The sequence below is a fragment of the Oncorhynchus clarkii genome, chromosome 6 (genome assembly GCF_045791955.1).
Source record: "Oncorhynchus clarkii lewisi isolate Uvic-CL-2024 chromosome 6, UVic_Ocla_1.0, whole genome shotgun sequence".
In the NCBI taxonomy this organism is placed as follows: domain Eukaryota; kingdom Metazoa; phylum Chordata; class Actinopteri; order Salmoniformes; family Salmonidae; genus Oncorhynchus; species Oncorhynchus clarkii.
In genome coordinates this window covers 18,865,733-19,009,911 of record NC_092152.1, presented here as the reverse complement: position 1 = coordinate 19,009,911, position 144,179 = coordinate 18,865,733, and the positions used below count along the sequence as shown (strand labels likewise).

General features: G+C 42.9%; 3 protein-coding genes, 1 long non-coding RNA gene and 1 other non-coding gene across 13 annotated transcripts; 3 read left to right on the top strand and 2 right to left on the bottom strand.

Annotated features, from left to right (window-relative positions):
* Positions 1-27,596: 27,596 nt before the first annotated feature.
* LOC139410712 (ubiquitin-conjugating enzyme E2 R2-like) lies at positions 27,597-35,368 on the bottom strand. The gene is made up of 5 exons (XM_071156138.1): positions 34,363-35,368; positions 31,315-31,401; positions 30,907-31,004; positions 30,545-30,679; positions 27,597-30,358 (listed from the first exon to the last, which is right to left on the bottom strand). The coding sequence occupies exons 1-5, from the start codon at positions 34,537-34,539 to the stop codon at positions 30,109-30,111; spliced, it is 747 nt and encodes a 248-aa protein (XP_071012239.1). The 5' UTR covers positions 34,540-35,368; the 3' UTR covers positions 27,597-30,108.
* A 6,903-nt stretch (positions 35,369-42,271) lies between these two features.
* Positions 42,272-44,336, bottom strand: LOC139410711 (uncharacterized). The gene is made up of 4 exons (XR_011634531.1): positions 44,193-44,336; positions 42,892-43,233; positions 42,618-42,687; positions 42,272-42,446 (listed from the first exon to the last, which is right to left on the bottom strand). It is a non-coding gene; the product is annotated as an uncharacterized lncRNA (long non-coding RNA).
* Positions 44,337-50,312: 5,976 nt separating this feature from the next.
* Positions 50,313-84,101, top strand: LOC139410707 (ubiquitin-associated protein 2-like). 7 transcript variants are annotated; one of them, XM_071156129.1, is made up of 27 exons: positions 50,313-50,498; positions 52,216-52,353; positions 52,485-52,562; positions 52,728-52,838; positions 53,367-53,520; positions 53,641-53,727; positions 57,167-57,230; positions 57,481-57,572; positions 58,151-58,206; positions 58,299-58,360; positions 59,023-59,215; positions 59,315-59,561; positions 59,935-60,191; positions 60,430-60,623; positions 60,727-60,949; positions 61,216-61,255; positions 61,344-61,473; positions 61,702-61,759; positions 61,902-62,094; positions 62,227-62,318; positions 62,532-62,582; positions 62,837-62,915; positions 76,480-76,836; positions 77,098-77,202; positions 81,510-81,583; positions 82,111-82,302; positions 83,396-84,101. In XM_071156129.1, exons 2-27 carry the CDS (start codon positions 52,258-52,260, stop codon positions 83,486-83,488), a joined length of 3,378 nt encoding a protein of 1,125 aa, XP_071012230.1. In that variant the 5' UTR covers positions 50,313-50,498; positions 52,216-52,257; the 3' UTR covers positions 83,489-84,101. The 7 variants fall into 7 exon arrangements, with proteins under 7 accessions (XP_071012230.1, XP_071012228.1, XP_071012233.1 ...); XM_071156127.1 differs by having other exon boundaries at positions 60,727-60,976; XM_071156130.1 differs by having other exon boundaries at positions 50,416-50,482.
* On the top strand, positions 59,649-59,727 carry LOC139412522 (small nucleolar RNA SNORD121A). Its single transcript, XR_011634712.1, has one exon. It is a non-coding gene; the product is annotated as a small nucleolar RNA SNORD121A (small nucleolar RNA).
* An 8,562-nt stretch (positions 84,102-92,663) lies between the features above and the next one.
* LOC139410708 (proprotein convertase subtilisin/kexin type 5b) lies at positions 92,664-143,304 on the top strand. 3 transcript variants are annotated; one of them, XM_071156134.1, is made up of 24 exons: positions 92,698-93,220; positions 100,929-101,033; positions 106,204-106,335; positions 109,823-109,966; positions 110,100-110,176; positions 112,994-113,082; positions 113,189-113,361; positions 114,603-114,815; positions 117,455-117,555; positions 119,095-119,198; positions 120,105-120,222; positions 121,297-121,485; positions 121,825-121,961; positions 122,177-122,302; positions 126,290-126,392; positions 127,427-127,620; positions 127,933-128,017; positions 132,278-132,381; positions 132,499-132,637; positions 133,007-133,122; positions 138,373-138,475; positions 139,588-139,724; positions 142,329-142,529; positions 143,080-143,304. In XM_071156134.1, the coding sequence occupies exons 1-24, from the start codon at positions 93,041-93,043 to the stop codon at positions 143,247-143,249; spliced, it is 3,240 nt and encodes a 1,079-aa protein (XP_071012235.1). In that variant the 5' UTR covers positions 92,698-93,040; the 3' UTR covers positions 143,250-143,304. The 3 variants fall into 3 exon arrangements, with proteins under 3 accessions (XP_071012236.1, XP_071012237.1, XP_071012235.1); XM_071156135.1 differs by lacking the exons at positions 138,373-138,475; positions 139,588-139,724; positions 142,329-142,529; positions 143,080-143,304 and adding an exon at positions 134,025-135,842 and having other exon boundaries at positions 92,664-93,220; XM_071156136.1 differs by lacking the exons at positions 138,373-138,475; positions 139,588-139,724; positions 142,329-142,529; positions 143,080-143,304 and adding an exon at positions 134,034-135,842 and having other exon boundaries at positions 92,687-93,220.
* The last annotated feature ends 875 nt before the right edge of the window (positions 143,305-144,179 follow it).

The window sequence follows — 144,179 nt, the reverse complement described above, 5'->3', positions numbered from 1 at the left end:
CGCCCCTTGTCCTGCAAGTGTATACTCGTCAGACGTCATGATACATCAATATAAGTGTCACTTAATTTTGAGGGCTGAGGGGATTGGGTGTGTATTTTAAGTGTTTGGAATGCATCCTTAGATTGTTCTTATAGACATGCATATTTCCAACACTTTTTCCATAAAACATGAATACGCTAGAACTGATGCACATCAAGAAATAATGGAGATAAATAACTGGAAAACTAGTTTGGATGCACAAGAGCGCATTATATCAATTTGCTAGGAGGTGTTTTGAACTGCATTCTAATGTTGACTTTGCTTAATTAAGAAAACGGTATCAAGCGAAGTGTTTTATGTATGCTCTGTTCTTGGGTCTCGGGCTGCCCGAGTGGACATTTGAAATGGAAGTTATGGAACTCCCTTGCATGGTTCTTTTTATGGGGGAAAAGTCCTCAATGAAACTGACATTAAATGTGGAGAATGATACATTTGCCTCTGTTGGCCATCAAGTAGCCTATTGATTTATATTCCATTGTAGGCTACCATTTGATACAATACATATTGTAATGACCTGGCTAGATCATAAATTAACAAATGTCCATACCGAGAATTGAGTTTACTCAACACAGGCTACTGTTTGCCGTAGCTCATGCCAAAAAAAACAAGGATAACAGTATAAAACAACCGTGACCATCTCTTGTTAAGACAAAACGTAAGAGAGAGAACAATGGCTAAGCATTGTCTTAAACTTGCGGTGCTCCACCCCCCTGCCAACCCCCTCCCCCTTGCTGTTCCACCCACCACAAGGATGCCCGGCACTGGAACATCCCAGGCATTCCCGTGGTTGGCAGATAGCAGGTTGACTGGCATGTCAGTAACTGGGTACTGGTAAATCCAACACAACAAACGAACAGCATAACTCATGACACACAGCTGTCTGTGTGGGTCGGTACACAACCCCCCCACCCCACCCCCCACCACAAAGTCCCTCATCCCAGAGGGAACAAACAAAGTCTCTGAAACGACCCGGATCTATTTTACTATAGTTATATTTTGTTTGTTTTTAGTCCTTCCTCTATATCTGATGTCCATCCAGTTTGATTTCTATTTGTAACTGTGCTATTTCACAATTTCTGAACCTATATGCATTTTACAGACCCCGTATGTTTTACATTGGTTATCTTATTAGTCCCACCCTTCAGCTCCATTCAACCCCTCCCATCTATCTCTTAACACCATCCATTTTGGATTTCTATTTGCCATATATTTTTCAACTGTGCTGTGATGCTTCACAAAAGTACTGAACCATTCCATTCTCATAGCTTCTACAGATTGTAAATTAAAAATTATTTTTTTTGCTAAAATAATTATTATATTATTGATTGATTGACTATGGCTTTTCAAATCCCCCAATTTTGCTGTCTGCAGCGCTAGTTCTTGGCAAATGTTGCAATTCTTCAGCCATTCCTGGACCTGTGACCAAAAACGAGCTACATATGGACAAATACCAAAATAAATGCCTCCTCACAGCAAAATCTGTAGAGCTGGGAAGATTGTATCCCCCATATATAACATTCTATTGGTTGCAAGAATTTTGTATAGTAATTTAAATTGAAAAATTCGAAGTTTTTGAATCCGGTGTTTTGTGTATCAATTCATAAACCATATGGAATGGATACATCGCAAATCTCTTCCCAACTATTTTGCAATTTATATGGCACAGCTGTCAGTTTTTGGTCCTTAAATTAAATTGGTATATGTTTTTATTTATCACACTTTTCTTTAACCATTTATGTTCTTTAATGAAGGGCAGACACACACGTTCCTTACTTTTTCCCCTTCTAGTTGCCTCTTCCATTTTTGTGGTAATGCTGCAATTAGGTGGTTGTAATTTTGGGTAGAGCAGACATTTCCATGTGTGACATAACTCTACCAGTCCTATTTATGATATCATTCACTAAAATTATACCTTTTTTAAGCATTTCTTGGAAAAATATGTGTTTTTTTAATCAATTAGTATATTTGAGTTTAACCACAATAATTGTTGTATTATTTGTTCTGTCTTTTCAGGTGGATTAAACTGAAATTGCAACCAACTTTCTAGCTTGTGTAAAAAAATATATATATTTTGGAAATGATTTCCTTTTCAACAACTGAAAGTGAGCAGTTGTAATCTGAATAAAGGGAAAAAGGCCGTTCTTGAACGAACATGGGGTGAGACGTTCCTACCAATTTACTAGAGAACCAGTTTGGATTTAAGTACAACTTTTGTATGACTGATGCCTTTAGTGAGAGGTCTAATGCTTGAATATTTAATAACTTCTGCCCTCCGAATTCATATTCGTTATATAAATAGGCCCTTTTAATTTTGTCTGGCTTGCCATTCCAAATAAAATTTAATATTTTTTGTTAATATAATTTAAAAAGCAGGTCACTAGGTGTAGGCAAAACCATAAGCAAATAGGTAAACTGGGATATGACTAAAGAGTTAATCAGGGTGATTTTTACACAAATAGACAGGTATTTTCCTTTCCATGGTAACACAATCTTGTCCATTTTTGCTAAATTTCTATAAACATTTATTGGAAAAATATAATTTCTTTCTTTTGGGATGTGTATACAGAGTATGTCCACATCTCCATCAGACCATTTAATTGGTAAACTACAGGATCATGTAAAATGCGCATTTTTTTTAGAGATCCAATACGTAATATCATAATCACTTATCATAATTTGGTTTTACCAGAGAGGATAGCAAAAGTATCTGATCCTCTGAGGCCGTGGAGAGATTCTAATTGTGGTTTTAAAAGAAAACATGAATCATCAGCGTACAATGACACCTTAGTTTTTAAGCCACGAATTTCTAATCCCTTAATATTATTGTTGGATCTAATTTTAATAGCTAACATTTTGATGGTAATAATAAATAGATATGCCGATAGTGGACAACCTTGTTTTACTCTAGATAGTTTTAAACTTTCTGAGATGTAGCCATTGTTTACTATTTTACACCTAGGGTTACTATACATAACTTTAACCCATTTTATAAGAGATTCCCCAAAATTGAAATATTCTAGGCATTTATATATAATCTCCAGTCGTAGTTTATCAAAAGCCTTCAAAATTAGCTATGAAAACCAGGCCTGGTGTTCCTGATATGTCATATTATTCTATTGTTTCCAGTACTGGTCTTATATTATCTCCAATGTATCGTCCATGTAAAAACCTGTCTGATTAAAATGAATAATATCTGACAATAGTTTTTAAAATTCTATGCACCAAGCAATTTGATTGGATTTTTGCATCACAACACTGAAGTGTAAGAGGCCTCCAATTTTTTAAATGGACTGGATATTTATATATACCACTTGGGTCCTGTTTCAGCAATAATGATATCAGACCTTGTTGCGTGTCTGATAATCTACCATGTATATAGGAGTGGTTAAAACATGCTAATAATGTTCCTCTGAGTATATCAAAAAAAGTTTGGTGTACTTCCACTGGTATGCCATGCAGCCCTGGAGTTTTTCCAGTCTTAAAGGATTTAATTGTATCAAGAAGTTCTTCCTCTGTAATTTGTCCTTCAAATGAGTCTTTCTGTACAGATGTTAATTTTACATTATTATTAGGAAAAAAATCCAGACAACTAGCTTCGGTTAGTGGAGATGGAGGAGACTGAAATGAAAACATATTCTTAAAGTACTTTACTTCCTCTTTCAAAATATCATTCGGTGAATCATGTGTGACTCCATCATTTGTAGCAAGTTTCAATAAAAAAATATTGTTAGCATTTCTATATTGAAGATTGAAGAAGAATTTGGTGCATTTTTCTCAATATTCCATCCAGTTCACTTTATTTTTATAATATATTACACTGGATCTTTCTTGAATAAGTTCCTCCATTTCTTTTTGTTTTTCCTCTAATCTATTCTGTGCCTCTATAGTACCGTTTTTATTGCTATCTAACTGTACTGTCAGTCCTTCAATTTCCTTTGTTAATATGGACTCTTTTGTTCTAAATTGCTTTAGTTTTATAAATGAGTAATGAATTGCATGGCCTCTAAAGGCACATTTTAAAATGTCCCATACAATAAGGGGATCTGCTGTACCTATGTAATGTCTGAAAAATCAGTTCTAAGTTCTTCTGTCCTAGTTTTAAACAATTTATCATCTAGTAGGCTTTGATTGAATTTACAATATCCTCGCCCATGTGGAAATTCTGTAAGAGTAATATATGCTAATTATGTGATGATCCAACTGCATTCTGTCCCCTATCAACACTTTTTAAACTTTTGGTGCCAGAGAGAATGGCATAAGAAAGTAGTCAAGACCACTAGCTTGATTAAGCCTCTGCCATGTATATCTCACTAGGTCAGGGTATTTAAGCCTCCATATATCCACTAATTCCAATATATCCATGACATTCAAGTGCCTGAGGGTGAGAGTTTGCAGTGTGATTTATTTTCCGGCCCATAGAGGTTTTTAAGACCATATTAATATCTCCCACCATAATAATGGTCTAGTGTTGCTTGTAGAGTTGATAAATACTTGTATATATTTTCAAATAAGCTTGGATCATCATTATTTGGACCATATAGGTTAATAAGCCATATCTGTTTATTGTCCAATAACATATTTAAAATAATCCATCTACCTTGATCTGTTTGGACAATTTGCACATTTGGATCAAAATTACTGTTAATTAAAACCATCACTCCTTTTGAATTTCTTTGCCCATGGGAGAAATATATTTTGCCCCCCTATTCCTTTTTCCACAAAACTTTATCTAAAATTGTTGAATGAGTTTCCTGTAAACAATAGATATTATATTCCTTCTCTTTTAGCCAGGTAAATACTGATCATTTTTTCTTATTATCTGCTAAGCCATTACAATGGTAACTGGCTATACCTATTTCACCACTTAACATAATGAGACAACTTTCAATTCTATTCATCAAAATATATGTTTGTAAACGTACCATTAAAAAGTAACATGATGATTGTGTTACGGTTTTCTGTATGTGAAAGAGAGTCAGACCAAAACGCGGCGTGGTTATCGCGATCCATGTTTAATGAAACTGAAGCAACACGAATCCAATACAAAAACTACAAAACAATAAACGTAACGAAAACCGAAACAGCCTAATACTGGTGCACATACACACGACAGAAAAAGGACATAAGGACACTAAGGACAATCACCCACAAAACCCAACACCAAACAGCCTAATACTGGTGCACATACACACGACAGAAAAAGGACATAAGGACACTAAGGACAATCACCCACAAAACCCAACACCAAACAGCCTAATACTGGTGCACATACACACGACAGAAAAAGGACATAAGGACACTAAGGACAATCACCCACAAAACCCAACACCAAACAGCCTAATACTGGTGCACATACACACGACAGAAAAAGGACATAAGGACACTAAGGACAATCACCCACAAAACCCAACACCAAACAGCCTAATACTGGTGCACATACACACGACAGAAAAAGGACATAAGGACACTAAGGACAATCACCCACAAAACCCAACACCAAACAGCCTAATACTGGTGCACATACCCACGACAGAAAAAGGACATAAGGACACTAAGGACAATCACCCACAAAACCCAACACCAAACAGGCTACTTAAATGTGGTTCCCAATCAGAGACAATGACAAACACCTGCCTCTGATTGAGAACCATATCAGGCCAAACATAGAACTAGACAAACTGGACATGTAACATAGAATGCCCACCCAGCTCACACCCTGACCAACCAAAACATAGAAACATACAAAGCAAACTATGGTCAGGGTGTGACAGATTGAGTGTCTATATACTGTAACTGTACCATGATATTTGCATTGTTAATAAGTAAACTTCCAATTGGTCCCCACTATTCCACCCGCTAAAAGCCCTCCTCATTCCGAGTTGGGTTGTCATCCCAATGCCCGGCAGACCACTCCCGACCCCGTATCCCATAGCCCTGAAGAAACTGGGATCCATCATTTGAAAATAGCACACAGTGCCATTTACAGAACAGAAGTAGATCAAATGCATTTCCATCGACCTCACCTCGATTTGTATTATATACAGTGGGGCAAAAAAGTATTTAGTCAGCCACCAATTGTGCAAGTTCTCCCACTTAAAAATATGAGAGAGGCCTGTAATTTTCATCATAGGTACACTTCAACTATGACAGACAAAATGAGAAAAAAAAAATCCAGAAAATCACATTGTAGGATTTTGAATGAATTTATTTGCAAATTATGGTGGAAAATAAGTATTTGGTCAATAACAAAAGTGTATCTCAATACTTTGTTATATACCGTTTGTTGGCAATGACAGAGGTCAAACGGTTTCTGTAAGTCTTCACAAGGTTTTCACACACTGTTGCTGGTATTTTGGCCCATTCCTACATGCAGATCTCCTCTAGAGCAGTGATGTTTTGGGGCTGTTGCTGGGCAACATGGACTTTCAACTCCCTCCAAAGATTTTCTATGGGGTTGAGATCTGGAGACTTGCTAGGCCACTCCAGGACCTTGAAATGCTTCTTACAAACCCACTCCTTCGTTGCCCAGGTGGTGTGTTTGGGATCATTGTCATGCTGAAAGACCCAGCCACGTTTCATCTTAAATGCCCTTGCTGATGGAAGGAGGTTTTCACTCAAAATCTCACGATACATGGCCCCGTTCATTCTTTCCTTTACATGGATCAGTCGTCCTGGTCCCTTTGCAGAAAAACAGCCCCAAAGCATGATGTTTCCACCCCCATGCTTCACAGTAGGTATGGTGTTCTTTGGATGCAACTCAGCATTCTTTGTCCTCCAAACACAACGAGTTGAGTTTTTACCAAAAAGTTATATTTTGGTTTCATCTGACCATATGACATTCTCCCAATCTTCTTCTGGATCATCCAAATGCTCTCTAGCAAACTTCAGACGGGCCTGGACATGTACTGGCTTAAGCAGGGGGACACGTCTGGCACTGCAGGATTTGAGTGCCTGGCGGCGTAGTGTGTTACTGATGGTAGGCTTTGTTACTTTGGTCCCAGCTCCCAGCCCAGTTCTGGGATTTTTGCTCACCATTCTTGTGATCATTTTGACCCTACGGGGTGAGACCTTGCGTGGAGCCCCAGATCGAGGGAGATTATCAGTGGTCTTGTATGTCTTCCATTACCTAATAATTGCTCCAACAGTTGATTTCTTCAAACCAAGCTGCTTACCTATTGCAGATTCAGTCTTCCCAGCCTGGTGCAGGTCTACAATTTTGTTTCTGGTGTCCTTTGACAGCTCTTTGGTCTTGGCCATAGTGGAGTTTGGAGTGTGACTGTTTGAGGTTGTGGACAGGTGTCTTTTATACTGATAACAAGTTCAAATGGGCAGAAATGGGGAGATTTTATTAACAATTGTCATGTCCTAGATGATGGAGGTCAAATCTACCCCTTTTCCCTGAAACACCCACAACACAATCCCCCGTATTGACCATATTCCCAAGCATCTCCATGCAGTCAGACTTTTGATTTTGTGCCACCAGGGCCAAAATAATATACCCCCTCTCTGAATGTCCGAGTGTGACCCACTCCCAATGGGTTACTGCAGCTAGTGTTGCCAGCACTGCCACTGCCTGGGTGGGGGCACCCCACTGGAATCCCCACCGGCTAGGTACAAGGTCGTCAAGATTCTCATTAGCAGCTTTGAGAATTTCCTTGTATATTATGCTCTCCCTTTAGGGGGCTTTGGCTTTGCAGGACCAACCCTGCCAAGCAGGCTCCGAAACTTGAGGGGGCAGTGCTGCTCTAGGTCTCTGACCGCATTCTGGCTGCATACAGACCACTTACAGCAGGCCCATAAAACAGTTAGGGACTTCTCCTTAGTATCTGGGTCATTCAGGTGGGTGTCTAGGGTATAGGGTTGTGAACCGTTCCATCAATATAGGATTATAAATAAATAAATCAGATCATTTATTTTAAAAATGTAGTTTATTTTAAAACGCTGTTCCACCATGATAGGACAATAAATACATTTATAATTTATTTTAAAACGCTGTTCCACCATGACAGGACAATAAATAAAATGTATAATTCATTATAAAGAGTATATCCATCATCTGAACAACATTGAAAGCTCTCTCACACCCCCGCTCACAACAATACATTGGTTCTGGGATATGCAACCATTACCTTTCTCACTCAACGCCACACTTTCCCAAACATAAAAAAAGCACACACCACACCACCCACACATACCGTGCCTATTGTTTACTGAGTTTTTATCTTCACCATGTTGAATTAGTGCTTTTGTGTTCCAATTAGTTATATTTCAAGATACATGGAAAAGCTATATTTTTTGTTTTATTATTACAATCCATAACCGGGCTAGAATTGTGTTTCATTATTTTACTCATCTATAATCAAATTTCAAATCAAATTTATTTATAAAGCCCTTCTTACATCAGCTGATATCTCAAAGTGCTGTACAGAAACCAGCCTAAAACCCCAAACAGCAAGCAATGCAGGTGTAGAAGCACGTGGCTAGGAAAAACTCCCTAGAAAGGCCAGAACCTAGGAAGAAACCTAGAGAGGAACCAGGCTATGAGGGGTGGCCAGTCCTCTTCTGGCTGTGTCGGGTGGAGATTATAACAGAACATGGCCAAGATGTTCATAGGTGACCAGCAGGGTCAAATAATAATAATCACAGTGGATGTCAAGGGTGCAACAGGTCAGCACCTCAGGAGTAAATGTCAGTTGGCTTTCATAGCCGATCATTCAGAGTATCTCTACCGCTCCTGCTGTCTCTAGAGAGTTGAAAACAGCAGGCCTGGGACAGGTAGCACGTCCAGGGAACAGGTTAGGATTCCATAGCCGCAGGCAGAACAGTTGAAATTGGAGCAGCAGCACGGCCAGGTGGACTGGGGACAGCAAGGAGTCATCAGGCCAGATAGTCCTGAGGCATGGTCATAGGGCTCAGGTCCTCCGAGAGAGAGAAAAAAAGAAAGAGAGAGAGAGTTAGAGAGAGCATACTTACATTCACACAGGACATCAGATAAGAAATACTCCAGATATAACAGACTGGCCCTAGCCCCCCGACACATAAACTACTGCAACATTAATACTGGAGGCTGAGACAGGAAGAACTTTGTCATTTTTAAAATAGCCATGGAGTAGTCTTTGTCTCTGAACAACTGGTTATCAATATATAGTTTATTGACGACGAAAGCTACCCGTTTCCTTTTTAATCTATTTTCCTTGAAAATTTGATACAGAACTTTACGCCGTTCATTCATGCCAATTTGGGTCCCAGCAAGTCTTTTACCCAGGCTTTTAACCATTATTTTATCTTTAAAGGAAGCAAATTTGGCAACGATTGGGCGTTCATACCTCTGTCCGAAGCGGTGTACACGTTCGATTTTGTCGATAGCTTTGCATGGAATCCGAAGTGCTGTAAGGAAGAACTCTCTAACTACAGATTCAGGAACTTCTCCTTATTTCTCTTGGATACCTGTAAGTACCAGATTCTCTCTCATGGATCTAGTCTGTGTGTCAAGTAAGGCTTCTCTCCCCTTTTTCCCCGGGTGTGCACATCATAGTTCCTCTTCTGCCTCAGACCTGCATTCACCAGCTGCTCTCTGGCGAAGGCGTGGGCTGTCTCCAGGCGGTCCTGGAGTCTCCGGGCATACTCCAGCCCCGGGGGAACAGGAGGGCTATCCAGGGGCTGAACAAATGCCATCTCTGCAGGGGTGAGGATCTCTCTCCTCAGCATGAGGAGGGCAGGCGTGTAGGTGGTGGAGTCTTGGACAGCGGAGCGTCATGCCATGAGGACTATGGGCAGGTGCTTGTTGCAGTAACGCTGGTGTATAGAAGAGACAATGGCCAGCTGCTGTTTAAGCGTTTTGTTGAAGTGCTCCACAAGGCCATCACTTTGAGGATGGAGAGGAATAGTGCGGGTCTTTTGCATACCCAGCATCTCACACATGGTGGCGAACACACAGGACTAAAAGTTTCTGCCTTGGTTGCTGTAGATAGACTCCGCAGCTTCAAACCTGCTGAACATCCCCTCTGTCAGGGCGTCGACGATGGTCTCTGCCTCCTGGTCAGGCAGAGCATAGGCTTTGGGGCATTTTGTGAAATAGTTAAAAGTTAAAAAGTAAACGGTAAAGTAAATAATAAATACAGTTTCACAAAATGAAAATAATATTAACGAGGCAATAAACAGGGGGTACTGGTACAGAGTCAATGTGCGGAGCCACAGGTTAGTTGTAGGTAGAGGTAAAGTGACTATGCATAGATAATAAACAGAGTTGCAGCAGCGTAAAAATGGGGGGATCAATGCAAATAGTCCAGGTAGGCATTTGGTTAGCTGTTCAGGAGACCTATGGCTTGCGTAGAAGCTGTTAAAAAGCCTTTGGACTGAGACTTGGCACTCTGGTACCGCTTGCCGCGAACAGTCTATGACTAGGGTGGCGGGAGTCTTTTTAGGGCCTTCCTCTGACACCTGTTCTTATCCAGTTTCGAGGTTCATATTGGAAGAACTGTCCACATTTTCTTTTCGTCAGCCAACAAGATGAGTAGGCACAACAAACAGCAAAAGCACTAGCCTATGTCAGTCTACTATCCCCCATAGTACAAAAGTCGACCTGTTCTGTGAAATAAATAAATATTCCAAACCTAGTCTGTGACAGTTGTGGGCTGCGATAGATCCCAAATTAATACAACCACTAGCATCAAAAAAACGTTTTACCCAATGTGGCTGACGCAACAGATCAGAACATTTATCTTAAAATGTTGATGAACTATTTATTCACATAAGTGCAGCAATGCGCACATGGTGGTAGGCTTTAAGCGCAAATGTTCCATTAGCGGAAAACACCATTATCAAAAGTGACTGCAAATGCAATTATGCATGTAATGCTTTAATTATAAAGGTGCATTTTTATAGTGAAAATGATCTCCCCCCCAAACTTGAAACTCATGCGCTGCTTATGTATGCCAGTTAGGCTCTACGCCCCTTGTAAAGCGGATTTGGCCACTTTAAAAAATACAGACCCATGGGCTAGGCTACATGAGGTTGTGCAACTATGATTTGAAAAAGTCGCAACAAAAAAAAGGCGTTGTTTCTTATCCTGGGCGTTGTTTCTTATCCTGGGCATCATTCACAAGTGATAATATATCATTCACAAGTGATAGGCTAATATCAAACTATTCTTGATTTAATCTGGTCTTTGGTATTTTTTTTAGGATCCCCATTGGCTGGGGTCCACACAACATGAACATTAATAGACAAGAACAGCTCAAGGACAGAACTACATCAATTTAAAAAAGGAACACGTAGCCTACATATCAATACATACACACAAAATAAATATGCAGGTTTAAAAATATATACTTCTGTGTATTGATTTTAAGAAAGGCATTGGTGTTTATGGTTAGGTACACGTTGGAGCAACGACAGTCCTTTTTCGTGAATGCGCACGTCATCGATTATATGCAACGCAGGACACGCTAGATAAACTAGTAATATCATCAACCATGTGTAGTTATAACTAGTGATTATGATTGATTAAGTTTAATGCTAGCTAGAAACTTACCTTGGCTTCTTACTGCATTCGCGTAACAGGCGGGCTCCTAGTGAGGCAGGTGGTTAGAGCGTTGGACTAGTTAACCGTAAGGTTGCAAGATTGAATCCCTGAGCTGACAAGGTACAAATCTGTCGTTCTGCCCCTGAACAAGGCAGTTAACCCACCGTTCCTATGCCATCATTGAAAATGAGAATGTGTTCTTAACGGACTTGCCTAGTTAAATAAAGATTAAATAAAGGTGTAAAAAAACAACAACTTGAAATCGGCCCTAATTAATCGGCCATTCCGATTAATCGGTCGACCTCTACTTGAAATAAGATCTTCTCTATGCATTACATGGATATGGCTCTGAATATATATATATATATATACAGCAACATCTCCCCCATAAGCATTCCTGTCTCTTCGATAGATGTTAGATCATTGTATTGCTACTGCTGTATCATCAAATAAATTATTAGTGAGTCTCAGATATTAATGTTTTCTAATGTTTTCTAATACACACAGTATATTAATATGGGATATATTCATCCCTTTTCTAGGTAGTTTATCACAGACAGACATAAGATAGAAAAGAGCAAACGAAGCAAGAGAAAACAATACACATTCAGCAGCCCATTAATCAGTTAGTGCGTGTGTGTGTGCTGCGGGGTTGAAGCTACAAATTCATAGGCCTGGCTCTCTCGTCCCTTCCAGGCTTTTGGGAGGGAGGGTGGAAAATGAGCCTGTCATAGTGGATGTAAGCAATGTCGGGGGGGTATGCCTTATGATTAACGAGACAAGGTGTGATCATAACAACATACAGGAACTCAAGTCCTTCTGTTCACCTGACTTAGAATTCCTCACAATCAAATGTCGACCGCATTATCTACCAAGGGAAATCTCTTCGATTATAATCACAGCCGTATATATTCCCCTCCAAGCAGACATATCGATGGCCCTGAACAAACTTTATTTGACTCTATGTAAACTGGAAACCACATATCCTGAGGCTGCATTCATTGGAGCTTGGGATTTTAACAAGGCTAATCTGAAAACAAGACTCCATAAATTCTATCAGCATATCGATTGCACAACCAGGGCTGGTAAAACCGTGGATCATTGTTATTCAAACTTCCGCGATGCATGTAAGGCCCTCCCCCGCCCTCCTTTCGGAAAAGCAGAAGCTCCAGCGCTCAGGTCTGTTCAACGCTGGTCCGATCAATCTGATTCCACACTTCAAGACTGCTTCGATCACGTGGATTGGGATATGTTCCGCATTGCGTCTAACAACATTGACGAATACGCTGATTCTGTGAGCGAGTTCATTAGAAAGTGCATCGGCGATGTTATACCCACAGCAACGAGTAAAACATTCCCAAACCAGAAACCGTTGATGGCAGCATTCACAGGAAACTGAAAGCGCGAACCACTGCTTTTAACCAGGGCAAGGTGACCGGAAACATGACCGAATACAAACAGTGTAGCTATTCCCTCCGCAAGGCAATCAAACAAGCTAAGCGCCAGTATAGAGACAAAGTAGAGTCGCAATTCAAAGGCTCAGACACAAGAGGTATGTGGCAGGGTCTACAGTCAATCACGGATTACAAAAAGAAACCAGCCCCGTCGCGGACCAGGATGTCTTGCTCCCAGACAGACTAAATAACTTCTTTGCTCGCTTTGAGGACAATACACTGACGCTACCAAAACCTGCGGACTCTCCTTCACTGTAGCCGACGTGAGTAAAACATTTAACGTGTTAACCCTCGCAAGGCCGCAGGCCCAGACGGTATCCCCAGCCGCGTCCTCAGAGCATCCGCAGACCAGCTGGCGGTGTGTTTACGGACATATTCAATCAATCCTTATCCCAGTCTGCTGTTCCCACATGCTTCAACAGGACCACCATTGTTCCTGTTCCCAAGAAAGCTAAGGTAACTGAGCTAAACGACTACCGCCCCATAGCACTCACTTCCGTCATCATGAAGTGCTTTGAGAGACTCGTCAAGGACCATATCACCTCCATCCTACCTGACACTCTAAACCCACTCCAATTTGCTTACCGCCCCAATAGATCCACAGACAACGCAATCGCAACCACACTGCACACTGCCCTAACCCATCTGGACAAGAGGAATACCTATGTGAGAATGCTGTTCATCAACTACAGCTCAGCATTTAACACCATAGTACCCTCCAAACTCGTCATCAAGCTTGAGACTCTGGGTCTCGACCCCGCCCTGTGCAACTGGGTACGGGACTTCCTGACGGGACACCCCCAGGTGGTGAGGGTAGGTAACAACATCTCCACCCAGCTGATCCTCAACACTGGGCCCCACAAGGGTGCGTTCTGAGCCCTCTCCTGTACTCCCTGTTCACCCATGACTGCGTGGCCGTGCAAGCCTCCAACTCAATCATCAAGCTTGCGGACGACACTACAGTGGCAGGCTTGATTACCAACAACGACGAGACGGCCTACAGGGCAGGCTTGATTACCAACAACGACGAGACGGCCTACAGGGAGGAGGTGAGGGCCCTCGGAGTGTGGTGTCAGGAAAATAACCTCATACTCAACGTCAACAAAACAAAGGACATTATTGTGGACTTCAGGATACAGCAGAGGGAGCACCCCCCTATCCACATCGACGGGACAGTAGTGGAGAGGGTAGTAAGTTTTAAGTTCCTCGGCGTACACATCACGGACAAACTGAATTTGTCCACCCACACAGACAGTGTTGTGAAGAAGGCGCAGCAGCGCCTCTTCAACCTCAGGAGGCTGAAGAAATTTGGCTTGTCACCAAAGCACTCACAAACCTCTACAGATACACTATCGAGAGCATCCTGTTGGGCTGTATCACCGCCTGGTACAGCAACTGCTCCGCCCACAACCGTAAGGCTCTCCAGAGGGTAGTGAGGTCTGCACAACACATCACCGGGGGCAAACTACCTGCCCTCCAGGACACCTACACCACCCGATGTCACAGGAAGGCCATAAAGATTATCAAGGACTACAACCACCTGAGCCACTGCCTGTTCACCCCGCTATCATCCAGAAGGCGAGGTCAGTACAGGTGCATCAAAGCAGGGACCGAGAGACTGAAAAACAGCTTCTATCTCAAGGTCATCAGACTGTTAAACATCCACCACTAACATTGAGTGGCTGCTGCCAACATACTGACTCAACTCCAGCCACTTTAATAATGGAAATTGATGTAAAAAATGTATCACTAGCCACTTTAAACAATGCCATTTAATATAATGTTTACATACCCTACATTACTCATCTCATATGTATATACTGTACTCGATACCATCTACTGCATCTTGCCTATGCCGTTCTGTACCATCACTCATTCATATATCTTTATGTATATATTCTTTATCCCTTTACACTTGTGTATATAAGGTAGTAGTTGTGGAATTGTTAGGTTAGTTTACTCGTTCTTTATTACTGCATTGTCGGAACTAGAAGCACAAGCATTTCGCTACACTCGCATTAACATCTGCTAACCATGTGTATGTGATGAATAAAATTTGATTTGATTTGTCCCCACGAGCTCTGACAGCTTTGTTTCCTTTTCTGGCGCAAAGCTTCAGAATAGTCCTTGTTGAGGAAGATTCCAATGCATTCGGAAAGTATTCACACCCCTTGACTTTTTCCACATGTTATTAGGTTACAACCTTATTCGAAAATTAATTTAAAAAAATGATTATCAATCTGCGCACAATACCCCATAATGACAAAGTGAAAACAGGTTTTTATAAAGTTTAACACATTTATTAAAAGTTAGAAAGCAGAGGTCAGGAAGGCTCAGGTGAACAAGGAGACTGTTGTAGCTGTCTTTTTTGATGCGGAGAAGCTCGTCAAACATCTCATTCCAAAATCATGGGCATTAATATGGAGTTGGTCCCCCCTTTGCTGCTATAACAGCCTCCACTCTTCTGGGAAGGCTTTCGCCTAGATGTTGGAACATTTCTGCGGGGACTTGCTTCCATTCAGCCATGAGAGCATTAGTGATGTCGGGCACTGATGTTTGGCAATTACGCCTGGCTCGCAGTCTGCATTTCAATTCATCCCAAAGGTGTTCGATGGGGTTGAGTTCAGGGCTCTGTGCAGGCCAGTCAAGTTTTTCCACACCAATCTCGACAAACAATTTCTGTATGGACCTCGCTTTGTGCATGTTGGCATTGTCATGCTGAAACAGGAAAGGGCCTTCCCCAAACTGTTGCCAAAAAGTTGAAAGCACACGATCGTTTAGAATGTAATTGTATGCTATGCGTTAAGATTTCCCTTCACTGGAACTATGAGGCCTAGCCAGAACCATGAAAAACAGCCCCAGACCATTATTCCTCCTCCAACAAACTTTACAGTTGGAACTATGCATTCAGGCAGGTAGCATTCTCCTGGCATCTGCCAAAACCAGATTCGTCCGCCGGACTGCCAGATGGTGAAGCGTGATTCATCACTCCAGAGAACGTGTTTCCACTGCTCCAGAGTCCAATAGCGGCAAGCTTTACACCACTCCAGCCGACGCTTGGCATTGCGCATGGTAATCTTTGCTTGTGTGCGGCTGCTCGGCCATGGAAACCTATTTCATGAAGCTCCCGACTAACAGTGCTTGTGCTGACGTTGCTTCCAGAGGCAGTTTGGAACTCAGTAGTGAGTGTTGCAACCGAGGACAGACGATTTTTATACGCTTCAGCGGTCCTGTTCTGTGAGCTTGTGGCCTACCACTTCACAGCTGAGCAGTTCCTAGATGCTCATAGGCGTTTCCACTTCATAATAACAGCACTTACAGTTGACCGGGGCAGCTCTAACACGGCAGAAATTTGACGAACAAACTTGGAAAGGTGGAATCCTATGACGGTGCGACGTTGAAAGTCACTGAGCTCTTCAGTAAGGCCATTCTACTGCCAATGTTTGTCTGTGGAGATTGCATGGCTGTGTGCTTGATTTTATACACCTATCAGCAATAGGTGTGGCTGAAATAGCCGAAGCCACTAATTTGAAGTGGTGTCTACATACTTTTGTATATGTAGGGTATATTTATCGATTTTAAAGGCTTAATGTAAACTATGTTGTCTGGTTTCTTCATATATCCACAGGTTTGTCAATACAAAATAGAGCTACTCTCTCCCCATGCGTCCAATCGGTAAGCACATGCTCCTCCTCAAGGGCTTCTAACAATCGTAAATTACAAAAAGAAAGCCAGTCCCGTTTCAGACACCAAGGCTGCCCTACCGCACAAGCTAAACACCTTTTTCTCACGCTTCGAGCATAAGGACAACTCTGAGTTCTCATGGAGATCCCCTGATGACAATGAGGGCTACATACTTAAGGTCTCCACAGAGATGTATGCAAGTCATTCAAATGTGTTAACCCTCGCAAGGCTGGCGGCCCAAATTACATCCCTAGCCGCGACCTCAGAGCATGTGCAGACCAGCTAGCTGTTGTGTTTTTGGACATTTTTCAATCTCACCACAATGCTCACGGCCCTGGGACTGAACTCCTCCCAATGCAACTGGGTTCTGGACTTCCTGACGGGCCACCCCAAGTGGTGAAGATAGGCAACACTACATACTCCACACTGATCCTCAACATGGGGAGGGCCCACAGGGTGTGTTTTCAGTTCCCTTCTGTACTCCCTGTATACCCACGACTGCATGGCCTCACACAGTTCCAACTCCATCATCACGTTCGCTGACGACAGTAGTAGGCCTTATTGCCAACAACGACGAGAAGGCCTACAGTGGGAAGGTAGACACACTGACGGCATGGTACCAGGTATATACAGTAACTTCTACCTCAACGTCAGCAAAAGAAAGGAACTGATTGTGGACTTCAGGAGGAACCAGGCTGGGCACGCCCCCATACTCATCAATGGGGCCACCATGGAGGCGGTCAAAAGCTTGAAGTTCCTCGGCATACACATCTCCAGGGAGCTAAAATTGTCAAACCACATGGACCCCGTGGTGAAGAAGGCAAGACAGCGACTCTCCAACCTCAGGAGGCTGAAGAAATTTGGGCCTGTCACAGTGTTCTACAGGAGCACAAATGAGATCATACTGTTGGGCTGCATCACAGCCTGGTACGACAACTTCACTGCCGCTGACTGCAAAGCGCTACAGAGGGTGGTGCACTCAGCTGAACGTACCATTGGATGCACACTGCCTACCCTCCATGACACCTACACAACCAGGTTTCGCAGGAAGGCCAAGAAGATCATCAGTGGCCTCAGCCACCCAAGCCACAGCCTGTACACCCCACTTCCATCACTCAGTCCCGGCAGTATAGGAGCATCATGGCAAAAACTGCCATATTGGCCAATAGCTTCTACCCCCAGACCATCAGGCTGCTGAATAGCCACCACTAGTCAGCTACCTGCTCCCGCTATAGACAATGAACATTTTGGTTCATCTGGTTCATCCTTGGGAGCAATTTCCAAACGCATGAAGGTACCACATTCTTCCATACAAACAATAGTATGCAAGTATAAACACCATGGGACCATGCAGCCATCATACCGCTCAGGAGGAGAAGTGTTCTGTCTCCTAGAGTTGAACGTACTTTGGTGTGAAAAGTGCAAATCAATCCCAGAACAACAGCAAAGGACCTTGTGAAGATGCTGGAGGAAACGGGTACAAAAATATATATTTCCAAGGCAAAACGAGTCCTATATCGATATAACCTGAAAGGCCGCTCAGCAAGGAAGAAGCCACTGCTCCAGAACCGCCGTAAAAAAGCCAGACTGCGGTTTGCAACTGCACATGGGGACAAAGATCATACTTTTTGGAGAAATGTCCTCTGGTCTGATGAAACAAAAATAGAACTGTTTGGCCATAATGACCATCGTTATGTTTGGAGGAAAAAGGGGGAGGCATGCAAGCCGAAGAACACCATCCCAACCGTGAAGCACAAGGGTGGCAGCATCATGTTGTAGGGGTGCTTTGCTGCAGGAGGGACTGGTGCACTTCACAAAATAGATGGCATCATGAGGCAAGAAAATTATGTAGACATATTGAAGCATCATCTCCAGACATCAGTCAGGAAGTTAAAGCTTGGTCTAAAATTGGTCTTCCAAATGAACAATGACCCAAAGCACACTTCCAAAGTTGTGGCAAAATGGCTTAAGGACAACAAAGTCAAGGTATTGGGGTGGCCATCACAAGCCCTGACCTCAATCAAATAGAAAGTTTGTGGGCAGAACTGAAAAAGCTTGTGTGAGCAAGGAGGCCTACAAACCTGACTCAGTTACACCAGCTTGGTCAGGAGGAATGGGCCAAAATTCACCCAACCTATTGTGGGAAGCTTGTGGAAGGCTCCCTGAAGCGTTTGACCCAAGTTAAACAATTTAAAGGCAATGCTACCAAATACTAAATGAGTGTATGTAAACTTCTGACCCACTGGTGATGTGATGAAAGAAACAAAAGCTGAAATAAATCATTCTCTCTACTATTATTCTGACATTTCACATTCTTAAAATAAAGTAGTGATCCTAACTGACCTAAGACAGGGAAATTTTTCCTTGGATTAAATGTCAGGAATTGTGAAAAACTGAGTTTAATGTATTTGGCTAAGGTGTATGTAAACTTCTGACTTCAACTGTATATTTCAGCAATAAGGCCAGAGGGGTGTGGTATATGGCCAAATACCACGGCTAAGGGCTCTTCTTAGGCACAACGCAATGTGGAGTGCCTGTATACAGCCCTTAGCTATGGTATATTGGCCATATATCACAAACCCCCAAGGTGCCTTATTGCTATTATAAACTGGTTACCAACGTAATTAGAACAGTAAAAAGTATTTTTTTCCCATTCCTGTGGTATACGGTCTAATATACCACGGCTGTCAGCCAATCAACATTCAGGGCTCAACCCACCCATTTTATAATTAATTATATTATCTAATTCCCAATCCCTATAACTAATCGTAATCCAAACTATTTAAAATCGTTGTTATATTTACATGAACCCCACCTTGTCAAAGTATCACTGATATGCCTGCCAGTCCTTTTTGAACGCACACTTTCAATCAGTGTGCTATTTGGTTATTGTTTTGTTTTCCCATCTATTACTGTATGCAAAAAAGGGTCATTCATTATAATGTGCTTTTTATTTAATAATTTACACTTCAATTACATTAAGATGGGTGTGCATTTCATTCAGCTGTTAGGATTTCCACATTTGAATCATGGTCATATGATTTTACTTTTATTTTTTTGATTGAAAGCTGACAATTTGTTAATTTAAGAGACTATATATGGACTGCAGTTTGTAGTTTGATTTAAATTTGGCTTGTTTCATTCAAATCTTTCCAACCATCCTAAGTTAGTTCCTGTATATAATAACGATAAAATGTATTTTGCTATAGGGACAGATAGAATTAAAACATTGACACAATGAGTTATAAAGAGATACATTGCACTGACATGCTTTCGCTTGTTCTAATTTACAGCATCAGTTACTAGATGGCTGTGAATGATAAGAAAATAAACATTGTTATCTATAGTTTGACAACTGAACGTTTTTAGCAGTGGCAGAGCTGATCCCATTCAAATAAGCAAAACAAAGAGACATCCTCGGCTGAAACATATGCAAATCACCTGATGATCATTAAATTGATGGCATTTCTGAAGTGTGTGTGTGTGCTATTAGGCATCTGTTTAGCGAGGTTACTCCACTCACATACAGGGAACCATTTGAGACACACTTCAGGGAGATAGACACAATCCATGTGTAAGTTCTTTTCAAATATATTCAATTCAGATGTACAGTTATTTCTAATGTTGACATACCAAACTTTGCAGTTCTATTAGGATATTGCTCATATTTTAATATTGATTCAATATGTGAATAGTAACTGCTCAACTGTAATTAATGTATTGTTTTATGATAATTCATTGTATTGTTATGACATTACGTTCTTTATTGAATGAGGCATGCAGTTTCATATTTGGCTCAGAATTGAAATGAATTGTGAACATGCACACCATGAAAGATGGCAGAATTCAGATATGATGTCATTGTTTTAGCACTAGCCACTGAGTTGAACTACCTACCGTGTGTGATATGGTTCAATGTGCCAATAAATCATCACAATCTTCTTTTTTTGTTTTATCAATTGCCTAAAAGATCCCAAAAGATAAAATTGGGATCATGTATCCTCTGCTAATAACATTTTTTAAAGAGCCACGGAGAACAATGTACAATGTAAAATACGATTTATATTTTTTGCATACATTTTTTTGTACGATTTTATTTTGTTTTTCCAAACAATATAAACATACACAGACAAAATACATCAGACAGACACACACAAACATAAACGACATCATCCCTGCCCAGACCCACGTTCCCACCACCTCCATCTCTAGCTCCTGCAAGATTCTATTCCACATGACCTTATGTCGCCCCCACCCTTTCAGTATTCAAATAATATTGCATTTGATTCTTCCACTGTCCCAGCGATGGAGGATCACTTGATTTAAATTTTTTAAGCAAAAGTATTTTTTTAAATAATTGACGATAAAAGTAATATGCAGATAGACAGAATAAAATAAAACATTTCTGACAGCCAACTTTATAACTCCGCCTATAACTTTTGTACTTTATAGCACTCCCAGAAGGCATTAATCATTGAGTCACTGTTAGTTTTACACTTAATAACTTCTTGCGACTCTCAAACCCGGATCCGGGAGCGTAATCATCGCCTGAAACTAATTAGCATAGCGCAGCGGACATAAATATCCCTAGAAAATATTCCTATTCATGAAAATCACAAATGAAATATATTGAGACACAGCTTAGCTTTTTGTTAATCACACTGTCATCTCAGATTTTCAAAATATGCTTTACAGCCAGCGCTAGACAAGCATTTGTGTAAGTTTATCATAGCCTAGTATAGCATTATGCCCTGCTAGCAGCAGGCAACATTTTCACGAAAATAAGAAAAGCAATCAAATTAAATAATTTACCTTTGAAGAACTTTGGATGTTTTCACTCACGAGACTCCCAGTTAGATAGCAAATGTTCCTTTTTTCCAAAAATATTATTTTTGTAGGCGAAATAGCTCCGTTTGTTCTTCAGTTTGGCTGAGAAATCGACCGGAAAATGCGGTCACTACAACACCAAACTTTTTTCAAAATTAGCTCCATAATATCGACAGAAACATGGCAAACGTTGTTTAGAATCAATCCTCAAGGTGTTTTTCACATTTCTATTTGATAATATATCCACTGGGACAATTGGTTTCTCATTAGAAGCGATTGGAATAATGGCTACCTCTGTACTTTACGCAAGATTTTCTGCGGGAGCCATCATGTGACCACTTGCTCAATGTGGTCCCTTACGGATATTCTTCAACATAAATGCATAAAAATACGTCACAATTCTGTAGACACCTTGGGGAATACGTATAAAGCGTAAGCTCATTCGTAGCCCATTCACAGCCATTGAAGGAGTCATTGGCATGCAGCGCTTTCAAAATATGGGGCACTTCCTGATTGGATTTTTATCTGGGTTTCGCCTGTAACATCAGTTCTGTTGCACTCACAGACAATATCTTTGCAGTTTTGGAAACGTTAGAGTGTTTTCTATCCAAATCTGTCAATTATATGCATAGTCAAGCATCTTGTTGTGACAAAATATCCCGTTTAAAACGGAAACGTTTTTTTATCCAAAAATGAAATACCGCCCCCAGAGTTTCGACATGACTCTGCCTTTGTGTTGTAAAATTTGTGAATTTTGTCTCTTGTATAATAAATTCTGTACATTAGGTTATACTGGATTAACTGTACATTTTCGTTAACTGTAATTTCGTTAGTTATGTTCCAACACTCCCTCCAGCTTGTTCTAATATTAGTTCTTTTTAGGTCTTGGTTCCAAAGTTTATATTTCTTTCTAAGATATTCTGTTGGATAGGCCTTCTGCAAGGCTTTGTATATCTTACCAATGATATGAGTATTATTTTCTGACTCAAATAGAATTCCCTCAACATTGCTCTGAGTTGAGACCGCCATCTTTATGCACCTCTGCTATTGCTTCAGTAGAGAACATAAACACACACCCCCATTCACCTCCTCTCTCGTCCACAGACATCCATGGAAGCACTCTTCAAGAAGGGGTATTCCTTCACTCTCCCTCTCAACACCTCTCTCCTCCCCAACACCACCAATACCTCTCTCCCCTTCCAGCCCATCTTCGAGTGTTTAGATTCAAGAACTGCAATGGTGCTCTTTTCCGTGATCTCCCTGATCAACTTCCTCCTCATGGTCCCCCTCAACACCTGGGTCATGTGGCTCAGTACCAGGCCGGGAGTTCCCATGACAACACCAACAACGAAAACAATCGAGATCTTCACCTGTAACCTGGCTGCAATGGAGATTGGCCACAGCTTCATAATCACCTGCTTCTCTATTAGCTACTACCTGAATTTGGATGCATTGATAATCATCTCCATAATGAGTGATAGCCTTGTCACGTGTGGTAGACCTCTGTTCCATTGCTGTACCTGCCTGGAGCGTTACCTGGCCGTGGTCCACCCTGTGGCCTACCTGAGGCTCAGAGCCCCCCGGTACAGGTGGGCCCTGACTGGGGTTATCTGGCTGGTTTCGCTGGGCTGGGTGGGGGTGATGGTATGGTGTTTTCCATTATATCCCACCAAACTGCTTTTTGGCTTGTTCCTACCCCCTTTAATGTTCATGTGTTTCTGTAGCCTGGCCGTTCTGAGGGTTCTGATTCGTCCAGGGCCGGGGGAAGGGGGCGGGGACAAGAAGCAGAGTGAACAATTGAAGATGAGGGCTTTCAGAACCATCATGGTCATCTTGGCGACGCTGGTGGTCAGTTTCGGGTCGTCTCTTATTGTGTCGGTGGTGAAGGATGTGATCCCCTATGACAATGGGTGCATAGCTCTCGTAGTGACCTTCCTGTTTTTTTCCCCCAGTTCTGCTGTTCAACCTCTTATTTTCTTACACAAGGTCGGGAAACTGCATTGCCTTTAAAACCCTATGTCTAGGGCAATGTTTCCCAACTCCAGTCCTCGAGTACCCCCAACAGCAAACATTCTTGTTGTAGCATCTGACAAACTCACCTGATTCAACTCATTGAGGGCTCGATGATTAGTTAAATCAGGTGTGTTTGTCCGGGGCTAAAACACAAATTAGTGCTGTTGGGTGGACTGGAGTTGGGAAACACTCGCCTTGGGAATGATATTCTGTGCATCAGTGGCTTAGCAACCTGTTGGCCTGGCCCTGTAAAGGTTTTGTATAGCACATGCGCAGAGCATTACATGGACATTTAGAAAACAGGCGTCCAAGGGTCAGGGCAAACAGGATGCTAAAGCCTCAGGGCTTGTTTGACATTGCAGCTGACACTGTAGGCAGCTGCCCACTGACTGATGTCATGGAAAGTGCTGGTGTTCTTTATGTTTTGCACACTCAGTGTATACCAACAACCACAAAATGTAAATCCACTAAGACGGACTCTAATTGACTTCCTAATGCAGGCATGCCTCAATGGAGGGTGCAAATTTGGAAGAGACAATAGTTTGAATTCTGTTGGAGTTGATGTCTGTCACCAATTGGTAAGAAATTGGCACCTCAGATTCCATCTGGTCCTAGTCATGTCCAACATCACAATGTATTTTTTATGATCTGTGTGCAGTAGCGCTTTCTGCCCACATGCTTGTTGGTCATTTTTGGAGGAATGTGATTGTCCCATATTTATTTGTCCTCTTTTTTGTCTTTGCTGAAGCCCATTTCAAACACTTTACTTTCATAAAATAATATACAAACACCATCATTTGTCACTTGAATGATCTTCCTCTGTAAGGAATGTTTATATCCGATATGATTTTACAATAACACGTTTAATTTTGGACTGAGCTTTCTTTTTCTTAAATGTTTTATGTACAAAAACGGGAAAAAAATACATCACACACAGGTGTTAGGCAACCGGTCATCAGGTGACTTGCATATGTTTCAGTCTCAGGTGTCTCTTTTGTTTTGCTTATTTGAATGGGATCAGCTCTGCCACTGCTAAAAACTTTCAGTTGTCAAACTATAGATAACAATGTTTATTTTCTTATCATTCACAGCCATCTAGTAACTGATGCTGTAAATTAGAACAAGATAAAGCATGACAGTGCAATGTACAGTGCATTCGGAAAGTATTCAGACCCCTTGATTTTTTCCACATTTTGTTACGTTACAGCATAATTCTAAAATTGATTAAATTAATTTTTGTTCCTCATCAATCTATACACAATAATGACAATGCGAAAACAGGTTTTTAGAAATGTTTGCTAATTTATCAAAATAAAAACAAATACCTTATTTACATAAGTATTCAGACCCTTCGCTATGATACTCGAAATTGAGCTCAGGTGAATCCTGTTTCCATTGATCATCCTTGAGATGTTTCTACAACTTGATTGGAGTCCACCTGTGGTAAATTCAATTGATTGGACATGATTTGGAAAGGCACACACCTGTCTATATAAGGTCCTACAGTTGACAGTGCATGTCAGAGCAAAAACCAAGCCATGAGGTTGAAGGAATTGTCCGTAGAGCTCCGAGACAGGATTGTGTTGAGGCACAGATCTGGGGAAGGGTACCAAAACATTTCTGCAGCATTGAAGGTCCCCAAGAACACAGTGGCCTCATCATTCTTAAATGGAAGAAGTTTGGAACCACCGAGGCTCTTCATAGAGCTGGCTACCCGGCCAAAATGAGCAATCGGGGGTGAAGGGCCTTGGTCAGGGAGGTGAGCAAGAACCCGATGGTCACTCTGACAGAGCTTCAGAGTTCCTCTGTAGAGATGGGAGAGTCTTCCAGAAAGACAACCGTCACTGCAGAACTCCACCAATCAGGCCTTTATGGTAGAGTGGCCAGACGGAAGCCACTCAGCAAAAAGGCACATGACAGCCCGCTTGGAGTTTGCCAAAAGCCACCTAGACTCTCAGACCATGAGAAACAAGATTATCTGGTCTGATGAAACCAAGATTGAACTCTTTGGCCTGAATGCCAAGCGTGACATCTGGAGAAAACCTGGCACCATCCCTACGGTGAAGAATGGTGGTGGCAGCATCATGCTGTGGGGAGGTTTTTCAGCGGCAGGGACTGGGAGACTAGTCAGGATCGAGGGAAAGATGAACGGAGCAAAGTAGAGAGAGATCCTTGATGAAAACCTGCTCCAGAGCACTCAGGACATCAGACTGGGGGCGAAGGTTCACCTTCCAACAGGACAACGACCCTAAGCACACAGCCAAGACAACACAGGATTGGCTTCGGGACAAGTGTTTGCATTGTCATTATGGGGAATTGTGTATAGATTGGTGAGGGGGAAAAAAACGATTTAATCAATTTTAGAATAAGGCTGTAACGTAACAAAATGTGGAAAAAGTCTGAATACATTCCGAATGCACTGTATCTCTTTATAACTCATTGCATCAATGTTTTAATTGTGTAACAAAATATATTTTATCAGTATTATATACAGGAACTTGTCTGAGGGGTGGAACTCAAACCACACAGTCCAGTCTATAGTTTCTTAAATGAACAAATGGTCAGCTTTCAATCAAACAAATACAAGTATCATCATATGACTACGATTCAAATCATGAAAAGCCCAATAGTTGAATAAAATAGACACCTCTCTTAATGTAATTGGAGTGTTAAGTCATTTAAATAAAAAAAAATATATAATATTTAATTCAAACAGTCTGTTTTATTTAAATAGTGGGAATTTGGTTTGAAACCTGTCACATCCCTAACCTGTCAATGAACCCTAACCCGCCCAAGTAACAAGATAACAAAACGTTCAAGTTTAAGTCCCACTGTTGAAATGAAACCGGCTGTGCTTGAATGGAAGCTTTAACCATCCACACAGAGAAAATGTTGAACCTGTACCATTACCATTTCCATCTTAAAACTATTTACTTAGAATGTACTGTATGTACATACAGTACATTCGCTCAGAGCTTTGCGGAGTTACTTGGCGAGAAGTACCTCTATGCAAATGCTTGTGACAGCTCTCGGCTATGAAAACTGTTATCTGTAACAAAACAAAGGGCACTATGGTAGATGGCATCCAAAGGTTTAAGAGTAGTAGCAGCTGCACCTTGATAAATAATATCACCATAATCCCCTACATCTTTACCAATGAGTGGGAGCTGCTGCGACTCAACACCTCCATTCGTCATCGCCCAAGTATTGGGAGCGATGAATTGTGGCCACATTCAAAGTAGCTGAAAGTGTGCAAGCCTGGATGGCTGTATGGCCCATAGAAATAGAACGCCAGTCCACCCATTGTGCTACCACTGACTCGACTGGACACTCTCTTTCTAATCATTCTATTTCTATGGTGTGTCCACCGATGCCGCTAACCTAGTCAAGACAGGTCATTTCCATCTACCTGAAGCTAGTCAGCAGTCATCCCATAGTGGAACATGCCACAGACATGGACGACCCACAGGGCAAGTCCAAGATCATGGATGTAGCTGCAAATTCAATCTCAAAAGCATCCAACCAACTTCAGGTCCTTGTGGGTGATGTTTTAATCCAAAGTAGCAAGGCCATGCTCCATGTAGTTAATGCTATCAGCCTGAAGCCCTCTACAGACATGTCCTCTACCAGTGATTGCTTTAGAATCGCATCTGCAGCCAAGCAGAGGGTAAAAGGAAGGGCTACTTCTCATCACTCTGAAGAGATATGCGAGGGGAAAAATAAAAAACCTTAAGTATAATGCTTATACCTTGTTGCCCTGTTATACAGTTGATACTGTTTATATCTTTCTTTCTATTCAGGCCCATGTGGCTTTCAAGAGGCAGAAGGTTAAGAGCCTCACCTTACCCCATAACACACAGGGATATCAGTAGTGGGAGGCTCTCAATGCTGCCGACACTTGTGATTGAGACTAGGTTGCCTCTGCATCCACCAATTTTACCATCAGTAAACTTTGAGGGGCATTTCATTTGAATGCATTTTGTTTTTCTTTGAAACCCCAATTCATATCATACCAGTGGATTATTAATGGTCAAAAGTAACCTCACTTTGCAATAGCTTTGACAACATTTCCAGTGCCCTCTATTTATTTGTGCAACAAACAACCCAAAGATAAAGCCTTACACTCACAAAAGAAAGCCTCTTATCTTTGGTGAACATCCATTACAATAAAAAATTAATGACACATGTTAAGTTAGACCAAGGAAAACAAAAACAATGATAATGTTATACTTAAACACTTAATAGCTGAAAGACACCAATGGCCGTATCAAAGCCAACCTGCTTTGGCAATGTTTACGCAATATATTTGTTTACCTAGTATGCTTAGGCCTACATGCTACTGCGTGAATACTGCCCAGTGGGTTTGGTTGAATTGAGCCCCAAGTCTCTACATGATCCTTGAAATTAATTATCTAATAAATTAGCATTAATGATTATGTAGCACTCCACTTGTTGCCAAACTGAATGCTTTTCTATTTATTGATTACCTATCTGGGGTCAAGGGGCCTGTGACTAAAACTGGGGAGAGAATCTCTTTCTCAACAAAACATCATGAATCTCATCGACTCTTGAAGCCCTTATGGACTATCAGACTCAAAATAAAAAAATCCAAGCCTTTAAGTGGCATTCAGTTAACGTTTCCCTCAAAATCTCTTGGTCATCAGACCTGTGTTCAAATACTATTTGAAATCTACAATTAGTTAGCTTTTGCCAGTCTGGGATGTCCAGTAGGTGAGGTTTGCACTTTTGTGACATTTGAAATGATTTCAAATAGTATGGGAACCTAGGCCTGTTGCACATACACATGTAGAGGAGGTAGGTGACACAGACACCCCAAACTAAAGCTGTAACAACGTGTTATGGAATGGCCAACACTTCCTATGGTGATCCAGCATTCATTGCCTGTGTATCTGGGTAAAGTGAGATGTTTTCATAAAACCTTGAATGGGAGATTATAGACTACAGCAAATACAAACAACAGATCAAATGTTCTTGAAACAGCAGTGATCCCTGCTGTTTTCTGTGCAGAGCATTCTCATGGCTCCACCGCTCTGTGTGTGTGTGTGGGGGGGTCCGCTTGTCTCATTTATCCATGGTGTTCAAGTCCCCCAAAGAAAGATAGGGTAGTTACAAATCAGTCTCCATGGAAACAACTCTATCACCAGTCCAGTCTCCATGGAAATTATCCAGCGCTGGTACGGTACCAATACTCGGGAGCATCTTCTGTTTGAGAGCTCAAATGACATCAGGTGTATGAGAGTTTGGAGCAGAGATTGCTTCTCTGCTGTCTCTGGTTGGAGAGATGCATGCTGAGATGCATCCACTCAAAGAGATGCTTGTTGGTAGTGAGTGCCCAACCCTTCCTTTCTGTTAGCGATCTTTGATTGAGTAGATTACTCAGAGAAAAATGGGGAACCTACCAAAAATGGCAAAATAAGTGTCCTTTTTGTGTTCAGATCCCTGTCAGGGCAATACAGAAAATGAGTTTATTTTTATTAAAGGGTCTTCATTTTGTTGACTGTGTGAGACAGAGTAAGATGTATGTTCATTGAGTGCATCTTACCACTCTTGTTACACAGCTTAAGAACAAATGAGTTAATTTAAATTGGTTTTACATCTGAATAGGATTTGGTTTTACACTATATAGTTTAAAAGGAATTAAATTAGTTTGTAAGAGGAATGTGTATGTGAACCCTGGGAGGGATAGAACCCTGGGAGGGATAGAGACCAGTGTTGCCAACTTGAAGTCGCTATATTTAGAGAGCTCAGACCCCCACAGCGACTTTTTTCAAAGAACCTAGCGTCAAACTACTTTTCAGGCTGCCTTTGGGGAGTTTTGATACCATTTAGCGACTTTTCCCACAAACAAGATTGGGAATAGCTGCCTATGCAACAGAAGTCACAGCAGGTGCACACACAGGCAGAGAAGCACAAGGGGAAGGGGTGTGCGGCAGGAAAAGGGGCGAATTTCGGGGACCGCAGCAATGCAAATTGGAGCCGTGAAGTTGTGGCGGCAACTGCAAAATGTAATCTAGCGACAAATCAAGCAGCCAATTGCAATTCTCACTAAATGTTTTTTGCAACACTGGTAGTCAGCATACATGCCAAATTCGTGTCATCAAAAGGCATGCAATTCTGTTTAATTGTTTAATAAGGACCCATCAAATAGTTGAAAGAGAAACAACCATTTTGGTTTATATCACTTTGTGATATAACTGACCACAAGTAAAGTTGCATAAACTAACCCACTGATTATGCCTCATGAATGTCAATGAGGGAGATAAATTAGAAAAACAAAAAATGCCATAATAAAACAAATAAATCTGATCCCCATACAGATGTTAAAATTATGCATTTGGGCATGTTTGACAGAGATTGAAACAAATCTCAAGGTAAAGTAAGTGCCAAGGAGACGCCTTCAAGAAGGGATGGAGTCAGCAAGAGTGTGTGTGAGCGCACGTGGGAAGGAATCAGAAAGTAAGGACAGAACAGGACGAGGCTGCAGCGGAGTCCTCGGTAGGAAGGGTGTGGGAAGGAGCAAGATAAACAACGAGAGGAGAAGGAAGGTCATGACTCTTCGTTGCCCGAGTCTTCCTCGTCATTGAAGCCACCCTCTCCTGCCATCTGGCCCACTGCCTCTGCATCATCGTCATCGTCGTCGTCCTCCTCGATGTCATCATCGTAGAGGTCATCGTAGAGCAGGTCCGAGCTGCTGTCGTGGGAAGGCACTTTGGTCTGGATGCAGTACTCTGCCAGCGTAGTAGGCACCTTCACGCCGTCCTGCTCCGCCTCCACTTTAGTGGACACGACCTGCTTCCTGAGAGAGATAGACAGCGAGAGAGAAATAGAGAGGGAGAGAGCACAACAGACAGAAGAGTGAGAGGTTTCAGATATAAAAATGAAGTGAATGATTGCACCGAATTTTGACGTTTACTTGCATGTGTATAAACGAGCATGATGTTGTTTGTCATTTTGTGTTTAAAAGAAAGTGAATTCTAAGAACCTGATGATCTCGGCATACTCTTTGTCCTTGCCCTTGCTGTCTCTCCACTTGCGGAACATAACAGAGGCATCGACATTGGCCGGGGAGAAGGTGTTGGGCTCATTCAACAGAGAGATCACACTCAGTAGGATGGTCCTGAACATACAGACATATACATATGTCCAGAGAGTTGGGGGTGTGTTCAGTTGATGAAACATTTTGCAACGTTTTAGAACAATATGTCCAGCATCACACCGCACAACTGCCCTCTGAGCCACCATCATTACAATGTTCCTCAACAGGTTGTTCAGAACAGTACCCTGTCTGTTCACTTAAATGTTTGCTAGGTTTACTTCATCCTGAACGCAGCCCAGGTGTTTTACCTGACATTCTGGGTGGGATTCCATCTCTCAGAGGGCAGCTCTCCGCTCCGGGGGTCGTCAACAGGGGGGTGAAGGATGGAGATACACACGTCCCCATTCTGTAGACAAGCAACATGTTACACTCCACAGCAATAGCAACAACTGGCCATAAATTCATATAATCACACAAAAGCAAGACACACAAACACAGCGGGGGTCAGTGTGCTGCTAACAGCTTAGCTTCCTACACTGTCCGACTGCCCCATACTGGGCTTGAACCAGTGATCCTCTGTTTCGCAACACACGTTACCGCCCTATTTGACAATGTTCCAAAGGGCTGAGCCACCCAAAAAGTACCAAGCTAGTTGTGGAATGAGCTTACGATCCATCCTTAACTCTTACACAAACATACAATGTGGTACACCTCACCTCATATATGTTGGGGTGCCACATCTTCGTGAGGAAACGGAAAGTAGGTGGACAGTAAGGGTAGTCAACTGGAAACTTAATGTGTGCCTAGAAATGAGAGAAAATCAGTGATTTGTGAGGGCAGGAATACTTTGACATTTCAGAAAGTGTGTTGAAACCCACTGGTGGATTTTGGCCTGGGTGACAGATAACAACTCAGTTGTAACATAACAAACAAAGGAGTATTTTTCGATGGTCATTAAAGTGGTACGCCAAGTTTGTCAAACATTGCTCTCTAGGCCGGGGTATGCACTCACGCAGCTCAATAATGGGTTAGAGGTGCCTAACGTTACTCCTTAGTATGTTTAAAGGGTGAATTGGCTCTGGAAGCCAAAGCAACCAACTACTCCCATCTAAATGTGAATCGATTCTCAATTGCGGTGCGGTACGGTTCTAGAAACATAAATCCTTCTACTTTCATATCCCATCAAAATAATTCACAAATGCAAATCACACACTTACTTTACATTGTTTTAACACATTTGCAACCGACAGTATTTTTCAGTGACAACACATTTGTGTCGTCTGTCTTCCGTTTACACCATAAATTGTGGTTTACACAAAGGTGTTCGGTGACACATATAGCTGATTAGCACAGAGTAGTCCACTCTGTCTTCCGTAAACAAGCACTGTAACATGGAAATATGGCTGTGTGAGAACCACAACCCTATAAAAGTTGTGAATCAATTTAACCTTATGTTTTTAGAAAATTATACTGAAAAAAATATAAATATAATAATGTACTTGTAAAAAAACATTGCACTCAAGCACATGCAGTTATGCCCTCAATTGTTGTCATTAGAAGACACTGAGTCTGAACTGTAGATGGTAAATTATTTATTGGGAAATCAAACTTGAAGCTGATCCAACATTTATAGAAATGTTTCATGAGCTGAAATAAAATATCCCAGAAATGTTCAATACGCACAAAAAGCTTATTTCTCTCAAATGTTGTGCACAAATTTGTTTACATCCCTGTAAGTGAGCATTTCTCATTTGCCAAGACAATCCATCCACCTGACAGGTGTGGCATATCAAGAAGCTGATTAAACAGCATGATCATTACACAGGTGCACCTTGTGCTGGGGACAATAAAAGGCCACTCTAAAAATGTGCAGTTGTCATCACACATCATAATGCCACAGATGTCTCAAGTTGAGGGAGCATGCAATTGTCATGCTGACTGCAGGAATGACCACCAGTGTTGTTGCCAGATAATTTAATATTGGTTTCTCTACCATGAGCCACCTCCAACTTCGTTTTAGAGAATTTGGCAGAACGTCCAACCGGCCCCACCGCAAACCATGTGTAACCACGCCAGCCCAGGACCTCCATATCTGTCTTCATCAACTGCGGGATCGTCAGAGACCAGTCACCCGGACAGCTGATGACACTGTTGGTTTGCACAACCAAATAATGTCAATAACTGTCAGAAACCGTCACAGGGAATCTCATTTGCATGCTCATCGTCCTCACCAGGGTCTTAACCTGACTGCAGTTCGCGGTCGTAACTGACTTCAGTGGGCAAATGCTCCCTTTTGATGGCCACCGGCACGCTGGAGAAGTGTGCTCTTCAGAGAATAATCCCAGTTTCAGATGGTAGACAGCATGTATGGCATTGTGTGGGCGAGCGGTTTCACATTGTGAACAGTGGCCCATGGTGGCGGTGGGGTTACGGTATGAGCAGGCATAAGCTATGGGCAACAAACACAATTACATTTTATCGATGGCAATTTCAATGCACAGAGATACTGTGACGAGATCCTGAGGCTCCATTGTCGTGCCATTCATCCGCCGTCATCATCTCATGTTTCAGCCTGACAATCCATGGCCCCATGTTGCAAGGCTGCACAGAATTCCTGGAAGCTGAAAATGTCCCACTTCTTCCATGGCCTGCAAACTCACCAGACATGTCATCACCCATTGAGGATGCATGTTCCAGTTCCCACCAATATCCAGCAACTTCGTACTGCCATTGAAGAGGAGTGGGACAACAGATGTGTTACACTGCATTAGGCAAATGGTGGTCACACCAGATACTGACTGGTTGCCTGATCCACACCCCTAATTTTATTTCAGGTAATCTGTGACCAACAGATGCATATCGGTATTCCGATTCATGTGAAATCCATAGATTAAGAGGGCCTAATGAATTTATTTCCATTGACTAATTCAGTAAAATCTTAAAAATTGTTGCATGTTGCATTTATATTTTTGTTCAGTGTATTTCTCGCCGATATGAAATACAAGGTCCTTATGTTTCCAAAACCGTACTGCAAGCAAGCATCGCAGCTCTTAACAAAACTCGCCCCTACAGAAGGAACCTTCCTTCACAGACTCTTATATGTAATGTAATGGTTAGAGTCATGATTAAGGGCTAGCACTCACGGTGGCCAGTCAAACACTGATTGTCTACATATAAATATAACAACAAAAAGGTGTGTTGTGTTAGGCTATGCTAAAAGTACTGTTTGGATTCTTGTTATTTTATGTCTATACTATAAGACTAGAGTTAGCCCGGATCAGGTGTATTGCCCACAGACAAGACAGACTAAATCAGCGATTCTCAACTGGTGGGTCGTGGGAGGTTTTGAATGGGTCATAGGTGTCTGAGTATTCATATTTCATATTCATATTTTTTTATAAATTATTTGATGTGAAAAAAATACTCATCTGAATTTAACATAAACCAGGTAGAAGTGTGAATAAATTCTAATGAATGTACATTTTTTAAATAAATTAATCTCTGAACAATTTTTCTTCAATCACAGTACTTTCAATATAGAGCTATTTGCAGTGCTATTTTGGCTGATTTTGTGGTCTCAAACCAGTGAGTTTATAAACATTAATGTAATTGAAACATTTAATATCAATACAGCATAAAAAATTGTTTTCCTGATTGTATTTTGGCAATTATTTTTCTCGATGCAAATATTGGGTCGCAACTGAGACAACCTGGTTCAATTTGGGTCCAGAGGCAAAACCAGTTGAGACTAAATTATCCCTCACCTTGAAGTATCCCCCCTCGTAAAGTGTGTTGGGGGGTCCAAATATGGCCACCTCCCAGTTGTACAAGTCTGACTCTTCTACTGGGGTGATGCGGAAACCCTCCACTGGTTCCTCTTGGAGAGACTTCAGTTCAAGCATCAGTGCCTTATGAGAGCTTGGCATCTGCTGCTGCGCCATGGTGACCCAAGAGTAATGAAGTGTCAAAACCGGACGACCCCGTTTGCTCTCGCTCTTTGGCAGTTTTCTCAACAGCCAGTCAAATAAAACAGGACCAATTCAAATTGCTCGTCCCAACAAGCAACAGCTGGTAGTCATATAAATGTATGCAAGCATTAACCTCCACGTCTTGATGGTAGGTGGCTAGCACTAGCTATCCACCTAACGGTGCAGCCTGCTCTAAACAAGTCGGGAGCATTAACTAGCGATAAAACTTCTGCTGGCAGTGTTGACAGTTCATTGGATAATGAAGAAGCTACTATTGGTAGAGACTAAAATATTTATATACAGTTTTATGACACGCCAAATGTTTTATCGCTGCATATTCCTCGATCTGTGCATCTGTTATTTTTTTATTCTGGTGGTGGTCAGGTTTACAAATGACCTTCTGTCCCCACGTTCAAAATATAGCTAGCGTCTTTGATATCCAACCATTTATAACTTGATTCATAATGTTATGAAAAGTACAATTAGATGACAAACGGTGTTTCTGTTTTTCCTGTGTCATTCGTTCGTTCTAAGTCGATCTGTCAAGACTCGGCAGATCCTGCGGGTTGTTTTGACATTTGTTTGTTTGAGAGCTCGCTAGCTGCTCCACGAGTCTCAAACTCTACCAACGTTCATGATTCGTTTTTTTTTTGTGTAATCATATGACCAGCAATATATCTTTAAAATAACTACAGCGTTATAAATTAATCCACATTTGTGTAGGAACTTCCTTCTCTCTTAAATTCCAACCTTTGCTTCCTGGAGATTTCACTGCGCTTGCTGCCTCGCGCACTTACGTCGTAGCGTAGGCAACACCTTGCACTTACGTTTTACGAAAAAATTTGGTATCAAACCATTTTAACTTGTTTCATAATGTTATAATGAAAAGTAGAATTAGATGATAAACGGTGTTTATACTGTTTTTCCTGTGTCATTCGTCCGTTCTCTGTAGATCTGTCTAGACTCTTTGCAGGTCCAACGGGTTGTTCTCAGCCTCTTGTTTGTGTTCGGGAGGATAGCTTTTCTCTGTATCCCACGACCCTTACAAAACAAAATCGCCGAGTGCAGTATAATTAAGCAATAATGCCCGAGGGGGTGTGGTATGGACGATATACCACGGCTAAATGATGTTCTTAAGCACGACGCAACGTAGGGTGGTAGTAGACCGCCCTTAGTCTGGTATATTGTCCATATATCACAAGCCTTATTCTATTATAATGCTATCACCACCCAGAAGGCGAGGTCAGTACAGGTGCATCAAAGCTCAGACCAAGAGACTGAAAAACAGCTTCTATCTCAAGGCCATCAGACTGTTAAACAGCCATCACTAGCACAGAGAGGCCACTGCCTACATACGGACTTGAAATCATTGGCCACTTTAATAAATGGAACACTAGTCACTTTAATAATGGCACTTTAATAATGTTTACATATCTTGCATTACTCATCTCATGTATATTCTGTATTCTATACTATTTATTGCATCTTAGCCTATGCGCTCTGACATTGCTCATCCATATATTTATATATTCTTATTCCATCACTTTACTTAGATTTGTGTGTATTAGGTATTTGTTGTGGAATTGTTAGATATTACTTGTTAGATATTGCTGCACTGTTGGAACTAGAAGCACAAACATTTTGCTACACTCGCAATAACATCTGCTAACCATGTGTATGTGACCAATGCATTTGATTTGAACTGATTACCAATGTAATTAGAGAAGTAAAAATAAATGCTTTGTCATACCCATGGTATACATAAGGTCTGATATACCACGGCTTTCAGCAAATCAGCATTCAGGGCTCGAACCACCAAATGTATAACTGTAGTTAGAGTGCATAATAACTGCAGTATGCTGCAAATACAGCGTCCAAAATAAAATGTATTTACTGCAGTAATTTTGCAGTGTAACTGCATTTACAGTGCAGTATAACTGCAGTTCAACTACAGTACACTGCAGTTATTCTGCAATTACTGCGTCCAAAATACAGCAGTCGACTGCAGTTACTGCACTTTTACTACAATTTCAAAAGTGCAATCTTTTTTTGTAAGGGCTGCTGCTAGTGCTCGCTCCGAGTCTCAAACTCTACCAATGTTTATGATTAGTTTTAAAGTTCTCCTATGACCAGCAAAATGTCTTTAAAATAATTATACTGTTATAAATGAATCCATATTTGTGTAGGAGCTTCATTTTCTCTCTTTCGTTCCTCACTTTGCTTTGCTTCAGGCAACACCTTGTACTTACAATTTGAAAAAAGTCAAATTATTTGTAACACTCAATTAGACCATGGCCATTTTAAGCTTATCTTTCTAGAAAATAAAAAGTTATTTCAGAATATTTAGGCATGTTAGCTGGCTAACTCAGTGATCCTGCTGTGTGGTATATCCCTCTGAAAGACTGAGGATTATCCCACTGCTGCCAACCACTATAGTGATAGAAGGGTGGGGCTTGACTGTACCATTGGATCCAGTAGTACATTTGTTTTTTCAAGAAAATCATACACAGGCTGTTCAAAATATATAGCATCACAAAGCCACCTTACATTAAATCTGTGCAGCGTTTAATGTAAACTCGTGGTATCAGGCGGCTTTGCAGGGCCACAATACATAGGCCAGTTCTAAAACATAAGTAGATTGTGGGATGACTAGGTGCATACACACACCTTGTGTTGTGACCAATAACACAGTGACCCGATAAGCTCAATCCAAACCAATGGATGTCTTTTGATTCATATTTGTATACCTAGTGGTTACAGCAAAGTGAGTTTAGTAGGCTAGTGTTATTAATCACAGGGAGGCTAAACTTTTCCCCCTCTATCTAGACCATGTGTCAAGCTCAATCCAAACCAATGGATGTCTTTTGATTCATATTTGTATACCTAGTGGTTACAGCAAAGTGAGTTTAGTAGGCTAGTGTTATTAATCACAGGGAGGCTAAACTTTCCCCCCTCTATCTAGACCATGTGTCAACCTCATTCCACAGAGGGAGGAGTGTCTGTGGGTTATCAAATCAAAGTTTATTTGTCACACGCTGAATACAAAAGGTGGACCTTACAGTGAAATGCTTACTTACAGGCTCTAACCAATAGTGCAAAAAAGGTATTAGGTTGTCACGCCCTGACCTGAGATATCTCTGTTTTCTTTATAATTTGGTTAGGTCAGGGTGTGACTAGGGTGGGTACGCTAGTTTTTGTATTGTCTAGGGGTTTGTAGGTCTAGGTGATTTGTATGTCTATGGTGGCCTGATATGATTCCCAATCAGAGGCAGCTGTTTAGCGTTGTCTCTGATTGGGGATCATATTTAGGTAGCCATTTCCCTTGGGTGTTTGTGGGATCTTGTCAGCACTTGTTCGTATAGCGGCATGCTTTGGTCATTCTTTAAATAAGAATGTATGCATACCACGCTGCGCCTTGGTCCGATCCTTATAACGAACATGACAGGTGAACAATAGGTAAGTAAAAAGACAGTGAAAACAGTAGTGAGGCTATACAAGTAGCGAGGCTACATACAGACATCAGTTAGTCAGGCTGATTGAGGTAGTATGTAGATGTGGTTAAAGTGACTATGCATATATGATGAACAGAGTAGTCTAAAGCGGTGTTGGCGAGTGGTGGGACACAATGCAGATAGCCCGGTTAGCCAATGTGCGGGAGCACTGGTTGGTCAGGCCAATTGAGGTAGTATGTACATGAATGTATAGTTAAAGTGACTGTGCATATGATAAACAGAGTAGCACACAATGCAAATAGTCTGGGTAGCCATTTGATTACCTGTTCAGGAGTCTTGTGGCTTGGGGGTAAAAACTGTTGAAGCCTTTTTGTCCTAGACTTGGCACTCCGGTACCACTTGCCATGCAGTAGTAGAGAGTACAGGCTATGGCTGGGGTCTTTGACCATTTTTAGGGCCTTCCTCTGACATCGCCTGGTGTAGAGGTCCTGGATGGCAGGCAGCTTAGCCCCAGTGATGTACTGGGCCGTACACACTACCTTCTGGAGTGCCTTGCGGTTGGAGGCTGAGCAATTGCCGTACCAGGCAGTGATGCAACTCTCAATGTTGTATGTAAATTACTACTATTGATTGAGGAATTAAGATCACTAATTAGTAAGGAACACCTGTTTATATAGGTCTTAATTGAAAGGAAAAACTTAAAACTTGCAGACAGTTGTCCCTCTGTGGAATGAGTTTGACACCCCTGATCTAGACTCTCTAGATGTAGAGGATCACTTCCAACACAGGCCGGAGCAACCGTGGGGATTCTCCCACTGCTGCAACCAATGCACTAGTGATTGAAGGGAAATAGTTGTGGAGCTTGAACCTGGGATTCTGCAGTTAAAGGGCAAACACACACTACAAAGGGGTAGCAATAACATTTTTTTTTAAATCACTGAACATTCCAACATAAAATCATTGAATTCAGTATATTGTTACTGTGCTGCCATCCTGTTAGAAGGTAACAGATTATTTTATTACAATGGTTCAATTGGATTTTCATTGTGTGCAATGGTGTTATTTGCCCCCTAGTGGATGTTTCTGGTACTTAGAAAGACAACGCAAACAGGAAGTAGAGAATTTGTTCTGCACGCATAGAAGCAGCTACAAACGCTACGGTGCAGTTCTTTCAATGCAGTTATTTCTTGTCACGCTTCAGCCTTGGAAAATATTTGTTTGTAAATTCAATTCAAGCATTTAGCTAATGATTATAATCTTGTTATTGAAGTTGCTTACATATCAATGTTGGTTGCATTTACTCACAAATTGCAATGCCTTTCATGTATGTCGTTAGCTGTATTACTTTGCTCGTGCGTCATGCAAACGAATTGTAAAATATAAAATACTGTAGTTTTGTTACTGTTCCTAGTGTAATATGCTTTGTTATTCTACATAAATGGTTGTACATTATTAGAGTAATGAAAGGAGCCAATTACCATATGAGTAACAATTAGCTATATGGTTTGGCATCATGCCAGATGCATGGTACCTTAGCGCGTGCTTTGTATTTATGCAACTTCAAATGTATAATGTACAGCTACAGTGTTTCGGTGTGAATTGAATACTAAAGTATATGCTTTTCTGTATTTTGCAGTTTCACAACATAAACGTTTTCAATATATTCATTCAAGAAAAGTCACGCCTTGGGAGTTTTATTGAAGACTTAGTTGTTAGCTATCTGTCTAGTTTTGCATGGGAACGCAACTCAAGGGCAGAATAGTTACATATCAATTATTTAACTACTTGAATGTAATGTAAAATGCACATTTTTGTTCAATGTCAAAATGATTGCCCATGGATTTCACTTGCAAATTCAAGCCCATTCCCCCCCCCCCCCCCCCCCCCCCCCGTTCAAGCCCTGGTAGCTCGCTGTGAGCGTAGTCCTCTGCGTTGTGGCTGCAGCATCCCTGGTTCGACACCGGGTCATTAAGATACAATGTCACAGCAAAATAGTACTTTTTTTTTGATGTCTTTGAAATCAACTTTGGCTTTCCAACAAACAAAACCTGAGTTAACTGACCTCTATAGCCTTTGGCACACCAGCTAACAAGCTACATATGGTAGCATTCATAATTATTGCACGAAGAACAGCAGATAAAACGAAAGGAGCTCAGCCACCAACCATGTAAGTGCGGTGCTGTGTGTACATGGAATGGTTCCGTATGGGACTAACTCTGATCTGGATGCTGAATGTATTCTGTCCCTTTCCAGTACCCGACATACTGACATAACGCACAAATGCGCGTGACTCTTGGCTGCAGTAAGAAAGCCATTGCCATCTGCGCCCATTCAACAGCCTAGATTTAACTTTGTATTACTTCTAAACAAAATAATTTTGGGGGGTTCTCATACCTTTACAATGTTTTGATTCTTGCTTGAACAGTGGCTAAGATTGTATTTGGTTCTGATCTTCAAAAAATAACTATTTTGGATGCAGCATTTGTTAGCTAGAATACTAATGCTCATTGACATTGGCTAGCTTTTGCTACAGCCTAAGACATTTAAGTTGAACTGTTTTTAAACTATAAGGCAGTTGATTTGTGATGAGACAAACATTATATTAAGCAGGACATTTACACAAGCCTTAAAAGTAGTGTGAAATGCATTCACAAGTAACATGTAAAGAGGCTTTTTTTGCTGGCGTTCTATTACTCGACTGTGTTCTGCCACCAACTTGTGCGCATCGCCCTCGTGCGACAATGTTTGAAAACACAGAAAGGTGTCTAAAGCATCGGGCTCAGAGTTACATCTAGCATCCAGTTCAGACTTAGTTCTACCGTAACTGCTCACATACCTGCCATGATGTCGTCCTGTGCTTCACAGCCTCAGCCCGTGAGGGCTGGAGCTATCGGGGTAGACTCCCGTATTCAAGTCTGGACTGCTGGGTGGCCAAGGTACAACGCTGGTCTGCAGGTGCTGCCCCGGGTCGTCCTTCAGGCATTTGGCCTTCACGTACTCTTCGGTGAACTGCTCCTTAAGGATCATCTTATTCTGCAGCTAGGAATTCTCTCTGGCTGAGATCTTTTGGCCCAGCTTGTTCAGCTTGTCCTCCGTCTCTCATGTTGCACTCCAGAGTATGGTAAGGGGGACAGCAGGTCTGTCTGCTGCGACGGGGTTAACCTGTAGGGTTTAGGTTAGGTAACATGTAAGGAGATATTACAAAAATATATTTGGTATCAATTTGGTGTAAATGCAATGCTATCCAGACAAATAAACATATTTGTAGAAGTACAGTAGGTGTTTGCCTGTTAGTAAACCAGCAGTCCCTATCTGAGAGGTGTAATGGGAGGGGTGTGAGCTGAGAGGTCTGTTGGGGTAGCTATAAAAAGCTATTTACTTTTCAAGCTGATTAGTCAACTGAGCTTTCCTATCGTCAGTGACTGACGGGGACATCATGTCAGACCTAAAACATATTGTGTGTGTGAAAATATAACAGTATGAAAGCATCTCAACATGGAAAAAAAACAGGAAGGACAAATCCATTTTGAGTGGATTATGCAGCATGAAGTGTTGGCACACAGGTCAGAAGACTTCATGTAGAATAGATTAAGCAGGGGAAGGGGGAACTCATGTTTCTGGGATATGTAGTGGAAAGGGGCAGGTGAGAGCAGGAGGTGGATAAGAGTATAAAGTAACGGAGTAGCTATGCAGATCCCAGAGTTTGTGGGACCAGGATACAGCACATAGTAGGGTATAGGAACGTGGCAGTCATGACTGGTAGGACTAAACCAGACCAAAAGGGGTGTTTAGAGATGGGATAAAACCTTAGGTCAGAGATATAGCAACTACCTACGCGACTCAATGTTGCTCTGCCAGAGTTTCCACGTATTTCTCCTGCCAGGTAAGGAACAACGTCCTGTTGTCTGTGGGTCTCTGTCGGAGAAAGCCTCCAGCTACTGAAGCCCTGCTTCCAATTCATCTGATTGAATTAGTAGATAAGGATCCTTACATATTATGAGCAAAATACATGGAATCTAACCTGGAATGCTGTTTAGCAGCACCCTCAACTACTCCTTTGCCTCGGTTTCCTCGTTCAGGACCTTCTGCCGACAGAGTTGTATTGTTGGTACTATAACATATGATGGTGAACATACATTTCCTAAATTGTTTAAAATACATCAGTGTTTTTTTTTGTTGCTAAATGATGTCGGCACAATCCTGAACAATGGGTCGTTTCAATACTTAACTGATTTCCAGTTATACATTTGTACCTTGCTTCTCCCTGACCCTGGCTGCGTAATAGGAGGGCATCGGTGAGGGTGTCAACACGATGAGAAGGTGTCATCTCTTTTGTGATCTTCCCAACTTTTCGAAGGTAGGACCACAACCTCTCCATTTGTTCTCCGTCAGCAAGCCCACAGTCACATACCTGGTACCATCAGTGACCTGAAATGTAAAGTACAATCAGAAACCATAATAAGCATTACAATGGGTGATGATTAAGGGACTAGGACAAATTACAACTAGCTGTTTCTTAATACTGTTAGGGCAACTGTCTGCAACTACAAAGAATTGGTGTTTAACAGAATAAATGATAAAGAGAAAAGTATTCATTACCTGACTGTCAGCATCATGAGCATAGGCATGAAAGGCTGGCACTGCAAATGTGTCCACCATCAGATCGGGACTTTAAAAAAATATATATATATATGAGTGAAGGAGCAGTTATTTTGTGTGTAAAATATGACTTGTGGTTACAAAGTCGGTATGGAGCAATACGTTTCAAGCCATTCATAATGGTATCAAGCGATTCATGAAACTCACTATAGCATAGTGGTTAAATATTAAATGCATTATAATAGCTAACATAGATTGCTTTGATCAATTTTACCTGTAAATGAGGCTTCAGTTGGCATGCAATGTCATAGTGAAGAGACGTTGTGATGTCTGGTCCCTGCATTGCTTTCAGGTCCCCCAGCAGGAACACAGCAGTTGCAAACAGGAAATGACTGTTCAACATCAGTCATCGTAGCCAATGTTAGATATAACTAAAATACACCAGCTACCCATCTGAAGCATCCATCCACCCACCCACCCACATGCATCAATCAACATTCTTCTCTCCTCTTCAGGTTCAGGAACTTCAGCGGATGCTCATGCCTGCACGCCATCCTAAACACACCAGTTATATCCAGTCTCTGGGTTTTGGATCACAGCGCTTCCTCGCCCACTCCTGTAAAATGAAGTGAATAACCATGAGTGGAAAAAGTCACATTCACCAAGCAGTTCATGTTTCATCTAGTGTGTTCAATTTAAAAAATATTTGTATGGACAGAATATTCCAATGCTAGAGTCTCATCACCAAGGATAAATGGCTTCTCCTGATTTCAATCAAACCTTTTAACTTTTTCAACATTAGCCCAGCTGTTGGTTATACACACAAACACAAGTCACACAGAGTGCTAGTGAAACTAAACTGATTGTGAGATACATCCCATTCTTCAAAATCCAGTGTACCTCAGTTGGTGTGTCTAATGAACCTCCTACAAAGCAGTCAACTTTGTCTTGGTCACAAAAGAACCACCCAGCATGTTTGGGACCCTCAATGCTGGTCCCAGACTATTTTTCTGGGAAGCCCAAATAGGGCATCAGCTGCAATAATTTGATGACCGTTTTCCTTTAAAACAATAATGCAAATAATGACTTCTACAAAACTATTAGCGATACAGGGAATTGACATTTGCAAGTGTATTACTTAAACCCTTTTGCTCTTTGGGAAACACAAGACATTTACACTGTAGTTTCTTCGTGAATGTATCTGCAATCGGTAGTATACTCTAAGCAGATTGGTCCACCTAGCTTTGCCAGAGCCCCGTTATCCAGCGTGTTGTGGATCCAGACAGGCCTTCATGGCAACCGTAGGGGCCACCCACAACTTTGCCCTGTGGCAATCCTGTACTTGACCTGTTTCCGCCTCCCACGACTTGGCCGAAGGATTGGGTTTTTTGAGAGGCTTGCAATGGTATTGCCGCATAACATTACTACTGTTTGGCAAGGCAATGAGATATATATATATAATGACTGAGGTTGGATATATTTCCTCTTATAAATTATGAACAACACTGAATGTAAATAAGAATCCTAGCTTACTGAGACATGATAGTTGTTCCTTAATTGTTATCATTGACATACCTGTGGACAGAGGACACTTTGTTCCGTCCGAGGTCAGTGGCACCAACTTCCTGACAGTCTCTCAGGGGTGGTAAGGTAGAGTCTGTGGCAGATCAGGGTGACAGGTTCCAGCTCACAGCTGCAGTCAGACGTCATGAGCTCGTCCTGAAATGAGGACATTCTGTTTCCTAGATTGCATTACTAGACATTACTTCCGATGTTGGTGAGATGCATTCCTCTTATGAACTTTTGAAACGACTCCATATTTTTATCATAACAACCGAGTGAACAGGGTTATGGTAAACTAGATACAATTAAATCAAAGTTATTTTTGCAGGAATACAATGAAATAAGATAACTACAGTATATTAAGTACAGTAGTTGCCATAGAAGCAAAGAGTCAGTTCAGTTTTCATCAACAGTCTTATGGCTTGGAGGAAGAAACTGTCTCTGCTACAATTGATTCTCTGATACAATTTGCAAGATGCTAAAAGAGACAGATGTCATAGTTTCCAATTTGGATGTAAGGCCTACCTCTAATGTCAACAACTGTCAAAAGACGGTTGTACTGGCTTTGACAGTCAGGGTCACCTTGTCTCTTCCACTCCCATTGTAGGCCCACCGGGACACATGGGACGAACTGCCCTGACTACGACAGACATACACTAACTTGTTATAGAACAGATTTGAAACTACACCATCAGGGGGATATTTCATTGCACAAGTTGTTAGAAAACTCCAAATCAACTCTGTGCTTGGCATGACAGATTTTGCTACATTTACCTTATCGCTGCAGGGAATTATAACTTTTAAAGAAACTGAACTGTATGTATTAATCCATGCTTTTGTTACTTCTAGGTTAGACTACTGCAATGCTCTACTTTCCAGCTACCCGGATAAAGCACTACATTTCAGTTAGTGCTAAATACGGCTGCTAGAATCCTGACTAGAACCAAAAAATGTGATCATATTACTCCAGTGCTAGCCTCCTTACACTGGCTTCCTGTCAAGGCAAGGGCTGATTTCAATGTTTTACTGCAGACCTACAAAGCATTACATGGGCTTGCTCCTACCCATCTTTCCGATTTGGTCCTGCCGTACATACCTACACGTACGTTAGTCAAAAGACGCAGGCCTCCTAATTGTCCCTAAAATTTCCAAGCAAACAGCTGGAGGCAGGGCTTTCTCCTATAGAGCTCCATTTTTATGGAATGGTCTGCCTACCCATGTGAGAGACGCAGACTCGGTCTCAACCTTTAAGTCTTTACTGAAGACTCATCTCTTCAGTGGGTCATATGATTGAGTGTAGTCTGCCCCAGGAGTGTGAAGGTGAACGGAAAGGCTCTGGAGCAACGAACCGCCCTTGATGTCTCTGCCTGGCCGGTTTCCCTCTCTCCACTGGGATTCTCTACCTCTAACCCTATTACAGGGGCTGAGTTACTGGCTTACTGGTGCTCTTCCATCCCGTCCCTAGGAGGGGTGCGTCACTTGAGTGGGTTGAGTCACTGATGTGATCTTCCTGTCTGGGTTGGTGCCCCCCCTTGGGTTGTGCTGTGGCGGAGATCTTTGTGGGCTATACTCGGCCTTGTCTCAGGATGGTAAGTTGGTGGTTGAAGATATCCCTCTAGTGTTGTGGGGGCTGTGCTTTGGCAAAGTGGGTGGGGTTATATCCTGCCTGTTTGGCCCTGTCCGGGGGTATCATCGGATGGGGCCACAGTGTCTCCTGACCCCTCCTGTCTCAGCCTCCAGTATTTATGCTGCAGTAGTTTGTGTCGGGGGGCTAGGGTCAGTCTGTTATATCTGGAGTACTTCTCTTATCTGGTGTCCTGTGTGAATTTAAGTATGCGCTCTCTAATTCTTTCTCTCTTTCTTTCTCTCTCTCGGAGGACCTGAGCCCTAGGACCATGCCTCAGGACTACCTGGCATGATGACTCCTTGCTTTCCCCAGTCCACCTGGTCGTGCAGCTGCTCCAGTTTCAACTGTTCTGCCTGCGGCTATGGAACCCTGACCTGTTCACCGGACGTGCTACCTGTCCCAGACCTGCTGTTTTCAACTCTCTAGAGACAGCAGGAGCGGTAGAGATACTCTTAATGATCGGCTATGAAAAGCCAACTGACATTTACTCCTGAGGTGCTGACTTGTTGCACCCTTGACAACTACTGTGATTATATTATTGGACCATGCTGGTCATTTATGAACATTTGAACATCTTGGCCATTTTCTGTTATAATCTCCACCCGGCACAGCCAAAAGAGGACTGGCCACCCCTCACAGCCTGGTTCCTCTCTAGGTTTCTTCCTAGGTTTTGGCCTTTCTAGGGAGTTTTTCCTAGCCACCGTGCATCTACACCTGCATTGCTTGCTGTTTTGGGGTTTTAGGCTGGATTTCTGTACAGCACTTTGAGATATCAGCTGATGTAAGAAGGGCTATATAAATAAATCTGATTTGATATGTACATGATCAACATTTTGGACTGGGAAGCAATATTTTTAAGCCAGAAGTTGACAGGTTTGTTGACATAACATAAAATGCATGTGTACAAGGTTGGGAGTGCTGTGTGTTCTCACAGCACAGGTGGCACAGGAATATTTATCTGAGCCACAATCCCCACAGCGCCATAGCTCCGCCTCCTCCAAAACTCTACACACACACACTGCAGATGGCGTTGGGTGGAGGACATTCCAGCTCCACTGCAGGCATGTTTTTTATTTTATTTCACCTTTATTTAACCAGATAGGCTAGTTGAGAACAAGTTCTCATTTACAACTGCGACCTGGCCAAGATAAAGCAAAGCAGTGCGACACAAACACAGTTACACATGGAATAAACAAACATGCAGTCAATAATACAATAAAAAAAGTATATGTACAGTGTGTGCAAATGATGGAGGTGAAGGCAATACATAGGCCATAGTGGTGAAATAATTACAATTTGGCAATTAAGCACTGGAGTGATAAATGTGCAGAAGATGAGTGTGCAAGTTGGGGTACTGGGATGCAAAGGAGCAAAATAAGTTAAATAACAGTATGGGGGATGAGGTAGTTGGATGGGCTATTTACAGATGCAGTGATCTGAGCTTCTCTGACAGCTGGTGCTGAAAGTTAGTGAGGGAGATATGAGTTTCCAGCTGCAGTGATTATTTTTTTTTTTTTTTTTTTTTTTTTTTGCGATTCGTTCCAGTCATTGGCAGCAGAGAACTGGCAGGAAAGGCGGCCAAAGGTGGAATTGGCTTTGGGGGTGACCAGTGAAATATACCTGCTGGAGCGCGTGCTATGGGTGGGTGCTGCTATGGTGACCAGTGAGCTGAGATAAGGCGGGGCTTTACCTAGCAAAGGCTTATAGATGACCTGGAGCCAGTGGGTTTGGCGACGAATAAGAAGTGAGGGCCAGCCAACGGGAGCATACAAGTCGCAGTGGTGGGTAGTATATGGGGCTTTGGTGACAAAACGGATGGCACTGTGATAGACTGGATCCAATTTGCTGAATAGAGTGTTGGAGGCTATTTTCTAAATGACATCGCTGAGGTCAAGGATTGGTAGGATAGTCAGTTTTACGAGGCTATGTTTGGCAGCATGAGTGAAGGATGCTTTGTTGCGAAATAAGCCGATTTTTGGATTGGAGATTCTTAATGTGAGTCTGGAAGGAGAGTTTACAGTCTAACCAGACACCTAGGTATTTGTAGTTGTCCACATATTCTAAGTCAACTGTCCAGAGTGGTGATGCGGGCAGGTGTGGGCAGCGATCGGTTGAAGAGCATGCATTTCGTTTTACTTGCATTTAAGAGCAGTTGGAGGCCACGGAAGGAAAGTTGTATGGCATTGAAGCTCGTTTGGAGGTTAGTTAAAAAAAGAAGGGCTAGAAGTATACAAAATGGTGTCGTCTGCGTAGAGGTGGATCATAGAATCACCAGCAGCAAGAGCGACATCATTGATGTATACAGAGAAAAGAGTCGGCCCGAGAATTGAGCCCTGTGGCTCCCCCTAGAGACTGCCAGAGGTCCGGACAACAGGTCCTCCGATTTGACACACTGAACTCTGTCTTTAGAAGTAGTTGGTAACCAGGCGAGGCAGTCATTTGAGAAACCAAAGTTGTTGAGTCTGCCGATAAGAATGTGGTGATTGACAGTCGAAAGCCTTGGCCAGATTGATGAATACAGCTGCACAGTATTGTCTCTTATTGATGGCGGTTATGATAACGTTCAGGACCTTGAGCGTGGCTGAGGTGCAGCCATGACCAGCTCGGAAACCAGATTGCATAGCAGAGAAGGTATGGGGGGATTCGAAATGGTCGGTGATGTTTGTTAACTTGGCTTTCGAAGACTTTAGAAAGGCAGGGTAGGATAGATATAGGTCTGTAACAGTTTGGGTCTAGAGTGTCTCCCCCTTTGAAGAGGGGGATGACCGCGGCAGCTTTCTAATCTTTGGGGATCTCAGACGATAAGAAAGAGGTTGAACAGGCTAGTAATAGGGGTTGCAACAATTTTGGCGGATAATTTTAGAAAGAGAGGGTCCAGATTGTCTAGCCCGGCTGATTTGTAGTGTGGAGTAGCTCCCTCAACCCCTTCCAGGCCACAACATCGTCTGCCTTTCTTTTTTTATGCTGGTGGAGGAGGTGCATCACTGCAGCTGGGTACAACTTCTGCTGCAGAGGGAACCGGTTCTGTTCTCCGAGTACTCCCTAGACCTAGAGATTAGTGACAATTGTTACTGGTTAAATTATCCTGGTTAAATTAAGTTGAACAGACCTGAACAGAGCAACTTTCTCACTGATCCAAGTTGATGGCAGGGGTGTGCTGTCACGCCTCTAGTCAGGTCTCTGTAAACCAGCGTGGCTCTTTTTCTTCACGCCTCGAGTCAGGTCTCTGTAAACCAGCATGGCTTTTTTTCTTCAAAAAGAAAAACAAGACAATAACAACTAAGTTTGATTTATTCTAAATGAAGATATAATATTAATTACATTTAAATTATCTGATACATAGGACACATTATCTACTGTATCATAATGCATGACTAGTGGAGTTACTTTGCTTACACTCAATTATTTTCTTATAGGGGATCTATAGACAGTTATGGGTAGGAAGTTGTGCTTCCTATGGACATTAAGTAGTCTGAAATGCCTCCTGAGACAGGTGATGACGCATGCTTCAACAAGCACGGGACAGGAATATTTTGGGCATCTTGGTTAATGGATGATTATTGCTGGAATTGTTATCATGTACCATCTGAATCTTGCCAAGTCCAGTGGTTCTCAACCTTTTTTGATCATTGAAGGCCCAATCACATCGTGCTCTGCCCATAGTGCCCCAAAAGTACCCCATCATATACATTTTAAATGTAGGCATATCCTATGAAATTAGTCTTTCTAAGTAACCACTTTGGATATGTAAGCATTGGCTTGAGAGAGTTTAAATCAATGTGAGGAAGTGTACTAGTGCACACTTATGGAGATTAAAGACAAAGACAGAGACAGGAGACGCAGCCTAGCACCGAAACAGGAAATGACACCATGCCATGGTTCCAGGGAAATTTAAGCCGAATGAACTGCTAATGTAAAATTGTAAATCCTTTTAAATGTTTTATATATTCAGATCGAATTGCACTCAAGAACTGTTCTTCGCTACTATGGGTCATATTAGCGGGCTATCCCGGGTTAAAAACACTTTTTAAAATCCATTACATTGGCTTTGTAAATCATAGTTTAAAAAACAATGCGTTATGTAGCTTTGACGAAGGGACAGGCTGTTAGATGTTTTAGTTAGGGCACAATAAAAATGATTACCGCCACCAACGTAATACTTACATTTTTTTTAACCATTATTTAACTAGGCAAGTCAGTTAAGAACAAATTATTATTTACAATTAGGTGCCGTCCTATGGGACTCCCAATCACGGTCGGTTGTGATACAGTCTGTAATCGAACCAGGGTGTCTGCTGTGACGTCTCAAGCACTGAGATACAGTGCCTTAGACCGCTGCGCCACTCAGGAGCAAAATTACGATATGAAACTGACTGATTTGAACCTTCTGACAAACTAGTGGGTCAGGCGGCACCCCACTCACTGTCTGATTCATATCGGGTGATTTCTGATGATTGTTCTCGATTATATCGACTGATTCTGTATGGGGTTCTTTCTGTCTGACTGCACGTTCCCCGGGGAGAGGGAGCAAGCACGTACACAAGAGCAGAGTGCGTAAAACCATCTGATCTGCTAGGCCTGTAGTGAGTGGCTGGTTCAGTTATTTAGGGTTGAACAACTGTACAGTGGGTCACGTGACGGCATCTGCTGCTGGCTGAGCGAAGCGTGTTAGCAGGTAAAGAAATAAAAAGGTTTGTTATGATAACATAAACGAAAAATACAGTTCGTGCATTTGTTGTATGGGTTTGATTGACTTCAGTAATACTATTCGCGAAGAGACAGACCGGGCCATCATTTGACGTTACCAGTTAACCACTTAAGCGACGACGAGGTGCGGATGGAGCTAGGAGATTCTAGCCCTGCCGTAGCAATTGCATTGTGCGAACGTTTTCAAATGCTAGGAAGATTTGCTAGCATGCTATCAGCTAACCCACGGGTCAAGTAGCTAACTACTGACTAGCTAGCCATGTTCACACGCTTCTTGCTAGCAAATCGTTTCGGGTACGCCATAGTACTTTACAAGGTGTACATAGTAAACGTTACTACATTTGATTAGCTAATTTAACATAAGATGACGTGTGTTGGGTCACTGATGTTTCTGCTCCAATGGGACCGACCAGTAGCTTAGCTAGCTACTTAGTAGCTAGCTAGCCAGTTACACAAAGAGTTTCGTCCTCAACATTGTTTATTTTTGTCGAAAGTGATATGCTATAACGTCGTAAGCATGCTTATCTATGTGGCGTTATGGGGTTAATGCCTAAAACATCTGGATATTTAACGTTGAGGCAATTAGTACATTTGGGCTTTGTCCAGGCTCAATTTGTATATTTGAACAAATACTGTTACTTTTTCTTGGCAATATTTTAGCTAACTAATGTTAGCAAGTCAACGTTGGTCATCCTCTTGACATGTGAATCATCGAATTAAACAAACTCTGAAGCTATACTTTTGGGACGCACTGATTGTTGGAAGTAGTTAACGTAACGTTAATCCTGCTCAGAAATACTTTAGTAAGATTAATTTTCGTTCAATAACGAGGACTCTCGTCTAAATTGGCTAGCTAACTACCTTAGCCTAATTTACTAGCTAATTTAACAGTAGTTACTATAATCAACTAGTTTGTTCATGTGTTCCCACCCGGATAAGAGAACGCAGCTGTCACAATAACTAATAATGGCATCTGTTTAATGTTAGCGAGACGAGTGCTAACAAGCCAGCTACGCACTATCATTATTACATTAATCAGTTGATTTTTCAGCTAACTACCTAGGCAATCTACTATAGCCACTTGCCAGTCCGGTATTGAGGCCTAATTTAGCTAACAAACGTTACTGTTTTGATTAACTTCACGGGCACATGAATCCCTGGCACGGCGCAAATTCGTTTTTTGCCACCCCAAATGGCTGCCCATGATTTGGACTTGGCGCTGTGGTTTGCACAAGGCCCTCGCTAGAACTTTCAAAAATAGTTGACTAAGCTACGTTAGCTAGCTTAGCGTCATTCACAGCCATACCAAACTACTTGGCCATGTCAATACAGAGCAACATAATTGTCCTGTTTTATAAGTAGTCAATACTCAAATGTGCCATTTAATAAACTTGAGGTTATGATGTTCTAACCTTAGTCAGATGTATGTGTGACGCTTGTTTGACCTGTACATCGAGCTATGTTTGTGAAACTGTTTTTGACTGTGCATGAGAGATGTAAGCTGACACCAGAACAGCCTCCCCCTGGTTTTGATGTCTAAATTTAAACATGAGGGGTAATGGATGGGGTTAGTCTAACATGGAAAAGTTAACAAAAGCAAGACACCGTACTGTATACACTACAGAGATCCAAGGTTTGTCTAGTAGGTTGAAATTATTGATGTCCCTTTCACTGATTGATGTCCCCCCTCATATATTTCAGATTTTTCTATTTTGTACATACATTGTTTTGTATATACTGTATATGATGACTTCAGTGGTCAGCAATCCAGCTCGAGGAACTCGGGACAGAGCGCTGCCCACTACCACACAAACCACACACCCACAGAAACAGATACAAGTGAGTTTCATACACACTTTCAGATTAGCAACACTATGTACACAGTGAACCTTTGGTTCTCATGTTATTCCTGCCATTACACAAACCAACAATAGAGTTGACATGTGTGTAACTGCCCTCTTTGAATGCAGGCCACAGCAGAACAGATTCGGCTTGCCCAGATGATCTATGACAAAAATGATGCTGACTTTGAGGATAAGGTCAAACAGGTGAGTACAGTGTGAAACAAGTTGTGAAAATGTGGAGAATTTATGTAGCCTAATACGTGTATGATTAAGTTCAGTACCAATGCACACTAGCCCCACATCTGTGTGGGTGTGCTTGTGTCAATAAAGCTGAGTTGTTGTGCACACGTGCTGATTGTGTTCCCACAGCTGATTGAGGTGACTGGGAAGACCCAAGATGAGTGCATGGTGGCCCTCCATGACTGCAATGAGGATGTCAACAGAGCCATCAATTTCCTGCTGGAAAGCACCTCTGACACAGTGAGGGTCCCCGAAAGACGCTCACCTTCACCCTTGCTCTGACTCATCCAGTGCCACTAACTCTCATTAAAGGCGTAATCTGTAGTTCCAACAACTACAAAGCGGTCTCCCAGCTACTGTTTTGGTAAACAGCTGAGTGATGAGGCTGAAGAAATGTAGCCACTATCAAATTCATAGTCTGACTTATGGACTGACCACCCATGAAATAAAAATGATTGTTTTTTTTAACCATGTTTTGTGGCAAGTGTTTGTTTACATTTTTACACAAAGGTGTAAAACACGGTTGTATTTTGGCTTCTGGCAGGATGCAAGCTGTGGCATTTTAAGTTATATTCTTTAAGAATCCATGAGTACACATCAATTTAAAGAAAAATATTTGATAATTGATAGCCCCTTCAACCACTTGACTATTCAGTACCAAGTTTGCATCAATATATTCTCATAACCAAATCTAGTACCCATTTTCCAAGTTTGCTTATTTAGTGTTGAGTGTCTTCGTGTTTGCAATAAGGTATCTTTGTCTGTCAGACCACCTGGGAGACAGTTGGGAAAAAGGTGCGAGGGAAGGAGGGGGGTCCCTCGGAGATGAAGGACAACCGAGAGAAGAGAGGAGATCGCGAGGCAAGCCGGAGCCGCGGAGTCCCCAACAGGAGGGGCCGTGGAGCCAACCGCAGCAGAGAGGGTGAGGGGGAACACACCCAAGGGGGAGATATGGAAGTGTGTAACATAAATCAAATCTCTTTGTTTTTGCTAGTGTGTTGACTTATACATAATTGTTTCTCCCTTTGCCTCTCCTTTTCAGTTCGGCCAGAAGAGAATGGGTTTGAAATGTGTTCTGGGGATAAAGTGGCCGACCGTGGTCGCAGGGGGAGGGGCGTTGCTGGCAGAGGTAAATGCTACTATGAAAATGATGTACACTACATAGCCAAAAGTAGGTGGACACCTGCTCGTCAAACATCTCATTCCAAAATCTTAGCCATTAATATGCAGTTGGCCCCTCTTTGCTGCTATAACAGCCTCCACTCTTCTGGGAAGGCTTTCCACTAGATGTTGGAACATTCCTGCGGGGACTTGCTTCTGTTCAGCCATGAGAGCATTAGTGAGCTCGTACACTGATGTTGGGCGATTAGGCCTGGCTCTCAGTCGGAGTTCCAATTCATCCCAAAGGTGTTTGATGGGGTTGAGGTCAGGGCTCTGTGCAGGCCAGTCAAGTTCTTCCACTCTGATTTCAAACCATTTCTGTATACACCTTTCTTTGTGCATGGGGGCATTGTCATGCTGAAACAGGAAAGGGCATTCCCTGAACTGTTGCCACAAAGTTGAAGCACAGAATCATCTAGAATGTCATTGTATGCTGTGCATTAAGATTTCCCTGCACTGGAACTAAGGGGCCTTGCCCAAACCATTATTCATCCTCCACCAAACTTTACAGGTGGCCCTATGCATTGGGGCAGGTAGCTTTCACCTGGCATCCACCAAACCCAAATTTGTTCGTTGGACTGTGCGATGGTGAAGTGTGTTTCATCACTCCACAGGATGCTTTTCCACTGCTCCAGAGTCCAATGGTGACAAGCTTTACACCAATCCAGCCAAATGCTGCGTATGGTGATCGTAAGGTTCTATACGGCTGCTTGGCCATAGAAACCTATTTCATGAAGCTCCTGACGAACGGTTCTTGTGCTGACGTTGCTTCCAGAGGCAGTTTGGAACTCGGTAGTGAGTGTTGCACCAAGGACGCAATGTTTACGTGCTTCAGCACTCGGCGGTCCTGTTCCTTTGAGCTTGTGGGACCTATTATTTTCCAGATGAGCTGTTTCTCCTAGATATTTCCACTTTGCAATAACAGCACTTACAGTTGACCGGGGCAGCTCTAGCAGGGCAGAAATTTAACAAACCGACTTGAAAAGGTAGCATCCTATGACGGTCCCAGGCCATTCTACTGCCGTTGTGTCTGTGGAGATGGCATGGCTGTGCGCTTCGATTTTACACACCTGTCTGCAACTTGTATGGCTGAAATAGCCGAATCCACTCATTTGAAGGGTGTGTACACATACTTTTGGCCATGTCATGTATCTGAATTCTATAGCTCTGATATTATTAAGTGTTGATTATTTGATAAATCCATTGCATCGGGGGCGCTACAGTTTGCAGACATTTTTTTTCTAAGTGCTCTGTTCTGTCTACCTGCACCTTGTCAAATCTGTTTTTTTGCCCATTATACTACGTTACTGGTACTGGCCAACCTGAACTAATGTCCCACTGAGCCTTGTTGTACCTTGCCACACCCTGCCCACAAGATTCAACTTTGCCATGCTATACAACAGCCTCTACATTAATCCTCCCCAAAATGGCATATAAAGTGGGTATCTAGTTGATGGGGGGGGGGTTTAGTTGGCGATATGTCCATTTGTGTCGCCCAGCAATTCTTGTAAGTGCCATTGCGTGTGAAATATACAATCTTCAAAGTATTCCTTTGACTTATTTCACATTTTGTTACAGCCTGAATTTAAAATGATATCTAATTTCTCACCAATCTACACACAATACCCCATAATAACAGTGAAAACATGTTTCCTGAGATGTTAGATATTTATGCATTTCATTTTCAATAAATTTCCTAATTTACTTAAGTATTCACACTCCTGAGTCAATACTTTATATAAGCACCGTGGGTGGTGATAACAGCATTGAGTTGTGCAAGGCTGATATACATACCAAAGACACCTGGATTTGGGGATTTTCTCTCATTCTTGCTTGCAGATTTTCTCAAGCGCTGTTAAGTTAGATGGGGAGTGGTGGTGAAAAGCAATCTGCAAGTCTTTCTGCAGACTGGCTGGGTCACTCAATGACTTTCACATTCTTGTTCTGAAGCCATTCCAGCATGGCTTTAAATCTTAGCCTCATTCTCTCGTTTGCACTCTGAAGCATGTTCTCAAGGATTTGACTGTATTTGGCTCCATTCATTGTTCACTTTATGCTTATCAGTCTTCCAGTCCCTGCTGCTGAAAAGCATCCCCATGCATGATGCTGCCGCCACCATGCTTCACGGTAGGGATGGTGTTAGACTGGTTTTCTCCAGACATAGCACTTTACGTTCAGGCCAAAGAGTTACATTTTGGTTTCATCTGACCACAAACTTTACCCGTATGTCTTTCACATGCCTTTTTGCAAACTTCAGGCACGCTGTAATGCAACTTTTTCTCTGGAGTGACTTCTGTCTGGCCACTGTAGAGACTGTTGTCCTTCTGGCAGATTCTTCCATCTCAGCCAAGGAACGCTCTAGTTCTGTCAGTGCTTCTTGCCCAGTTGCTCAGTTTGGTTGGACGGACAGTTCTAGGCTGAGTCTGGGTAGCTCCATATTTTTTAAATTCTCAAGGATGGAGACCACTATGCTCTAGGAAATTTCCAACACTATAGAAATTGTTTTATAGCCTTCCCCAGATATTTGCCTCATCACAATTCTATCTCTGGGATCTAGAGACGGTTCCTTGGACTTCATGGTATAGTTTCTGCTCTGGCGTGCGCTGTCAACTGTGGGACCATTATATAAACTGTCCAAACAATTGAATTGGCCACAGGTGGACTCCAAGTTGTAGTGACATTGGAAATAAGTTAGATAGACCCGAGCTCAATTTGGGATGTCATAGCAAAGGGGTTTGAATTTACATAATAATTATGTTATTTTCAATGCATTTACACCATGAACAGGTTTTCACTTTGTCTTTATGTGGTGTTGTGTGTAGATGGGTGAGAAATATCTATTAAATCCATTTTGTGTTCGGGCTGTAACACAATGTGGAATAAGTCATGAGGTATGAATACTTTCTGAATGCACTACTGTCCTGCAGCTGCTATAGAACGGGGAGAGGGGGTGGACAAGCCAGGGAGGTTGTTTTGGTTGGGGTAAAGTCAGACCTGCATGCAGAGTGAGGGAGTGGAATCAGGAGTGCCAGTGATGGCAGTTGTTGTCTGTAAATGTATTTATCATATGTCCTAAGCTGTCTAGGCTGTCTAAGCCAATCCTCGTATACTGATCCAAGACCTGTCAAATGCTGTCAGCCTGAAATCCAAACCCTGATTTCTGATAAGCAAGTAGTGTCAGGTGTTCAGTCTGTTCAAAATTCTCTACCAGTCTACATGTAACTGACTCATAGCAGCATGCCCAACATACTGTACCATGCCCCCTTCTAACCTGTTTTGAAGCAACACATATCAGACATTTGTGCTGAAAACATGTCTGTTTTAAAACACAGGCATTAGGTGTAATTTAATGGACTGGTTTGTGTCTTGCAGCAGAGGTCAGACGTAGTGTTTCTGTGTGTCTTTAGGGTTGGGGGGTCGCGGAAGGGGAAGAGCAGCTGGTGGGAACAGGTTCTCCTCTCAGGGGATGGGGTGAGTTGAAGATCCACACTGGCGATCTCCTGCTGTTCGTTTATTCAGCTGTGTGTATCTAATTTATTGGTCACATACAAATGGTTAGCAGATGTTAATGCGAGTGTAGTGAAATGCTTGTGCTTCTAGTTCCGACAGTGCAGTAATATCTAACAAGTGTGTGTAGATGTGGCTGTTTCACTGTATCATAGCGTTGCTTAATAATGATTACAAGCACATAGATGAACCCCTAACCCTCTCCCCACCTAAGGATCTTCAACCCCGCTGACTACAACGCTAACTCTAGCGGGTCTCACCAGGAAACTTGGGAAGCAGAGGGGAACGAAGGTGGAGATGGTATAGGTGAGTAGGGTTGGGCGGTATCTGGATTTTCATACCGTTTCTGTACAACTCCGGGGTATACGATATTACTGAATGTCTACACGGGGTGCTATTTAAAAATAAGAAACTCTCAAAACATTTTAGGCAACAGGGATCTTGATCCTGGAGGGGATTAAATGTCTCCGCTGTAACCAATAAGCTTGATCTTGACACTCTATACGGTCAAATTGGTTTGCCTGAGTTCTGAAATGTAGCCCACTCCTTTTCGAGGTGTAGGTTTTAGAGCGTTAAAGCATGGTTGTAGTAGTGTAGTATAGTCCTGGACACAGTTGGAGCAGTGCGGTTTGGCCTCAACCAGGACCGTGTTCATTAGGCACCGAAAAGGAAGAAACCCAATGTTAAAACTGGAATGGACAACCTGGGTTTGTCCAGTAAGAAAGTATTTTGTTTTCCTTTGTGATACATTATAGTGTTTGCTCTGTGCGCCCCTAATGAACACAACTCTGATTGTGCTGCTGACTGAGCTCTGTCGGACAGAGGGGTATACCCCCAGGCATGAGGACTAACTCACGTACCCCTACTGTCCCCTACCATCATAGGAGGAACATGGAGAGGCAACTTGGAAGACTGGGCTGCAGAAGACTGGAATGAGGATGTGAGTGATGGTTGCCACTTTCGACTTTATATTACAGTGGCTACACACGCATAACAAAGGTTCTCTTCCTGATATTCTGTTTTTATCAACAGCTGTCTGAAACCAAAGTGTTCACTGCCTCTGCTCCTGCGAACCACATCACATCTGGACACAAGTATGGGCTCCAATCTAATGCTCACAGGAACGCACACTTAACCCCATGAAATACTCGATCTCTGTCGTCTTTCCCCGAGTCTTACAGCACGAATTCTCACAAATAACAGTAAAATGGCTTTGGGTTGGAATGCGAAGGTTTCATGGTAATGATATTTATTTTACCTTTATTTAACTAGGCAAGTCAGTTAAGAACAAATTCTTATTTTCAATGAAGGCCTAGGAACAGTGGGTTAACTGCCTGTTCAGGGGCAGAACGACAGAATTGTACCTTGTCAGCTCGAGGGTTTGAACTTGCAACCTTCCAGTTACTAGTCCAATGCTCTAACCCTGCCGCCCCAAATATGAGTTGTGGGTATATGTAATAAGTTCTCTATATCTGCTTGTAAAATAATGGAGATGATGGTTACGAGCACATAGCTGAACCCGTTGTGTGCAATACCTCAATCTCTGAATCTCCTTTCGTCCAGTTACTTAATTATTTTTTCCATTGTGTTCACTCTGCTCAACTTCTCATGGAGAGAGCAATATATAAATGCGAGGTATTATACATAAATAGAAGTGATATTTCATTTTGGCAAAGAAGCAGTATCAGGGTACAACACTAAACTATCCACTCAGTGTCCCATTGTAAATGTACTGGTCGTCCTCTTTCCTCTCCAGTGTGGACATGGGCTCGCTGCTGCCCAAGACGGGCGGTGTGGAGGCGGATCTGGGTGGCATGGAGCCCCCTGCCCCTGTGTGCGTGGGGGGCCAGAGCCTGGTGTTCACCAACTCTCACCACAACTGCGCTCGCACCGCCACACACAGCTATGCCAGTGCTGCCTCTGGCACTAGCTACACCCACGGTGCCCTGGTGAGGCAGCCAGCCACACACACACACTTTTCATGGTTATACATATCTGTACAGGCTTTCACACAGACACACTATCAACTGTCTTGCTCTGTCTGTTAGTCCTCAGTCCTTGGCTCTGGATTTGGGGCTCTGAGTGGGCCCAAGCCGAACCTGGGTGAGGTTAGGATACCAGAACAGCTCAACGGGCCCCAGCTCACCCCGCGGACCCATCAGCAGCTGGTCACCGCGGACAACAGCAGTGTCGCCAAAGAATCCGGTCCACCTGCAGTTCAAGGCTCCGCCCCCATTTCGGCCAGCGAAACCAAGGCCCCGAGAGTGGAGAAGGGCCCTGTTCTAACCTCTCACTGTAAGACACATATGGGTGCTATCATATGGAAAAGTTTCAAGTGAGGTGTGGGTACATGTTATTGTTTGTCTGTATCGACTTGTCGAATAGGAGGAGATAATGATGGTTACAAGCACATAGCTGAATCTTAATGTGTGGACTACCTCAATGACTGAATCTCCTTCCATCCTCAAATTGCATTCTTTCCCCAATACATTATCACTCTGTTCAACTTCTCATTCTATCCCCCCCAAAAGTCAAGTATATGGTGATCTAATGGTGACAGTTGGGGGGGGGGGGGGGCAGACTCATGGTACATGCAGATTTGAGGAGTCAGATCTGTATTTACTGGACTGCTAATGCCACCATTAACTCTTCTCTCTGTCTTCTCCAGTGGATCTAAAGATGCAGCCGGAGCCGTCCTCTGTCCTCAGCCAGCTGGCCCAGCGGCAGCAGCAGGCCCAGCATAGCTCCCTGCCCCAGGCAGAGCCTCTGTCTCTTCCCCCCCAGGTACCTACTCCCCCAGGCCACTACGATGCCGGGCCCCCGCCTCCCAGAGACGGACCCTCCCTGGACCATCAGGCTCCCATGGCTGAACCCCCACAGAGGCAGATCAAGACCCAGAGACGCAGAGTACCTCCTCCCTCAAAGGTTAGGAAACGTGTGGAAGTAGAGGTTGCCTGCTCACTCAGAGGGTACATAACAACGAGTGTTTGTTTTTCAACCATTTGTTAACATATCTAAAAGTACTGTAGGTAAGTGCAACTTTGCACACATTCGGTCTGAAATGTCTTAGAGCGTGTGACTGAGTGTGATTTATGTATTAAACTTTGTTAATAGTTTGTCCCTCTCATCCTCTTTCCTAATCCCTCTTGCTTGGTCTCCTCAGATCCCCTCATCTGCGGTGGAGATGCCAGGCTCAGCAGATGTGTCTGGTCTTAACGTGCAGTTTGGGGCCCTGGACTTTGACTCGGAGCCCAGTGTGATTGACATGGGCCACCAGGCTGAGCCTGCCAGGGATCTGGCCCCCACAGCTGTACCCCAGCCCCAAAGCAGCTTGTTTTCCAAACCTGGACCAGTCAGGTGTTTATTTACTGCATTTTCTTAGTATAACTGTGTTGTATAGGGGTAGAGGCCACAGTGAACTTGCTTTACACTAACTCGTCCCTTTACGTTGTTGTTGCAGTGAGCCCCTTGGCAGCTTGTCATCCATGCCTCCGTCGATATCAGACCCCAGTTTCCCGTCTCTGGGTTTGCCCAGTGCCACACCATCCCCCTCCCTGGGTCTCCCCAGCGCCGCCCCACCCTCCACCTCCTCAGCTAGCAGAGTGGACAACGGCCCCGTGCAGCGCATGCCCCCCCACCTGGGCTACCCCCAGAGCAAAGACGCCCCCGCCGCCCCTCTCACTGTGAGTCACCAACACTGGATTTGTCAGGTGTGGTCAGACACTCTCTCGATTTAAGACTACTCCTCCTGTCTCTCATAGATATGGAGATGATGGTTACAAGCACATATCTGACTCTTACTATGTGGAATACCCCAATGACTGAATCTCCTATGGTCAATGGACACTTAAGACCCTCAGGCATTATTTAAGATTACTGGAGCTCTACTTTATCTGCACTGTATAGTGAAATCAAGATGGCCGACTGAGAATGTCAATGTCTTTCACAGAATGGCTATGGTGGCGTGAGGACACAGGGCCCTGAGGACTGTAAGTACTCAGGAGAATTTGTGATTGCCGAAAGTGTTATTTCATGGTGAAGTCCAGCATGCTTGCTTATCTGTTTCTTCTCTTTCAGCGATGTCGTTGGTTTCTCGAACCCCTAAGCCACAATCACCTCCCATGAGCAGTGACAGTGGCCCCGTCCACCATGTTCCCTCCCCAGCCTCCACACCTTCCTACTCTGCCCCTCTGCCATCTGTCAGCAGGTAAGCCCATCACTCCCCTCCCCCCAGTAATTCTCATAATGGAGATGATGATGGTTACAAGCACATAGATTAATCTTAATATGTGGACTACCTCAATGACTGAATCTCCCATCTACTCTATTGACTGACAAAATAATAAAGTCCTTGTTGTAATGAGTTGGTTTAAACTTTAAGACTCATCGGATGATTTGGTAACGTTACCTGTTTTCTCTGCCACGGTTTCCCCAGTCATGTGACCAGTACATACTCGTCAGGATCTGCCCTCTCCACTAGCTCCTCCCTTACGGTCAGCACGGTGTCTTCTTTTGGGGTTAATGTAAATCACGTCCAAAACTTATCTAAAATAAGCGCTGAAAATGTGAAGAGTAAAAATGCTACCAAAAAACTAAACTGCTGTCTGTCCAACTCTCCCTCCCGCCGCCCTATAGATGACCAGCGAGGAGAGCAGTAGTCTCCACGCCTTCTCTTCCTCATCTGGACCTTCCATCAATGCTGCGGTTAGCAGCTCCAATGGCATGATGCATGTCCCCGGAGCACCTGGTCTATCCACCAATGGCAACACCACCCTCTCAGCTGCCGGACGCACTGCCCAACCCCAACCCCTGCTGAACACCACCTCTGGTGAGCTCAGGAGAACCATGCTCTCACACACAGGTTTTTTTTTTGTCACTTAACGGTCCTACTCTCTGCTGTCTATTATTTGACTGTAGACCTGTGTAATTTTGACTCCCCTATCTCTTTCTTGTTCCACAGGCAAAGCCCCCCCTAACTTGGCCCAAGGACTGCCCCCTCTGCTGGCTAATCAGTACATTATGGGCCCTGGAGGCCTGCTCCCTGCATACCCGGTAACGACGCTAAACCTCTTTTTCTCTTGCATGCTCTCGTTCTTTGTTTCCATGAATTCCCATCCATTTCTCTTTACCCCAAGTCTTTCTCTCACTGGCCTGCCATCGCACCCTTTCTCTCGCTCTCTTCCCTTTCATACCTTTCGGTTCTTGGTTGAATATGTGGATTATTTCGGTTGACCTGTTTCATTTGGTCATTGTACCTCTCTAAAGCAGATCTATGGATATGAGGACCTACAGATGCTGCAGTCTCGTCTGCCTATGGTGAGTAACTTTTCACACATGTATTACGCCGATGAAGAGCAATGCAGCACACATTTGTTTGCCCAGACGGACTCTTGCACGGTCTCTGGTTTAGATGACCCAAACAAAAATAAATGTTAATGATTAATATTGCATATCTGTGTCCCTGTCATAACATGGAGATGGTTACAAGCACATGGCTGAATCCTAATATGTGGACTACCTCAATGACTGTTGAATCTGTTTGGCTTCTCCTGGTGTCTATTTCCCTGTAGGACTACTATGGAGTTGCATTCCCTGGTACAACCGCAACAATGCCTGGCAGAGATGGGCTAGCCAACAATCCATACTCAGGTAATTCTTGTTCCACATTCATTTACAGATGCACTATTTTCGATGGCCTGAACCAGATCTTGGGTGCACACCATAATATGGAGATGATGATGGTTACAAGCACATAGCTGAATCTTAATTTGTGGACTACCTCAATGACTGAATCTCCATCTCCTCTGACTAACATTATAATTAAAGCTTGATTTACTTATGGCGGGGGGGGGGCGGCGGTGGCTGAATTGAAAGGGACTAGCTAATTCAGCTCCTCCCAACTCTCACAGTGCCTTCAGAAAGTGTTCATACACTTTGGCTTATTTCACATTTTGTTGTTACAGCCTGAATACAAAATGGATTAAGTTTATTGATAATCCATCTATACGCAACACCACGTGATGACAGTGAAAACACGTTTTGCTAATTTATTGAAAATGAAATGCAGAAATATCTTATTAAAATAAGTATTCACACCCCTGAGTCAATAGTTTGTCGAATCACCTTGGACGGCAATTACAGCTTTGAGTTGTCTTGGGTATGTCGATAAGCCTTGCACACCTGGATTATTATTTTTTTCTCCCATTCTTTCTTGCAGATTTTCTCAGGGTCTGTTAAGTTAGATGGGAAGTGGCGGTGAAGAGCAATCAAGTCTTTCCACAGATTTTTAATGCGATTCAAGTCTGAGCTTTGGCTGGGTCACTCAAGGACTTTCATATTCTTGTTCTGAAGCCATTCTATCATTGCTTTTGGTCATTAGCCTGTTGGAACGCAAATCTTCGCCCCAGTCTAAGGTTGTTTGCACTCTAAAGCGGGTTCTCATCCAAGATTTGCTCGTATTTGGCTCTATTCATTGTTCCCTCTATCCTTATCAGTCTCCCAGTCCCTGCTACTGAAAAGCATCCCCATAGCATGATGATGCCGCCACCATGCTTCACGGTAGGGGTGATAAGCTGAGCCTGGTTTTCTCTAGACATAACTATTTGGCCTGAATGCAAAGTGCTATATTTGTTTCATCAGACTACAAACTTTTGCCTTATCTGCCTTTCATATGCCTTTTTGAAAACGCCAGTTGGTGATGTGCTTTTTCTCAGGAGTGGTGTCCGTCTGGCCATTAACCCATAAAGACTTATGGTTGTTTGTCATCTCAGCCAAGGAACTTTGTAGTTCTGACAGTGGTCATTGGGTTCTTGGTCAGCTCCCTGACCAGGATCCTTTTTGCCCGGGTGCTCAGTTTGGTCGGACGACCAGCTCCAGGCAGTCTGAGTACTTCAATATTTTTTCCAATTTCCCAATGTTGGAGATCACTGGGCTCTTGGAAACTTTCAACGCTAGAAATGGTTTTATACCCTTCCCCAGGTATATGCCTAAATTTGGAGTGTCATAGCAAAGGGATGTGAGTACTGATGGAAGTTGCATTTCTGTATTTAATTTTCAATGCTAACATTTCTAAAAACATGTTTTCACTGTCATTGTGGGGTGTGTGTGTGGGGGGGGAATACATTTGATTTGTCTTGAGTTCAGGTTGGAACACAAAATGTTGAGTAAATCAAGGGGTATAAATACTCTCTCATTCCCTCTCATGCATTTGCCTGTTCTCAGAGGGGGAATTCCGGCCGAGGGGTTAACCTCTCAGGGATATTCGGGGCGGTAGCGTCCCGCCCCGCCAGTGAAAGTGCAGGGCGCTAAATTCAAAACAACAATCTCATAATTAAAATTCCTCAAGCATTTTAAAGATAAAATTCTCGTTAATCCAGCCACAGTGTCTGATTTCAAAAAGGCTTTACAGCGAAAGCACCACAAACGATTGTTAGGTCACCACCAAGTCACAGAAAAACACAGCCATTTTTCCAGCCAAAGAGAGGAGTCACAGAAAGTAGAAATATAGATTCAATTAATCACTAACCTTTGATCTTCATCAGATGACACTCATGGGACTTCATGTTACACAATACATGTATGTTTTGTTCGATAAAGTGCATATTTATATCCAAAAATCTCATTTTACATTGGCGTGCTATGTTCAGTAGTTCCAAAACATGCAGTGATTTTGCAGAGAGCCACATCAATTTACAGAAATACTCATAATAAACATTGATGAAAGATACAAGTGTTATGCATGGGACTTTAGATATACTTCTCCTTAATGCAACTGCTGTGTCAGATTTCAGATAAACTCTACGGATAAAGCACACCATGCTATAATCTGAGTACGGCGCTCCGAGACCAAAACAGCCAAAGAGATATCCGCCATGTTAGTCAGAAATAGCATTATAAATATTCACTTACCTTTGATCTTTATCCGAATGCACTCCCAGGAATCCCAGTTCCACAATAAATGTTTGATTTGTTCGATAAAGTTCATAATTTCTGTCCAAATACCTCCTTTTGTTAGGGCGTTTGGTAAACAAATCCAAACATGTCAAACGATGAATAGAATCAATCTTTAGGGTGTTTTTATCATAAATCTTCAATAATGTTCCAACCGGAGAATTCCTTTGTCTGTAGAAAAGCAATGGAACCCAAGCTAACTTTGCCATGAGCTCGTGACGCACAGTCATGTGAATCTGCCAGACACCTGGCTCAGTCCCCTCTCATTCGGCCCCACTTCACAGTAGAAGCATCAAACAAAGTTCTAAAGACTGTTGACATCTAGTGGAAGCCTTAGGAAGTGCAAGATGACCAATATCCCACTATCTTCGATAGGCTATGAGTTGAAAACCTACAAACCTCAGATTTCCCACTTCCTGGTTGGATTTTATTCAGGTTTTCGCCTACCATATGAGTTCTGTTATACTCGCAGACATCATTCAAACAGTTTTAGAAAACACTCAAACTTCAATCTATGCATATTCTAGCTTTTATGGCTGAGTTGCAGGCAGTTTACTCTGGGAACCTTATTCATCCAAGCTACTCAATACTGTTCCCGGTCACCAAGAAGTTAAGCACACGTAAATGGGGCGTAATTCCCTTTTTATGCACTTCTCTACCCATATTCCGACTTTCAATTTAAGCATAAGAATAGCATGCTATTCGTTGGGGGTGGAGATCAAAGAAATTAATGTGTGGCGGAGGTGTCTACAGATACGCCATCTTTGAACCTTGTTAATTCACTCAATTCCACCACCTTCAAGCACAAAGAAACAATTAAGGTCGAGCAACCTGTCGGTTCCAAGTGGTACATCTACTTAATTATTTCCTATGTAACACCATTCTCCATGCACTGTAATTTACAAATTGATAAAAGCTAGGTAAATGAGTAATCTGTTTGGACAAGAGGATTGTTGATATTAATGACAGTTTTAGATCTATTTGATCATATGATCACTGGAGACTAGAGGTCGACCGATTATGATTTTCCAATAACGGTACCGATTATTGGAGGACCAAACAAAGCCGATACCGATTAATTGGCCAATTTTATTTATAATAATAATTACAACAATAATGAATGAACACTTACCTTAATATAAAACATCAATAAAATCAATTTAGCCTCAAATAATTAAACATGTTCAATTTGATTTAAATAATGCAAAACAAAGTGTTGGAGAAGAAAGGAAAAGTACAATATGTGCCATGTAAAAAAAGCTAACGTTTGAGTTCCTTGCTCAGAACATGAGAACATATGAAAGCTGGTCGTTCCTTTTAACATGAGTCTTCAATATTCCCAGGTAAGAAGTTTTAGGTTGTAGTTGTTATAGGAATTATAGGACTATTTCTCTCTATACCATTTGTATTTCATATACCTTTGACTATTGGATGTTCTTATAGGCACTATAGTATTGCCAGTGTAATAGTATAGCTTCCGTTCCTCTCCTCGCTCGAACCAGGGTTACATCGAAAACGGCCACCCTCGAAGCATCGTTATCCATTGCTCCACAAATGCCGCGGCGGCCCTTGCAGAGCAAAGGGAACAACTACTTCAAGGTCTCAGAGCGAGTGAAGTTTGAAACGCTATTAGCGCGCACCCCGCTAACTAGCTAGCCATTTCACATCGGTTACACCAGCCTAATCTCGGGATTTGATAGGCTTGAAGTCATAAAGAACTCAATGCTTGAAGCACAACGAAGAGCTGCTGGCAAACGCACTAAAGTGCTGTTTGAATGAATGCTTATGAGCCTGCTGCTGCCTTCCACCGCTCAGTCAGACTGCTCTATCAAATCATAGACTTAATTATAACACAGAAATACGAGCCCTGGGTCATTAAAATGGTCAAATCCGTAAACAAAATGTTTATTCTTTCAGTGAAATACAGAACCGTTCCGTATTTTATCTAACGGGTGGTATCTCTAAGTCTAAATATTGCTGTTACATTGTACAACCTTCAATGTTATGTCATAATTATGTACAATTCTGGCAAATTAATTACGGTCCTTTGTTAGGAAGAAATGGTCTTCACATAGTTCGCAACGAGCCAGGTGGCCCATACTGCTGCATATACCCTGATTCTGCTTGCACAGAATGCAAGAGAAGGGACACAATTTCCCTTGTTAAAATAAATTCATGTTAGCAGGCAATATTAACTAAATATTCAGGTTTAAAAATATATTATTGTGTATTGATTTAAGAAAGGCATTGATGTTTATGGTTAGGTACACATTGGTGAAACGACAGTGCTTTTTTCCTGAATGCGCTTGTTAAATCATCATCCGTTTGGAGAAGTAGGCTGTGATTCGATGATAAATTAACAGGCACCGCATCGATTATATGCAACGCAGGACATGCTAGATGAACTAGTAATATCACCAACCATGTGTAGTTAACTAGTGATTATGTTAAGTTTGATTGTTTTTTATAAGAGAAGTTTCATGCTAGCTAGCAACTTACCTTGGCTTCTTGCTGCACTCGCATAACAGGTAGTCAGCCTGCCAAGCAAGCTCCTTGTGGAGTGCAATGTAAGGCAGGTGGTTAGAGCGTTGGACTAGTAACCGGAAGGTTGCAAGATCGAATCCCCAAGCTGACAAAGTAAAAATCTGTCGTTCTGCCCCTGAACAAGGCAGTTAACCCACCGTTCCTAGGCCGTGTTCTTAACCGACGTGCCTAGTTAAATAAAGGTTTTTTAAAAATTAAATTAAATTAAAAAATCAGCCACAATCGGTGTCCAAAAATGCCGATTACCGATTGTTATGAAAACTTGGAATCGGCCGTAATTAATCGGTCGACCTCTACTGGAGACTGTAAAACCAGTCATATGGCAGCAAACTGAAGCATGCCAACATATCACCTTTTCCACAGTGAAGTTGAAGTGCTGGCCTTGTAACTTGGGATATAATTGAGGTCTAAATTATAGGCTTCTGTAGCCATGCGCAAATAACAGTGTAAAGGCAAACCTACAGAGTCAATTTATTTTTTATTTGATTTCTATGTTTTAATTACACTGAACAAAAATATGAATGCAACTTCAAAGATTTTACTGATTTACATATGGAAATCAGTCAATTGAAATAAATAAATTAGAAAACTATGGGTTTCACATGACTGGGAGTAAAGATATGCATCTGTTGGTCACAGATGCATGTTGCCTTCAAATGAGTGGATTTGGCTATTTCATCCACACCCGTTGCTGACTTGTATAAAATCAAGTAGGAGAAATGTGTTCTCTGGAGTGATGAATCACACTTCACCATTTGGCAGTCCAACAGCTAAATCTTGGTTTGGCGGATGCCAGGAGAACGCTACCTGCCCCAGGAGTAATAATGGTCTGGGGCTGTTTTTCATGGTTCGGGCTAGGCCCCTCAGTTTCAGTAAAGGGAAATCTTAACGTAACACCATACAATGATGTTCTAGACAATTCTGTGTTTCCAACTTTCTGGCAATAATTCGGGGAAGGCCCTTTCCTGTTTCAACATGACAATGCCCCTGTGTACAAAGCAAGGTCCACACAAAAATGGTTTGTCGAGGTCGGTGTGGAATAACTTGACTGGCCTCCAGAGCCCTGACTTCAACCCCATCAAACACCTTTGGGATGAATTGGAATGCTGACTGCGAGCCAGGTCTAATCGCCTAACATCAGTGCCCGACCTCACTAATTATCTTTTGGCTGAATAGAAGCAAGTTCCCATAGCAATGTTCTAACATCTAGTGGAAAGCCTTCCCAGAAGAGTGGAGGCTGTTTTAGCAGCAAGGGGGGACCAACTCCATATTAATGGTCATGATTTTGGAACGAGATGTTCATCGAGCAGGTGTCCATACTTTTGGCCATGTAGTGTACCCTTTTAAAATAATGTTGATCGAGAATCCCAAACATGCTCAATGGGTGATGACATGTCTGGTTAGTATGCAGGCCATGGTGGAACTAGGGCATTTTCAGCTTCCAGGAATTGTGTACATATCCTTGCTACACGGGCCATGAATTATCATGCTGTGACATGAGGTGATGGCTGTGGATGAATGGCACGACTATGGGCCTCAGGATCTCATGGCATCTCTTTGCATTCAAATTGCCATCAATAAAATGCAATTTTGTTAGTTGTCCATGGGTTCTAACTTTTTCACTAGCAAATAAGGAACAAAAGGTGGCATGCCAGTGCACGGTGCCACGGCGGTATGGTGTTGTGTTAATGATAATACAGAGTATATTCATTCTTCAATTGGAAAGGCAAATCATTTGTATATTCCATTTAGCCTTTAGCTTTACTAAAACGTTATCACTATGTAAACTTATGTGAATAAACCTCAAAATAAATTATCAAAGAAATCACAATTTGGACCTTTACAGCAAAAAAATACTTTTCAAATGCAAAAGAGGGGCATGAGTCACTCACCAAGTCTACATATGTTTTGCTGCTCTTCACTGATTCAATCAGTCCTTTCTCCTCTTGCATAGCCAGAGAGAAGTCATTACATGACATCACAGTTCCCAGATATTTGAAGTTCATTTTTGATCAGCTCTGTGCTATATCCGTTTCTTGAGTCTGACCATTTAATTGTCATCAGACAGAAAATCCTCTACAAAGACATTTGAGTCTGGCACACCGAGGACAAATAAGACAATCCTGAACATGTTGGTTAAGTTCGCTTTCCCTAGGTTTTGGAAAACTGCCACCTACTTCTCACTGGTGGATTTTGTGGTATTCTGTCCGGCCTTCTGTATTTCCTCCCGGCTAGCACAAAACTCTTCATAGAGTTGGTCCATACTGACTCTGTCATTTTGAGGGCCACCACCACCTGCTCCAGGTCCGTGAAGGAGAGCTCCTCATAGAGGCCGATCAGTTTCACCATTACATTTTCTGGTGAGAAATCAAACCAGTGTCATTGAACTTCAAAGCCCTGTTGCTGCTTGAACCTTTGTGCTGACAATTGTTTGTCCATCAGCTACTTGGTCTGCTCAGAAAAAACTGTCCTCTTTCAGCTGAAGCATATTTAATGTTGAACTTTTGGACTTCCTCGTAAACATCTGTGATGCAGAGCGTTGTTTCGTCCAGCTTTTTTACGAGTTGGTCAAAAACACACCCACTTTGTGGAAAAGGCACAGATAAATCTCACCAGCTTCTGTTTTTTTTCTTCATACTCAAAAATACTATTCAGTGCCACAGGACAGGTCTCCCTATTTAAGTAAGGGACCTGAAGTATGATGTAAGAGCTGGCCAGCTTTGCTGGAGACGATCAACGCTGGATGAAGAGAGCCATCATGTGCAAACATGTTGCAGAATTTCACGCCACTCAGTGTCAACAAAGGCAAAAAAAAAATGCACGCAGTTCCTCTCTTCGGGAAGCAGATACTGATAAGTGGCTGTAGATCTGTAAAACAATTCTCAATATCCACTGACCGCTGATCGCAGGTGTGCTTGCAGGCATTATGAGCTATGTGAGCTGGGCAATTAGCTTTCAGAATGCGATTGTTGGCACTGCTCAATAACTGGTAAACGGAGGGGTGTTTTCCAATTATGTCAGTGTCCGCAGTAGACGTCACGAAGAATGCACCGATATTGCTAGCACCTTTAGCTAGTGTGGCCTTGTGCATTTCTGTGGATGCATGCCGAGTTAGGTCATTCTCCCCTTCATAGCCAATTGAGAATTCCCGACGCATAAAGTACACAGCTTTCGTTGAGTCACCACTGACAGCCTTAACCCACATCTTTTTTGCGTTACATTGTTTGTTGTATCTGCAGTCTTTTTTTGCATGTTTATCCATATTTCCTTGATATGCCAAACCGACCGAACAATAACATAATTACTTTGCAGGAAGTGGCGTGTTTACACTACTGTGATTGGATGAATTTGTATGGGACAATATATAATATAGGGACACCCCGGCTAATACGGGACAGTTGGCAACCCTAGTTGTCCAGTAGGTTATGCCTGCCCATAGCATAACCCCACCGCCACCATGGCATCAACAAACTGCTCGCCGACACAACGCCATCTGCCCGGTACAGTTGAAACCGGGATTCATCCGTGAAGCGCTCACTTTTCCAGCGTGCCAGTGGCCATCGAAGGTGAGCATTTGACCACCAAAGTCAGTTATGATGTCAAATCAAACGTGCCAATTCTCTGTCCGCAGCTACGAGATCAGAGTTAAACGTACGCAGAAATGAATAAGGCCTGATTTAAAAAAATGCTTTTATTACATTTTAATAACATGAATCCACTGAGTAAATCTAACATCCCGTTTCTCGAGCTGCAACATGCATACATGTTTGAGTCAACGGACATGGAGATTAAGTCATTATTCAACGTAGCTACCCAGTGTCTGCCCCTCCTGTTTGTTGTGATGAGTTTGTCGACTGTCCACTGTACTTAAACACATGTACAAATCCCTATTCAACTCTGTGTGTTGTGGAAAGGCAAACACTAATCGTTTCACACTAACGTTAGCGAACCAAATATGGGAATTCAGTGGCCTCTATAGTGCCAGTAGTTCACTCGCATTTGCTAGTGAAAGAAATTAAATGCAAATACGAAAAATAACTGGTCGCATTTGTGCGAGTGTGATATACATTTAAATATGCGTCCCATTTAGTTGTATTTTCCACCTAACATTATGAGGATTTCGCAACCTGGTAGACTAACTGTAAATATGATCCACGTCACAAAAAGTATAATAAAAAATGAATATCAATGTAGCAATATTGATGTTACTCTGATGTTACACAGGGAACAGAAACCAGTTGTTACTTTATTAATGTGCTGGTTGACAACATGCCTAGTAAAGTTTGCTTTACTATATATCTTTGTCTGTCGTGACCACAAAGCATATTGAAACATGGTGGCAGCGGTACCCAAAAGAACCTGGATCTCATCGATGAAAATGAAGAATACATCCCAGTTTGAAGAAGTGTTTACAGCCTAGTCATCGCCCCGAACATCTACGTTAGCTGGCTATCGTGAGTGACTCCATGCTAACTGGCTATTGGATACAAGCAGTTTCGTTAGTAGCTAACGTTCCATTCTACAACTAAATCGCCTTGGAAAATGCACTGAAACCTCCAGGGAAAAATCGACTTTGATGATTGTAATTTAGCACTGACCTGCGAAAGAGAAATTCAATTTGTATATGGCTCTTACAATGAGAGAAGAACCTGATGACTACAAAGTGAAGCTAATGTATTTCATTAGGGAAAAGGGCAGAGAGATTTGTGAGACCCTGTGTGTGGGCAGTACAAAAGACAATCTCTCTGAAGTAATTGCAGCGTTGGATGCATTTTGTGATCTAAAGAAAAATGAATCAATTGAGTTTTTTTTTTTTCATGTGAAGTCAGGGCCAAGATGAGAGTTTAGACATATCTCACTGAATTGAGGACTCTAGTGGCCACCTGCAACTTTGAAGTAATCAGACTCTTATCAGGGACAGGATTGTGTGTGACACATGTGACCCACACTTAGGAGAGCACTTACTCTGAGACTGATCTCAGTTTAGAGAAATGCATACAGATTGGAAGAGCTGCAGAACTGTCCAGACAGAGAGCTAAAGTCATACAAGTGTAGGGCCCTGTAGCAGTGCATGCAGTAACACAGAAAGAGAGGGAGAGGAGACCCTACAGAGGGACAGAGCATGATACTGTGGACGGACACATGAGAGAAAAAAGGAAAAATGCCCTGCATATGGACAAAAATGTAAATCATGTGGAAAAAACAATCACTGCTCTACAGTTTGCGAAAGTGCAGGGACCAGCAAGAGAAACAGTCCTGGCAAGGAAAATGCGTCAGTTGACTCAGTGGTGAGGATGTTCTGTGCATCACACTAGGGACAAAGTCAGAGCTCATCAATGTGGTGCAGGAGAAAACCACAGACCCCAATGCAGCTCTCTTTGCAACCATGCTGGTCAACAAAGTCAGTCAGATTTCAGCTAGATTGTGGTGCTAGTTGTAATGTTATCCGTGCAAACCTCAAAAGCCAGTCACCTATATAACAAGAGTACTCTGAAACCACTGGGGAAGTGCACACTTAAAATTATCAATCCACACATTAAGAAAACCTACCGAGTTGAGTTCATCGTAGTCAACGAGAATGTGCACAGGCCCATTCTAGGCAGTAAGGCTATCCAGGCAATTGAGTTAATTACTGTGTAGCATCACAACATCCTGGCCATCAAGAAAACAGGATCTTGGACTAAAGAGCAAATTAAACAGGAGTACTCTGATGTATTACAGGGAGATGGATGTTTACCTGGCAAACTGAAGCTGGAAGTGGATGAGTGAGTGGAGCCCGTCCAGCTGCCAGTAGCACTATATAAACACTCAGAGGAGCTCAGTGTTCTAGAGAAAAGTATGATAAAAGCAGTTGAAAAAAGCACAGATTGGATTAGCAGCCTGATCGTAGTGAAGAAACCGTCTGGAAAACTAAGTGTGCATTGATCCAAAACCTCTCAATGCGTTCGAGGAGCCATTACCCAGACGTGCCGCCAGATCTGAATAGAGCACGCGTGTGCTCCGTTTGTGATGTAAAAAATGGATTTTGGCATGTGGAAATGGAAGCTGGATTCCTCCATCTCACCACGTCTCTACACCCATGGGACGCTACAGGTGGCTGCGCATGCCAATGGGAATCAGTCCAGCCCCAGAGATCTTTCAGAGGAAGTTGAACCAGGCAATGGAAGGACTTCCAGGAGTCAAAATCATTGCAGATGACATCTTGATTGTGGGAGTAGGAGACAATGATGAAGCGGCGACTCTGGACCATTACAAAAACCTTAAAATGCGCCTGGACAGCTGCAGGAAGCTCAATATGAAGCTGCAGCTCCGGCTGAAGGAAGTGCCCTACATTGGCCGCCTGCTAACATCAGAGGGGTTGAAAGTGGACCCAGGAAAAGTGACCGCCATCAAACAGATGCCTAGGCGTACAGATGTGCAGGGGGTGCAGCTCTTCCTGGGCATGGTAAACTACCTAGCCAAGTTCTGCAGCCACGCCACGGAGCTCTGTGAGCCACTGCGATAACTAACACACAAGGACTCACTGTGGGAGTGGTCAGAGACATGAGCAGGCTTTCAATAAAATCAGGGATACCATTACACAGACCCCTGTGCTGAAATACTACAACCCAACAGAGCAGCTTGTACTACAGTGTGATGCTTCAGAGAAAAATTAGCATAACGCAACGGACATAAATACCCCTAGAAACTTTTCCTATTCATGTAAATCGCAAATGAAATTAAATGAATATATTCAAACAAGCTTTAGCCTTTTGTTAACAACACTGTCATCTCAGATTTTCAAAATATGCGTTACAGCCAGCGCTAGACAAGCATTTGTGTAAGTTTATCATGGCATAATGCTATGCTAGGCTCTGCTGGCAGCAGGCAACATTTTCACGAAAATAAGAAAAGCAACCAAATTAAATCATTTACCTTTGAAGAACTTCGGATGCTTTCACTCAGGAGACTCCCAGTTAGATAGCAAATGTTCCTTTTTTCCAAAAATATTATTTTTGTAGGCGAAATGGCTCCCGTTTCTTCATCATGCATGGCTGAGAAATCGACCGGAAAATGCTACAACTATAACGCCCAACTTTTTAAAAAATTTGCACCATAATATCGACAGAAACACGGCAAACGTTGTTTAGGATCCATCCTCAAGGTGTTTTTAACATATATATTCAATAATATATCCGTCGAGGCAATTGGTTTCTCATAAGAAGCGATTGGAAAAATGGCTACCTCAGTATTTTACGCAAGGTTTTCTGCGGGAGACACCATGTGACCACATGCTATATATGGTCCCTTACAGCCATTCTTCAATGGAAATGCCTAAAAAGACATCACAATGCTGTAGACACCTTGGGGAATATGTGGAAAACGTAAGCTCATTCACAGCCATATAAGGAGTCATTGGTATGAGGCGGTTTTAAAAAATGCGGCACTTCCTGGTTGGATTTTTATCTGGGTTTCGCCTGTAACATCAGTTCTGTGGCACTCACAGACAATATCTTTGCAGTTTTGGAAACGTCAGTGTCTTCTTTCCAAAGCTGTCAATTATATGCATAGTCGAGCATCTTTTCGTGACAAAATATCTTGTTTAAAACGGGAACGTTTTTCATCCAAAAATTTAAATAGCGCCCCCTAAATCCAAGAGGTTAATCAGCTTCTTGATATGCCACACTTGTCAGGTGGATGTATTATCTTGGCAAAAGAGAAATGCTCACGAACAGGGATGTCAATAAATTGTTCACAATTTTAGAGATGCTTTTTGTGCGTCTTTTATTTCCGCTCATGAAACCAACATGTTGCATTTGTTTTTGTTCAGTATACATATCCAGACTTCTCACTTTTTAAAAGATGTATTGTGTTAAATATTAGCCACTATTGGTAGCCACCGTCAGTTATACCCACATTTAACAGTTACTGACGTTAGTGTTAGTTTACCTTTCTTTCCTCTGTCACGTTCGTGTGGTTGTTCCTGAGGATCGCTAGTAATATTAGACAAACGTATTACTAGTTATGCAATAATTTGGGACGTGTAGCCTATTTGTATCATTATGGACCGCAGACTATATGTAGCAGTTTAAACATGGCACATGACTACTGGACCGTTGTCATCAGTTCCATGAATAATTATTTGTGAAGATTTTTAGGACTATTGTTCAACGTCTTTTGTACGCTCCTCCCCTTCCCGACATTTCATGGTTTGAACAATTGACTATGGAAACTTTCAGGATGAATTAAACCACTATTTTTGATTTACCAATGTATTTAGTGCATAAAGGCTCTCCAAACCTGTTTATTATTCATAAATAATTTCCTAACCCTAAATAATATACAATATCAGTTTTTTTTATCTACCAATTGGTGCAGAAAGAAACATGGGTGTATGTACATGGCTTTCTGTTATTGATCCTTAATATTTTGACCCTAATATTCTGAACTCTCCATATATTCTATTGAGTCTGAATTCTAATTAAAGGTACACCAAATTTAAAGGGATGGATTTAGATAAATGTACAAACCCTACTGAGTGAACTCGACAACAGAACCCAGCAAGTGGGAGTTTTCAGCAATTTAATTATGTATTAAGCAGCGCAGGGGAGCTACACCTGCAAAGCCCGTTACGCACCTTCATAAGGCAAGTTTGAATACCAACTACTGAGAAGTTGGTCGGAAAAGCATTAAAGTATGAATCAGACCCATATTGATCACCATCTCCCCTCTCTTTTAGGTGAAGCGACCAAGTTTGGCAGAGGGGACTCGTCTTCCCCAGCTCCCCCCAACAGCCTGTCTCAAGGCCCCTCCGCTCAGCCCCAGCAGCCCCCCCAGGCTCAGAGCCAAGGTCTGGGACAGAGCCAGGGCCAGCAGAACCAGGCCTTCCTCAATCCACCTCTGCCCCCAGGCTACGGCTACACCGGCCTTCCTTACTATGCCGGCATGCCCGGGGTGCCCAGCGCCTTCCAGTACGGCCCCACCGTTTTTGTGCCTCCGGCCTCGGCCAAGCAGCCCAACATGGGCTTGGGGAACCCCTCCAGCCAGTACCACCAACAGCATCAGCCTAGCTACGGCCAGCACGCGTATGGAACAGGTGTGTGTGTCAGTGAGTGAGCGAGAGAGTGAACTGAAATCACAGACCGTGTGTGGCTGAGAGGGAGAGTTCTTGCTTAGCGAGCATGGCCCCACCCCCCTGCCGGATATAGTCGCTGTTCACATGCTATTCTAGCCAGTTGCCTTATTGCTTCTCTCTCGGTTCTTCTTCTCCCCCTTACCCCTTCCTCTGCCGTCCTTTTTACTCTCCCCATCCACTTTACTCGTTCCTCCTGGTCCTCTTCCATTCCTCCTCTCTCAGCTTTTGACGACCTGTCTCAGGGCCACGCGGGGGAGTACAGTAAGGGAGGGTACGGAGGCTCTGCCCAGTCACAGGCCAAATCAGCTGGCAGCGGCCCAGGGAAAGGTACACTCACTGAACTCTGCTGCCCCAGGACGCACCTTCCCCGCCCCTTTCTCCTCCCCGCCCCCTTCATTTGTTATCAGCCGTGAGATAGATATATATATATATATATATATATATACACACACACACACACACACACACACACACACACACACACACAGTGGGGAAAAAAGGTATTTAGTCAGCCACCAATTATGCAAGTTCTCCCACTTAAAAAGATGAGGCCTGGAATTTTCATCATAGGTACACTTCAACTATGACAGACAAAATGAGAAACAAATTCAGAAAATCACATTGTAGGCTTTTTAATGAATTTATTTGCAAATTATGGTGGAAATTAAGTATTTGGTCACCTACAAACAAGCAAGATTTCTGGCTCTCACAGACCTGTAACTTCTTTAAGAATCAAATCAAATTGATTTGTATAGCCCTTCGTACATCAGCTGATATCTCAGTGCTGTACAGAAACCCAGCCTAAAAGCCCAAACAGCAAGCAATGCAGGTGTAGAAGCACGGTGGCTAGGAAAAACTCCCTAGAAAGGCCAAAACCTAGGAAGAAACTTAGAGAGGAACCAGGCTATGTGGGGTGGCCAGTCCTCTTCTGGCTGTGCCGGGTGGAGATTATAACAGAACATGGCCAAGATGTTCAAATGTTCATAAATGACCAGCATGGTCGAATAATAATAATAATAAGGCAGAACAGTTGAAACTGGAGCAGCAGCACGGCCAGGTGGACTGGGGACAGCAAGGAGTCATCATGTCAGGTAGTCCTGGGGCATGGTCCTAGGGCTTAGGTCCTCCGAGAGAAAGAAAGAGAGAATTAGAGAACGCACACTTAGATTCACACAGGACACCGATTAGGACAGGAGAAGTACTCCAGATATAACAAACTGACCCTAGCCCCCCGACACACAAACTATTGCAGCATAAATACTGGAGGCCGAGACAGGAGGGGTCAGGAGACACTGTGGCCCCATCCGATGACACCCCCGGACAGGGCCAAACAGGAAGGATATAACCCCACCCACTTTGCCAAAGCACAGCCCCCACACCACTAGAGGGATATCTTCAACCACCAACTTACCATCCTGAGACAAGGCTGAGTATAGCCCACAAAGATCTCCGCCATGGCACAACCCAAGGGGGGGCGCCAACCCAGACAGGATGACCACATCAGGGAATCAACCCACTCAGGTGACGCACCCCTTCCAGGGACAGCATGAGAGAGCCCCAGTAAGTAAGCCAGTGACTCAGCCCCTGTAATAGGGTTAGAGGCAGAGAATCCCAGTGGAAAGAGGGGAACCGGCCAGGCAGAGACAGCAAGGGCGGTTCGTTGCTCCAGAGCCTTTCCGTTCACCTTCCCACTCCTGGGCCAGACTACACTCAATCATATGACCCACTGAAGAGATGAGTCTTCAGTAAAGACTTAAAGGTTGAGACCGAGTTTGTGTCTCTGACATGGGTAGGCAGACCGTTCCATAAAAATGGAGCTCTATAGGAGAAAGTCCTGCCTCCAGCTGTTTGCTTAGAAATTCTAGGGACAATTAGGAGGCCTGCGTCTTGTGACCGTAGCGTACGTGTAGGTATGTACGGCAGGACCAAATCAGAGAGATAGGTAGGAGCAAGCCCATGTAATGCTTTGTAGGTTAGCAGTAAAACCTTGAAATCAGCCTTTGCTTTGACAGGAAGCCAGTGTAGGGAGGCTAGCACTGGAGTAATATGATCAAATTTTTAAGAGGCTCCTCTGTCCTCCACTCGTTACCTGTATTAATGGCACCTGTTTGAGCTTGTTATCAGTATAAAAGACACCTATCCACAACCTCAAAACAAAATGGTAGACATGCACCAGTCTGGGAAGACTGAATCTGCAATAGGTAAGCAGCTTGGTTTGAAGAAATCAACTGTGGGAGCAATTATTAGAAAATGGAAGACATACAAGACCACTGATAATCTCCCTCGATCTGGGCTCCACGCAAGATCATGCTTTGGGGCTGTTTTTCTGCAAAGGGACCAGGACGACTGATCCATGTAAAGGAAAGAATGAATGGGGCCATGTATCGTGAGATTTTGAGTGAAAACCTCCTTCCATCAGCAAGGGCATTGAAGATGGAACGTAGCTGGGTCTTTCAGCTTGACAATGATCCCAAACACACCGCCCGGGCAACGGAGTGGCTTTGTAAGAAGCATTTCAAGGTCCTTGAGTGGCCTAGCCAGTCTCCAGATCTCAACCCCATAGATAATCTTTGGAGGGAGTTGAAAGTCCGTGTTGCCCATCAACAGCCCCAAAACATCACTGCTCTAGAGGAGAACTGCCTGTAGGAATGGGCCAAAATACCAGCAACAGTGTGTGAAAACCTTGTGAAGACTTACAGAAAACGTTTGACCTCTGTCATTGCCAACAAAGGGTATATAACAAAGTATTGAGAAACTTTTATTGACCAAAAACTTATTTTACACCATAATTTGCAAATAAATTCATAAAAAAATCCTACAATGTGATTTTCTGGATTTTTTTTCTCATTTTGTCTGTCATATTTGAAGTGTACCAATGATGAAAATTACAGGCCTCATCTTTTTAAGTGGGAGAACTTGCACAATTGGTGGCTGACTAAATACTTTTTTGCCCCACTGTGTGTATATGTATGTATGTATGTATACTGCTCAAAAAAATAAAGGGAACACTAAAATAACACATCCTATATCTGAATGAAATATTCTTATTAATTACTTTTTTCTTTACATAGTTGAATGTGCTGACAACAAAATCACACAAAAATGATCAATGGAAATCAAATTTATCAACCCATGGAGGTCTGGATTTGGAATCACACTCAAAATTAAAGTGGAAAACGACACTACAGGCTGATTCAACTTAGATGTAATGTCCTTAAAACAAGTCAAAATTAGGCTCAGTAGTGTGTGTGAGGGATCTCCTCCCAGACCTGGACCAAAGCATCCGCCAACTCCTGGACAGTCTGTGGTGCAACGTGGCGTTGGTGGATGGAGCGAGACATGATGTCCCAGATGTGCTCAATTGGATTCAGGTCTGGGGAACGGGCGGGCCAGTCCATAGCTTCAATGCCTTCCTCTTGCAGGAACTGCTGACACACTCCAGCCACATGAGGTCTAACATTGTCTTGCATTAGGAGGAACCCAGGCCCAACCACACCAGCAAGGGGTCTGAGGATCTCGTCTCAGTACCTAATGGCAGTCAGGCTACCTATGGCGAGCACATAGAGGGCTGTGCGGCCCCCCCAAAGAAATGCCACCCCACACCATGACTGACCCACCACCAAACCGGTCATGCTGGAGGATGTTGCAGGCAGCAGAACCTTCTCCACGGCGTCTCCACACTGTCATGTCTGTCACGTGCTCAGTGTGAACCTGCTTTCATCTGTGAAGAGCACAGGGCACCAGTGGCGAATTTGCCAATCTTGGTGTTCTCTGGCAAATGCCAAACGTCCTGCACGGTGTTGGGCTGTAAGCACAACCCCCACCTGTGGACGTCGGGCCCTCATACCACCCTCATGGAGTCTGTTTCTGACCTTTTGAGCAGACACATGCACATTTGTGGCCTGCTGGAGGTCATTTTGCAAGGCTCTGGCAGTGCTCCTCCTTGCACAAAGGCAGAGGTAGCGGTCCTGCTGCTGGGTTGTTGCCCTCCTACGGCCTCCTCCACGTCTCCTGATGTACTGGCCTGTCTCCTGGTAGCGCCTCCATGCTCTGGACACTACGCTGACAGACACAGCAAACATTCTTGCCACAGCTCGCATTGATGTGCCATCCTGGATGAGCTGCACTACCTGAGCCAGTTGTGTGGGTTGTAGACTCCGTCTCATGCTACCACTAGTGTGAAAGCACCGCCCGCATTCAAAAGTGACCAAAACATTAGCCAGGAAGCATAGGAACTGAGAAGTGGTCTGTGGTCCCCACCTGCAGAACCACTCCTTTATTGGGGGTGTCTTGCTAAATGCCTATAATTTCCACCTGTTGACTATTCCATTTGCACAACAGCATGTGAAATTTAGTGTCGAACAATGTGGCTTCCTAAGTGGATAGTTTGATTTCACAGAAGTGTGATGGACTTGGAGTTACATTGTGTTGTTTAAGTGTTCCCTTTTTTTTTTGAGCAGTGTATATACTACTGTTCTGAAACACCTCCCTCACTACTAACTAAGAAATACTCCCTCAGTCACTACTAACTCTTGAAATGGTCAACTTCCTCACTAGAAATGTTGAACATTGCCAACTGACACCGTGCCGCCTCGCGGGGGCAAACTGACATGTTTGTTTCCTCTCGCTCACAGCTCCAGGTTTGTCCAGCTCAGGCAGCAGTGGAGGGGTGCCCGATATTGGTGCTTCAATGTACAGCAAGACACAGGTGAGCTCATTAACATTCTGGTTTATAGTTGTTGCTGTTAGTGTTGTCATGATACCAGGAAGCAAGGGAAACAAAATATGAAGCAGATTTCATTTTGAGGGAAAACGATCCTAATTTTGGGGAAAAAACTACCTTATGTTGTCACCCAGAGTCACGTGTTTCATTTCCAAGCTATAGCTCACAGTATTTTACAAAAGTAGATTTTAAAAGATCATAGTTTAGTCTGTTTCATGTTTTCTTTTTTGCCACATAAAATGGTATCGGTGTATCGTGACATCACTAGTTGCTGTATAGTTTGAGTTTCAGCCAATGATGTGTATACAAATCATTGGTTTCAGTCATGTCTGAGAATAAGCGGCTTTAATTTATATGGCTGGTTGGATTTATTGATGTTAAGGAGCCAGACCACCTCAGTTCCACAGGATTGAAATATGAATGAGGATAAATTCAGGATCATACCTCTTATGCTCAGATATTACACAATATAATGGTCCTCTCCACACTCTGTTCACTGTCCCCAACCCCAGTCTTTTGATAAGCAGGGCTTCCATGCGGGAACGCCCCCTCCCTTCAGCCTGCCGTCTGCGCTGGGGGGCACGGGCCCTCTGAACCCCGGGGGTGCCCCCGGTTACGCCCCGCCACCCTTCCTCCACATTCTGCCTGCCCACCAGCAGCCACACTCCCAGTTGCTACACCACCACCTCACCCAAGACGGACAGGTAACAGCCCTTCAACCTCTTGTTGATAAACACCATACACTTAACATTCTCCTCCTGTTGTTGATAAACACCATACACTTAACATTCTCCTCCTGTTGTTGATAAACACCATACACTTAACATTCTCCTCCTGTTGTTGATAAACACCATACACTTAACATTCTCCTCCTGTTGTTGATAAACACCATACACTTAACATTCTCCTCCTGTTGTTGATAAACACCATAGACTTAACATTCTCCTCCTGTTGTTGATAAACACCATAGACTTAACATTCTCCTCCTGTTGTTGATAAACACCATAGACATACATGGACTTAGTGTCGGAGCTGAACTGCAGTGATGAATGACTTCTGCCGGATTGGGCAGAAGGTTTTAATGGTCTGTCAAGATAGGGCTGAGTATATAAATAAAAAGTGGAGATGGGGTTCTGGGATGGGTTCCAATGAGTTTTGACTAGGAAGCGCCGTTTCTGTATATTCCCATCTTGCTCAAACAACTTTTCTACCCTCTAGTAAATAGCCCTCTCCCTAGTTTGACCCAATAGCCAATAATTGACTGTGGGGTGTGTGTGCATTGTTGTTGAAGGAATTCTAAATTCCTCTGTTTTATTTCCCAATCAAAATTAAACACTCTGTCAATGCATAAAGAATGGACAGAGCCCCGGTCTTAAAAGTCAGGTAACAGCGTTTAATTCAAGAGAGTACTGCTTCATACACATTTTGCCACAGGTTATAAACTGAAAATGACGTCAGCGTTTTCTAAATGTTCTATCTCTTCTTGACACTGGTAGAGAGGCCCTATAGTTCTCGAGCCTTCCCTCCTCGCCTAAAGCCAAGGTCAGTCAGTGTAGATAGCATTCTAGACAGTCTGGAGATAGTCCGCCCCTGCCATCTGGAGATAGTTCATTCATTTGTACAAAGGCATTGTTCTAAACTCCTGACTATATTATATACAATTGGGAATGGGAGCAAGAGAGAATTCATACATATACAGTACATAATAGCAATTGGACTAGTCAGTCCCGATTTAAAATGTATACATAATTAGTCATCATTGATAAAAATTCTCTTAACAATTGTCTCCCCCTGTAGGGTGGTCCGGGTCAGCGCAATCAGTCCAGCAGCATGCAGCAGAAGAGCCAGGGCAGTAAGTCCAGTTATGGAAGCCCTTACTGGGCCAACTGAAGGGTACCCCTGGGGAGTCTGTCCTGGCCCCCCATACTAAAGGCTGTGTGTGTGTGTGTCCCTTCTCCAACTCCCCCATTCATTTTTCTTTCTCTTTTCCTTTTTCAAAATTGGTTGTACATGTAAGATATTTATGTATGTATTTATATATATATATACTGTATATGTAATAGTAGAACATGAAATGTGGTTGCTGCATTTTATTTTTGAAAGACGTTTTTGTTTACTTTTTCAAAGCTGCAGGAAGACATTACAAAAATACATCTGAGAACTCCTATAGAGGAAAATGGAAAAGGAGAGAGCTTTAGCACTGAGCGAAATGAGGACCTCAGATGGGGGGTTTCCACATTAAAACTACATTTGTCTCCTTTTTTTTTATACACAACTCTTGAGTTATCCAGCTTATCCCCTTCATTTTCACTTTTTTAAAACTTCGGCCGTAGGTCCTCCCTCCTTTTACTCAGTTTTCTGTTTCTGATTGGGTGGCTCTGGCAAGGGGGGCTGCCTCTGTGCCTTCCGCTGCATCGATACGCCTCAAAGACCTGCCCATTAAAATTGTATATTTTAATTTCATTTTAACCGTTTCCATCTGAATAAAAGTTCTGAGCAGTAATCATCTTGCCCAAGTTCTTTCTTGTCATTTAGTTTGTGAGGTACTGATTGTGAGGGCAGACTGGACTTAGATGTTGTGATTGAATGTGTGATTTGTTGTTGACCCTGAACTGACCAGTGCTACCGCACACCACCTTCGTACTTGAGCGCCATCCATACCGCTGACCCAGAAAAGCAGAGATGCTTATTGTACAATGGCTAATCTGGAGGCGAAAGAAACGGCCACTTGTTTAGGTGAGGTTCTGGCTAGCGGAGTAGAACACTTGTTTAGGTGAGGTTCTGGCTAGCGGAGTAGAACACTTGTTTAGGTGAGGTTCTGGCTAGCGGAGTAGAACACTTGTTTAGGTGAGGTTCTGGCTAGCGGAGTAGAACACTTGTTTAGGTGAGGTTCTGGCTAGCGGAGTAGAACACTTGAAAAATAAAAGGATATCCTCACACTCTAGGAGCTCAGATGCAATAATTTAATAAACGCTTCAACAGATTAAGACCGCATGTCTGTCTAATCGTTGGTTATTAAATTATTCCATCTGAGCTCCTAGAGTGAGAGGCTCTTTTTCTATTGCACAATGGCTAACTTGGCAAGCAATTTTAATTTGGCATTGGTTATTCATTCACAATACTCATCAGAAACCTCAGCAAAATCTCTGGAAATGCTAAAGTTACACCAGTTTCAGCTATATCTCAAATTCCTATTGAAAGAATGGCCAAAACTGTATAAGCGAATGTAACTGAACAAAAATATAAATGCATCATGTGAAGTGTTGGTCCCATGTTAAATGAGCTGGCGGGGGAAATTACATTTCTAAAATTGTGCACAAATTTGTTAACATCCATGTTAGTGAGCGTTTCTCCTTTGCCAAGACAATTAATTCACCTGACAGGTGTGGTATATTAATAAACTGAATAAACAGCATAATCATTACTCAGGTGCACCTTGTGCATGGGACAAAAGGCCACTTGAAATGTGAAGTTTTGTCACAACAGAATGCCATGGATGTCTCAAGTTTTGAGGGAGCGTGCAATTGGCGTGCTGACTGCAAGAATGTCCACCAGCTATTGCCAGAGAATTTAATGTTAATTTCTCTACCATAAGTTGCGTCCAACCGGCCTCAAACTGCAGACCACCCATAACCACATCTGGCTTCTTCACCTGCAGGATCGTTGGGATATTGAGTATGTCTGTAATAAAGCCCTTTATTGTCACTCTGATTGGCTGGGCCTATGCCCTCCAAGGCCCACCAATGGCTGCACCCCTGCCATCATGTGACTTCCATAAATTAGGGTCTAATGAATTTATTTAAATTGACTGATATCCTTATGAACTGTGACCCAGTAAAAGCTTAGAAATTGTTGCATGTTGCGTTTTATATATTTTTTCAGTACTTGTATATATATTATACACAGCCAGTAACATTATAGAACATTCATAATACATTGGATTGTAGGCTGTTATAAAGTGTGTAAGCATATGCCTATATATTCTCTCCTGCTGTTGCAGACTCACTAGTTTCTGTCTAGTGGTTTGTTCCCATGACATATGGCAGCTCAGCATGAGAGCAACGCACACAGGGCTATTGAGCACCACTCATGATGGGAATACACAGGTGGTGCACTGCATAGGCTTTTAACAGCAGAATCCTCCCCAAAACTCACAGCAACAAATGCCCTCGCCGTTGTTATTCACCACTGGAGGGCGTACGCAGTCCTGGGGTTAGGACAACCAGTCCTAGGCTTGTGTTCTATAAAATGTGCTCTTGAACACTTCTAGTCATTAAGCATGTAGATTGGTAAGACTAGAGGGAGTTTACACCTGATAGTCACCATACTCTATTTAAAATTGCTCAACAAAATTCTAATGCTACTGCTAATCTTTTTTTAATGTTTCAAATGGAAAAGTGGAGCTTTTATATGATATCATTACACCTTTGGAGGTAACATTCAAGCCATGTAAGATTGGCTGCTGTTGGATATACCCATTTGAATTCACTTAATGCCTTATTAAATGTATGTAACTGTCTTACCGTATACCCTAATTATGTGTAGGCACAGATGGTGTTCTCTGAGCTACTTGATAGACATTTTTGGCCCCCAATAATATTGGTCCCACAGAATAGAGCTCTGTATTCCAACCAAATGAGACCGGACAAGGAGGGTGAGTGGCTTGGTCCATTGTGCTCAACTGCAGAAGTTTTCACAGCACTTGGGTCAGAGGTCAAAGTGAAGTTGAATAGGTCAAATCTCCCTCTCTGGAAGGCCACCCATGGAAAGAGTGGGGAAGGTGGTGAAAGCCATAGGAAAGGAAAAACAAAGGTCCGGCTCGAGAGTTTTAACGTGAGAAGGCCAGTTTGAATAGTCCTTAAAAATCCACGACTGGTTATCGCCATCCCTGATTTGATTCGATCATTATGAATTAGTATAACCTTGGCCACTTGTAAATTAACTCATGCTTTTGGTTTCCAGCAGGGTTCTGCTTCTCTAGCCTGATCCACAACCAGTGTTTTGGAAGCTACTCTGAAATCTTGGTTTACCCATTACTTTACACTGGAAGAAGTTAAGCTACACTAAAGCTACCCTTAAGAGAAATATTGTTTATTTAACTAAAACTACTTTGAAAAAGTAGTTCACTACTGCACATCCAAGCTACTGTACTTCTGGAAAAATTATCATATCTGAAATGTCACAGACTACATATTGTAAGAATAGATCACTCTGGAGTCAGGTGTTAACAGCAATTTAGCCTACTAAACACAAAAATAATGTTTCAAATGAGAGTTAGGCAGGTCTGATGATGAAAAATAAAAGGAAATTATTGCCTATTTCCCCCAATATTAAAAAAATATATATTTTTGATTAAAAAAAGTGTGTAGTTCCCATAGTTAGCTACACCACTACATGGCAAAAAAAGGTGTTAACTGAAAACACTACCTAGATCTGAATTTAGTTCAACTACCACCAAGCAACTACCAAATGTAATTGAATTACTAGTTGAACTACATGTAGTTCACTACTCCACAAACACTGTCCAAGACCATCCTGACTGCTGCACTCTTTTTTTTTTTTACTATATCAATCAGTCACTGAATCTGTGTAGCAAAATATAATCTAAGCTCGCAAGATCAGGATGGTCATAGCAGGCTACTGCTTCTGAGGAATTAATCTCTCTGGCCCTGTATGCTGCTATAGTAGGAGGACTAGTGTGTAATGTGTTATGCCATAGATAGTCCCTGTATAGAAGCTACTTTATATGATTGGCCCTCGCCAGAGGCGTCACCCACCTATTTATTTTTGAAGGGGCACTTTTTTATCTTCCACCATATCGTCAATATTTTCCACATACAGGTGGATAAAACTGAGGAGGCCTTTTCACTACAGGGAAAGCCCCATAATAGGGTCCCACTAAAGACCCCCAAGCCCCCATAATGTGCAGATAATATATGTATGTTATATAGGCTGTTATAAGTCTGTTGCCTCATACTTGATGTTTCTATCCAGCTCATGTTACACAATGGCTCAAAATAGGCTAAAAGTGGCTGCGCAATGGTGGATGTCTAAGCTCGATCTCTAATATTTCAATGAACTCGAGCAGGAATGTACGCAGGAATGCTGATGTTTGTTGTCACTCGTTACTGCTCTTTCAGATGCTTTCGACAAAGACGTTTTGTGGGGGTTCACTTGATTCACTCCCAAATATTGGGGCTGTCACACGGGATTTAGCCCCCCAGCAGTGAGGTCGCACAGTGAATGGAGGGCTTGCTTGCTCGTGAGCTGGGTAGTTGATTTCGTTCTCAAATCATTGCCTGTTTTTCCTCCATTCAATGCTTTAAATTACAAGCCTGTCCTTCTGCTGAATGCTTGCAGTCACAGGGTGTTTTGGTTTCTTTCATCTCATTTTGGAGGACCGTGAGATATTATTGTCCCCTGCTTGTTGTTAGATTTGACAGTGGTGTCCATTCACTGAGAAATTGGACGCAATTAAAGAAATTATGCTGATTCGCTACTTGTGTTCGAGGCAGAATAGAGTTTTTTCTGTGTGTGCAGTCAGAGATATGTAGCTTATATAATGATTGGATACTCATGTCTCCGCCCTAACAATGTGAGTCGGGAAGGCAAGCGACAAGCTTAGGTCCAAAATAAGACTGTAGAAATACTTTGGGCTTATTTTGGACAGATTTGCTTCTTCCTCTCTGGCACTGTCCCTGGCTTGCTATGGAGTTACTCCGGGCAACTGCTATGAAAACAAAAACCTAGCAATCACAAGGGATTTTCATGTAGCCTTTTAAGCTAAAATAAGCCCAGCCCAGTGCGCAAAATGTTGTTTTCCCTATTTGTGAAACTATAACTAGGTTTCCATATTTAGCGCGTAAAGTAGTCTACATGTTGGATGTATTCCCATAGTTGTCGACACAACTAAATATGCTACACAAAGTGGGCACATAAGGAACTCATCATCAAGCTTTGATTATTTGAATCAGCTGTGTAGTGCTATGGCAAAAACCAAGACGTGCACCCAGGGGGGGCCCCAGGACCGAGTTTGGGAAACCCTGCCCTAATCTCATCATGTAGGCCATACCGACACTGTTTCTGCAAGCTGTTGGCTAGAGCACACGTGCCAATACCAGTTGGCACATTCGCTACATAATGCCACATTTAGAACATTTATCAGTAGAGTTTAAAATGCAATGGAAACCCATTTACAGTGACTTCAGAAAGTATTCACACCCCTTGACTTTTTCCACATGTTGTGTTACAAGTTGTCATTTTTTTGTCAACGATCTACACAAAATACTCTGGAAAGTCATTGGAACAACAAATCTAACATTTGCAACAACAAAAAGATTCATAATAATAAATAAACAAATATATATTGATTACATAAGGTTATTGTCCAGCTGAAAGCTGAATTTGTCTGTTGGAAAGCAGACTAAACCAGGTTTTCCTCTAGGATTTTGCCTGTGCATAGCTCTATTCCATTTCTTGTCATCTTAAAAAAAACTCCCTACTCATTGCCGATGACAAGCACACACATAACATGATGGTGCCACCACCATGCTTGAAAATATGAAGAGTGGTACTCAGTGATGTGTTGTGTTGGATTTTCCCCAAACATAACACTGTATTCAATACATAAATTGAATTTCTTTGCCACATGTTTTTTGCAGTTTTACTTTTGTGCCTTATTGCAAATAGGTTATTTTGGAATATTTTTAGTCTGTACAGGCTTCCTTCTTTACACTCTGTCATTTAGTAACTACAATGTTGAGTTTTCTCCTATCACATCTATTCAACTCAAACTGTTTTAAAGTCACCATTGGCCTCATGTTGAAAGCCCTGAGCGGTTTCCTGCCTCTGGCAGCTGAGCTAGGAAGGACTACTGCATCTTTGTAGTGACTGGGTGTATTGATAGACGAACCAAAGTGTAATTAATAACTTCACCATGCTCAAAGGGATATTCAATGTCTGTTTGTTTTATTTTTACCCATCTACCAATTGGTGCCCTACTTTACGAGGCATTGGAGAACCTCCCTGGTCTTTGTGGTTGAATCTGTGTCTGAAATTCACTGCTCGACTCAGGGACCTTACAGATAATTGTATGTGTGGGGTACGGATATGAGGTAGTCATAAAAAAATCATGTTACACACAATTATTGGGCGGCAGATGGCCTAGTGGTTAGTAACCAAAAGGTTGCTGGATCGAATCCCAGAGCTGACAAGGTAAAATGGCAAGGTAAAAATCTGTCGTTCTGCCCCTGAACAAGGCAGTTAACGTCTGTTAACAAGAATTTGTTCTTGACTGACTTGCCTGGTGAAATATATATATATTTTTTTATAATTGTACACAGAGACCATACAACTTACTATGTGACTTGTTAAGCACATTTTTACTCCTGAACTTATTTAGGATTGCCTGACTCAAGACATTTCACCTTTTCATGATTTATTAATTTGTAGAAATGTCTAAAAACATATTCCACTTTGACATTTTGGGGTATTGTGTATAGACCAGTGACACAACATCTGAATTGAATCCATTTTAAATTTGGGCTGTAACAAACAACACGTGGAACAAGTTAAGGAGTGTGAATACTTTCTGAAGGCACTGTGACTTGTATTTTTCGAGTCGGTACATGGGAATTTAACTGCAAAAGTTTGTTTCACGTGCACTGTGTCATCACGCACAGCCTTTTATCTGCAACAAGCCAATTTGATAGAAACACATAAATCTGGTGTATTCACATAAATCTGTTGCCAATTATATGGAAACCTAGCTACTGTTGCAATAATAACGGAAATAATTTGTAAGAAATGTAAATAGGCCTAGTTAGGCCTACAAAGTAACAAAGTCTGTAACGTTGTTCCAAATCACACTAACCTCGCCTGACACTATTGTGTTATACATTCCTAATAGATAATATAGTAGGCCTAATCAAACGGGCTAACACTGTCTCTGAGAAATACAGTGCATTCAGGAAGTATTCAGACCCCTTGACTTTTCCCACATTTTGTTACGTTACAGCCTTATTATAAAATGCATTACATCGTTTTTTTCCCCTCATCAATCTAAACACAATACAATATAATGACAAAACAATAACAGGTTTTAGATATGTGTACACATTAAAATAAAATACTTAAATATTAAATTTACATAAGTATTCAGACCCTTTACTCAGTACTTTGTTGAAGCACCTTTGGCAGCGATTACAGCCTCAAGTCTTAGGTATGACGCTACAAGCTTGGCACACCTGTATTTGAGGAGTTTCTCCCATTCTTCTCTGCCGATCCTCTCAAGCTCTGTCAGGTTGGATTGGGAGCGTCGCTGCACAGCTATTTTTAGGTCTCTCCAGAGATGTTAGATCAGGTTCAAGTCCGGGCTCTGGCTGGGCCACTCAAGGACATTGAGACTTGTCCATAATTCACTCCTGTGTTGTCTTGGCTGTGTGCTTAGGGTCGTTGTCCTGTTGGAAGGTGAACCTTCACCCCAGTCTGATGACATGAGCAGGTTTTCATCAAAGATCTCTCGGTACTTTGCTCCGTTCATCTTTCCCTCAATCCTGACTAGTCTCCCAGTCCCTGCCGCTGAAAAATATCCCCACAGCATGATGCTGCCACCACCATGCTTCACAGTAGGGATGGTTTCTGGTTGTGTCCAGACGTGACGCTTTGCATTCAGGCCAAAGAGCTCAATCTTGGTTTCATCAGACCAGAGAATCTTCTTTCTCATGGTCTGAGAGTCCTGTAGGTGCCTTTTGGCAAACTCCAAGCGGCTGTCTGTTTTACTGAGGAGTGGCTTCCGTCTGGCCACTCTACCATAAAGGCCTGCTTGGTGGAGTGCTGCAGAGATGGTTGTCCTTCTGGAAGATTCTCCCATCTCCACAGAGGAACTCTGAAGCTCTGTCAGCGTGACCATCAGGTTCTTGGTCACCTCCCCGACCAAGGCCCTTCTCCCCCGATTTCTCAGTTTGGTTGGTCGGCCAGCTCTAGGAAGAGTCTTAGTGGTTCAAAACTTCTTCCATTTAAGAATGATGAGGCCACTGTGTTCTTGGGGTCCTTAAATGCTGCAGAAATGTTTTGGTATCCTTCCCCAGATCTGTGCCTCAACACAATCCTGTCTTGGAGCTCTACGAACAATTCCTTCAACCTCATGGCTTGGTTTTTGCTGACATGCACTGTCAACTGTGGGACCTTATATAGACAGGTGTGTGCCTTTCCAAATCATGTCCAATCAATTTAATTTACTACAGGTGGACTCCAATAAAGTTACAGAAACCTCTCAAGGATGATCAATAGAAACAGGATGCACCTGAGCTCAATTTCAAGTCGCATACAAAGGGTCTGAATACTTGTGAATACTTATGTAAATAAGGTATTTATGATTTTTTTTTAATGAATTTGCAAAAAAAAAATCTAAAAACCTGTTTTTACTTTGTTATTATGGAGTAGTGTTCGTAGATTGATGAGAAAAAAATCAGATTAAAAAAAAACAAGGCTGTAACAAAATGTGTGAAAAGTCAAGGGCTCTAGATACTTTCCGAATGCACTGTATCTGAGACCAGTTTGAGATCTTTTACGGTGTGGCTTTAAGACCCAGCGGAGTGCAGGCAGCCCAGCCGGCGGATTATGCTGCATTGATAACCAACTGGGAAGGTGGTAATTATCATACCCGACTGGGCACAATCTTTTGAACGCCTATCCAACTCGCAATTACAAATCGGAAACTCGTCTATCATCCCTGAGCTCCCACTTTTCCCACAGTCAGACCTCTGACGTCGCCTACAAAGGAAATTACCTCGATAACAGCATTTTCGGCAGTTAAATGTAGCAACTAAACCTTATTTATATAGATATATTAACATGGTTTTTGAACACTATAGTTTGTTTAAACGCATAATAGCGACACTTTAGTTCATGGTTGACGCATTTTGTTGGCTATTAGCCAATCGGCGTTTCTCAATGAGTTCAAAGCACGTTAATGCATCCAATTGGTATTTACAACTTCAAAATCGGTATTTACCACCTTCCCACTTGGTTATAAACGCAGCATCAGTTGTTTCTACTACGAATTGTCGCTAGTTATTTGGTGGGAGGCGCTGTAGCCATTTCGCCACTTTAAAGAGAGAAGGAGAACCAACATCCGAGTTCTGGGGAAAATAAATTATCCCAAAGCACTGCATTCAGACAAACTACCCCCACCGCGGCGAAGGAGCACGACTGAACGCAAACTTCGAACTCTCCATGCAGAGCACGCGGAGAGCAGACCAGGACCATCTAACGGGCTTTTGAGACATTTTTCGGTTTCCGTTGTTTCCTTTATTTGCGGTGTATGTGGATGTTGATCGAACAGTTTATGAGAATCTTGCTTGCTCTGCGGTGAGAAGAGAAGTTTGGCTGTTTTCCTAGTCGGAGGGAGACGCGGGAGGTTCGGGGAAAAAGTGGGGGAAGATGGTTTGGAACGCCGCTTTGAGAAGAGGCTTGATGTGCGTTCTGGCGCTCTGGCTCGGTTTTACGTCTGCCCCTTGCAAAGCTCGGATTTACACTAACCATTGGGCTGTACGGATAAACGGGGGACCTGTGTTCGCTGATCGGATAGCAGACAAATATGGCTATAAGAATATGGGACAGGTATGTTTTAAATGGTTCCTTTTACATTTTTATTCGAAAGAGTTTCAAAGTCAAATCCTGCACAGCATTGGTGTTTTTTCTTTGATACGTTAAAACTTACTTTGTTTTTGAACGGTGGTGTTTTGTTGTCAGTCCAATTGAAGTTCACACGTCATAGTCACCCGGGCCCACACTGGATAGTCCACATCCCGGGCCAGCCTGAACACGCTACCTCCACTCTAAATAATGTGCATTGAACCCAGGATAGTCTTTCTGGCGTGTGTGTGGCGGGGATCAGCCTGGCACACACGGGATTGACTATGACATGAACAAAACGAGAGAGCGGGGGCAGGGGTGCAGTGATTAGGCTCCACACCGGTGGGACAACAGGTGCCCCACAGTTCAGCAGAGCAGTTTTATTGGGCTGTTAGGAGTGGAGAATTTTACCAAAAGTTTAATGTCTCGTATTTCATGGCTCAGACCAATATGGGCCTCTTAAACTTAGAATCCTTAGTTGCTGTATACATTTTGGATTTATCAATTATTTATAGTTCCAGTCAAGTTTGGACACCTACTCATTCAAGGGTTTTTAAACGAAATAACACATGGAATCATGTAGTAACCCCCAAAAATAGTTTTAAAAAATCTAAATATATATATTAGAGCCTTCTTTTGCCTTGACAGCTTTGCACACTCTTTGCATTCTCAGAACCAGCTTCACCTGGAATGCTTTTCCAACAGTTTTGAAGGACTTCCCACATATATGTTGAGCATTTGTTGGTTGCTTTTCCTTCACTCTGCGGTCCAACTCATCCCAAACAATGTCAATTGGGTTGAGGTCGGGTGATTGTGGATGCCAGGTCATCTGATGCAGCGCTCCATCACTCTCCTTGTTGGTCAAATAGCCCATATACAGCCTGGAGGTGTTTTGGGTCATTGTCCTGTTGAAAAACAAATGATAGTCCCACTAAGTGCAAACCATATGGTATGGCGTATCACTGCAGAATGCTGTGGTATCAATGCTGGTTACGTGTGCCTTGAATTCAAATAAATCACTGACAGTGTCACCAGCAAAGCACCCACACACCATCACACCTCCTCCATGCTTCACTGTGGGAATCATACATGCGGAGATCGTCCATTCACCTACTCTGCGTCTCAAAGACGGTTTTTGGTTGGAACCAAAAATCTCGTCACAACACAAATGGTTGGCTCGAACACATTAAGAAGGAAAGACATTCCACAAATTAACCTTTTTGTATTCTTATTTCACCTTTATTTAACCAGCTAGGCCAGTTGAGAACAAGTTCCCATTTACAACTGCGACCTGGCCAAGATAAAGCAAAGCAGTGTGACAAAAACAACACAGTTACACAAACACAGTCAATAACACAAAATAGAAAAATCTATGTACAGGGAGGGAGGTAGGCAATAAATAGGCCCTAGAGGTGAAAATAATTACAATTTAGCATTAACACTGGAGTGATAGATGAGCAGATGATGATGTGCAAGTAGAGATACTGGGGTGCATAAGAGCAAGAGGGTAAGTAATAATATGTGGATGAGGTAGTCGGGTGTGCTATTTACAGATTGGCTGTGTACAGTGATCGGTAAGCTGCTCTGACCGCTGATGCTTAAAGTTAGAGGGAGATATAAGGCTTCTTAGATTTTTGCAATTTGTTCCAGTCATTGGCAGTAGAGAACTGGAAGGAAAGGCAGCCAAAGGAAGTGTTGTCTTTGGGGATGACCAGTGCAATATACCTGCTGGAGCGTGTGCTACGGGTGGGTGTTGCTATGGTGACCAGTGAGCTGCTAGGTAAAGCACCGCCTTATCTCAAAGACTTCTAGATGACCTGGAGGCAGTGGGTTTGGCGACGGATATGCAGTGAGGGCCAGCCAACGAGAGAGCATGCAGGTCGCAGTGGTGGGTAGTATATGGGGCTTTGGTGATAAAACGGATGGCACTGTGATAGACTACATCCAGTTTGCTGAGTAGAGTGTTGGGGGCTATTTTGTAAATGGCATCACTGAGGTCAAGGATCGGTAGGATAGTCCGGTTTACAAGGGTATGTTTGGCAGCATGAGTGAAGTAGAAAGCCGATTCTAGATTATTTGGGGATTGGAGATGCTTAATGTGAGTCTGGAAGGAGAGTTTACAGTCTAGCCAGACACCTAGGTATTTGTAGTTGTCCACATATTCTAGAAAATAGTAAAAAATAAAGAAAATACCCTTGAATGAGTAGGTGTCAACCTTTGACTGGTGTGTGTGTATATATATATATATCATATATATATCATATATATATCATATATATCATATATATATATATATATATCATATATTAATAATATATATGATATATATATATATATATTATATGTGTGTATATATGATATATATATCTCATATATATTATATATCATATATATATATATATATATATATATATATATGATATATATATGATATATATATATAATATATTAATAATATATATGATATTATATATATATATATATATATATATATATATATATATATATATATATATATATATATCATATATATATTATTAATATATTATATATATTATTAATATATTATATATATATATATATATTATTAATATATTATATATCATATATATATATATATTTGTTTACTGAAAAATTTAACTTAAAAGCCTCATGAGTTTAGTTAAACTGTCGTACTACATCGGAACCCAACATATATACATTGTTTTCCTCAAATGTTTGTAAACACATGGTATAGCTTCAAAACATGGTTAATACTAGAGGTCGACCGATTAATCAGAATGGCCGATTTAATTAGGGCCGATTTCAAGTTTTCATAACAATCGGAAATCAGTATTTTTGGACACCAATTTGGCCGGTTTAAAAATATAAACAAATAAAATAAATGGAAAAAAAACATTTTAACACCTTTTTTATTTAATCTTTATTTTACTAGGCAAGTCAGTTAAGAACACATGCTTATTTTCAATGACGTCCTAGGAACGGTGGGATAACTGCCTCGTTCAGGGGCAGAACGACAGATTATTACAGATTTTTACCTTGTCAGCTTGGGGGATTCAATCTTGCAACCTTACAGTTAACTAGTCCAATGCTCTAACCACCTGATTACATTGCACTCCACGAGGAGACTGCCTGTTACGCGAATGCAGTAAGCCAAGGTAAGTTGCTAGCTAGCATTAAACTTATCTTATAAAAAAACATCTTTATTCTTTATCTAACTAGGCAAGTCAGTTAAGAACAAATTCTTATTTTCAATGATGGCCTAGGAACAGTGGGTTAACTGCCTGTTCAGGGGCAGAACGACAGATTTGTACCTTGTCAGCTCAGGAGTTTGAACTTGCAACCTTCCGGTTACTTGTCCAACGCTCTAACCACTAGGCTACCCTGCCGCCTCATAAAAAAACAATCATAATCACTAGTTATAACTAACTACACATGGTTGATGATATTACAAGTTTATCTAGCCTGTCCTGCATTGCATATAATCGATACGGTGCGTATCGTTGCTCCAATGTGTACCTAACCATAATCATCAATGCCTTTCTTAAAATCAATACACAGAAGTATATATTTTTAAACCTGCATATTTAGCTAAAATAAATCCAGGTTAGCAGGCAATATTAACCAGGTGAAATTGTGTCACTTCTCTTGCGTTCATTGCACGCAGAGTCAGTGTATATGCAACAGTTTGGGCCGCCTAATTTGCCAGATTTTTACTTAATTATGACATAACATTGAAGGTTGTGCAATGTAACAGGAATATTTAGACCACCCGTTAGATAAAATACGGAACGGTTCCGTATTTCACTGAAAGAATAAACGTCTTGTTTTCGAGATGATAGTTTCCGGATTCGACCATATTAATGACCTAAGGCTTGTATTTCTGTGTGTTATCATGTTATAACTAAGTCTATGATTTGATAGAGCAGTGGTTGAGCGGTGGTAGGCAGCAGCAGGCTCGTAAGCATTCGTTCAAACAGCACTTTCGTGCGTTTGCCAGCAGCTGTTTATGACTTCAAGCCTATCAACTCCCGAGATTAGGCTGGTGTAACTGATGTGAAATGGCTAGCTAGTTAGCGGGGTGTGCGCTAATAGCGTTTCAAACGTCACTCACTCTGAGACTTGGAGTAGTTATTCCCCTTGCTCTGCATGGGTAACGCTGCTTCGAGGGTGGCTGTTGTCAATTGTGTTCCTGGTTCGAGGAGAGGGATGGAAGCTATACTGTTACACTGGCAATACTAAAGTTCCTATAAGAACATCCAATAGTCAAAGTTAATGAAATACAAATGGTATAGAGAGAAATAGTCCTATAATTACTATAATAACTACAACCTAAAACTTCTTACCTGGGAATATTGAAGACTCATGTTAAAAGGAACCACCAGCTTTCTCATGTTCTGAGCAAGGAACTTAAACTTTAGCTTTCTTACATGGCACATGTTGCACTTACTTCTCCAACCCTTTGTTTTTGCATTATTTAAACCAAATTTAACATGTTTCATTATTTATTTAAGGCTAAATTGATTTTATTGATGTATTATATTAAGTTAAAATAAGTGTTCTTTCAATATTGTTATTTGTCATTATTGCAAATAAATAAATTATAAAAATCGTCCGATTAATCGGTATCTGCTTTTTTTGGTCCTCCAATCGGTATCGGCATTGAAAAATCATAATCGGTCGACCTCTAGTTAACTATACATTTGATATCCTGGATGGTCAGTCCTTGCATCCATAGCTCTGTCTGCATTTGAGTGGTTACATTTCTTCAGCTCAATCCTTAGCTTTTTAGCAAAACGGGCAGGGACAGCACTTTGTTTCAATTAAGGATTCTAGCTTTAACGCATACTTTAACCAACTGAGCTGCAAGATGAATATTTGAATAACCTTATAAAATTACAAGCGGCTGAGGTTAAGTGGCCACAGTAAAGGAAGGATGGAAAGCATGCATTGACGTTGCCAAGGGTGTGATAATGTGAATTGCTCTGAAAGTATCAATACATTCTGCATGTCTGTTATGGTGTGTGCCTGTTGATGTCATTCCTAAGTAACGTCTACTGTCACCACCAACCCTCCCCACTCCAATCCATAACTGCTGTCAGGTACAACACTGGAAACAAAATGCTATAGCCAAGAGGAGATATGGGCACACTTGCTGGATTTAATTGTGATGTCATTTTGTTCAACAATTCTCCTTGTAATCAGAGAGGCCCATGCAAGTTCAGAGTAGGCAACATTTGGTTGCTTAGCGACACACATTTAAGAGGGTGGTCTATATGGGAGAAATATCTAGCAATGACAAAACCAGGCAATCCAAAGTGCTCTCTCTCCACAGAGAAGGCAATACTGCATATTCTGACAGGTGGAAAATTGCTGTTGTGGACTAGGATAACCACAGGGACATCCTGCCCTCACACCTCCCGCCCCTCTTCTCCATAATTATATGGTGCCCATATACCAGCCAGCCCTCCTTTATAGAACTGAGAGTCTTATACCCCCCCCCCATTCCCCTTTTAATCTTACCGTATGCTTCCCAGTCGAAACAATTAGTGCATATTTTGTGATGTTTTTGTTACTTTTAGGTGTTAGGCATCGTTTGGGAGGAGTTTTTCGGCTGTTCGAGCGCACAACATTTTTGTCTTGAGGCAAGCCAAAGTTTGCCCTTTGACCAGTGATTGGTCACCAGTAGGGATTCTTCAAGGAAGTGTTTGTCATTCAACAGGAGACTTTGTTTTCATGCACATTTTTATTTTCACTCGAAATACTGCACCTAACATCTTAGATGTAAAATTAAATGGTTCTTGATTTATCTGAGATGAATTCAGACTCTTGGCTACGGTGTCTCAAGGTGGACAAACGGTACTATTGCAGCTTTTTTCTTGTTTTTCAAGTGAAGGTCTTTTAAAGCGCCAGCCGACCCGAAGTATGTTGATGCCTTAAAGCTCTGAAAGACACTCCCAGGCGGCAATATTGCACTAGTCTCCTAACCTGAACTTTGACACTAATGTCGTAAGTGCACTGTCACATTCTCGCTCTCTCACTCATGGGGACCCCACACATTCAGGTCTTGAGAACATTGAGGTACTTACTACTGGCTCTGAATATTAAGATTGCACAAAAAAGACATGCATGTGTGGGTGTATGAAATAAAGTTCTTGACACTCAATAAGTTCCCATGATTATAATTTTTTTCAGGATGAAATTAGGTTGTTTTATTTAGGGACATTCATGCGATAATGAAGTTGAGGAAGACCTTTATTTATCCAGGTAAGACCCATTGAGGTTAAAAACCTATTTTGCGAGGGCGACTTGGCAAAACAGGGAAATGGCAGCGTGTACGTAAATACTGTCAGAGAAAAACAAAACGGTAGGGGAGAGGGGGTTGTGAACAGAGTGGGTGACTGAGAAGGACAGTGTCATTCAGTTGACAGGGATAGAGATATGAGAACATACAATGATACAGAAACACAGATGGATGGAGAGGGAGTAAGGCAGTTGGTAGATAATTTCACTTGCAGCGCTAGGGTTGTGGGTTTGATTCCCATGGAGGAATGGTACGAACATTATATTTTAACTAGATGGTTAAAGCTAGCTAACAAGTGTGTTAGGGTGATTTCCATGTTAAAGGACCCATGAGCACCTACGTGAAGTTCGTAGGAGCACATAAAATTGGGTGTCAAATGACAGCCAAGAGTCTCTTTTTGGGAAATTAAAGCATAGATACATTTTTCAACCATTTTCCATCTTCAAAATTAGGCATAAGTAATGGATTTAACTTCTGGTCAAACAGATGGAAAAGGGATTTTTGAAAACATCTACCAGAAAGTCTTTAAAGGGTATTAGAAATAAACAATTTTGACGTAAAGATCCCTGCCAACCAATATCAATGCTTAAATTTAGTTTTGGGGAAATGATTTGCCTATTGTATGTTTAAGAAACATTACCTTGTAAATCCGTTACCAAAAACCGACATTTTCTAATGGAGGGTAATTTTAAGTTAATTGAATTAACAAGTAAAGGTAGACCTACCAATTAGTTAGTGTTTTTACTGATGTACATTTTTGTTTATGAATTACTAAGTGATTTAAAACTCAGTAACGGATTTACTACTCAGTACCGGACTTACTGCATTGGCTACAATACAAAAGAATAATAGTCACTAACCACAGTTGCTTCACCTGCTTACTGTTCTCCCTTCCACTGGCATACAGTTATGTTCAGCTCATAACTGTTTTCTGTCATCTGGAATTGGGTCAATTCGCCTTGGCCTTGGTTTCAACGTCCACAGACGTCATTTTTTGGGACGGTCTGGACCGGGTCTTGATTTCAGCATCCACAGTTTATTAAATAATGTAATTTCTGCATTCTTTCTGCAGACATCTTTTGTGAAACATTGTTGTGAGTTACCTGAAAGGATATAGGGGCTTGATACAGTCCCTTGGGTAGCTCCTCTAAAGCCCTGGGTCAATGGGAAGGGTATATGACACCTGGCAGCCATTGCTGTTTGATAATCTGCCTCTGAATTATTAAAGTTAATCACACTTCGCCTGCCTTATGTCTGTCTGTCTTTCTTATTTTGGAGGTTTGTGGTTCACAGGTTACATTGTTTAATTCCTCTGCCTGACTTGGTTGACGTTTGAATGCAACCAGTGTTTTTACTGTAGACTGATCGTGGTGTGTTTTTATTCGGTAGATTGGCGACCTGAAGGACCACTATCACTTCTTTCACAGCAGGACCATCAAAAGGTCAACTCTCTCCAGTCGCGGTGGCCACAGCTTCCTCTCGATGGAGTCCAAGGTAAGCCTCGCCTCACCGTGCTGGCGGGCCACCCCACCAGGTCATCGACACACGCCTGCATTATTGATGAGTCACAGAACACCACCCTTGGTCTCGCCCTGATGATGCGTACATTACAGGGCACAACTGTAGTTCAGTACACCGATGGAAAGTCTACCAGCCATAGCACTGCTGAGCATAGTTGTCATTCAATGAGAGATCTTTGATGAATTATGTATTATATACTGTTGCTGGATATGTTGGCCCTTTTCAACTTTGACTCGTGTAATAAACAAAGACTCCCCTTGGGGCAGGAGGCAGTTTGCCATTGATAGACCAGTGTTCTTCTCTTTCCTCTCTCTCCCTTTTTCCCCTGAAGTTTCTCTCCTGTGTGAAGGGTTGACAGGGATGATGTAAGCTGGGTCTGCAGTCTGAGCTGGGAGTCTTTCTGCTCCCATCACTATTGTACAGGGATCAGTGTCATATCATTACCATTCTGATGCCAGTATCATTACACTGCTGTTTTCAGGCTGCTCTCTATCATGGATGCACTGGGGTCAGTCCGTGGAGCCGGTTATAGAAATAATCACGTTGTTATGCTTAGTTGTCTAATGACAGTCATCTGTATGTGTGTGAGTCAGTTGGGTGTAGCGGACACACCTTGTGTGTGTGCGCGCTGTGCGATCTACCTGTTGGCACGCAGGTCTCCATGGTGACAAGGCAGTGATAATGGCTTTATGGCTTGCTGACGCACCGCCTGGCGCATGTGGGACACGGTCAAAGGTCATGGCTGTCAGTAAGTTACCAGCCCAAGGTCGTCGGCTTGGAGAGCGGGTGTGTGACTAACCTCACCCGAGTGACATTTGGCCCCATTTTCAGACACTCAAAGTACACTGAACAAAAATGTGAAATGAAATGTGAAGTTTTTGGTTTCATGAGCTGAAATAAAACATCCCAGCAATTTGATTAAACTGACTAAGCAGTATGATCATTACAAAGGTGCACCTTGTGCTGGGGACAATAACAGGCCACTCTAAAATGTGCAGTTTTGTCACACAACACAATGCCACAGATGTCTCAAGTTTTGAGGGAGCATGCAATTGGCATGCTGACTGCAGGAATGTCCACCAGAGCTGTTGCCAGGTAATTTTATGTTAATTTCTCTACCATATGCTGCCTCCAACGTTTTTAGACAATTTGGCACCATGTCCAAATGGCTTCACAACTGCGGACCACGTGTAACCATACCAGCCAAGGACCTCCACATCTGGCTTCTTCACCTGCGGAATTGTCTGAGATCAGCCACCTGGAGAGCTGATGAAACTGTGGGTTTGCACAACTGAATAATTTCTGCTCAAACTGTCAGAAACCGTCTCAGGGAAGCTCATCTGCATGCTCGTTGTCTTCACCAGAGTTTTGACCTGACTGCAGTTAGGCGTCATAACTGACTTCAGTGGACAAATGCTCACCCTCGATGGCCACTGGCACATTGGAGAATAGTGTTTTTCATGGAGGAATCCCAGTTTCAACTAGAGGAAAGACTAATCGGCATGGCTGATCGGCATGGCTGATTTCAAGTTTTCATAACAATCGATAATCTGCCTTTTTGGATGCCGATTACATTGCAAACCATGAGGAAACTACGTGGCAGGCTTGACCACTTGTTACGCAAGTGCAGCGTCAAAAGAACCTTGTGGCTGCAATGAGCCAGGGTAAGTTGCTAGCTAGCATTAAACTTATCTTTGTTTTTTATAATCAATCAATCACTAGTTAACTACACATGGTTGATGATATTACTAGGTTAACTAGCTTGTCCTGCGTTGCATATAATCAATGCGGTGCCTGTTAATTTGTTTCTTCCTAACAAGGACCGTAATTTATTTGACAGAAGTTTACATAATTATGACATAACATTGAAGGTTGTGCAATGTAACAGCAATATTTAGACTGAGGGTTACCACCCGTTCGACAAAATACGGAATGCTTCCGTATTTCACTGAAAGAATAAACGTTTTGTTTTCGAAATGATAGTTTCCGGATTTTACCATATTAATGACCTAAGGCTCGTATTTCTGTGTGTTTTATTATATGATAAGTCTGATTTGATAGAGCAGTCTGACTGAGCGGTGGTAGGCAGCAGCAGGCTCGTAAGCATTCATTCAAACAGCACTTTACTGTGTTTGCGAGCAGCTCTTAGCAATGCTTGATGCACAGCACTGTTTGACTTCAAGCCGATCAACTCCCGAGATTAGGCTGGCAATACTAAAGTGCCTATAAGAACATCCAATAGTCAAAGGTATATGAAATACAAATGGTATAGAGAGAAATAGTCGACACGTCATAATTCCTATAATAACTACAACCTAAAACTTCTTACCTGGGAATATTGAACCACCAGCTTTCATATCTTCTGAGCAAGGAACTTAAACGTTAGCTTTTTTACATGGCACATATTGCACTTGTACTTTCTTCTCCAACACTGTTTTTGCATTATTTAAACCAAGTTGAACATGTTTCATTATTTACTTGAGACTAAATAGATTGTATTTCTGTATTATATTAAGTTAAAATAAAAGGGTTCATTCAGTATTGTTGTAATTGTCATTATTACAAATATATTTAAAAATCGTCTGCTTTGGAATTGGTATCGGCTTTTTTTGGTCATCATAATCGTCCGACCTCTAGTTTCAACTGTATTGGGCAGATGACAGTGTGTATGGCGTCATGTGGGCGAGCGGTTTACTGATGTCAACGTTGTGAACAGAGTGCCCCATGGTGGGGTTATGGTATGGGCAGGCATAAACTACAGACAATGAACACAATTGCACAATTGAAATTGTGATGATACCGTGATGATCCTGAGGTCCATTGTCGTGCCATTCAACCGTCGCCATCATGTTTCCGCATGATAATGCACGGCCCCATGTTGCAAAGATCTGTACTCAATTCCTTCAAACTGATAATGTTCCAGTTCTTCCATGTCCTGCATACTCACCAGACAAGTCACCCACTGAGCTTGTTCGGGATGCTATGGATCAACGTGTACGACAGCGCGTTCCAGTCCCCACCAATATCCAGCAACTTCGCACAGCCTTTGAAGAGGAGTGGGACAACATTCCACAGGCCACAATCAACAGCCTGACCAACTCTCTGCGAAGGAGATTTATTGTGCTGCATGAGGCAAATGGTGGTCACACCAGATACTGAGTGGTTTGATGATCCATAGCCCTACCTTTTTTTTTTTGTTTTTAAAGGTATCTGTGACCAACAGATGCATGTCTGTATTTCCAGTCATGTGCAATCCATAGATTAGGGCCTAATTCGTTTATTTCAATTGACTAATTTCCTTATATGAACAGTAACTTAGTAAAATCTTTGAAAATGTTGCGTCTATTTTTGTTCAGTGTAATCACTGATTATTTGGATAGTTATAGGCAAGGACGCCCATCACTTTGCTTCTATCTATACTTTCATGTCAGATCAGTGATCCCATCAAGGAAGGAAGCATTTCTAAAGTGCCATTTCAGCTGACACTTCTACAGTATAGCTGGATTTTTTGGGGTTCCTGGTTGCCCTTGGTTACAGACCAAGTCAGCAAGAGAGAGCCACCTCCAAATCCTTAAGAAGGGGGAATGCAGAAGCAGTTGTATTTCAGGAGTCCAATTCACCATCTGGAGAGGGGGGATCCGTCTTCTCTCCGTCTCAGTAGACTCTCAGGTCAGTGGTGGAACTAATGGAAGACTGGCTGCCGGCGGTCGGACTTCCTGTCTAGGTGACGGTCTGAGGACCGCCGCATTAGGCTTACCGCTTATCATCCGTTACACAAACACACATGGACATTGGGTGGGCAGACAGACAGGGAGCTCTAGACAGACACACACATGTATAATGATGTCTCTGCTGTTCTGAGCTTAATGAGGTGTGTAAATGGTTGCTTTGAAACTGATGACAGACTTGGTGAAATGAGCAGAGACTTGCTCTGTCTTCACATGATCATCGCCATCCATCATTGTTACAAATGTTTTATTTTTTTACTTAATTACATTCTGTCTTATGAAATCTTTCTCCCTCAGTTCCCCCCACCCCTTCTTTCTGCCTGTTTTTCTCATTCTATCCCCCATTTTATAACACCCTTTTCTCTCCTCTCTCTCTCAATCACACTCTCTCTTTCTGCCAGTGTTTTTTCTGTGTCCATACCTCATATCTTTTCCCTTCTCTGCTCTCTGGAGAAACTGACAGATTGTTTTAGTAGGTCGTACTTCACTCTGATAGGATTTTTTTCTTTCACTCCCTCTTTCTTTTTAGCTTTGTAGGAATGTTAAAGTCGATCACCTCCAAGTGAAAGGCAGCAGTCGTTACAAAAATAATCCTACCCAACACTCCCAAATTTCTGAGATGAGTTTACCAAGGAATTCCTTGAAACGAATCCATTAGGTTTGAGAGATTGATTGTGACCTGAGAAATTTGTATGCGTGTTCACATAGTGGGTCAAAACAGTATTTAGTCAGCCACCAATTGTGCAAGTTCTCCCACTTAAAAAGATGAGAGGCCTGTAATTGTCATCATAGGTACACTTCAACTATGACAGACAAAATTAGAAAAAAAATCCAGAAAATCACATTGTAGGATTTTTAATGAATTTATTTGCAAATTATGGTGGAAAATAAGTATTTGGTCAATAACAAAAGTTTCTCAATACTTTGTTATATACCCTTTGTTGGCAATGACAGAGGTCAAACGTTTTCTGTAAGTCTTCACAAGGTTTTCACACACTGTTGCTGGTATTTTGGCCCATTCCTCCATGCAGATCTCCTCTAGAGCAGTGGTGTTTTGGGGCTGTTGCTGGGCAACTCCCTCCAAAGATTTTCTATGGGGTTGAGATCTGGAGACTGGCTAGGCCACTCCAGGACCTTGAAATGCTTCTTACTCCTTCGTTGCCCGGGTGGTGTGTTTGGGATCATTGTCATGCTGAAAGACCCAGCCACGTTTCATCTTCAATGCCCTTGCTGATGGGAGGTTTTCACTCAAAATCTCACGATACATGGCCCCATTCATTCTTTCCCTTACACTCTGAACATGTCCACTCTGAACATGCTTGCCCAACAACCCTGCGTATTCATGTTCAAACATTGGATATGTTTTGATGCTTTTTTTCTTTCTTCACTGTGCAATGGTGTGGCCTCTGCTATAGGTGGAGTGGATTCAGCAGCAGGTGGTAAAGAGGCGGATCAAGAGGGATTACAAGGCGGCCCCTCCCCCCCTCACCAGCCCCGCCCAGTCCATATTCTTCAATGATGCCAAGTGGAGCAGTATGTGGTACATAGTAAGTATGCGGACCACACCCTAGCTCTCAGGGTCAAGGGTCACCAGACCTACTTAATGGAGGTCTCCATAAGGGGGGCGGACAGTGTGTGCATGCACCTTGGTTGTAGTGTGCCTAAGAGTGTCGTGCCTCAAAGGCAAATGTCTAGATGACTTTTCAAACATCTTCCTGAGATTTCAAATGACATTGAGAGGAATGTATATCGCTAAATATAAATAGTGCATAGAATTTAAAAAGATATTGCCGGATATGATTAATTCTAATCAGAAAGCTTTTTTACATGGACGATACATTGGAGATAATATAAGACAAGTACTGGAAACAAAAGAACACTATGAAAAATCTGGGAAACCAGGCCTGCTATTCATTGCTGGCTTTCAATAGGCTTTTGGTAAAGTACGACTGGAGTTTTTATATATAAATGCCTGGAACATTTCAATTTTGGAGAATCTCATAAAACGGGTTAAAGTCGTGTATAGTAACCCTAAGTGTAAAATAGTAAATAATGGCTACTTCTCAAAGTATTAAACTGTCAAGAGGAGTAAAACAAGGTTGTCCACTATCGGCATATCTATTTATTATGGCCATCGAAATGTTAGCTATTCAAATCAGATCCAACAATAATAACAATAAGGGCTTAAAAAGAAAGGTGTTATACGCTGATTAGTTTTCTATTTAAATCCACAATTTGGATCCCTCCACAGCCTCAGAGGATCTAGATACTTTTAACTAACCTCTCTGGATTACAACCAAATTATAAGTGTACAATATTGGATCACTAAAAAATAAAACTTTTACATTACCATGTAGTTTACCAATAAAATGGTGTGATGTGGATATACTCGGTATGCATATCCATAAATAAATAAATGCTCTCCAATAATGTTAATAAAGTTACCAAAAATGGACAAGATTGTGTTACCATGGAAAGGAAAATACCTGTCTATTTGTGGAAAAAATCCCCCTGATTAACTCTTTAGTCACATCACAGTTTAGCTATTTGCTTATGGACTTGCCTATACTCGTGGCCAAAAGTTTTGAGAATGACAAATATTAATTTCCACAAAGTTTGCTGCTTCATTGTCTTTAGATATTTTTGTCAGATGTTACTATGGAATACTGAAGTATAATTACAAGCATTTCATAAGTGTCAAAGGCTTATATTGACAATTACATGAAGTTGATGCAAAGAGTCAACACTTGCAGTTTTGACCCTTCTTTTTCAAGACCTCTGCAATCCGCCCTCGCATGCTGTCAATTAACTTCTGGGCCACACTGATGGCAGCCCATTCTTGCATAATCAATGCTTGGAGTTTGTTAAATTTGTGGGGTTTTGTTTGTCCACCCGCCTCTTCAGGATTGACCACAAGTTCTCAATGGGATTAAGGTCTGGGGAGTTTCCTGGCCATGGACCCAAAATATCAATGTTTTGTTCCCCGAGCCATTTAGTTATCACTTTTGCCGTATGGCAAGGTGCTCCATCATGCTGGAAAAGGCATTGTTTGTCACCAAACTGTTCCTCGATGGTTGGGAGGAGTTGCTCTCGGAGAATGTGTTGTATGTAAATAACATATTCTTTATTCATGGCTGTGTTCTTAGGCAAAATTGTGAGTGAGCCCACTCTACCACATGGAAATGGCCAAATTCTAATGGTAGCACTCAAGCTTGTCAGGAGAAGATAAGGTTTTTCCGGATGCCCCAAACAATCAGAAAGGGGATTCATCAGAGAAAATGACTTTACCCTAGTCCTCAGCAGTCCAATCCCTGTACCTTTTGCAAAATATCAGTCTGTCCCTGATGTTTTTCCTGGAGAGAAGTGGCTTCTTTGCTGCCCTTCTTGACACCAGGCCATCCTCAAAGTCTTCGCCTCACTGTGCGTGCAGATGCACTCACACCTGCCTGCTGCCATTCCTGAGCAAGCTCTGTACTGGTGGTGCCCCGATCCCACAGCTGAATCAACTTTAGGAGACAGTCCTGGCGCTTTATGGACTCTCTTGGGTGCCCTGAAGCCTTCTACACAACAATTGAACCGCTCTCCTTGAACTTCTTGATGATCCGATAAATGGTTGATTTAGGTGCAATCTTACTGGCAGCAATATCCTTGCCTGTGAAGCCCTTTTTGCGCAAAGCAATGATGGCACGTGTTTCCTTGCAGGTAACCATGGTTGACAGAGGAAGAACAATGATTCCAAGCACCCCCCCCTCTCTTTTGAAGTTTCCAGTCTGTTATTCAAACTTAATCAGCATGACAGAGTGATCTCCAGCCTTGTCCTCGTCTGTGTAGGCAGAGTAGCAAAGAAAAAGCCATATCTCAGACTAGCCAATAAAATATTAAGATGGGCAAAAGAACACAGACACTGGACAGAGGAACTCTGCCTACAAGGCCAGCATCCAGGAGTCGCCTCTTCACTGATGACGTTGAGACTGGTGTTTTGCAGGGACTACTTAATGAAGCTGCCAGTTGAGGACTTGAGGCGTCTGTTTCTTAAACTAGACACTCTAATTTACTTGTCCTCTTGCTCAGTTGTGCACCGGGGCCTCCCAATCCTTTCTATTCTGGTTAGTCAGTTTGCTCTGTTCTGTAAAGGGAGTGGTACAGTGTTGTATGAGATCTTCAGTTTTACTGGACAAAAATGTGCTTTTATTTAAAAAACAAGAATTTCTAAATGACCCCAAACTTTTGAACTGTAGTGTGTATATATGCAAAGAACTATCTGCAATATTTAAGCTGATCTGACATTGAGAGGATTTAAATGCCCACAGCAGTGTCAAATGACTCCGTTCAGACTGCACAAGATATGTAGCTCTACACCGAAAGAATACTACACTCGCTTGTGGCCGCTAGTCACATCCACGTACAAATCATTACTCCCCTTCCATTTTGTGTGTGAGTGCGCTATTTGTAAGCTCTCTGGTCTTTTGCTCTTCTTCTGGGTTCTGTCAATGGTTAACTTGGCAATGATAACAACAATACTTTGACCTTAGTTCTTATCAGTCCAGTGTTTTTGGACAGAGGATAGAGCTTGGACTTTGTCACACATATTCAATCATGAGTGTTTACTGTTTTAGGCAGTACTTGTTTAGTACTTTTTGTCCATGTTCATGTCCATTGGCATTTGTTAACCTGGGCATTAGCCTACAACTGACTTTCTCCTGCCATCTTTGGACCTGCTTGACAGCTGTTTATTTTCTCATTGGGCTATTCACTGATGATCTAGAATGATTTGATGGGTTAAAGCAAGAACCCCACTTCATATCTTTCACCAACCCAGACATGTCAGATCAGTGATTACTTTAAGGAACGGAGGGTGGAAAGCTGCATTTGAAAAGTACTCAAGCAGGGCCTATATCTATGTGATCACACTTTTGCCACAACACAGATGTCTCACTGTTCCAGAACTGTAATTACCACTTAAGTGGGTTGCTAGTTTTATTTCAGCACTATTCCAGTGACGTGTGTGTGTGTGTGTGTGTGTGTGTGTGCCAGCACTGTAACGATGACATCCATAACTGCCAGTCGGACATGAACATAGTGGGGGCATGGAAGAGGGGCTACACAGGGAAGGACGTGGTGATCACCATCCTAGACGACGGCATCGAGAGGAACCACCCCGACCTCATTCAGAACTACGTGAGTGTGGGTGCGTTTTGGAATGGGGTATGTGTGTTGTAGTAGGAGTGTGTGTGGCGTGTTCAGCCATTGGAGGATTTATGCTGCTCGGCCATAAGACCATGATGGTGAAGGCTTTTCCCTCTGTTTCCAGGACAACCAGGCCAGTTATGATGTCAACGGGAATGACATGGACCCCATGCCCCGTTATGATGCCAGCAACGAGAATAAGTAAGATACCAGGTCACAGCATCACTTGTGTGTGTGTGTGTGTGTGGCTCTTCTCTGCCTGGGAGCCCTGTGTCCTGTGCCAGTTTGGCTGTCAGTGGTTTTGGACGTTCTAGCCCAAATGCCTTGGCAAACGCTCAGTACTCTGTGGTAGTTTGTTTTCTTAAAGAGACAGGAGGTTAACTAGCCCACTGCTTTAGACGGATCATGGTCTGCTCTCTCCCTCGCTCTCTCACTTTGCCCTTCCCTCTCTCTTTTTCTCTCTCTCTCTTTCCACCTCTCCCTCCCTGAGTGGGGCTCGTTGACAAGTCTGTCACAATAATGGGTACGTTCCAATGTCCATACTAGCATACTGCTTAGAATGCATGGCCCAACTCATTACTTTATTCTAGGTAGTAAGCTGCTAGCGAGGCTATTGGAACACAGCCATTAGTGTGTTTTTGCTAGCCACCTAAAGCCTACACACTACACGCATTTTCAGACAGACTTGTATCTTTCCATCGTCCCAACTTGTCTTGGAGGACATATTCTAAGTGATCATATAAACATTGAGGGAACACCATTTATGATAGGTTCTATGAAAGCTTTCCCACACTGTTGATACACTTGCTATGTCCCTATTCAATACGTTTGGTTATAGACACAAGTATGGTGGTAGGTGATTCAATTTCTCGGCTCTAGCATTATGACATGGTACTGATTTTAAGCGGGAGGACTTGCCACTTCTGATCCAGACCAAACAACGACACCAGAATGGTTTGGATACACTCCCCTCTACCGACTCAGTCCCTCTCTATAAACCAGCAGTTTCTCAGCTGTTCAAAGTAAACAGACAATAACCTTGCATCCACTGTGTTTTTGTTACCTATTCTGAGTGCGTGTGTTTCTAGAGGAGAACAAGCTGTTCTTTCTGCTTATGAGGAACACATCTGCTGGTGAATTTGGCCATTTCCATGTGGTAGAATCTCTGCTATAATGTAAAACTCCACTTCCGTGAGCTAAACAAAGGATTGACCTCAGGATTGATCCAGACAGTGTGTTATTCACATCGCCCTTTATTCATCGCACAGATGGTCTGGTTCAGACTGACTTGGAGCAGGCATGGCATGGAGATGGGCTGAGAGCAGACAACACAAACAACACGCATATGTAGAGGAGACTCAGGAAGACTATGGCGCTGTGTGAAGCCAAACAGGACTGAAGGATTTGAATGTTGGCTCAACAAACTGTCCATACGGCTGCCATAAGTGTAGAGGTTTCAGCCAGGTGATGGAATACACTACAGTAGAACCTTTAGGCTAGCGAGGGAGGGCGTGTGTGTGTGTTTGAGCATGGAATTCTGTGTGCGCACCCTGCCTGCCAATGTGTAGATGCTGGGTTGCCATGACAGCGGTCAGTGGTGACTCTTGGCCGCTTGTTCCAGATGTTCTCGGCAGGAGGGCTGGTCGTGCCGAGCGCGAGAATGTCTTTACCTCTTCCTCCTCTCCTAAAACCCACTCTTGTTTGTTTGCGCTCATCACTAACCGGGCCACTTGTTGACGCGGCTACAGTCTGGCAGAATGTTGCCCTTGCTTGTTGACGCGGCTACAGTCTGGCAGAATGTTGCCCTTGCTTGTTGACGCGGCTACAGTCTGGCAGAATGTTGCCCTTGCTTGTTGACGCGGCTACAGTCTGGCAGAATGTTGCCCTTGCTTGTTGACGCGGCTACAGTCTGGCAGAATGTTGCCCTTGCTTGTTGACGCGGCTACAGTCTGGCAGAATGTTGCCCTTGCTTGTTGACGCGGCTACAGTCTGGCAGAATGTTGCCCTTGCTTGTTGACGCGGCTACAGTCTGGCAGAATGTTGCCCTTGCTTGTTGACGCGGCTACAGTCTGGCAGAATGTTGCCCTTGCTTGTTGACGCGGCTACAGTCTGGCAGAATGTTGCCCTTGCTTGTTGATGGCTCGGAAACATACAAATCATTGTCTCTTTCACATTGCGAAAATATTTGAGGGCTGTATGTATCCCAGTGCAGCTGCTGCTGCCTCTGAATCCAGGGTCACGTCATTGGGCACCAAAGGGAAGAAGCCGTTTTAAATTGCGTGGACTTATGAACAAGACCCAGCCCCTGCTACTGGCCATGTGTCGACCTGTTCCTCCAGCCCATAGCTTGAACTAAGTCTAACTCCACTCGCTTCTCCCCACTTATTTTTCTTAAATATGCATGTTGTCAGATGGTATACCGACTGTTTGTGAATTCTTCAGTTTTTATTAATTGTTTTTATATTATTTTTTGACCCCATTTTCTCTCCAATTTTCACGGGATCAAATTGGTAGTTAGTCTTGTCTCATCGCTGCAACTCCCGTACGGACTCAGGAGAGGCGACGGTCAAGAGCCGTGCGTCCTCCGAAACACAACCCAACCAAGCCGCACTGCTTCCTGACACAATTCCCGCTTAACCCGGAAGCCAGCCGCATCAATGTGTTGGAGGAAACACCATGCACCTGGCGACCGTGTCAGCGTGCACTGCGCCCGGCCTGCAACAGGAGTCATTAGAGTGCAATGGGACAAGGACATTCCTGCTGGACAAACCCTCTCCTAACCCGGCCGATGCTGGGCCAATAGTGCACCATCCGATGGGTCTCTTGGTCGCGGCCGGCTGCGACAGAGCCTGGACTCTAACCAGGATCGCTAGTGGCACAGCTGGTACTGAGATGCAGTGCCTTTGACCACTGCGCTACTCGGGAGGCCCCAGTAAATCTGTTTACATATTTGTGAGTTTGTTAATGTGCGTGTGTGAGAGATTTTAAATGTGTGTCTGTGTGTCCCTCCCTCTTTAGGCATGGAACTCGCTGTGCTGGGGAAGTGGCTGCATCTGCTAACAACTCCCATTGCACTGTGGGAATCGCCTACAACGCACGGATAGGGGGTGAGTGTGTGTTTCAAGGTTATTTTAAATCTTATTCAACAGTGGTGAGTGTGTGAGGGCTTGGGTGTGTGTTCACTCTGTGTGTGTGTTTGTGTGTGTCTCTCAGGGGTGCGGATGCTGGACGGCGACGTGACGGACATGGTTGAGGCCAAGTCTCTGAGTCTGCAGCCACAGCATATTGACATCTACAGTGCCAGCTGGGGTCCCGATGACGACGGCAAGACTGTGGATGGCCCCGCCTCTCTGGCCAGGCAAGCCTTCGAGAACGGTATCCGCATGGTGCGTCTCGCGCGCACACACTGTACGTTGTGTACACACACTCACACCAGCGGCCAGTGTTATCAATGCTTCCTTCAAGACATTTGGATTAAAGTGCTGCGTCTAATTAGCATATTCATGCATGGTATCCATATTCATAAGTATGTTGTGGAGATGGCTCAAAGGAGGCGCTAAGCCTAGGGTTAAGTGGAGGGGAGTGGTGTTCACAAAGTCCACTTGTGGTGATGTCAGAACACCCTCTCCTTGCTGAGTCTGAAATGCTGCTGACATTTTGATTGTGGAGAAAGTAAAACAATGGTTAGAGTTTGGTGGTGGGTTACGTACATCTCTGTTTGGCATCGAAGCTGCAGAGGTCTATTGGGCTATTATGACGTGTGTGTGTGTGTGGACATATTTTCCTATACTTGTGAGTACCAGAAGTCCTCACAAGAATAGTAAATTCAGAGAAGTAAGAATATTTTTGCCAGTCCTCACTTGTCCTCATTTTAGGGAAAATAGACTTGAATGGGAATCACTTGTTGGTCCCCAAAAAGTCCTCAAGTATAGTAAGACTTAGCTGTGTGTGTGACCTGCTTTCTTGGGCAAATGTTCTGTTTTTGTCTCTTTCCTGCCTCCCTCTTTTCTTTAAGAAGTCACCTCCCTTCCTGCGCTCTCTCCCTCGCCTCCCTTCATAGCTGGTCCAAGCTGTCCGTCAGCGTTTTCTTCCGTCTGGTCCACTCTTCACTCAGAGGGGCTTCTCTCTCTTATCACTGGCTGACAGAGGCCTTTTGAAGTGCTACCCTTCACCTTCTATCCCCTGTGTGTGTGTGTGTGTGTTTGAGTGATAGTCAGAGCTCAGAGCGGTAGGCTTCCTCCCGTGTCCCTGCTAATCACACAGAGATGTTGACTTTTTTTAGGATCCCCATTAGCTGACGCCAATGGCGACAGCTTGTCTTACTTGTGTCCGACACGTAACGAGAAAGACGTTACAGACAAAAATACTTTTTACATCCATTAACGTGTGTTATCAGTTAGTTACATTTATCAGTTACACATACATGTCAGTACATAGACACAACAAGTAGGTTACATAAGAGAAACACTCAAAGAAATGGAACACAGCATTTTAGAATTCCCCCTCCACTACTGAATTCACTTGCTATTACCATTTCAGCATTCAGGTGGAGGGAGAACTTTCTTTGTTGCCGGGTGCAGGAAGTCCCACCTCTGATCTAATTTATATTGATTTGATTTCCTGCCAGGGAAGGAAGGGGCGCGGCTCCATCTTTGTGTGGGCGTCAGGGAACGGCGGGCGGAGCCGGGACCACTGCTCCTGTGATGGCTACACCAACAGCATCTACACCATCTCCATCTCCAGCACCGCTGAGAGCGGACGCAAGCCCTGGTACTTGGAGGAGTGCTCCTCCACCCTCACCACCACCTACAGCAGCGGAGAAAACTATGACCGGAAGATAGTAAGTCTGTCTCTGAGGGGGCGTGATAAAGTGTATGTGGATGTTCCTCCACTCTTACCACAACTTGCAACAGCAGAGTGAGGACAGAACTAGTGAGTGCACTACTGTGCTAATGCCGCTATGTGGTGTTATTTAGGCCGACTAGATGGCATACTAACATGTAACTAATTCCTGAGCTGGCAAAGCCAGAAACAGGCTTTAGTTGTAAAGCCTGTGACCTTTGAACCCAAGGCTGGGTGATAGAGGTCAGCGTGTTGGTCAAGCTGTGTCCTGGGCTGACCCCCTGGCCCAGGGTGCATTGGGACAGACAGTCGGACAGACAGTGACAGTTGGCCCTTTTGTCCCAGCTTGTCTGGCAGTGTCTTGTCACATTCCCCATAGAGGGTCAGAAGACTAAGCAGGGGGAGACTAAGATCCAGCCAGGCCTACGCTGCCATATAGACTCACACAGAACCATGACCAGTACTCAACACGTACAGTCACATGCATGCGCACACACAACCAAAACCACCCTTTCAATCCAACCATACCAGGAGGCCCCTCAAGTCCCAGACCCACTCCAGGGCCTGTCTTCATTAAGCATCTCAGAGTAGGAGTGCTGATCTAGGATCCGGTCCCCTGCTGTGCATATACCGTGCCTTCAGTAAGTATCCATACCCCTTGACTTATTACACTTTTTGGTTATGGTACAGCCTGAATTCAACATTGATTTAAATAGGTTTTTACACACAATACCCCGTAATGATTTTTTTCTAATTTATTGAATATGAAATAGAGAAATATCTCATTTACATAAGTATTCACATCCCTGAGTCAATACTTTGTAGAAGCACCTTTGGCAGCGACTATAGCTGTGAATCTTTCTGGATAACTCTAAGAGCTTTCCACACCTGGATTGTGCAACATTTACCCATTTTTCTTTTCAAAATTCATCAAGCTCAAATTATTTGTTTAACATTGCTAGACCGCCGTTTTCAGATTTTGCCATATATTTTTAAGTAGATTAAAGTCAAAACTATAACTTGGCCACTTGGGAACATTCAATGTTTTCTTGGTAAGCAACTCCAATGTAGATTTGGCCTTGTGTTTTAGGTTATTGACCTGCTGAAAGATTAATTAATCTCCCAGTGTTTGGTGGAAAGCAGACTGAACCAGGTTTTCCTCTAGGGTTTTGCCTGGGCTCAGCGCCATGCCATAAAAATACAAAATTATCCTGAAAAGCTCTCCAGTCCTTAACGATTACAAGCATACCCATAACATTATGCAGCCACCACTATGCTTGAATATTTTTATTTTTATTTTCCTTAACGATTACAAGCATACCCATAACATTATGCAGCCACCACTATGCTTGAATATATGGGGAATGTTCATTGGCTTTGCCCCAAACCTAACACTTTGTATTTAGGACATAACTTTATTTTGCCACGTTTTAGAATATTTGTATTCTGTACAGGCTTCCTCCTTTTCACTCTTGTCAATTAGGTTAGTATTGTGGAGTAACTACAATGTTGATCCAATCTCAGTTTTCTATCAGAGTTTAATGACTAACTGTTAGTCACCGTTGGCCTCATGTTGAAATCCCTGAGTGGTTTCCTTCCTCTCCGGCAACTGAGTTAGTTAGGAAGAACGCCTGTGTCTTTGTAATGATTGGGTGTATTGATACACCATCCCAAGTTTAACTTCACCACACTCAAAGGGATATTCAATATCTTTTTTTTTTTTTTTTAACCATCTACCAATAGGTTACCTTTGCGAGGTCTTGGAAAACTTCCCTGGTCTTTGATTGAATCTGTGTTTGAAATTCACTGCTCGACCTTAGATAATTGAATGTGTGGGCTACCGAGATGATGTAGTCATTCAAATAAGTCCATGCAAATCATTATGACTTGATAAGCAGATGTTTACTCCTGAACTTATTTAGGCTTTCCATAACAAAGGGTTTGAATACTTGTTGACTGAAAACATTTCAGCTTCTCATTTTTTACAGTTTTGAAAAACATAATTCCACTTTGACATTATGGGGTATTGTGTGTACTAGGCCAGTGACCCAAAAAATCTAAATGTAATCCATTTTGAATTCAGGCTGTAACACAACACAAAGTCAAGGGGTGTAAATACTTTCTGAAGACCCTATAAAACTAACTGCCAAAATAAAGGAAACACAAATGAGCGATACAACGTATATTGAAAGCAGGTGCTTCTACACCGGTGTTGTTCCTGAGTTAATTAAGCAATTATTATGTATAAAAATGCCCAGTTGCCCACAATTGTGGCCTATCCAGCTTTACAGTGACCTGTCAGTCAGCTAGGGATCCCTTTTGGATGATGGCTTTTATTTTGACTGACTGGATTTGGCACACAGCTTTTCTCTCCTGTCATTGAGGGACTAACCGAAGTCCTGCAATGGGAATATATATATATATTATTATTGTTTTTTTCCCCCCAATCCCTTTGGTCCGCTTGGTTAGGAAATTATTTCCTAGGTACCTTTGGGAACAGCAGGTTTGTGTGTGCGTGTCAATTCTAGCAGGTTAGAGTATCAAAGATGGAATGTATGCAGTCTCAGGTGTGCCTCAAACTCACCCTGATCCACAGGATTTAACCCCCCTCCTTTCCATCCCTCCCTCCCTCTGTAGATCACTACAGATCTGCGTCAGCGCTGCACCGACAGCCACACAGGGACCTCAGCCTCTGCTCCTATGGCAGCTGGGATCATCGCGCTGGCCCTGGAGGCTAAGTAAGCTCCTTAACCTTAATGCAGGGATTCACACGACTGCAGTTAGTCAGTTTACTCAGCCAGTCAATCACATCTCTTTCCTGCATTATCACAGTCACACTGTTCTCTTTCTCCTGACTGTTTGCCTTTCTTCACTTTCTCTTTCTGTCCTCTGCTGCCCCCCCGCCTTTTACTTACACACAAACTTCTCTTTGAGCACTGCTGATGGTATCAGTGGTTATCTGGTGAATGAAAGAGTGGAGTTGACTTTGATAAACATACCCGAGAGGAGCTGGGGCTGCCAGCAGGCCTGCTCTGTCATTTGAAATCCAGCCTATCTTTCCTCCCTCCGCCTCAGATTACGCCTGTATGTTTATACCATAATTACACTTCAGTCAGAACACCAGAGGAGACGCTCTGCTCACTGAGGAATTCAGCTGGGTTTGATGTCGGGTCTGTTGGGACCGAACGAGCTGTTGAAACAGTTTGTGTGTGTGTGCACTCTGGCAGCGTTCAAATGATGTTAGGATGCCTGTGCCATGGCCTAGTTAGGGCACCACGGCAATGATGATGAAACATTTCTAGAACTTGAATTATGGATGGAGTTGTGGAGTTAAACTATTGGTTTTGTTTGTCAATGAATCTGTTTTTATGGATAGGTATTGGAAGGTATTGGAGTTGGGACTCCCCTGCTTTCCCCCTCCAGAAGACCTCTCTCTGTCCTTATGGAATTGACATGGCTAGCTAGTTAGTGGTGCACGCTGGTAGCGTTTCAATTGGTGATGTTACTCGCTCTGAGTAGTTGTATCCCTTGCTCTGCAAGGGCCATGGCTTTTGTGGATCAATGGGTGATGAAGCTTCGAGGGTGACTGTTGTCGATGTGTTCAGAGAGTCCCTGGTTCGAGCCCAGGTTGGGGCAAAGAGTGGGAAGGAAGCAACACTGTTACACTATTACTGGCGCCCAGGCTAACAACTTCTGGTTTTCACTTGAATAAAAAAAAAAAAAACTTTCAACAGAGTGAGTGTTGGACAGCGAGCGTAATGGCAGACGTCTGGACAGATGACTCCTGGGAAGGGAAACACATCCACATACTGTCCCACTAGTGTTCAAGAGTTTGTTGGCGTTGGGTAGTTGTGAAGGTTTTCCCCATTCCACAAAATATATATCCATGCAGAGTAGTACTTTTCTAGAATGTTCCGGAATGCTGTGCCCAGAGGATGAAGGAGAGATGAGAGACGGAGGAAAAAAAATTTAAGCATCTGGTCGGCATATGAGGGGATTCCCGGGAAACTTGGTGACCCACATATAGATTTTTTTTTTGTGTGTGTTTTTGCATCAAAGGACACATGGCTACCATCTTGTAATGGTTTTACGTGAGATCAGACAGGGGAGGGAGATGGATAGACATATCTGCTATATTTCGCCCTCTTCTCCCCTCTCTCGTGTTCTTTTTCTCACACACACACATCCATTCACCTTTTAAATGTGTGTACACACACTGAAGTCTGTATATTTGGTCATCAATGTGTGTCTGTGGTGTTTTGTGATTTATCCCCCAGTCCTCTGTTGTCGTGGAGGGATGTTCAGCACATCATCGTCAAGACATCTCGAGCCGGCCACCTCAATGCCCCTGACTGGAAGACCAATGCCGCTGGATACAACGGTGCTTAACACTTGCCTCCTCTCCTCCCTTCACCTCAGCTACTCTCCTCCTCCCCCACCCCCTCTTTCTTTCATACCCCTGACTGTCCCAGTCGCTCACCATAAAACATCCCACCGCCTGCCAACTACCTGTCAGGCATTCCATGTGGTGTACTTTGTTTCATACGTGTGTGTGTGTGTGTGTGTGTGTGTGTGTGTGAGAGTGATATTTGTGTGTTTGTAGTATGTGAATTGAGGGTCAGCCAGGCTGCAGTCCCAGTCTGTCTTCAGTTTTTCCAAGTGGCTGTTTCAAAGAGCAATGGGAAATTGAGAGAGAGAAGGGGGGGCATGTCACCCAGAGGGAAATGGAGAGGTTTAGAGAAAGGGTGACAGCGTAATGAAAGAGCGGGTGAGGAAACAATATTTGATTGGCTGTGTTGATTGGGTTGACATTGATGTGATACTGTTTTTAATTGATTGTTCTATGACATCAATAACTATAGACTCAGAGCCATATACAGTGACCATAGAACATTGCACAATTTTAATTTGACATTTTTTATTTTGTTTCAAATGAGTAAAAAAAAAAAAAGTAAAAGTATCCACTCCTGTGTCAACTAGAATCCTGTACTCTTTATCCATTCCTCTGGTTGGAATTACTCAAGCTCTGTCATAGGAAAGTCGGTGGAGACTTATCGAATTAAAACATTTCAGGCTGTTACACATGTTAACTGTCTAGATTTTTTGGGGGTGGGATGTTGTTTACATCTGAATTCAATAACAACCCAGGTTGGAAGGCAACACATTTGTGGTAATTGTGGTGGATCCTTCCTAAAGACACTGTATAGATATGTATATGGGTCGGTGTATGTATTGACTTGATGTTTTAAACGGTTCGGATTGCCTGATGAGTGGGCGTGTCTTGCAGTCAGCCACCTGTATGGCTTTGGTCTGATGGACGCGGAGGCTATGGTAAAGGAGGCGGAGCGATGGAAGCAGGTCCCCGCCCAGCACATCTGTGTGGAGAGTGCCGACCGCCAGATCAGGTACTACACAACCAACGACTCCCTAGTTTTCTTGTCCTTACCCAATCAACCAACCAATCAAATGTGATCTGTTCAAAGCTATTGACAAATACATTACAACACTATATTAAACAACAACCAAGGGTAGTGTTCATCAGGGCAAAAAGTTGTTTCACTCCGTTTTGGATAATATTTTCCCATTTCGTGCCTACTGACTCTCCCGGGGTGTGTGTTTTTGTCCAGAGGTTTTCATGCACCTACATGTATGGGATTGTGCAAGCTCCTGCACACTGAGGGGAGCCAGCCAAGCATTAGTTCTGGAGGGTCTAACGCACGCGCGCGCACACACATCCCAGATGACTTACAGGCCCTTTCAATTTGATCTGCTTGTTTTTCTTTCTGTGCAGCTGGATGCTTAATCGGGCCCTTGTTGAACACATTGACGAGCCAATCACAGTTTAGTTTACTGGCTTTGAATGGAACCAATTAGCCTCATGCTAGTTCCCCAGTCGATATCCCTATCTATCAGCCCCATGATGGCCGGACAATAGGAATCTTATGGGAAGCATATGTTTGTGTTTTGAGGGAGTGTTTGTAGTATGTGAAGTGAGGCAGCACCGGGTGTGTTTTGGCAACACTGTGATTTTGCTCTGGAGCTGTCCTCAGGACGTCATCTTACAGCCGCTGGGCTCTGCACTGAGACACCCCTTGGCTGGCCTCTCCATTGCATTTGGTAACGTCTGGGCCTTCTCATCCTTGGAGTATTGGAGAGAACCATGAGATCTGTAGACTGCCAGGGAAGTCGTAATCTGGGTTTGTCTCGTCCTCCCAACCCCCCCCCTGTCCCAAGCACACTTAAATGCAGATCTACACCTCAAACCACACACGTGCTAGCGTGGATTCTGGCATAGTGTTTGGGAGCCAAGCTGTGATATCACTCGTCCTGTCCCCTCTGCTCTCAAAAAAACACAGTTCAGAGTCATCAATAATCCATGATAGCTGGGTTCCAATTCCTCTCACACGTCAGATTTAGATTCTGATTGGGTGACTGCTCTGACACTGACACCTGATTTGGTTGCTTCCCTCTGCCTGCAGGACGATCCGCCCGGAGCATGTGGTGCGCTCTGTGTACAAGGCCACCGGCTGCATTGACAACTCCAACCACCATGTCATCTACCTGGAGCATGTGATCGTACGCATCACCATCACACACCCGCGCCGCGGTGACCTGTCAATCAACCTCACGTCCCCCTCGGGAACCAAGTCCCAGCTGCTTGGCAACAGGTGAACCTCCCCTTCAATTCTACTCTACTACGCTCGCTCTTACACTACGCACCAGGGTTTCTTCACTCCTGGCATGAAGGCTTGTGTTTCATCCCTGCAATAACACACTTGTTTAGACGAATCATGAAGCCGTTAAATAGTTTAACCAGATGTGTTGGTACTGGACCGGAATAAGAAGAACCTGCACACCCCTGTGGCTCCCCAGGACCAGGATTGAAGAGCACTGGTCAACATGTTTCTACTACTGAGTCTCTCCAGTTTGTGGTCTGATTGTGGTTGAACCATGTGGTTTCTCCCTTGTAGGAAATAGAAATGTGGTTGACTTGCGGTCTCCTCTAGGTTGTTTGACCACTCCATGGAGGGCTTTAAGAACTGGGAGTTCATGACCACTCACTGCTGGGGGGAGAAAGCGGCCGGGGACTGGATCCTGGAGATCCATGACTCCCCCTCGCAGCTCCGCAGCCAGAAAGTCCCAGGTACAGTAGACTAGAGAAGTAGTACAGTAGACTAGAGAAGTCCTGTCTAAAGAAGCGACGGCACCAGTGCAAAATATGCTTAAAGTGAACTGTCCGCTTAAGGATACTCACCAACCAGAGTTATATTGTGTAGCAGTAAACCAATGATGTGTATTTTTTCACCCTCTCTCTTGTCTGTCTTTGCTGATGCTATGCTGGGCTGCATAACCCCCCAGGTAAGCTGAAGGAGTGGTCTCTGGTGCTATATGGCACCTCCGTGCACCCGTACTCCGCCCTGCGCAGCGACAAGCCCCGTTCGGCCGAGCCCCCTGCAGACGAAGAATTCACTGAGGAGTACAATGGTGAGGAATATGACGGAGGGAGGGAAGGAGAGACTAAAGAAAGTGGTGGAGGACAGAATACAGGAGTTCTCTCCCTACCACTCTCTGTTCCTTACCTCTCTGTTTGCTACCTTGTTACAGTGCATTTGGAAAGTATTCAGACCCCTTGACTTTATCCACATTTTGTTAATTTACAGCCTTTTCTAAAATGTATTAAAAAGTTTTTTTCCTCATCAATCTACACACAATACCCCATAATGACAAGCAAAAACAGGTTTTTAGAAATGTTTATCAAAATTATCACATTTACATAAGTATTAATACCCTTTACTCAGTACTTTGTTGAAGCACCTTTGGCAGCAATTACAGCCTCAAGTTGTCTTGGGTATGGTGCTACAATCTTGGCACACCTGTATTTGGGGAGTTTCTCCCATTTTTCTCTACAGATCCTCTCAAGCTCTGTCAGGTTGGATGGGGTGCGTCGCTGCACAGCTATTTTCAGGTCTTTCCAGAGATGTTCGATCGGGTTCAAGTCCGGGCTCTGGCTGGGACATTCAGAGACTTGTCCCGATGCCACTCCTGCGTTGTCTTGGCTGTGTGCTTAGGGTCGTTGTCCTGTTGGAAGGTGAACCTTCGCCCCAGTCTGAAGTCCTGAGCGCTCTGAAGCAGGTTTTCATCGAGGATCTCTCTGTACTTTGTTCTGTTTATATTTGCCTCAATCCTGACTAGTATCCCAGTCCCTGCTGCTGAAAAACCTCTCCACAGCATGATGCTGCCACCACCATGCTCCACCGTAGGGATGGTGCCAGGTTTCCTCCAGACGTGATGCTTGGCATTCAGGCCAAAGAGTTCAATCTTGGTTTCATCAGACCAGAGAATCTTGTTTCTCATGGTCTTTAGGTGCCTTTTGGCAAACTCCAAGCTGGCTGTCGTGTGCCTTTTACCGAGGAGTGGCTTTGGTCTGGCCACTCGACCATAAAGGCCTGATTGGTGGAGTGCTGCAGAGATGGTTGTCCTTCTGGAAGGTTCTCCCATCTCCACAGAGGGGCTCTGTCAGAGTGACCATCGGGTTCTTGGTCACCTCCCTGACCAAGGCCCTTCTCCCCCGATTGCTCAGTTTGGCTGGGCGGCCAGCTCTAGGAAGAGTCTGTATTCTAGTCAATGTCATCCTATTAAACTATTGCTGTACTGTATATGTACTATTCTATCCTATGTATTCTACAGATAAAAAAATGATATCCACATACTTTCCAAAATGTCTATACATCCCATCACATAGATAGATAGAGTTGAAGTCGGAAGTTTACATACACCTTAGCCAAATGCATTTAAACGCTGTTTATCACTATTCCTGACATTTAATCCTAGTAAAAATTCCCTGTTTTAAGTCAGTTAGGACCACCACTTTATTTTAAGAATGTGAAATGTCAGAATAATAGTAGAGAAAATGATTTAATCACTTTCCCAGTGGGTCAGAAGTTTACATGGACTCAATTAGTGTTTGGTAGCATTGCCTTTAAATGGTTTAACGTGGGTAGCCTTCCACAAGCTTCCCACAATAAAATGGGTGAATTTTGGCCCATTCCTCCTGACAGAGCTGGTGTAACTGGGTCAGGTTTGTAGGCCTCCTTGCTCGCACATGCTTTTTCAGTTCGGCCCACACATTTTCTATGGGATTTGTTGTCAGGGCATTGTGATGGCCACTCCAATACCTTGACTTTGTTGTCCTTAAGCCATTTTGCCACAACTTTGGAAGTATGCTTGGGGTCATTGTCCATTTGAAAGACCCATTTGAAACCAAGCTTTAACTTCCTGCCTGACTGATGTCTCGAGATGCTGCTTCAATATATCCACATAATTTTCTTGCCTCATGATGCCATCTATTTTGTGTAGTGGACCAGTCCCTCCTGCAGCAAAGCACCCCCACAACATGATGCTGCCACCCCTGTGCTTCACGGTTGGGATGATGTTCTTTGGCTTGCAAGCCTCCCCCTTTTTCCTCCAAACATAATGATGGTCATTATGGCCATAAAGTTCTATTTTTGTTTCATCAGACCAGAGGATATTTCTCCAAAAATTACCATCTTTGTCCCCATGTGCAGTTGCAAACCATAGTCTGGCTTTTTTATGGCGGTTTTGGAGCAGTGGCTTCTTTCTTGCTGAGCGGCCTTTCAGGTTATGTCGCTATAGAACTTGTTTTACTGTGGATATAGATATTTTTGTACCTGCTTCCTCCAGCGTTTTCACAAGGTTCTTTGCTATTGTTCTGAGATTGATTTGCACTTCGCATCAAAGTATGTTCATCTCTAGGAGACAGAACGTGTCTCCTTCCTGAGCCGTATGACGGCTGCGTGGTCCCATGGTGTTTATACTTGCATACTATTGTTTGTACAGATGAACATGGTACTTTCAGGTGTTTGGAAATTGCTTCCAAGGATGAACCAGGCTTGTGGAGGTCTACCATTGTTTTTCCTGAGGTCTTGGCTGATTTCTTTTGATTTTCCCATGATGTCAACTGAAGAGGCACTGAGTTTGAAGGTAGGCCTTGAAATACATCCACAGGTACACCTCCAATTGACTCAAATTATGTCAATTAGCCTATCAGTAGCTTCTAAAGCCATGACATACTTTTCTGGAATTTTCCAAGCTGTTTAAAGGCACAGTCAACTTAGTGTATGTAAACTTCTGACCCACTGGAATTGTGATACAGTGAAATAATCTGTCTAAACAATTGTTGGAAGAATTACTTGTGTCATGCACAAAGTAGATGACCTAACCGACTTGCCAAGACATTTGTGTAGTGGTTGAAAAACGAGTTTTAATCACTCCAACCTAAGTGTATGTAAACTTCCGACTTCAACTTTAGACAGATATCTCAAACTTCTTCCATTTAAGAATGATGGATGCCAATGTTCTTGGGACCTTCAATGCTGCAGAATTAGTTTTGTACCCTTCCCCAGATCAGTTTTCTCACACAATTGCGTAACCTATAGAAGTGTTGCGTAATATGGGCTCTCATGACGTGTTTGATTAGATTTTCAAATGACATTTGCTTTGATGTCAGAGTGATTAGAGGGACAATAGAGTCTGGAGTACCTGGCAGTTAGCAAGTTTGGTAGGCTACTAATGACCAGCAGCAGCATCAGAGTTTGGAGAAGCCTAATTACCGTGACTAAATGGTTGTAACGGGGACTGAATACTTTCCGATTGTACAGTGCCTCCTATGGTTACTATCTCGCACTACCTTGAACCACTTTCCTTTTATAGCTCTAGCTCTTTCCATAACTTCGTTATCAGCAAAGTCCGTGCTAGTAGGAAAAGAGAAGTACACGTTTTTTCTCTTTTTATTCTCCCCCTTTCTCTACCTCTGTGGGTTTCTCCTGCAGGGTTACAGTGAGCAGGCAGCTGATAGTCATTAGCCAGTGTGATCAGCCACAGCCATAATAGCAGAACATAAACACCCCCAACTTTTTTATGCTTGTTAGACATAACACACGCCTTCTGCACAATAGGAACACCTTTCACACACTCACTCACTCAAACAGACCTAGCAATAGGAGAATATTACACAAGACACTGAATACTTTCTACTTCTCTAACAGTAATGTGATTCGCTGTAGTACACATCAGACACTGAATACTTTCTACTTCTCTAACAGTAATGTGATTCGCTGTAGTACACATCAGACACGGAATACTTTCTACTTCTCTAACAGTAATGTGATTCCCTGTAGTACACATCAGACACTGAATACTTTCTACTTCTCTAACAGTAATGTGATTCCCTGTAGTACACATCAGACACTGAATACTTTCTACTTCTCTAACAGTAATGTGATTCGCTGTAGTACACATCAGACACTGCACCCTAACATCACACGGTTGTTTCTTCAAAACTTAGTCGCACCCAGTTTTGTCTCATTCATAAAGTCATCTAACCTCCCCACCCCCTGTAGCATGGTGTATTACAGTACCCATAATGCTCTGTATAACAATCCTCTTCACCAGGGCTCTGTAACAGTGAGTGCAACGAGAACGGCTGTGAAGGCCCCGGACCTCACCAGTGCAACAACTGCCTCCACTACTTCCTCAAGTTCAAGAACAACACCAGGTTAGAATGTCAGTGTTCTGGCTGCCTAGTCATAGGCTGTGTTTACACAGGCAGCCCAATTCTGATCTTTTTCCCAGTTATTGGCAGAAGATCTGATTGGTCAAAAGACTGCAGTGTCAGGGACATTGCACTTCTCTTGTCTCACTCGTTTACTCTGATTGAAGTCGGTGGTGACCCGACCATTGCCACACGGTGAGAACCATTCTTACGAGGCCATGATCCGTAGAGTAAGGCGTACCATAAACAAACCGTTTTCCAAAACAAACGAATGTGTGTGTGAGAGGGGGTGGTTGACCTGTGTGAATGTGTTCAGTGGAGATCTAAGTCCACTGTAATTGCCTATATCTGGTGCACATTACACAGTACACTAATAAACAAGAGGGGTGTGCAGGTGCCTCTGTCTTGTGTTGTAAAACCGTATCATTAGCCATCTTAAGAATACAATATTTTTCCACTACTTTCAACCCCTGAGTGCTTAATGTAGCTGGAGTGGGGTTTGGGAGGGGTACTGACGCTAATGCTCATAATTATATCCCTATGTTTCTCTTTGATGACCTCGTCTAACGGGTGGGGATGTGAGTGTGGTTGGAGGGGGGGGGGGGGGCTCTGACATGGGAGAAGTTTTGGAGAACACGGTTTTACATTTATTAAAAAACAGCGTGAGATCGAAGGGGCAGAGGCGGTTTATGAAGTTATCTAACAGATGTGCTTTAAAAGAAGGCACCTGTTCACCGTACAGAAACGCACACACACTCCCACGCTGATGCAGTCACAAATCTGATACGCACAGAAACATATGCTATGTATAATTTTGGGCCATGAGCTTTGTTCGCTCCCATGGGAGGAGAGGGGTTGTTATTCTAGAATCTAGTGGATTTTGGTTTATCACCTTGTTCAAACAGAGTCAGCGGTCAGAGTGCAAAAATGCAGTCTAGCATTCCGTTTCTTTCCTTTAGCCTGTTCCTGTATGGCGATAACATATTTCTCCTCTGTCTCTGTCCCATCCTTCTCCCTCTTTCTCCACGCCGCTGCAGGACGTGCGTGTCGGAGTGCCCATCTGGGTTTTTCCGCGACGACAGGAAACGCTGTAAGAAGTGTTCATCTCTGTGTGAGACTTGTGTTGGTAGCCGTAGTGACCAGTGCTCCACCTGCAGACCGGGCTTCCACCTTAACGAGGGCTCCAACAACTGTGTGGCCAGCTGTGTGGACAGCTTTTATCTGGACCACGGCAAGTCACACAGACACACACACACACACACACACACACACACAAGGAATATTCTAATATGGGCCTTGACTTGCCTTGAAGGCAATTGGTTGATTGATTGATTGTCACTGACTGGCTAGAAAACCAACCAATGATCTGGTGTCCCAGGTATGAAACCTTGAGGCACAGATTTGAACCTACCCTCGCCCTTCCCCTCCACCATCCTCAAACTCCGCCTCTTCTCCCTTACCCACCGCTGACCCCCCCCCCCCCCCCCCAACACTTCCAATGCCTCTTTGGCCCCTATCTGACTAGTCTTCTTTCGAGTTACAGATTCCAACATGTGCAGAAGATGCAACGAGAACTGCAAGAAGTGCACCACGTCTAATATCTGCACAGAATGCAAACCAGGGATGAGGTAAGCCAAACCCACCAAGCCAAACACTCTCCCTCTGAACCCGTCACCTCTAGCCCCCCCCCCCCCCCCACACACACACTGCTGGTCTGTAGTAGTAGTTGCATCACTAAACGGTCCAGGGACATTTCCATGTCTCTGGAGTTTGATTATCACCGCCACCAAACACTTTGAAGTGTTTCAAAACATTGGTCTTGAATCCAGCCTGACTTAATCCTGCTAGTTTTCAGTGCTGTCTGAGACAGCGGTGGTAACACGTGCCGTAATCCTTCCGAACGCCTGCAAGACCACAGACAGTCACATTTGTTCACCATTCACAGAAGAGGGAGGACAAAAACCCAAATCCTTTCTGGGAAACAGAGCTAATATAACCCAGGCCAGTTGTTTTCAGCTCCGGTCACCACAGAAACCTGTTCTCGCAGGAACTTCTCAGAATGAGGTTTAGAATAGAGGTCTTCTCTGATCCTAAAATTGAGATCCACACCTAAGTGAAATTCCCATCATACACCAACAGGACCCAGAAAGAAAAAGTGTGTGTGTGTGTGCTTAATGTAGCTATATACACTGCTCAAAAAAATAAAGGGAACACTAAAATAACACATCCTAGATCTGAATGAATGAAATATTCTTATTAAATACCTTTTTCTTTACATAGTTGAATGTGCTGACAACAAAATCCCACAAAAATGATCAATGGAAATGAAATTTATCAACCCATGGAGGTCTGGATTTGGAGACACTCAAAATACAAGTGGAAAACCACACTACAGGCTGATCCAACTTTGATGTAATGTCCTTAAAACAAGTCAAAATGAGGCTCAGTAGTGTGTGTGGCCTCCACGTGCCTGTATGACCTCCCTACAACGCCTGGGCATGACCTGATGAGGTGGCGGATGGTCTCCTGAGGGATCTCCTCCCAGACCTGGACTAAAGCATCCGCCATCCGTGAAGAGCACAGGGCGCCAGTGGCGAATTTGCCAATCTTGGTGTTCTCTGGCAAATGCCAAACGTCCTGCACGGTGTTGGGCTGTAAGGACGACCCCCACCTGTGGACGTCGGGCCCTCATACCACCCTCATGGAGTCTGTTTCTGACCGTTTGAGCAGACACATGCACATTTGTAGCCTGCTGGAGGTCATTTTGCAGGGCTCTGGCAGTGCTCCTCCTGCTCCTCCTTGCATAAAGGCGGAGGTAACGATCTTGCTGCTGGGTTGTTGCCCTCCTACGGCCTCCTCCACGTCTCCTGATGTACTGGTCTGTCTCCTGGTAGCGCCTCCATGCTCTGGACACTACGCTGACAGACACAACAAACCTTCTTGCCACAGCTCGCATTGATGTGCCATCCTGGATGAGCTGCACTACCTGAGCCACTTGTGTGGGTTGTAGACTCCGTCTCATGCTACCACTAGAGTGAAAGCACCGCCAGCATTCAAAAGTGACCAAAACATCAGCCAGGAAGCATAGGAACTGAGAAGTGGTCTGTGGTCACCACCTGCAGAATCACTCCTTTATTGGGGGTGTCTTGCTAATTGCCTATAATTTCCACCTGTTGTCTATTCTATTTGCACAACAGCATGGGAAATGTATTGTCAATCAGTGTTACTTCCTAAGTGGACAGTTTGATTTCACAGAAGTGTGATTGACTTGGAGTTACATTGTGTTGTTTAAGTGTTCCCTTTATTTTTTTGAGCAGTGTATATATGCACACACACATGGGGGAGATGTTGCTATGTATGTATGCATGTATGCATGCATGCATGCGCACACACACACACACACACACACACACAGTGCATTCGGAAGTATTCAGACCCCTTGACTTTTCACATTTTATTACGTTACAACCTTATTCTACACACAATACCCCATAATGACAAAGCAAAAACAGGTTTTTAGAAATGTTTTCGCTTTGTCATTATGGAGTATTGTGTGTAGATTAAGGCTGCACATTTTGTTGCATATGTGAAAAGTCAAGGAGTCTGAATACTTTCCGAATGCACTGTATATTCGGTTCCAAGGTGGACCAGATCCGACCCAGAATATGTCAGAGATGAGTGCGAATCGGATCCAAATTGGGTCGGGTCTGTATCGGACCCAAATGGATCCGAAAGATTAAAATTGCAGCTTTATTGCTGTGCATGCCAGCAGAATAGTTTTGACTTGTCTGGCAAGCAGGGAATGTTAATGTTTCACATGCATTTTCTGATGTTGGCCTATCTAAAATAGAGTTGATCTACACTACAGCTTAGTATTTTCTGATGTTGGCCTATCTAAAATAGAGTTGATCTACACTACAGCTTAGTATTTTCTGATGTTGGCCTATCTAAAATAGAGTTGATCTACACTACAGCTTAGTATTTTCTGATGTTGGCCTATCTAAAATAGAGTTGATCTACACTACAGCTTAGTATTTTCTGATGTTGGCCTATCTAAAATAGAGTTGATCTACACTACAGCTTAGTATTTTCATAAATGCATCCCTAATTTTAAAATGTTGACACCAAAAAGGTGTGTGGCAGACGTTTTCGTTCTCCCACAGATTTGTGCACATTCATTGTGAGTTGTTTTCCCTTTGTTAATCTTTATTTTTGATATATACTGAACAAAAATATAAATGCAACATGTTGCAGTTCATATAAGGAAATCCGTCAATTGAAATAAGTTCATTAGGCCCTAATCTATGGATTTCACATGACTGGGCTGGGGCACAGTCATGGGTGGGCGTAGGAAGGCATAGGCCTTTCCCGCAGGTGAAGAAGCCGGATGTGGCGGGAAACTGGGCTGTCGTGGTTGTGGGGCCGGTTGGATATACTGCCAAATTTCTAAAATAATGTTGGGGGGTGGCTTATGGTAATTGAATTGTTCATTTCACTACCTAGGAAAAAAACTCTGGTGGACATTCCTGCAGTCATCATGCCAATTGTACATTCAGCTTGAGACCTCTGTGGCATTGTTTTGTGTGTCACAACTTCACATTTTAGTGGCCTTTTATTGTCCCCAGCACAAGGTGCACCTGTGTGATATGTCACACCTGTCCGGTGGATGGATTATCTTGACAAAGGACACAATTCTCACTAACATGGATGTAAAACAAATTTGTGCACACATTTTGAGAGAAGCTTTTTGTGTGTATGGAACATTTCTGGGATCTTTTATTTCAGCTCATGAAACATGGGACCAGCACTTTACATGTTGCGTTTATATTTTTTGTTCAGTGTATTTTGCTTGAGCACGCATAGAAGTACCTGGCCTGTGCACAAGTGTGCCTGGCCTATTAAAGTTCCCATTTGTGGATGTCTAATGATAGTATTTCTGATTGTATTAACTCACCACCACTTATGAGCTGCGGAGCATCTCAAAATAAAAAAATTGGCACCACGCACAGAGTATTTTACATCCATTTGCGAGTATTTCTTATTGCATTTGAAAAATCTTTCCAACACTCTCCTTCTCAATATGCTTAAGTAACATCCTTGCCTCGGTGTGACATAGCAACATGTTGCTGATCCCATATCCCCAGTGGAAACATCATAAAATAGGCTGTCTGTTCCGAGCTCATTGGCACGGGAAACCACGAGGGCCCAGTTGAAACAATGTTGCAAGTTCGCTATAGCAAGAGATGAAGCCAGCGAAGGTGAGAGGCAGACAGGTGGAAGAGAGATTAATGCTTTAGACTGAACAAACTGCCATGTGTAGCACGTGATTTATAGAGGTGAATTTTGTATTTTCATCAGGATATTTTCTTCTAATATAATTTCGGCTCTGGTCGGTATTTCAGATATTTTCACACCGATTCGAGGTCAGTGTCCACCGAGTGTGAGCCGACATGGGATCCAAGGGTCAATTACAGAATTTTGGATCCGACCTGTTCGGATACCGGGTTGGATCTCTGGTAATCGGGTTAGGATATATCCGTGAAGACCTCCTAGTTTAGAACCTTTAGTGCTGTTCTTAAACATATATTTTTTTCACACCTCTCCTCTGGGATCCCCAGCCGTTCCAAGTATTTTAACTATTCCACAGCTAGCACACCTGATTCGACTTGTTCACTAAACATCAAGCCCTTGAATTGGTGAATCAAGGTGAGCTAGTTCAGGGTTACAAAAAAATTGGGAAATGTCTGGGGAGGACATCTGAGGAGAGGTTTGAAAACCACTGGACAGTTTCTGATTTTAATTTGATGTATGAAAAAAGGGACCGGTTGCCAGTGAAGTGTGTTGTGTACTAACGTGTGCCTTTTGTAATTCAGTGTATTGCTCTCCAGTCTTCAGGGGAATAAATGTCAAATGACCTGTGACCCTGGGACCTACTATAATGGCCACAGGAGGACCTGTGAGCTGTGCCACCGAGCGTGTGCCACCTGTGCAGGTAAAGCTCCCTTCATAAAGTAAAGATGGTCCCTCCCAGTCAGTTGGCCAAAGTAAAAATCAATATTTTGCCTAAAGTGAAGTTTGTGCACTGCTCACAGTCTCCCCCTGTCTGCAGGCACGGGGATGGAGGCGTGTAACAAGTGTGCAGAGGGCTACTTCTTGGAGGAGTGGCGCTGTGTGTCCACCTGCAGCGTGGGATACTACATGTATGAGCAGACCTCGGACAAGGGCGACATCAACAAGTCCTGCAGGAAGTGAGTCTGCTTGACGCATACAAACTCCACACCTTACACTTCCTCCTCTCTTCTACACCTCCTCCCTAGAACCTGGCATGTTTATCCTGTCAAACTGCCTCAAACCGGACTATAATCTTTAAAAGGGTTCCAACATCAGTCATATACCTAAGGTCCCTTAAACCTGCCTTTTTCCTTCTTTGTAATCTAACACTACTCGCTATGTGGTCTGGAGGATATCTGTGCGTTAGCCCTCCTGTTTGATGTACCAAAATCATAAAGTTGGAAAAAGGGACAAACACGCTTTGTGAAAAGTTCTCCCTCTATCCAACTATGACCTAAACTATAGCTTTAAACCGCCCTCCCCCCCACCCCCACCCCCCACCCCAGGTGTGACCACAGCTGCTATGCCTGCACAGGGCCCGGTGAGACGAACTGCAGCACCTGTGTGAATGGCTATAACCTGGAGGCAGGAGTGTGTGTGGTCAGCACCATCTGCAAAGATGGTGAGTACTAGAAACCCTCTTATATGTATTATAGATTCTTTAAGGACCTCATTCTAGAAGTGTCTGCTCAGTCACTGCACAGGTAACAGCGGTTTTAAACTTTCTCAGTGCTCTTTCTCTTTTTGTCACGATCTGTGCTCATGCATTCACCCCTAACTAATCTATACCAATCTCTCTTTACGTCTTGTCTAAATTGCGCATGTTTAAAATTGGGCAACTTCTGTCTGATTCTGCAATGCCTTCCCCATATCTCACACTAGATGGAAGGTTGGTCTTGTGGCCTCATACTGTAACCTAGGATAGAAAATATCCATGCTCTTGTTGGTATTCCATTGATATGGCTAACCTTCTCAGTCCTATCCTATAGGGCCCATTTGTCTGTGAGATATGATGAATGTTTTTGATGATCTGATTTGTCTTCAAATTGTCATCCCCAGTCTGTCCATGACCCACTGAGACCAATGGCTTTTTATTGACTACAAAACAAATGAAGGATTCTTAGTTTGAGTGCACAGCAAGTAAAAAAAAACATATTTCAAATTGAGGTTATGACAGACTGGCGATCCACTTTTTCTGTGCAAAATCCTCTCTGATGAAAAATGACAATGTTTTGACTTTTGAAATTGACCCTCTTTGAAATTGATTGACGTTTTTTCTCTTTTTCCCCAAATTTCTGTTTTACTTTCCGACATGGATCCAATCATTCCTGCTGGACTACAATCTTTCCCCTCCGATGAACATCACACCTCTGATGGATCAAAACCTAAACTCTTTCTGTCACCTGACCCCTCCTGACCAATCCACTTGGCTTTGTCCGCCTGTCCTGACCAATCCCATGGCTATGCCTGTTGTCCCCCCCCCCCCCCCCCCCCACTTATCTCTTCTTCCTGGTATGTGGAAAGCAAATGAAGAATCTTGGGCGGAAGGCAGTTTCTGTGTGCTTGTAAAAAAGAACAATCTGTGCCAGAGAAAAGTTCTGCAGCAACTGTGCTGCAGAACATGCTCGCTAAAAGGGTGACGGGAGGTCCCGCAGGGAGCCGGGGGGGGGGCACCCCTCTACCCAAGCCCACTCACTCAGTCACATAATTTATAAGAAAATCTGGGCCTCTTAAGGGACTGCGTCAGAGGTGTGAGGACAGAACTACAACAAACCTACCTTTTTTCTGTACTGGGACATGTGGTCAGGGCGACAGTAGCAACTGGGACTTACTAAAAAAACAAAAACAAATAATGTGTCGGTATTTTGGGACCAAAGCATCGATGCCAAAATAATTGTACCATTTTCCAGTATAGGATGTGTAGCTTGCAGGAGGGACCTGCCAATCTGTGTTTACTTCAGTTTTTTGCTCCTCCTCGAGTAACGATGCGAAGGTGAAAGCTGATGAACGTACCAACCCCCGGCTGTGTGTTTGTAAATAAATGTTAAAGCTCACTCAATAATGTGAAACTGTCTGGGTTGCGTTTGCTATCTGCCAAGTGAGGACACACACACACACACACAGCAGGATTGTGCAAACACTTGAATTGATAGGTGGGAAAATCATGTCCCCATTCTAAATGCCGCAGGGAATTCATTGTGTGCCACAGGGAATCCTGACTGCTAAACTGTCATCTATTTTTCAGGTTGTGAGAGAAAAAGTATTACAGGTGCCCTTGACTCACTCATCATTCCACAGGCACTAAGATCAGATCTGTTTATCAAAGACCACATTAGATAAATCAGGGTCGTATCTTTTAGGCACAAAACATAAGAAAACTGACAGACAGGGAAGACGACCTAGTCTCGCCCAATAAGAAACACTTATTTTCATTACAAAATGCTTTTAAGTTTTCGTTGCGTGCCGTAATGAACAAGACTCCTCTTACTGCTACCCGAGACCATGGGGCCATCGCACTGACAAACAGCACTAGCAGGGCTTTATTCCACAACATTGCACGGTTATGTCATTGCATTCGAGCAGAGGTGGTTCTGTATCTTCTTGATCATCAAACAATTTTGATATGGTTGACGTTTTTTGGTGAACTTCGTTTAAATGTTATTCTATCCTTGCTAGCTGCCACACATTCAAGACATGTCCATGACACTATAGCAAAGGGCGTGCATTTCATTAAGATTTGTGTTCATTTGGCTCCTCATTGGAAGAAAAGACTGTTACTTATTAATGTATTAAAACATTTTTCTGTTGCTTGCCCTGGTGAACACGACCCAGGTTGTAAGCACATCAGAGACTGAGAATCCAAGACAATGGTTGGTGCTGCAAAATTGGACCACAGTCTGTCTCTCTGTAACACGCAGGCCATGGGAGTCAACTTTGTAATGGTTGAATACCCTGTTCATGAAACCCATTATAGAATGAGTACTGAGGTGAATACGACACTGTATTCCAATAAAGAATGTGTCAAATTCAATTCTCAATGTGGGTTTATACCTTTTTGAACAATTACAGTATTACTGTAGTCGTGTTGTACTGTTGATTGTGGTTTAATTGAAATAAAGATTGATTGATCCTTTTGATTAACAGAAACGTATTCTTGGTCATTGTTGAAGATGACTTAGATTTGATTAGTGTCAGTAGTATGTTGATTTATATCATGTCTTGTCAGACACCCCCCCCCCCCCCCACACACACACACACACACACACACACATTTATATTGTAAACGAGTGTCGATGTTATACATATCAATGTTATTACTAATTAAAATGGTTAATCTGTTCATCTTTTAGTTTTTTTTCTGCTAAGCTGTTGGTCATTGTGAACATCCTCATTGTCCCACACTGTTTATTTGGGTTGTGTTCATTAGGCAGAACATGGAAAAATAACGGATTGAAACAGGGAGAGACTTCATGGACTTGTTCAAAAATAAATTCTCATTTTTGTTTTCAATTGCAAAAAGTTATGAAATGTTTTCTGTTGCGAGCCCTAATGAACACAACCCTGGTTATATGATAAACCTCCCAGTCTATTCCTCACCCAACATTGTTCCTGCAAGAATTTACAGAATGTATATAATAATAGTGTTTGGTCATTTAGCAGATGTTTTTATCCAAAGGGACATGCAGTTTGTAGTCTCGCATGTAGTTGTCACATGTAGCGTGTATGCACGCGCACAACAGGAGGTCTGTGGCATCTTAATTTGGGAGGATGAACTCGTGGTAATATCTGGAGTGGAATTAGTGGAATGGTATCAAATATATTAAACACATGGTTTCCATCTGATGCCATTCCATTTACTCCATGACAGCCATTATGTGCGGTCCTCCCCTCAGCAGCCTCCACTGATGTGTGCATGCGTACAGTCAAAGTGTGATATTAGCAAGTGAAGGTTGGGAGAGAAAAAGGAGCAGATTTTAAGAATGGTACCAGATGGTATCCCCATTCACTACCACTGCTACCTGCATTAAGATTGCCAGTTTCTTCCACAACTACTAATCATTTTGCTGTTATTATTACTGCCGTTAGATTTGGTGATTGTAAGAAATGCAGTACTACTGGTCTTAATGAATGCAGTACTACTGGTCTTAATGAATGCAGTACTACTGGTCTTAATGAATGCAGTACTACTGGTCTTAATGAATGCAGTACCTCTGGTCTTAATGAATGCAGTACTACTGGTCTTAATGAATGCAGTACTACTGGTCTTAATGAATGCAGTACTACTGGTCTTAATGAATGCAGTACTACTGGTCTTAATGAATGCAGCACTACTGGTCTTAATGAATGCAGCAATGTACAGTATACTTGTAGTGATTATGCATAGTGAACAAATACCATTGTAGCCCCAGTCAATATCCAGCAAGTCTGGGTCTTGCTCAGTAGGGCACACAAGCAAAACGTTATTGCGACAGATATCATTTTGTAAATAAAAATCAGTTTCTTATTGGACAAATTCAAGTAGTACTTGCTCGTTTTCAAGACAATTTCTTCATATTGGACCCTGTGTACAAACAGTTTGTTTTCTTTCAAAACACTTTGATATTTGAATGGGCCTGGTTGACATGCCAGATGGGCAGGGTTGGTTCTGTTGCGCAAGGCAAGCTCAATCAAGCACCACTGTGGTATTTGAAAGAAAATGGATACCATTTGAACCCAGGGTAATGTTAATTAGGCACCAAATGGAAGAAAATGTACTGAAACAGGGAGAGAATACCTGACTACCAGAAACACTCATTTTGTTTTCTATTGCAAAACGTTTTGCTAAGGCATGCATTAATGCAGTATTTCCCAACTCCGGTCCTCGATTACCCCCAACCATACACATTTTTATTGTAGCCCCAGACAAGCACACCTGATTCAACTTGTCAACTGATCATCAAGTCCTCAAGCTGAATCAGGTACATATTGTCAGGGGCTACAACAGAAAAATGTATACCGTTGGGAAACACTGCACTAATGAATACCAACCAGGTCTGGTATCCAGGGTCCATATCAGGCAGTGTAAAATGCTTTTCCTGCTGTCAGTTTGCCCTCAAGGTCAGCCAACTCCATCACTGCAACAACTCCGGCTCTCTCCAAGTGACACATTCTTTCCTCACTCTATTCTTTGAGCTGTTCTATTCAGAAGTCGTTTGTCTTTTGTCGAGTTTAGTTTCTCTCCCTGCGTTCTGTGTTTTGGGGAGAGGGGGGCTATTTGAATGGCGGTAGCCCAGGCTCGTCTGAATGGGAGCATCTGCCCGTTGTGTTGATAGCACAAAGAGATGCTTTTGTTTTGCCCGCGAAAACAATTTGGCTTTTCACAGAAAGCCAGAGCCCACAGTCAGCGACCTCGCACTGCTACCCTCGGAGGGCTGTGACACCCCCACCCTCTGTCAGTCATGTCCTAGTACATGTAGGTGGGGTGGGGGGTGTTGATAGAAATTATGGTGGGGGAGGGGGTAGGTAATGTTAATTCCTCAAATCTCTTTTCAATGCTGAAAAAAAACTCACCAGCAGAATCGTTGAGAGTTTTAAAAAAAAATGCATGAGAAGTAGTAGTAGTAGTAGTAGTAGTAGTAGTAGTAGTAGTAGTAGTGTTGACCTCACCTGACCAAAAGAATGATATCATTTGACATGTTGTCCTGGTGCCTATGTTGAAGGTGGCTTCAACTATGGTGGATGCATAACCAGGCCAGCGCAGTGTGGCTCGGCTCTGCTCAGCTCAGTAGTATGAAAAGGACATTTGTCAGGCCACTGATGTGGAGTATGTGTCAGTTGTGTGAGACCTGAGTCCTAGTAGGGTTGTGTAAGTATATTCTCCCTCTGTTTTCAGGTGAGTACCTGAGCAGGCATGGGAAATGCCACCTGTGTTACGCCACCTGCTATAAGTGCGTAGGTCCTGAGAAGGAGGACTGCATAAGCTGCCCATCCAGTAGGTAAGACAGACATACAAGTGTATTAGAATGGGTTGTATTCAATAGTGCACATCGTCACAAAATGGCAACTAAAACAGAAAAGGGGTCTTGTATTGGACTTGTTTAGACAGTCCCTCTCCGTTTCAGTTTTCTTCTGTTCGGTGCCTTGTGAATACGACCCTGGAGCACCGTTTGATCCACTGAATGTCAGTGAGATGATATTTATCATCACAATGTTCTTTGATTAAACTTTGCTTTGGAAGTTCAGCCATGACTAATCTCTCGTGGACAGGTTCGCATGTAAATGGGAAGTGACAATTTTCGCGATTATTTTACTTCTGGGTAACCGAGATTAAGCCATGACAAAACTAAATGAAATCAACATATTCATGAATGATGATCATACCTTGTAGATACAAAATACTTTCCATGTCAATATTATTGAAATTCTATTCAAGGTAACCATTTACGTTAACTGTGTATATTATTTGAATCCAAAAATCAGATTTTATTCGTCAACATGCTTCATAAACAACAGGTGTGGACTAATAGTGAAATTCTTAGTTACGGGCACTTCCCAGCAATCCAGAGAGAAAGAAAATGGATAAATAATAGAAAAGAAAAGATGTAATAATAGATACACAATGAGGAACGATAAACTATTATGCAGCATATATCACAATCTATAACCTCATCATAAACGTTATAGCTACATTGAGTGTTATTACAACCAGAATTATTCAAGCTTATTATGAATGAATGAAGAGATCGGATCACAGCTGTTAGAAAACATTCATTGGATGTATAACCTTTGCTGACTTTATGCCATTGCCTTATCAAGTCCAACTAACTCTTCCACTCTGGTTCTCCTTCAATCAAAACACTCCAAGTATTTATCGAACACCTTCATACTATGTATTACAATGAATACATTCATTAACCCTTTATAATGCTCTATGTAGCAATAATGCACTGTTTGCAGTGTTCTCATAGATAATGTGTGTATATTGTCTATAGTGTACATTAATTATACATTAAATGTTAATTCTTAACATGTATTATGTTATACTGATGTAATAAAGTCATGAAAACCAGTGCATAAGCGATGTGTGTTCTCAACCATAACCCCCCAGGTATTTTGAAGATGGCCAGTGTGTAATCCGGTGCCAGGGGGGGCGCTATGCCATGGAGAGGCAGTGCCACCTGTGCCACCACACCTGCCAGGAGTGTGATGATGGAGGACCTGACAACTGCACAAGCTGTGACAAAGGTACAATCATCAGTTCTTAGTCATAATAAAGCACCCACAACATCAATGGAGAACATGATATCGATGGTAATAGCTCTGTTTTTACAGTGTGTGACAGAAAGTATTATCTCTGTCAACACTGTAATACTGACTCTAGCCACACAAAGGGCTGACTGAAAGACACACATGCCAGACTGCATAGAGAGCAGATGAACACCAGATTTCTATGCAGCTGGCACCCTATCAATACGTGCACACAGACACATTCAATTAGTTAGAAATGTGCTTCCGTTTAAAACCAGTCTGTCTGGAATTTGAGGAGACAAAACAATAACTCCATGGCCCAGTGTCTATTTCACGTGCTTTCCAAAGATGTTCTCTTATATTCATAGTACCTCAGAACAGGGGTCCCAAACTTTTTCACTCTTGGAGGGGGGGGGGGGGGGGGGGCTTCCAGCATTGGGGAACATCCTGAGCCCCCACTGCGCATGCACCACAACTGTTTCCACAGGCACAAGCACTGTTCATGACACAAACTGTTTACACCCCTCTTGTTGGTGGAGAGAATTTAGCAGATTAGAGCTTATTTTCTGCAATTCAACACGTTGTCATTGGGTGCAAAGAAAATGTTCCCGTTTTAAAGGAGATTTTCTTGCACTTCTATAAATTTTGCCACGTCTAATGTGTATTCATGTGATATTTGAGTGACAAAAAAATTACAGCAATATCTATGGGCTAAAAAAACAAAGAAATGGGGCTATACAAAATGTTAGCTGGCATGGGCTAGTTGATCTGGACATTTCAAGTTATAAATAGCTTTCCAATGTATGCAATGACTAACATGACAAGAGGAACTGATGATGCACTACCCAATTTCAAAATTGCACCTTGTGAATTCTACTATTACAACTTTCAAGAGTAAGTCTAAAGCCGGACCCCTGTGCCCCCATGTTGACCCCTCGCGCGCCCCACAGTTTGGGAACCACTGCCTCAGAATACTGACATGATCTCACTCCTGATGGAGTAATGAATGTTTTAAATGAGATATCACATAATTGACTAATATAGGCTAGAGTTTGATATGATTGCTCTCCGAGAAACAAGTAAAGGTGTTGTGAGACTAGTGTAGAGATGTAAAGAAAGGAAGAGGAGAAAGGAGGGGAAGAATGCATAAAGGAAGTGGGATAAATCTTAGAAAGAGAAATGCTGAAGTAATTGAGAAAGATCCTTACTTTTCGACCTACTGCTGATTTGGAATATATTAAATCACTGTATTGGTCAATTGCACACAAGGTCCAACCAAAATTTGACTGCCGCTTTTAACCCTACATGTCCCGAGACACCAGCAAAAATGAATTGATATGAATTCTGTACAGAAATAAGTTTCTCACTGGGAAATATATATCTAACTAGTCAGTGACAACTGTGTGGAGTTTGTAAAAGCAACTATGAGATTTTTTTATTTTAAGTGTTATATAAACAGTACCAGTCAAAAGTTTGGACACACCTACTCAACCCTTGAATAAGTAGGTGTTTCCAAACTTTTGACTGGTACTGTATATATATTTTTACCCTCTTTTCCTCCCCAATTTTGAACTTGTCTCATCGCTGCAACTCCCCAACAGGCTCGAGTCATGTGTCCTACGAAACATGACCCGCTAAACCGTGCTTCTTAACAACCGCCCACTTAACACGGAAGCCAGCCGCACCAATGTGCCGGAGGAAACACACTGCAGGCGCCCTGCCCGCCACAAGGAGTCGCTAGAGTGTGAGGAACCCTCCCCTAACCCGACGACGCTGGGCCAATTGTGTGCTGCCCCATGGGACTCCCGATCAAGGCTGGTTGTGATACAGCCCGGGATCGAACCCGGGTCTGTAGTGACGCCTCTAGCACTGCGATGCAGTGCCTTAAACTGCTGTTCCACTCGGGAGGCCTATGTGAGTTTATTACAGTGTTACATACACTATGTCCAGGGATGTACTATGATCTTCTATGTCGAAGAACCCCTTACATTATAATGACTTTTGTGTAGATTGTGAGTGTCATAGAGCAAAACATGTCACATGAGCGTCTTCGTGAGAGTCTCAGCTTTAATAGATTGCTTTTAATAGTTTGTTACTCGAACCATTAGGACTCTAGAGATATTTTTGTTAAAAGACCGGGCCCGTTCTCCTTCAGGATTCGCCCTTGTTTCACAAACACCGCTCTAGTTCAGCCCCCGTCCATGATACACAGACTAATGGTTGGTTTCTATGGATGCAGAATATATAGACAAATTCAATGGTGCATACCAGGAGTCTGTAGCTCACAATGTTTAAAAGGGATTAGAAGTCCAAAACGCGCCGGCGTTACAAAAGACACATACATACAGTATACAGGTTTTAGAGAGTTGCAGGGGGCTGCCACACTAGGCGCCCAGGGAGCTGTTTTAGGATGTATTGCTATGAAGCTGCGTATTTCCTGTCTGAATCGTTTGAAGATAAAGGAAATGACAAAGTTCAATGCAGCAACATTACGATCTTAGTAGGTCTTTGTCTGTTTGATCCACTGACTCACTGTCTGTGTGTTTGTACTGGTGTTTTTGCCAATGAAACTGACTGTGTCTGTCTCTCTGCCTGGCCAAGACAAGTTCCAGACAGACAGGTACCACTATAGAGGGGAGTGTCGTGACGTGTGTCCAGAGGGCTTCTTCCATTCCTGGCGGAAGCGGTGTGAGGTGTGCTCCGTCAACTGCACTGTGTGCACCGACTTCCACAGCTGCCTCCACTGCAGCCCCTCCCACTACCTCCGAGACGGACTGTGTGTCCCGCTGGAGTGTGGCGAAGGTGAGACACCCCACCAAGTACACTCAACTTGTTCTCTTCTCTCCCCCCCCGACCCCCACTTTTCATCTCCTTTTGTCCTCTGTGCTCTACCACACTACCGTTTAAAAAAATATATTTAAAAGATTGAGTCTGAGACAGAGAATGTTTGAGAGGGAGACATGATTGAAAACTGCTAAAACGAGAGAGAGGGGAGGATGAAAATAAAGTTTTATCATATGTGTCAGACATGTCCAAACTGATCCCCTGCACGGCCCTGCAGCCTGCCACAGCTCACGCCTCAGAACACTTTGCATTGAACATCTTCCCCTCTCAGTGCTGCTGTAAAGCCGCCACACCCCAATCTCACCTCTGTCTCCCATCCAGCGATGGTAATAGATAGCATTGGTATGAATGTAACTATGCGTCTGATAGTCCAATGAGTGTGTATGACTCCAATATCCACACTAGCAAAGTTTAAAGCAATGTATTGAATGGCTGCTGTGGTGCCAGTGTTGATAGATCCATTAGTCTTTAATGTGTGTGATGTATGTATGATGTACCTATCCTACAGGTGAGGTGGAGGACCCAGAGTATGAGGATTGTCTGCCCTGTGAGGAGGGCTGTAAGAAATGTCTGCAGAGTAAGTATACACTTGTCACGAAAGTCCAAGACAATCTACTTTCGAACCCCACTACAGACTCCACTAGACTGCCTCAGATCCCCCCCAAGTCCTTAGACTAATACTTAGAAGTTTTACATTAATACTGATCATCTTAGATCCTTTCAGACTGCCAAAACCTTCTTATGGGAACCAGCTCATGTTCATTTCCTGTACCCTAACTGAACACCAGGTATGCATCATCAGCATTATTCTGTTTTCTTCAGTCAAATCTTAACAGGCCCACGCAAGATGTTATTAATCGTGGGCGGAATGTCTTTCCTCACCATCCCCCTGCCCGCCTCCCCACTTCTGGTAATTATAATCCTCAGAATTAAAAGACAAGCAGCAGACTTTGCGATTATTGTTCCGGGAACGCGATGCGATCGGCTGAAATGTCGGAGATTAAGTGAGCAATCAGTGTGGCGCTAAAAACCAAGTGCACGTAGACCCCTTCAAGACCCCTCACAGCCTGACAGAGCATGATAAGACCCCTTACAGCCTGACAGAGCATGATAAGACCCCTTACAGCCTGACAGAGCATGATAAGACCCCTTACAGCCTGACAGAGCATGAAAAGATCCCTTATAGCTTGACAGAGCATGATAAGATCCCTTACAGCCTGACAGAGCATGATAAGATCCCTTACAGCCTGACAGAGCATGATAAGATCCCTTACAGCCTGACAGAGCATGATAAGACCCCTCACAGCCTGACAGAGCATGATAAGACCCCTTACAGCCTGACAGAGCATGATAAGACCCCTTACAGCCTGACAGAGCATGATAAGATCCCTTACAGCCTGACAGAGCATGATAAAACCCCTTACAGCCTGACAGAGCATGATAAGATCCCTTACAGCCTGACAGAGCATGATAAGATCCCTTACAGCCTGACAGAGCATGATAAGATCCCTTACAGCCTGACAGAGCATGATAAGATCCCTTACAGCCTGACAGAGCATGATAAGATCCCTTACAGCCTGACAGAGCATGATAAGATCCCTTACAGCC

What these genes read in the sequence shown, in the direction of transcription:
- LOC139410712 (XM_071156138.1), bottom strand. Translation starts at nt 34,539, where the DNA reads ATGGCGCAGCAGCAGATGCCAAGCTCTCATAAGGCACTGATGCTTGAA. An exon ending in ACGAGGGGGGATACTTCAAG is followed by an intron (nt 31,402 to 34,362) that starts GTGAGGGATAAT and finishes TCTCATTTCTAG; the next exon opens with GCACACATTAAGTTTCCAGT. An exon ending in GGCACCCCAACATATATGAG is followed by an intron (nt 31,005 to 31,314) that starts GTGAGGTGTACC and finishes GCTTGTCTACAG; the next exon opens with AATGGGGACGTGTGTATCTC.
- LOC139410707 (XM_071156127.1), top strand. Translation starts at nt 52,258, where the DNA reads ATGATGACTTCAGTGGTCAGCAATCCAGCTCGAGGAACTCGGGACAGA. An exon ending in TCCAAACCTGGACCAGTCAG is followed by an intron (nt 60,624 to 60,726) that starts GTGTTTATTTAC and finishes TTGTTGTTGCAG; the next exon opens with TGAGCCCCTTGGCAGCTTGT. An exon ending in ACCTCACCCAAGACGGACAG is followed by an intron (nt 82,303 to 83,395) that starts GTAACAGCCCTT and finishes CTCCCCCTGTAG; the next exon opens with GGTGGTCCGGGTCAGCGCAA.
- LOC139410708 (XM_071156134.1), top strand. Translation starts at nt 93,041, where the DNA reads ATGGTTTGGAACGCCGCTTTGAGAAGAGGCTTGATGTGCGTTCTGGCG. An exon ending in CCGCAGCCAGAAAGTCCCAG is followed by an intron (nt 121,962 to 122,176) that starts GTACAGTAGACT and finishes ATAACCCCCCAG; the next exon opens with GTAAGCTGAAGGAGTGGTCT. An exon ending in CAGCACCATCTGCAAAGATG is followed by an intron (nt 133,123 to 138,372) that starts GTGAGTACTAGA and finishes CTCTGTTTTCAG; the next exon opens with GTGAGTACCTGAGCAGGCAT.